The sequence below is a fragment of the Vulpes vulpes genome, chromosome 12, assembly GCF_048418805.1.
Source record: "Vulpes vulpes isolate BD-2025 chromosome 12, VulVul3, whole genome shotgun sequence".
Lineage (NCBI taxonomy): Eukaryota > Metazoa > Chordata > Mammalia > Carnivora > Canidae > Vulpes > Vulpes vulpes.
Window position 1 is genome coordinate 139,388,970 of NC_132791.1, and position 144,179 is coordinate 139,533,148.

Sequence of the window (144,179 nt, forward strand, 5' to 3'; positions counted from 1 at the left end):
TAAACTTCTAGTCTGACTAATGATTTTGCTGAGTTGCCCACTTGCTTTGGCCTCGTGCAGACACAGCTCCGCAGTAGAACAAGACTGAAAACAAAGTCCTAAGGCCTGAAGTGCAGGGTGTAGGCGTGTGCATAAGCTTGCTTGTCAGGGTCTGGCTAGGTTTCCTTTGTTTGCTCTAGACACTCATCCGGGGCATCTGGGCTTTTCTGTTTCTGCGTCGGTGCTATGTAGATCTACCCCTACACACACACCCATACACACACACACACACACACACACACACACACACTATTTCTGTCTCCACTCACGGTGCTGCCTCAAAAGAACCCACATCTGCTCACCTGTTTCCTTATAGTGACACTGAGTGTGTCCCACATCTGCCCGTGTTTTTCTAGGTGAAGCATCTGCATTTCACAGGGCACTGAACAGAGCACACGTGTTGAACGGAATCCGGGCGATCTCCCTTCCCCTTCCCCTGCAGGCACCCCGAATTCCGGCTCCTCCTTGGTGCAGGCGCTCCTCAGCCCTCATTCCGTCTCTATGGGTCCTAGGTCCCTGGGGCTGCCGTAGCCGATTCCCAGAAATGCAGTCTCCGTGTTCTGAAGGTCGGAAGCCCTTCATCAGTGTCCCGGGCTGAAATCGGATGGTGATAGGAGAGTGCCCCCTCCGGAGAGCCCAGGGGACAGAACTTGCTTGCTTTTCCCAGCTTCCGGGGGCAACCAGCTTCCCTTGGTTGGTGGTTGAGGGCTATACCCCTCCAATCTCCACCTCCTTCGTCCCATCATGGGGTGTGTGTGTGAGCGAATTCTCAGCACCCCTCTCCTATAAGGACGTGTATCCTTAGCACTCCCCTGGATCACCCAGGAGCATCTCCGCATCGCAGGATCCTTAACCTCATCACCTCTGTTGCGATGTAGCTGAATCTCCAGTTTCTGGGGATGACCACCTGGTGTCTTTCGGGGGGCATGTCTCAGGCTTCCATGCCCCACAGAGCCCCATGGCGGGGCCATGCCCCGACGACCCTAGTCGGACGGGCTCTCGGGGGCCAGGCCCTGGGAGAGACTGTCCAGGAGCAGTGAGGACCCAGGCAGTAACAGGGTACACCTGCGGTCAGGGGTGGTGCCCGGGGTGGTGAGCCGCGTCACCCTGGGTACGAGATAAAGGAGATGGGCAGCAAAGGCCCCCCCAGGGCTGGCCTGCGACGAGGGGGGTTATGAGGACATTATGAGCCACATTGAGTGGCTCCCACAAGAGAGCCCGTCAGCTCTCGAGGAACAAAAGGCTCCCTGGTTCTGGGCGTCTGGCTCCAGTTCCCCCTGTGATCTGTCCCCTTTCTGTTTCTTACCCCAGACACCCCTGTCCTTCGCAACACCCTGTCCTGGGGCGCCCAGGGGGCTCAGCGGTTGAGCGTCTGCCTTTAGCTCAGGTCGTGATCCCGGGGTCCTGGGATCGAGTCCCGCGTCGGGCTCCCTGCATGGAGCCTGCTTCTCCCTCTGCCTGTGTCTCTGCCTCTCTCTCTGTGTGTGTCTCTCATGAATAAATAAATAAATAAAATCTGAAAAAACAAAGCAAATAAAAAAGCATCCCATCCTATTTACGGTGGTTAAAGTGAGCTGCTGTTCTTGGCAACCCAAAGACACACTGCCCCTAAAGGGAGTCCCCTCCCCTTTCTCATGGCCTCAGTGGGGTCCCTATCCTGTTGAGGGCAGACTCCGTGTGACCTTAAACCTTGCTGTCCACCCCCTGGCCACCACATTCCCAGAGGTGTCCAGTGCCACAGTCACACCCTGTCCCATCGTCCTCCCGGGTGCACACCTGCCCCTTCCTGCTATTGTCACCTGAAATTCAAGCCATTCATCTGTCTGATTCTTGCCAAATAATCACCGCCAGCACCCCACCCCCCTTCTCAGCAGCACTCACCTCCACCTCTGGGATCATCTCTACCCTGTATTTATCCCCCCCATCCCTCCTCCCAGTAATCTTCATTGACAACAACATCCATTTTTAATGAGCCAGGTTTGCCTTTGATCGCTTGGCTTCCAGCCCCACTTCCCATCTGCCACCCACGAGGGGGCCGCGTCCTTACGGGCCTGGCCCAGCGTTCCCTGCACACAGGTCTATGAGACGTGCATGTTGTTCACCTCAAATTTCCTCAACTGTCCTTCTTTCTCTTGTATTCGTTTCTTTTTGTTTTTTAAGATTTTATTTATTTATTCATGAAAGACACACAGAGAGAGAGGCAGAGACACAGGCAGAGGGAGAAGCAGGCTCCATGCAGGGAGCCCGACGTGGGACTCGATCCCAGGACCCCGGGATCACGACCTGAGCCAGAGGCAGATGCTCAACCACTGAGCCACCCAGGCATCCCTTTTGTACTAGTTTCTCAAGCCTGCCACCATGAAAATCACCCCAAACTCAGTGCCTCCAAGCAACCAAGTTTACTCTCTTACCTTTCCAGAGGGCGGAGCTTTGAAATCAAGGGGTAAGCCAGGTCTCCTCCTGTCCCCTTCAGCCTCCAGAGGACAAGCCTCCCTGCCTCCTCCAGCTTCTGGTGGATCCGGGCCATCCTCAGTTTGTAGCAGTTTGGCTCCGAACTCTGCCTGGGTGTCCACTGCCCTCCCTCCGTGTCCTGTCCCCTCCTTCTATGAGGACGCTCCTCATTGGAGTTAGGGCCCCTTCCTAACCCGAACTGACCTCATCTTTACATCTCTAAAGATCCCCTTTACCAGATAAAGTTCTAGTCCAAATCAAAGGGCAGCGTGGACATATCTTTTGTGAGACCACCATTTGGACTATTGCATGTCTCCAGTTTCAAATTGGAAAACCAGGCCCCACAGGAGGGCTTCCTGGAGTCTGCAGGGGGACAGATGATGGGGTCTGCAGGTGTGAGGCAGTAGCTCCCAGATGATGAGCCTTGACCCCTGGACATAAGAGGAGGAAAACACGTGGAGGGGAAGCTGGGTGGCTCAGTGGTAGAGCACCTGCCTTTGGCTCAGGTTGTGATCCCGGGGTCTTGGGATCAAGTCCCACATCGGGCTCCACAGGGATCCTGCTTCTCCCTCTGCCCATGTCTCTGCCTCTCTCTCTGTGTCTCTCGTGAATAAATAAAGTCTTGAAAGAAAGAAAGAAAGAAAGAAAGAAAGAAAGAAAGAAAGAAAGAAGGAAAGAAAGAGCAAGCAGGTGGATAAACCCCACTTGGCCCCCCCCCCGGACCCTCTCCCACACTTCTGGAGAAGGCTCATGTGCCCGTGAGCAAGCCTGCCCACCAAGCTGCCTGGTCTCCTCTAGAAGCAAACGCCCCCAGGTAACACCTGGCCTGTCCCCGGGCATCCCCTCACTTGGCGTCGCCGCCCATCCGCGCCTCTGTGGGATTGCGCCTCTTACATACATTGTTAGCACCTCACTCCCTGCGTCCAGCTTGGCTTTCCAGAAGGATCAAACCACAACCCTGGCTGGCTGTGCCCCAAGTCCCTGCTGGGGGTTGGAAGTGGCACCAGTCGTCCGTTCAGAGAAGTTGCTTGCTTCTTGCACAGACCACAGCTGATGGGCCCCAGGCCCTGTAATGGGGACCCCTGTGCAGGAGGCCTGGGACTGCAGCTCTGCCCGGTGGGGACAGTGCACAACCGGAACATCCAGACCCCTGTGCGGAGCTGGGTGATGGATGTAGACGTGGGTGGGCGGACACAGCGCTGCAGGTGGACTCTTGGAGGGGGTCAGGGATAGGGGGACAGTTTTCCTGAGGCCTGATTGGGCCACTGCGCTTAGATCTGGAGGGAGGCCATGAGGGGCCCTTCCTGTCCTGAGCTCCCCCTGCCCCTGGGGTCCTTACACCAAACTCCTATCCCCTGAGCCGGTGAGGGCGCCCTCACCCCCTTGCAGCCTATGGGGGCTCAATTAACACGGCACACTTGGCCCTTGACCTCCCTGGAGCCTCCACTAAACGTGCTCTTGGCATTGCCAGGTGTCTTTGATCATGGCACCATCACACCATGGCCCATAGGAGCCACCGTCCTTCTACCCCTTGGCCACTTTGTTCCACCAGCACTGCCACCTGAGGCTTTCTTGTTCTCTCCACCTTTTTCTGCGTTCCTCCTATCATCGACTCATAGAAATCTTCTTCCCTCTACTTCTTGTTTCACGATAGCAGACACTTCATTGGAGTCCAAGTGGTGTGAAATTGATCGTGTTTACCATTTTTAAATGTCCACTTAGGAATGTGTTCATGATGTTGTGTAACCATCACCACTATCGGTTTCCAAAACATTAGCAGAACGTTTTCAAAACAGAAATGCCCATTAAACACAACTTCTCCCTTCATCCCCCCCCCAGTCCCTGGTAACCTGCATTCTACGTGCTGGCTGGATGCATTGCCTGTCTTCTACCTCCTCAGAGAAGCTAATCACACACTATCGGCCCTTCTGTGCCTGGCTTATTACACTTGACCTAATGTTGTTGTTGTTGTTGTTGTTTTTTAAGATTTTATTTACTTATTCATGAGAGACACACAGAAAGAGGCAGAGACACAGGCAGAGGGAGAAGCAGGCTCCATGCCGGGAGCCCGATGCAGAACTCGATCCCAGAACCCCGGGATCACACCCTGAACCAAAGGCAGATGCTCAACCACTGAGCCTCCCAGGCGTCCCTTGACCTAATGTCTTTGAGGTTCATCCATGCTGCTGTGGCAGGTGTCACAACTTCATTCCCTTTAATGATGACTGACCTTCCATCAGATAATACACCCCATTTTGTTTATCGTCATCTGTTAATAGACACTTGGGTTGCTCCGACCTTTTGGCGATTGTAAATAATGCTGCCATGAACATGAGTGTATATCTTTCCAAGACCCCATTTTCTATCTTGGGGGATCTGTTTCTAGGGTTGGAATTACTGAATCATATGGCAGTTCCGTGTTTGGTGTTGTGAGGAACTGCCAAAATGTTATTTCAAGCAGCTGCAGTGGTGTGATGCTCCCACCAGCGATGCACGAGGGGCCCGATTTCTCCACCATCTCCCCAACTTTTGTTACTTTCTATTTTTTTTTGTTTTGTTTTACAGTAGCCATCATAATGTGTGCAGAGGGGTGTCCCATTGTGGTTTTGATTGGCAGTTCTTCAGTGACTAATGATGCTCAGCATCTTTTCACAAGCTTATTGGCTATTGGTACATCTCCATTGGAGGAATGTCCATTCAAGACCTTGACTATTTTTGAAGCAGGTTGTTTGTACTTTTTTTTGAGTTTTAGAACCTCTTTATATATTCTGGATATCAATTCATATCAGATATATGACTTGCAAATATTTTATCCCATTCCGTGACTTGTCTTCTCATTCTCCTGATAGTATACTTTGATGCACAAAAGTTTTTAATTTTGATAAAGGCTGATTTAAATATTTACCTATTTTATTTTATTGTCTGTGCTTTCAGTGTCACGTCCAAGAACTCATTGCCAAAGCCATTGTCATGAAGATTTTCCTCCAGTGTTTCCTTCTAATAGTTTGATAGTTTCAACTTTTAAGTTTAGCCTCTGAACTATTTTGAGTTAATTTTTCCATATGATAAAAGGTACAGGTCCAACATCACTCTCTGCATGTGATTATCTGTTTTCCCATAACTATCTGTTGAAACGAATTTCTTTTCCCATTGAGTAGTGCGGAACCTGTGTTGAAAATCAACCGACCATATATGGGAGGGCTTATTCTGGGCTCTCTATTATATTCCATTGGTCTGTATGTCTGTCTTTATGTCAGCACCACACTGTTTTGATCACTGCTTTGCCGGAAATTTTGAAATCTGAAACTGTGAGTCCTCCAACTTTGTTCTTCCTTTCCAAGAATGTTTTAGCTGCTTGGGGTCCTTTGAGATGCCACATGAATTGGAAAGTGTAGTTTTCTATTTAATGCAAAAAAAAAAAAAATGCCATTAGAGCTTTGATAAGGATCACATAGAATCCGTAGAACGCTTTTGGCAGAATTGTCATCTTAACAATATTAAATCTTCCAAGTCATGAACACAAAATGTTGTTCTATTTGTTTATGTCCTTTTTAAATTACTTTTAACGATGTTTTATAGCTTTCAGATTATAAATCTTTCACTTCCTTGGTGAAGTTTGTTCCGAAGTAGTTTATTCTGTTTGATGTTGTAAATGTAACTGCTTTTTAAATTTTTGGGGGGGGTTGTTCATCATTAGCATATAGAAATGCAACCAGATTTTGAGTGTTGATCATGTATCCTGCAACTCTGCTGGGTCAGTTTATCCACTTGAACAATCTTTTTCTGGAATCTTTAGGATTCTTTTACATGTAAGGTTTTGTCATCTGAGAACAGGGATAATTGTTTTAATTTGGGTGACTTTTATTTGTTTTGGTCTAGTTGCTCTGGCTTAGGCCTTCTAATATTATGTTGTTGTTTTTTTAAATATTTTACTTATTTATTCATAAGAGACACAGAGAGAGAGGCAGAGACACAGGCAGAGGGAGAAGCAGGCTCTCTGCGGGGAGCCCGATGTGGGACTCAATCCCAGGATCCCAGGATCACACCCTGAGCTGAAGGCAGACAGTCAACCACTGAGCCACCCAGGTGTCCCCTAATTCTATGTTAAATAGAAATGGTGAAATGGACTTTTTTTTTCCTAGTTCCTGATTTTAGAAAAAGGTTTTTGTCATGCATCAGTGAGTATGACAATACCTGTGGGCTTTACATAAATGGCCTTTATTATGTTGATGAATCTCCTTTCTATTCTTACTCTATTGAGTATTTTTTTAATCATGAAAGCATGTTGATTTTGTTGAATTTTTTTGCATCAATTGAGATGATCATGAGTTTTTTTCCCTTTATTATATTAATGTGGTGTATTACGTTGATATACTTTCATATGTTGAATCATCCTTGCATTCCAGGAATAAATTCTACTCTGTCATGTTGTATAGTCTTCTTAACATGCTGCTAAATTTATTTTGCGATTATTTTATTGAGGATTTTTGCATTGATATTAATAAGGAATAATTTCACTGCACCCTATAAGTTTTGCTATGTTCTTTTTCATTTCCATTTGTCTCAAGGTATTTTAAATTTCCCTTGTTGGCTAGTATCCAAGATCTATAAAGAACTTATTAAACTCAACAGCAAAGAAACAAACAATCCCATAATGAAATGGGCAAAAGACATGAACAGAGATCTCACAGAGGAAGACATAGACATGGCCAACAAGCACATGAGAAAATGCTCCACATCACTTGCCATCAGGGAAATACAAATCAAAACCACAATGAGATACCACCTCACGCCAGTGGGAATGGGGAAAATTAACAAGGCAGGAAATAACAAATGTTGGAGAGGATATGGAGAAAGGGGAACCCTCTTGCACTGTTGGGGGGAATGTGAACTGGTGCAGCCAGTCTGGAAAAATGTGTGGAGGTTCCTCAAAGAGTTAAAAATAGATCTGCCCTATGACCCAGCAATTGCACTGCTGGGGATTTATTCCAACAATACAGATGCAATGAAACGCCGGGACACCTGCACCCCCATGTTTATAGCAGCAATGTCCACAGTAGCCAAACTGTGGAAGGAGCCTTGGTGTCCATCGAAAGATGAATGGATAAAGAAGATGTGGTCTATGTATACAATGGAATATTCCTCAGCCATTAGAAACGACAAATGCCCACCATTTGCTTCGACGTGGATGGAACTGGAGGGTATTATGCTGAGTGAAGTAAGTCAATCGGAGAAGGACAAACATTACATGGTCTCATTCATTTGGGGAATATAAAGGATAGTGAAAGGGAATAAAGGGGAAAGGAGAAAAAACAGGTGTGAAGTATCAGAAAGGGAGACAGAACATGAGAGACTCCTAACTCTGGGAAACGAACTAGGGGTGGTGGAAGAGGAGGTGGGGGGGGGGGTGACTGGGTGACGGGCACTGAGGGGGGCACTTGATGGGATGAGCACTGGGTCTTAGTCTATATCTTGGCAAATTGAACACCAATAAAAAATAAATTTATAAAAAAATAAATAAAAGAATATAGTTTTTAAATAAAATAAAATAAAATAAAATAAATTTCCCTTGTTTCTTCTGTCCTATTTGTTAAGAAGGTGTTTAATTTCCACATATTTGTGTATTTTCCCATTTTTCCTTTGCTATTGACTTCTAGTTTCATTCCACTGTGATGGAAAAAATACTTTGCATGATGTTAATCTTTTTACATGTGTTAAAACTTGGTTTTTGGCTTAACATATGGTCTATCCTAGAGAATGTTTCACATGGTCTTTAGAAAAAATGTGTAATCTGCTGTTATTGGGTACCGTGTTCTGTATGTCTATTGGGTCTAATTGGTTTATACTGCTGTTCATGTCCTTTATTGATCTATCCATACTGAAAGTGAGGCATTGAAGTCTCCAACTATCACTAGAATTATCTGTTTCTCCTGTCAATTCCATCAATATTTGCTTTACAAATGTGGGGAGGAGTCTGTTGTTTGGTGCATGCATGTTTAAAATTGTTACATTATCTTGATGAACTAACCCTTTATCAATATGTAATGCCTTTTTTTGTTTTTTTTTAATAAAAGTTTTTGATTTAAAGTCTGTTTTGTCTGATGATAGTTTTCTTTTGGTTACTATTTGCATAAAATATCTATCCTTTAACTTTCAACCTATTTGTATCTTTAGATCTAGTGGGCATCTCCTATAGATAGCATGTATTTGGATAATACTTTCTTTATACACTCTGCCTTTTGACCACATAGTTTAATCCATTCACATTAAAAGTAATTACTGATGAGGAAGGACACTTGCCACTTTGCATTTGTTTTCTATATCTCTTATAGCTTTTTCCACTCATTTCCTCCACTACCTTCTTTTGTGCTTAGTTGATTTTTTTTTTTTTTTGTAGTGTACATTTTGCTTTCCTTCCCATTTCCCTTTGTGTGTATTCTGTAGATATTTCTGTTGGGGTTATTATGGCATTATGCTTGAATTTTCTTTGTTTTCTCGCTTTCTTTTTAAAAAGCTTTTTAAAAATTTATTCATGAGAGACACACAGAGAGGCAGAGACACAGGCAGAGGGAGAAGCAGGCTCCCTGTGGGAAGCCCAATGTGGGACTCGATCCCAGGACCCCAGGATCATGACCTGAGCCAAGGGCAGATGCTCATCCACTGAGCCACCCTGGTGCACCATGCTTGAATTTTCTAATTATAACAATCTAATTATAGTTGATATCAGCTTAACTTCAATAGTATATAATACACAGCTCCTTTTCTACCTCTTTCTGTTATTGATGTTGCAAATTACATCTTTATAACATTGTGCATCCAACAACATAAATATTTGCTTTTATGCATTTGTCTCTTGAATCACATGGAAAATAAAAAGTGGAGTTATCCATCAAAGTTACAATAACACTAGCTTTTATATATGCTCATGTATTTACCTTTATTGGGGTTCCTTATTTCTTTCTACAGCTCCAAGTTGCCCTCCAGCATTCTTCCATTTCTACTTGAAAGAGTCCCTTTGCTTTTCTTACAGAGCAGGTCTAGTGCTAACAAACTCTCTCAGCTTTTGTTTGTCTAGGAATGCTTTAATTTCTCCCTCATTTGTGAAGGTCAGTCTTGCCAGATATAGAATTCTTTTTTGACAATCGTTTTTGCATCAGCACTTTAAATATGTTACCCCCTTGCCTTCTGTAATACCAAGTTTCTGTGGAGAAATCAACATTCAGTCTTATTGAGGATTGCTCGTCTGTGTTGAGTGGCTTGTTGTGGCTTTCAAGATTTCCTCTTTGTATTTGGCTTTTGACAATTTGATTATAATGTGTCTTTCTGCAAGTCTCTTTGAGTTTACTCTACTTGGAGTTTATAGGGCTTCTTGGCTTTGTATGCTTAGATGTTTCATCAAATTTGAGCTGGTTTTGGCTATTAATTCTTCAAATAATCTTCTTGCCCCTTCATTTCTCTCTCTCTCCTCATTCTTGGGCTCCCATAATGTGATGTTGGTTTATCCATTGGATGATGTTCCACAGGTCTCTTAGGCTCTGTTCACTTTAACTATAAGACCTCCAAGTAGAAATGTGGAGTAGGAAGTGGAACATGAAACTGGGGCTCAGAAGTGAGATGACTGAGCTGGAAGGGACACACATATTAATGGAATAGAGTAGAAAGGCCAGAAATAAACCCACAATTATATGGTCAATTAATCTTTGATAAAGGAGACAAGAATATGCAATGGGGAAAAGACTGTCTCTTCAACAAATGGTATTGGGAAAACTGGAGAGCTACATGCAAAAGAATGAAACTGGACCACTTGCTTATACCATACACAAAAAGAAACTCAAAATGGATTAAGGACCTAAATGTGAGACCTGAAACCACAAAAAATCCAAAACAAGAGCACAGGCAGTAATTTCTCTGACATTGGCCACAGCAACGTCTTTTTAGATATATCTCCTGAAACCAGGGAAACAAAAGCAAAAATAAACTATTGGGACTACATCAAAATAAATAGCTTCTGTACAGCAAAGGAGAAAATCAATAAAACTAAAAGAGGGACTCCTGAATGGGAGAAGATATTTGAAAATGACATATCAAATAAAGAACTAGTGGCCAAAACATATAAAGAACTTACACAACTCGACTACAAAACACCCAAATAATCCAGTTTAAAAATGGGCAGAAGATATGAACAGACATTTCTCCAAAGAAGACATACAAGTGGTCAACAGACACATGAAAAGATGCTGAATATCCCTCATCATCAGAGAAGTGTTAATGAAAACCACAATGAGATATTACCTCACACCTGTCAGGAATGGTAAGATAATATACTCAGGAAACAAGTGTTGGCAAGGATGTGGAGAAAAAGGAACCCTCGTGCACTGTTGTTGGGAATGCAAACTGGTGCAGCCACTGTGGGAAATAGTTTGGAGGAGCCTCAAGAAATTAAAAATAGAACTACCCTACTGGGTATGTACTCAAAGAATATGAAAACCTTAAATTGAAGGGATACATGCACCCCTATGTTTATTGCCGCATTATTTACAACAGCCAAGTGTCCACTGATAGATGAATGGGTAAAGATGTATATATGTATATATATATATATACATATATATATATATATACACACATCTTGCCATAAAAGAGCAAAATCTTGCCATTTGCAACAACATGGATGGATCTAGAGAGTATAACACTAAATGAAATAAGCCATTCAGAGAAAGACAAATACCATATGATTTCACTCAAGTGTGGAATCGAAGAAATGAAACAGTGAGCAAGGGGGAGAAAAAGACACAAACAGATTCTTAACTATGGAGAACATACTGATGGTCACCAGAGGGGAGATGGGTGGGGGGTACAGATGGAATAGGTAATGGAGATCAAGAGTACCTATCTTGAGCACTGAGTAATATATGGAAGTGTTGAATCACTATATTGTACCCCTGAATATAACATCGTATGTTAACTATACTGAAATTAAAGTAAAACTTAAAAAAAAAAAAAAAAGAAGACTGACCAACAGATATAAATTTGGAAGTTACCAAAACATAGGTGATGTTCCAATCCATGGGTTTTGATGAGGTCACTTAGGGAGACCATGTAGAGAAAAGAATGGTGAGGACCCCAAACTCTCAAACCCATCATTTAAAGGCCAAGTGGATGAGAGGAACCAGCAAAAAAACTGCTGAATGCTAGATGGGCTAGCTGGGCTCTGCAAGGTGTCCAGATCAGACCCCCTGAGTTTGGATTCACTAAGACAAACGTTCTCTAGAATTATGCAATGACATCTAAGTGTTTGAATCATTACTCAGTATCCGTGTTTATACTGTGGAATCATTAAAGCCAAAGGCAGATGGAAGGTCATAAAATGCTGTTTTAAAAAGTCAGTAAATCCTTCTTGGATGGACCAGAGAGATATTCAAGGCCTCTTCTGGACCTAAACTCCTATTATTTGGGCTTCCTCAATTGCTTTAGGAAATAACTACTTGTGTCTGAGCCAGCAGAAAGGGATCGGAAGGCTGGGGGAGAGGCAGAGAAAGTCCTTGTGCACAGCTGCCTCAGTTTCCATTTGAATTCACTTTTTGTATTCACGTTTAAAATTATTATCTTTTTTCTTTCTTTGGGTTTTATTTATTCATCTGAGAGAGAGAGAGTGCCAGGGAAAGGGCAGAGGTAGAGGGAGAAGCAGATGTGGGGCTCGGTCCCAGGACCATGTGATCATGACCTGAGCTGAAGGCAGTAGGTACCTAACCAACTGAGCTACCCAGGTGCCCCTTAGTATGTTTTTTTCTCTTTTACGATGAATATATACTTTATAGTATATAGACTTAATGTCATCAAGATTCTTCTATAGACTGTGAGCTACATGAATGCATGGACTGTGTTTCTGTTGCAAATGCAGCATCTTAGCCCAAGGGGTGGTGCAGATGAATGAATGAATGAAGGTGTTGAGCTAGTGAAAGATCCAGAAACTCATCTACTTTAGAATCCAGGGGACCTAAAGCAGACCACAAACTGACATTATCCATGCCTATTAAGCAAGCTGCTAGTTTAATGCAATAACCCCACCATGCTTAATTACTTCAATTACTTTGAGCAACAACAATTTGTTGGTCACTTTACTCTGGGTCTAACATCTCGGCAGGCACTGGGGTCAGGGTTAGGGAAGATTTACAAAGAGGTGGAGGAGATGGTCCCTGGGTGGTCCACTAGGATATGTACAAATGAAAGAAAACAAACAGCCCAGGAGAGTTCTCTGGTTCTCTGTACCCCTCCACCCCCTGTAACAGGCAGACCTAAATCTGGAGGCTCTGTGCGGCGGTACAGAGTGTGGGTAATGGTCTGTTTGGCTTCTCTGTTGAACTCTAGATGACCTTGGGCAAGTCAGTTCACATCGTTGCAAAGCAGCAATCTCTTCCATAAAAGGGTGTGCTTTGACTCACTGCACACAGAAGTCCTTTCAACTCCAAAATTGCTGTTTTGTCTTTGTCTTCAGGACCTATCTGGAAGGAACAGGAGTTTGTAGAGGCCACAGGTTGGAAGCTGGAGTTACAGATGCCTAATACACTTGTTTGGGGCTCAACTATTAATGGCCCCCGAGGCTCTTTTCAAATTGTTTCAATAGTGGAACATTTAAAAATCACATCCCATTCAGGGGCCCCTCTGTGGCTCAGTCGGTGAAGTATCTGCCTTTGGCTCAGGTCATGATACCAGGGGCCTGAGATCGAGTCCTGCATCGGACTCCTTGCTGGGTGGGGAGCCTGCTTCTCCCTCTGCCTGCTGCTCCCCCTGCTTGTGCTCTCTCTCTTTCTGACAAAATCTTAAAAAAAAAAAAAAAGATAAAATCACATCACATTTATGCAAGCAATTTCACATAAAAATCCAATTTTCCAGCTTTGCTGGAGAAATTGGAAGATCTGATGGCATCAGAACATGCTAGCCCAGAGGTGGTAGGAGCTGACTTTCCCATTTACCGTGGATCTTTCAGTGGTTTCTTATCTGTCCTGTTGGTCTCACTGTTGACTGAGTTTCGGAGCAGGGATCTGCAACAGGGATTCACATTTATGGTACAGGCAAGTGATTTTGATGGAGGTATGTCAGGGAGGGACATGAGGGAGCTTCCTAGTGAGGTAGAGTGGAATGCCTGAGAGTGTTTTCAATCCTAGAGATTCTCAAAATTCTCTTCCCACTTCCTTACCTGATGATTGCCAGACATCATGCGGGGAAGAGTGTCCAGAGATCATTTACATAATGGCCAGAGAGCTAGCATCCATTGAATGCTGCCATAGGTCTGGCACTGCCCTAAGCCCTCTGGCGTTACCAGTCCCATTTTACAGATGGAAACTGAGACATAGAGAGATTAATTAATTTCTCTGAGTCCTGGGTTGATAGGTTGACTGGGCCAGATGCTTTTACTACAGATGAAATCAAGGCTAACAGCTACAGGTGTGCACAACTAAAATCCAGAGTCTGAGTAGGGAGGCAACAGGCCAGGCAGAGCAGAGCCTGGGGGCTGAATGTTAGCTGACTTGAGGGTAATGGCTAGAAAAGCAATCCCCAGCACAACATTTTTACTCCAGTACAGTGTGTTGCTTTTAACACACTGTTAACCTCCTCCAGACAAATTCTTGAACAAACCAAGTGAGAGGCAGCTCTGGGTCTTAGAAACCAACCTCCTTTTTTGGTAGAATCACATTTGTGCATTTGTGCCCAGCAGATGGAAATGGGGTCGAAAGCCTATGGCCTGTGGAAGTTTAAAAGGTGGGCGGAACACTCTGGAGACAAAGCCCACCATTCAGAGCCATGACTAATTTTCAGGGATGGCTTATAGAGTCAGCATCACTCCTTTGCACTCACAGGCTTCACAAAAAGCGCCAGGCGTCCTGCTTTCGGGCGCGTTTCCCAAAAGCTCAAAGTTAAGAAATTCATAAAGTGCTAATGTAAATCTAAAGGAAAAAGGCCATTCCTTGTATGGCTGATTTTTCTCTAATGCACTCAGCAAAGCAAGGGAGCCGGCTGTAGCACGTATGACGACAGGAAACTCTCTGGTCTATTACTTCAGCCTGTTTGGTGACTGCCGGGAATTGGAAATGAAGAATAGGTTACAAAGGTGATTTCCAGAGGGAGAAAGAACGGAAGAAGGAATAGAACAGTCAGAAATGGAAGAGGGGGACACATCAATAGCGAAGTGAATGTGGTGTGACATTACTGGGGAGAAGCCGGGGGCAGGGAGGCATGGTATGGAAATCTCTGGAATCAGCAGCCTTTTGGATGAGAAATGGAGCAAGGGAGAGTGTGCATTTGCATTTTTTTTTAAAGCTGGTGATGATTCACAAAAACAAGGTACCAAACACCTGACTGCAGAAACATTCCAAGTGAACATATTTCAAGATTCCAGAGATCACTAGTCATACTTCAATGGGTTTGGGTTGAGAGAAATGTCCATAGGACTCCAGAAAGTCAACCAAATACTACAGCCAATTACTTCCTGCCACTTTAAGAGGAATCACTTGGAAATAGCTAATAAGTGTATGCAGACCTTCGGGATATGGGTTATGAGAATCCCCGATGCCCCCAGATACTTCTGCAGATTTTCTCTTTGATTAAAACAACAAGATTCCTTTTTTAGCCAATAAGTAAGTAAAGTCTGGTTCAAAGGCTCTCAAACTGCCACCTGCTACTTCAAAAGCTCTTTCAATTCCCTGAGCAATTTACTATAGGTCACTGGCACTTCTGGGTGTAGTTCCCACATTGCTAGCCATGCTCTCTCTGTGTGTGAAGGAAACATCTGATGGCGGATTTTCGGTATGGACCTGTCCTCGGAGGTATTTGTCTCCCATTATGGCTATGATGGTGGAGACAGAGAAAGGTCCTACTTGATACAGATAGATGAGGATCTTCAGGGCATTCATGGGACATCTAGATTTTTGTTCAATTCTTTAACTTAAATGTTGAGGTGGATGCTTGGATGGCACAGTTGGTTGAGCATCCAACTACTGATTTCAGCTCAGGTTGGACCTCGGCGGTGTCATGGGATTGAAGCTCACATCAGGCTCCGAACTCTGTGGAGTCTGCGTGGGATTCTCTCTCCTTCTTCTTCTTCTTCTTCTTTTTTTTATTATTTATTTATTTATTTATTTATTTATTTATTAAAGGTGAGTATTTTTTTTAAGTCTTTTTTATTTATTTATGATAGTCACAGAGAGAGAGAGAGAGAGAGGCAGAGACACAGGCAGAGGGAGAAGCAGGCTCCATGCACCAGGAGCCTGACATGGGATTCGATCCTGGGTCTCCAGGATCACGTCCTGGGCCAAAGGCAGGCACCAAACCACTGCGCCACCCAGGGATCCCCCCCCCTTTTTTTAAATTAAAAAGTTTAAAAAAATTTTTTTTTGTTTTTTCTCTCTCTTTCTTCTTTTGCCCCCCCACCTGTGCTCTCTTTCTCTCTAAAATAAAGAAATAAGTCTTAAAAAAAGTAAGTAAATGTTGAGGTGACTGATAGTTCCTTGTCTATGTTCCTGTACAGGAATCTGTTGTCCTATATATAAACTGGGCCCAAGTGTAAGTAAGAATGTGCTAAGGCATACTGATTATTAGTGAAAAGCAAATAAAAAGAAACACATTGTGGGGCACCTGGGTGACTCAGTGGTTGAGCATCTGCCTTTGGCTCAGGGAGTGATCCCAGGGTCCTGGGATCAAGTCCCACAAGGGGCTCCCCACAGGGAGCCTGCTTCTCTCTCTGCCTTTTTCTGCCTCTCTCTCTGTGTCTCTCATGGATAAAAACATTTTTTAAAAATCTTAAAAAAAAAAAAAAACAAATACATGGAGATACCAGCTCACATCCATTAGGACGGCCACTGCCAAAAAAAAAAAAAACAGTTTACAGTGATGTAGAGAAAGTGGAATCCTTGTGCACATCAAACTGCTATGGGAAACAGCTCCTCAATTAAACAGAATTTCCATATGATCTAACAGTCCCATTTCTGGCTATATCTCCAAAAGAATTGACAGGAAGTTTTCAAAGAGATATTTCTATACCCTCACTCATAACAGCACTAGGTCATCATAGCCAAAGGCAGAAGCAACTCATGAATGGATAAACAGAATGTGGCATGTGCAACAGAATATTATTCACCATAGAAAAGAAGGAAATCCAGACGTATGCTATAGTATGGATGAACCTTGAGGACATAATGCTGAATGAAAGAAATCAGACACAAAAAGATACATACCATGAATCTATAGGGACAGAAAGTAGAATGACAGTTGCCGGTGGCTGGGGAGGAAAAATTAAGGATTATTGTCCAATAAGCAGAGAGTTTCTATTTTGCGAGACAAAAAGAGTTCTAGAGGTTGGCTGCGCAACAATGAGAGGTTATGAAAGAAACCAGGTGGCCAGCATGTGACACTGCAGACCATGAGTGTAACGATCTACCACAACCACCAAAGGGATGGTTTTATATATATATATTCAATCTATAGTTTACAAATCAATAAGAGACTAAGGGGAAAAAATGTAGAAAACACAATCTAAGAGAAGATCAGAAGTGAGGGAAAAAGAAGCAAAGATAAAAGATGGAAAATAACATCTAAAATACAATACAGGGCAGCCCCGGTGGCTTAGTGGTTTAGCACCGTCTTCAGCCCAGGGTGTGATCCTGGAGACCCGAGATCGAGTCCCACATCTGGCTCCCAGCATGCAGCCTGTTTCTCTCTCATTCTCTCTCTCTCTCTCTGTATCTCTAATAAATAAATAAAAAATCTTTAAAAAAATAAAATAAAATACAATATAAAACTAAGCCTGTGTCACGAATTAAAATAAAAAGGAGTAAGCTCAACTGTCTTTGTAATATTGTATTAAAAAGATAAATTATGCTAAAACATCTGGATAGTGGAGTTATAGATGTTTATGGTACGGTTCTCTTTGCTTTTCAAAGAGAGGTTTGAGAGATTTCCTAATTAAAAAAATATTTTGGGGGACAGCCCGGGTGGCTCAGCAGTTTGGCGCTGCCTTCCACCCAGGGCCGCCTTTGGCCCAGGGCCTGATCCTGAAGACCCAGCCAGGATCGAGTCCCACATCGGGCTCCGTGCATGGAGCCTGCTTCTCCTTCTGCCTGTGTCTCTGCCTCTCTCTCTCTCTCTCTCTCTGTGTCTCTCATGAATAAATGAATTTTAAAAATCTTTTAAAAAAATATTTTGGGGACGCCTGGGTGGCTCAGCGGTTGAGTCTGCCTTTGGCTCAGGGTGTGATCCCAGTATCTGGGATCGAGTCCCACATCAGGCTTCCCCACAGGGAGCCTGTTTCTCCCTCTGCCTATGTCTCTGCCTCTTTCTCCCTATGTCTCATGAATAAATAAATAAAATCTTAAAAAAAAAAAAGACATGGAGAAGTCCTACATGCATATTGCTAAGTGAGAGAATCCAATCTAAAACAGCAATGCTGTGTGATTCCAACTATAGGATATTCAGGAAAACACTGAAACTGTGGAGACAACAAGACCAGAGGTTACCAGGGGCATGAGAGAAGGGAGGGACAAGTAGATGGATGTGTTTCAGGCAATGAAATCGTCTGCATGGCACCATAATGGTGGGTACATGTTGCCACCACATTTGTCAAAAACTCATTGAATGTGTAACACAAAGCATGCTATACCCCAATTAAACTGTGGGCTTTACATAATAATAATGTGTCAATATTGGCTCATCAGAGGCAACCAATGTACCAAACTAACACAAGATTTTAATATCAGGGCAAAGTGTGAGTGGGAGTGTGCTGAGGTGAATGGGAGCTCTATACTTTACACTCAATTTTTCCATCAACCCAAAACTGCTCTAAAGCCTATTAATTAAATAAAAGTGAGGAGTAAGAATAATAATTCCTAAACTCTCAAAAAATTACAATGAAAAAAATTATGTATACAATGCTTCTGAAAAACCAACAAGGTCAAAGAATAGGTTTGATGTTTCAAATAAGCCAGCTTTCCTTCTGAAGCGGTAGAAGCCTGGTCATCGAAGCCAACTCCAGACATATGTGGAGGGCAATCCGAGCTCCAGAGCTTCCTGTAGGGTCAGCAAAGGACACTGCACCTACATCACAGCTGGACCTCCTTCTGCCCAAGCCTGCCCCTTCACCCCATTCTAGGTGTTGGTCCCAACGGCACTGCCTCATAAACATCCTGTACACTCGTCCTTCCCTAGCTACAATTTTTTTTTTAGATTTTATTTATTCATTCATGAGACACACAGAAAGAGGCAGACACAGGCAGAGGGAGAAGCAGGCTCCCTGTGGGGAACCCCGTGCAGGACTCGATCCCAGAACTCCGGGTTCACGCCCTGAGCCAAAGGCAGACACTCAACCACCCAGGTGCCCCAATAATTCCTTAATTTTAAATTTAAGTTATCTAGAGTTAGCATTTAAAAAACCACACACACACACACTGATATTGGTTGATCCCCCATATTTTGGCAGAACGTTACTGTTGATTGTCCTCATTAGACAAAAAAGAAAAAAAGCAGGGAAACATATACTTGCATTTGCATTAAATATTTAGCAAGGATGGTTGCCTCCGGAGAGCTGGCTTGGGGTTTGGGCTCAGGGAGTCATACCTGACTCTGCCTTCCTTACACATTTGATTTTTTCAGTGTTTGTGTAAATGTTTCCATTATTTGAAGAAGAAGGAGAAGGAGAAGGAGGAGAGGGAGAAGAAGAAGAAGAAGGAGAAGAAGAAGAAGAAGAAGAAGACGAAGAAGAAGAAGAGAAGGAGGAGGAAGAGAAGGAGAAAAAGAAGGAAGAGGAGGAGGAGGGAAAAAAGCAGCAGCAGAAGAAAAAGCATAAAAAGAAGAAAAAGAAGCAGAAGAAGGAGGAGGAGAAAAAGAAGAAGAAGAGGAGGAGGAGGAGGAGGAGAAAGAAAGATAAAGAGGAGGAAGAGGAGAAGAAAAAGCAGAAGAACAAAAAGAAGGAGGAGGAGGAAGGAGGGGTAGGAGGAGAAGAGGAAGAGGAAGAAGCAGAAGCAGCAGAAAAAGAAGAAAAAGCAAAAAAAAAAAAAAAAAAAAAAGAAGAAAAAGCAGAAGCAGAAGGAGGAGGAGGAGGAGAAGGAGAAGAAACTGGCGTCGTAAGGAAGAAATACCACGTGAGAAAGGGGCAGCTGTGCATGTGTTGGGCTCGCCCGGGGAAGAGGCGCCCTGAGTGGGCGGCGTCTCGCGCAGCCCCCAGCCCTGGGGGGCCCACGGCACAGCGGCAGCTGGGGCAGCGCGGCCTCCGCCCACCCGGCCTGCGAGCCCGCAGCCTCCACCACGGTAGAGGCTGATGACTCCCTCTGTGCTGGGGGTGAGGTGGGTGACGGTCGGTGTGGACGGCTAGTGGGGAGAAGGTGTAGACACTCCCCTGTTTGCATCTCTGTTCTCAGAGACGTGCTGTCTCTTGGCGAAGCGGGCCTCCTGGAGACGCGGGAGAGTTGCAGACGCCTTTGGTGCCACCCCAGTAAGTGTGGAGAGGGAATCTCAGGCAGGTGCAGTGACCCCTGTGGCCGCCCCCCACCCCCACCCCCAACTCAGCGGCTCAGGCCAGAAAGGCTGAGGACAGGATTGGCCTGGGGGGATTTCCGGCGCCGGGAGAGCCCAGGGGAGGAAGAGGGGCCGAAGGCGCCTGCAGGAGGGGACAGTGACATGGAGCTGGGGCTCAGAAGGGTTGTGTCACTTGTGCAAAGTCACACAGCCAGGGACCGGTCGGGAACCAGTGTGGCCCTGCTGTCTGGCATTCAGGGGCCTGGAGGAAAGACAGGACGCGCTCCGACTGGATAATTTAAGGGGAGTATAATAGAAGGACTACACGCGAAGGTGCTGGAGGAGGAGAGAACGCACAGGACAGCAGCGGGCCAGGGCACGGAGGAAGGGCCCGGCCTGGGGAGGCGAGGGGCACAGCGCCGGACCCGGTGACAGCAGGGCTGTGTGGAGGGGCTGCCCGGGACGTCCGGAGGGAGGCAGCCGGCCTTCAGAGGCCCGGCCTCTAAACCTCCAGGCTCAGCGCGGGGTGTCGTGCGACCAGCGGACACCTGGACTCCTGGCGACACAGCCAGCGAACCAGTCTGGGCATCCAACTTGCAGCTGGAGGGTCTGCGCAACCGCCGCCTCCCGGGTTCGCAGGGGGCTCTTCCCGCACCCCTGCGCTCCCCTGCGCTGACCCGCCGCTGATCCACGCCCCCCCGAGGCAGCCCCCCCCCCCCCCCCGGGCGCACGGGGAAGCGCTCCTGGCTCCGGTGACGCGCGCGGCCACTCTGACCGGGAATTCGAAGCCCGCCCCCGCCTGGCCCGCGGCAGCCGCGGGGCTGAGCAGGTGCCCGGCCCCCGCCCCCCGCCCCCCGCCCCCCGCACGCGGGGCCCCGCGCACCCTCCGCCCCGGAGGGGATGGGAGGTGACGGGGCGGTGGGCGACACCGGGGACTCGGGGGGCCAGGAGGCGCCGCGGCAGCTCCCGCGGAGGGGAAAGCGGCTTCCCCAGGGCGGGGGAGGGGACCCGCGGGCGGCGGCAGCCGGCGGTCCCGCCTCCCGCCCCCGGGCGGCTGTCAGAGCGCCCCCTGGCGGGCGGGCATTGGAGGCGCGGCCGCGACCGGACCGCGCACCCCCCGCCGCACCCCGGGGAGGAGGCGGAGGAGGAGCGGCCAGCTTGCAGCTGCGAAGCCCCGGGAGGCCGCCTGGCTGCGGTGCGGGGGTGGGACGGGGGCCCCTGGGAGGGGAGGAGGGTCCGGGTTCCCGGGACGGCCCCGCAGGGCGCGGCGGTGGGGCACCGACCTGGGAGGCCGTGGGTCCCGAGCCGCTGCGGGCGCCTCCCTCCCCGAGGCCAGAAGCGGGAAGCCCCGCGGCGATCTGTTGGCTCCAGTCCCCTCTTTTACAGATGGGGAATTTTAGGGCCAGGGAGTGACCCGGAGGGGTCACTGGGCGGGTCGTTGGAAGCAGGACCCGGGGACAGACAACACGGGCTGCCCCCTCTCCCCCCCCCGCCCCAGGCGGCCCTGTCCCTTTGCGGCCGGGCTAGAACCTTCAGAGGCCCCAGGTGAGCACCCCATTAGTAATCCCAAACCCGCCAAAGTAAAACACGCTTTACAGGGGCGCTCCAAGGGAACTCGCTCCTTTCCAGGTTTTCCAAATGCAAACGTTTAACATTAAAAGATAATTTTTACCAAGGGGTAACTCTCTCTCCAGTTTCGGGTGGCGTGGCTTTGCCGCTGGCCTGCCGGGCTGGGGCGCGGCGGGGGTGGGTGGGGTGCGGGGGCCCGGCCCTGCTGGGCCAGGTGTAAGGCCCGGAGCTCAAACTGGGTTCACGGACAGCTTCGCCAGCCGCTCTCTGAGCAGGGGTGAGACTCGGGTTTGGCACCTGCAGAATGGGAGCACGGGAGAGACAGCCGGGCCCGCAGGTAGCCGCAGCCAGGTGTCGGGGCGTCGGGCGCCTTCTGAGCCCAGGGGACCGACCAGCCAAGTGGACGGAAGGGCCCAGCCCTGACTCTGCTCCACAGCCGCCTCGCAGCCGGTCCCGACGGCTGCTCTGGCCGCAGATGACCCGCCGACCCGGGCGGGGGCGGGGGTGGGGGCGTCCAGAACTCTCCATTGTTCCGGTGCGGACTGAATGCGCGCGGGTGGACGCGGGCGGCCGCTTGCTCGGCTCTGGGGTGCGCGGCTCTGCGGGGCTCAGCTCTGCGGAACACTCCGGGCAATTTCCGATGCCCACTCCCTCCCTCCCTTCACCCCCCCCCCCCCCCAGGGAAAAAGAGCCCTAAATAGATCCGGCGGCTTGCATTTGTAACCCTCTACTTCTTTTCTTTTACACCCAGGGCTTCTCTAGCCCTCGGGACAGAGATCATTTTTATTGGGAGTCTCAAAATCCTTAGAAACACACATACATAAAACTAGAAGATTCACACCCAACCAGGCCTGATGTTTGCCACAGCGGTACCCACAATTCGCCCGAACACACACATCACAAAACACTACTACCCTCTCCCCCAAATCTCTCAAAAGTCAAGCTCACAGCCCTTCCCCCCCAATAATATGAATTTATTACGAGACACACCCTTTGGAGACACACTTCCCTTCTTCCATTTGCAAAATAAAGGGTTGGGCTAAGACTCAGAAACGCACTCTGGGGGGAGGGGGTCTTCGAAGTTTAAATAAATTAATAATTAACTAACGGAATTTAAAACTTAGGCCGAGTAAGTCATTTCTGAAGAACAAACAACATCCCAGCGACAAAGGTAAAAGAAAAGGTAGAAAGGCATCTCCTCCGCACCTTCCTCCTACCCCCCCCCCCCCAGGCGAATATAAAAGGGGCTGGAGAATCCTCTACCTAAATTATTTCCCCTTCAGCAGTTTTGTAGGAAAATGTCTAGGTTGCAAAGAGGTGGCGCAGGGGACAGCCCGGGGCGCGTGGGTCCCACCGTGGCCTCCGGGTCCTCTGAACCCTGTCGGGTCCTCGTCGCCCCTCTCTGGCCCATTTCCCAACCGGAGGTGTGTGCTAAGGGCTGGGGCCAGAGGGGAAGTCGCCCCAGAGGAAGGGTTGTGGGGCCGCGGGGACACCGGGGGACAGCGGGCAGAGGGACCAGGGTTCAGGGCGCGGCCGCCGCGCACGCCTGCGCCCACCGGGATCTGCAGCAGCGTGGGCGGCTGCTGCCGGTGAGTCACCCCGGGGAGGGGGCCCTCAGCCCCCTGGGGACCGCGCCGGGGTCGGAATCGGAAGGAGCATCCTGTCCCGGAAAGGCGCGGGGCCGGGCGCTGGAGGCCCGCTGGCCGCGCCGGAGCGGGGGTGGCCGGCGCTGACAACTTTCTGAACCACACTCCCGGGGCCAGGATGCCGCAGAGTGAGGGTTTGCAGCTCCGCGGAAGCTTGGGTCCCCGGGGGTCCCCTCTGCAGAGAACCGGGGAGAGCAGCTCACCCCTGCTGCATTGGTGGCTTAAATGCGTGCAGCTCAGCGATCGATGAGCTCCAAATTGACTTTGCCTTAAAAAGAAAGAAAAAAAAATCGGTGGGAAAAGAACACCACCTCATAATCGGGGTGACAGCTCAGCAAACCGCACTGTCCCCCGAATGAAGGAGAATGGAATGTTGCCTTTCATGGTGATTCGGGGGAAAACAGCGTCGTAAACCATGACGCGCCCCCCCCCCCAAAAAAAACCTCGTACGGGGACAGAAACTTCCTGCACGTGACTTCCACACCCCCTCTCCGACCACGAAAACTCTCCACCGGCCTCTATCTCACGGTTAAACCTCTTCCCTCGCTGCCCGACCCCGCCCGGCCTTTCCCCGCGGTTTGGGAACGTAGGGAAGATTTTTCTTGAGGACAGTTGACACCAATCTCTCGGCTGCCACCCGCAGCCCCAAAGAGATCAAGTCCTGGCAAAGAATAAGAAGGAAAAACTTTTTAAACTGTTTTTTTATATAAAGTTTGACAGCCATTTACAAACTTGCCACTTAAACTGCCTGAACCGGTGCCCTATCCGAGTCCCCGCGGCGTGGGGCGGCGGGGCCTGGGGGCCGCAAGCAGCCGTGGCCTGACTCTCGCTCCTCCCACCCCCTTCCTACTGCACATCACACACACACACACACACACACACACACGTCACGAGCCCGCCAGCCAGACACCTGGATCTGGACTCGAGTCCCGACACGAGCGCAGCGACGCGCCAGGGCGGGCTCGCGGGGAGCGAGCGCGTAAAGGTGCGCGGGAGCGGGGGCGCACCGCATCCCGGCTGCGCGGGGCCGGACCTCTCCCCACGCCCTGTCACTCGGGCATCCTTCCGACCCTCCGCTCCTGTCACCAGCCCCTGGCTCCGCCCCCCGGCTCCGCCCCGCGCCCCGCAGCCAATAGGCGCCCCCGACCTCTCCCCACCGCCCCGAGCCCTTTCCACACCCCCACGTTCCGGGAGCCGGTTGGCTGCCGCGCGCTCCGCGGAGCGCCCGTCGTCGCGGGGCGCTCGGGGCTCCTGGTAGGCGGAGCGGCCCGTCACTCCGGAAGGCTGGGCCCGCCCCCCCACCTCGGTCTCTCGCTCTCTTCCTGCGCAGTTCTTCGCAGCCTCCGCGGGGAAGTGCCGGGGCCGCTCCCCGGGCTCGGCCGGCAGCACCGCGAGGAGGCGAGCGGCCGTGCGCCCCGTCTGCGGTGAGCAGGGAGCGGGGGAGCGGCGTTGTCCCGCCCGGGCCGGAGCAGCCCCTGGCCAGCAGCAGTTGCCGCCACCCCGACTTTCCTTCCAGTTGAGGCTCCTCCCGGGCAACATGTCAAAAGCCGCCACCGCTACAGCTGCCGCCGCCACCTGGGGAAGAGCAGCGGCGGCGGCGGCGGCGGCGGCGGCGGCGGCGGGCGCGCGGGGGCAATAAGCCGAGCCGCCCCGGCGTCCTGCGGGCCAGGGAACCCTCTGCGCGCTCACAGCCCCGGCGGGCCCGCGCCATGTGCTGAGCCATGTCCCTCGCCGCGCCCCCGGGCTGCGCATGGGGCAGCGCCTGAGCGGCGGCCGATCCTGCCTCGATGTCCCCGGCCGGCTCCTGCCGCAGCCGCCGCCGTCCCCGCCGCCGGTGAGGAGGAAGCTCGCGCTGCTCTTCGCCATGCTCTGCGTCTGGCTCTACATGTTCCTGTACTCGTGCGCCGGCTCGTGCGCCGCGGCGCCGGGGCTGCTGCTGCTGGGCTCGGGGTCCCGCGCCGCCCACGCCCCGCCGGCCCTGGCTGCGGGGCCCGACGGGACTGCCCCCAGGCTGCCGTTCCCCGCGGCGCCGGCCACCCCGCCGGCCGCGGGCCAGGAGCCGGCCGAGGGCGCCGCGAGCCAGGAGGAGCCGAGTCCCGAGTCGCCGGACTCCCCCAGCTCCATCTCCAGCTTCTTCAGTGGGTCCGGGAGCAAGCAGCTGCCGCAGGCCATTATCATCGGCGTGAAGAAGGGCGGCACGCGGGCGCTGCTCGAGTTCCTGCGCGTGCACCCCGACGTGCGCGCCGTGGGCGCCGAGCCCCACTTCTTCGACCGCAGCTACGACAAGGGCCTCGCCTGGTACCGGTGAGCCTGCGCCCGGGGCCGGGGGCCGGGGGGCCGGGGGCCGGGGCGGCGGCCGCGATCGGGACCGGCAGAAGAGGGAGGGAGGGAGAGGTGGAGTGTGCTGGGGAGGTGACAGGGGCACAGCCCGCGACCGCCGGTGGGGCGGGGAGGGACCGACGGAGGGAGAACCCGCGGCGCCCAGAACCCGCCCCAGGCTGGTGCGCGGGGCTGGTGCGCGGGGCTGGTGCGCGGGGCTCCGCGCTCTCCACGGCGCAGAGAAACTTCTCGAGGAGCTCGGGCGGCTCCGTGGCCCACGGTGCTCCTCGAATTGGTCAAAGAAGGGGGCCCCGCGACTGGGATGGCGCCCAGGGGAGCGCGCAGCCCTCTAGTCGTGGCCGTTGCGCAAACCAAGCGATCCAGTGTTGCTTGTGTTTTAATTTTTTTTTTCCTCTCGGAGCCCGGGACGTGGTGCGCCCAGCCCGACGCGGCCTCCACCCTAGAGCGACTTCTGCTCCCCAGATGGGGATGGGGGCGGGGGGGGGACGGTGTCTGCAAACTTTTTTTTGTTACGATCGTGCTCCTTGGTGGAATCCGCGGAGGGTCGGAGCCGCCTGGCTGGCGGGCTGCTTGGGCTCGGGAGGGTGAGCTGGGCGGGTGGCCCGGCGCCTCCGCCTGGCAGACGGGGAGACCCGCGGGCCGCGCGGAGCGTGGAGCGGTGCTGGTCCCTGTCGGGCAAAGGCGCGCACTGCAGCCGGCGGGGAGCGGCGCCCAGCTTGGAAGGCTCCGGGGCGCCTCGGGCTCCGCTCGCTGCCCTCCGCCTCCGGCGCCCGGGTGCCGGGAGAGCGCGGGCACAGACGCGCGTCTCCGCGGGCCCGGTACACGTCGGGGCGCCGCGCGCGTAGGGGGTTTCATTGATGGAGAGATGCGCGTTGCCCGGAGATCAGGGCTTCCGGAAGCGCGGTTTTCGGGTCGGGGTGTGGGTCGGGTCTCCAAAGGGGCCGCGGCCCTCAGGGTCATCATCGCGACCTCTGCGCAACGCTCTCCAAAGCTACCGGTCTTTGGAGGGAGCTTCTGGGTTGCTCGAGCTTCCCGGGAGGCGCGGGTGGGCAGGGGGTCCACACTCTGGCCTTCGGGAACTTGGGTCGCCAACCAGGGGCCGGGCCGACTGCCCCCACCCGTTCCCTCTGGTCATCAACCCCCACCCCTCCGAAGTGTGACTCCCATCGAGTCCCCGGCAGACGCCCTCCGCGCCCCCGAGGTGTCCAGACTTCGGAAAACAAAAGGGGAGAGTCGAGCCGAACCCCGTTCCCTGCTCCCATCCCCCCCGTCTCGGCCTCGGGAGAGCGAAAAAGGGGGCTGACCCAGCGGATTAAAATCGCTCTCTTCCCAGCCTCGCCCTCCCCCTCTCTTTTGTCCTTAATGTTTTTATTATTGTCAGGAGTTGCCCAGGTCCCGAGGTGTAGCCAGCCGTGACAGTCACGCTGCCCGCCGCTCCCGGGCGGTGGACGCCGCTCGTGAGACCGCGCGCTCTGCAGTCCCCGGCCCGGACGCGCGTCCTGGCTCGGGCGGCTCGCTCGCCGCTGGCGCCGCGCCTCGGTGCTCCCATCGGTGCAGTGGGGGGATCCCGTGGTTACCACCGGGCGGGGCGGGGCGCGCCGGTGCGCTCGGGTGCCCGGCTGGCACGCGGGGGCCTCTCGGGCTGTTAGGCGGTGCCACTGAGCGCATTGTTGTTCCTGCGGCTCCCACTGCGCCTCTCCTCCTCCCGGGATGAGGGTCCTGGGGGCCGGGATGGCAGGCTGTTGACGAGCGCTCCCTTCCGGGGTGGGGGGGTGGGGAGGCATCCACCTCGCGGCCGGAGGCAGCCCGGGATTTTCTTAGATCAGAAAACTAGGGGCTGGGTTGGGAGGACCTGGCAGGAAAGGAGCCGAACCCGTCCAGTCAGGCGCTTCTAGAAGCACCCGGGGCGGGCAGTGGAAATCCCCACAGGAAGATGCACGCAGGCTCCGAGGCGGCCGCGCTCCACCTGCCACGTTCCTTTTGATGGATTCCAAAGTGCCGAATAAAGCCCGGGGCCGCCCCGGAAAGCCTCGCCGCGCGCCTGCCGCCGGGAGCGCAGCCGGGGAGCCCCGGGCGGGAGCGGGCTGCGCTGCGGGGCGGCGGCGGGTTCGCCGTCTTCCCCTGAGCCAGAGCTGCCGCACCGGGGGCGGGGGGTGCCCCGGGCCCGCGCCGATCACCCCCGGCGGACCCCGCTGGCAGGAGGCGCAAACTGCAGACCGCGCAGCTCGCCCCGCGCGCCGCGATCCCGGGCTGCTCCAGCAGCGCCCGGCGGGACCGCAGGCTTAATGCCTGTTTTCCAGGAAAAAAAATTTAAAAAATAAATCTATAAAACGCCACCACCATAAGTCTTCTTACATACCATCTGCTTGCTTAATTTTTTAATTGATTTGGACTATTCTGGATGCCTGGGCCAATGTGTGCACTCGGTTATTTTTTGAAGGCAGCCGTTTTAACTTTAAACAGACCGCACCCGAGAGGAAACGCCTGTCCCAGAACAGTTTTCTTTAAAAAGCCGGGGCCCGGCCGGAGTTTCCCGGGGCTCAGCCAAGCCTCGCTGCTCGCCCCCGAGGTGTGTGCTCCTCCATTGCAGCTCCCCGCCGCCCGCACGGTCAGGCCGCAGACTGCGGTAGCGCCTAGATAATCATTAACCCGAAAGAGTTGCATTGCAGTTCAGAGACGTGGTTTTAAAACAGGTCCTCGGAAGCCGAAACGAGGAGCGGGGGGGGGTAGACGTTTTGCAGGCATTTAAGCAACTATGGGTACGGTTGGTTGAATCCGATAGTCAGCCGGGCAGTCTGCAGGAGAGCGAGGGTTTGGCTGTGTCTGAGCAAGTCGCTGATGGGTTTAATCCGCCGATAGGCAGTCCTGCTAGTGGCCTAACCAGTAAACCCAGGGCCTGGGCACTTTTGCATGAAGTCTTCGAATTGGATCGTGCAGGTTCTTTGCCCTGGGCTTCGTGAGCCACTCTGGGCCGGCCGGGAGGGGTCGGGGTGGGATGGGGCATCTAGCAGGGTGGCCACAGGGCGCTGACCTTGCCACCCGCCAGAAACCAGGCGCTTTTCAGCTAGCTGCCTTGCCTGCTACAAAATTCAAAAGTGCTGGTAGGTGTGGTTCACCTGCCCAGACCGAGTTTGTCTTGGTCTGGGATTAAGACTCTCCAGGTTGGTGGTTGGGTTTTTTTCTTTTTCTTTTTCTTTTTTTTTCCAGTTCATTATCCAGCTCGCTCTTTTTCTCCCTCTGATAAAGCCTCCCAAATTTAGCAGGTGTTGCAAGGACCCCACAGAGTGGCTCATCAGGACTTTTCGGTGAAACTGGCCCTTACCTTCTGCTCCAAGGTTGCGAAGGTGTTTGAGAAATATGGGGCAGTGGTTCAGGAGACCCTCCCATAGGCCAAGAGAGGCCTGAACGTTGACTGAAACCTTGACTTTAAAATGAAATAGGTGCCTTCTTTCATGTCTTCTCTTTTTGCTTTGACTTAAGTTTGGTAGATTTTCATGAATTTTAATGGCCCCCGTTTTGGGAATTAAGTTAGCCAATTATTGCGTGATTCTTGTTTTTTATAGAGAAGTATGCCTTAGTCATGATGGTGTCGGATCCTTCCCCACCTTGACTCTTCTTTCCATTTTTGGTTGTACAAAATAAGCTGACACCTCAATGCTGTGGCCACATTTAAAAAAAACCCAAAAGTACAGTGTGTGGGTGGTTTAATAATGTTGATAGCTAACACTTACTAAATGTTTTCCCTATGTGCCAGGCACTGTTTCAAGTTTTACAGGATTAGCAAATTTAATCCTCATTACAATCCTCTGAAGTAGGTACTTTTACAGGCGAAGAAATACAGGCCCAGAGAGGTTAAGCAACTGGCCTGAGGCCTCCCAGCTGGAAAAGTGGCAAAGCCAATCCACCAACCCAGGCAGTCCTGCCCCAGAGGTCACCCTGTGCTGTGCTTACCTCCTTTAAGTGACCCAGGCATGTTGTTGGTCCTATATATGATGAGTTCCAAACTAGCTTTGCTTTGAAAGAGTTTGCATTTTCTCCTGTACACCCCTGCCATGACCTCAAGGTAGATTGCTCACTTTGTCAATCAATTTAAAAGAGTATCAGCTCCAGGATAGACTAGCTACTCCATCCAGAGCTGGTTTATAAGTAGAGTAAGGATAATACACTATACAAGTTTCATTTCTCTGCTGCATGGGACAGAGTCAAAGGAGTCATTAAAATTACAAAAATATAAAGGCAGAGAAAACATAGGGAGTGTCCCTACTGAGAGTAGATTTAGTCTTTTCCATGGGCCTTTTTTAAGGCTGGGAGGTATGGGAGGAGATAGGGTTAAGTAAGATGTTCCAGAACGTCTTGGAATGGATTTATTCATTTAAAAAAAAAAAATACAGTGCCGCAAATCAACATTGAAAACTTGTACTCATTAACCAGAAGACAATTACAACTACCAATTTTTGAGCAGATTTCTTTAGAATTTGAGTCTAAAACCCAGCAGCCTCAGAACTCTCTCTTGAAACCCAATAGCTGAAAGTAGCAACTTCTCCTGCATTTTCAATTTAACAAATGTCGAGAAAACTAATTTTTCCCCTATTTTCTTCGATTAGTTCTGAAAACCTGGTGGCAAGGACTGCTTCTGTCTTCACTGAGGGAAATTTAAGATCTGATCTGATTGGAGATAATCCTTTTTGAAGTAATTTGCACTTTCTCAGTCCTGGAGTTTAAAACCAAATCTGCAACTCACTTCAAGCTGCTGGGTGAAGATCAAAAAATCTACATTTATATGCAACAATTTGAAATACAAACCATCATGTTACAAAGCTGTCAAGATTTATTAGCAAGACAGTGTAGCATGTGTTGAACTCTGGTTTTAATTAGGCACCTAAATTAGACCATAAAATGGTTGATTAATCTTTTACAAGTTGAGGGGAAAATATAACATAAATTAACCTAATCATAAGTGTTTTCCCAGATGCTCTTGAGTTAATAAAATAGTCAATATCTAATAGCAACCTATTTGTTTTAGATAAATAAAATGCTTAAATGTATGAATTAAATTACACTTTGCTTTCCAAAGTGATATGGCATTAATGGACCGGTCTTTAAAAAATTAGCCTAGGTCTTAAAAATATGCAGTAACATAATATATTATAATTAGGAATTAAATGTTTATGACTAAACTAGATTTTACCTTTTTAACGGAGCCCTGAGTATTAAAAACTTGCAATGTAATACAGACTAATACTTCTGTATTTTCCCTGCTAAAGCTGTACCATTTGAGATTTGTTTTAAGTGATCTGTCGCAGCTGTTTTTCTAGTTTTGTGTTTTGGTTTTGTTCGAAGAAAAACTTTTTGAGATTTAGAAAAATCAGTACGCCACAGTACCTCACTCCAAATACCTATGCTGGTTTACCTTTTTGTTTAAAACATGTAGATTGCAAGGTTTTCCGATTACAGAAGTTGACCCTTTGAATCACTAAAATTATTTAGAATTAAGAGCGCACCAGGAATTAAAAAAAAAAAAAAGAAGCCAACAAACACAACCCATCAGGCAGCCAGTGTTATGAATCAGGCAAGTGGCATTTATTTCGAGCTTCAGGACTGAAATACGTGACTAAGATTGCTTGCCCACTGCTTTCTGTGTCAATAGTTTCCCAATACTTTATGTCCTCACTCTATGAACATGGAAATGAAGTTGATGGACAGAAACACAAAATGTCTACTCCAAAGGCAGAGCATAATGAGCATTTCTTTTGCTGTGAATAGAGTTAGTTTCCAAATAGGGCGCTACCTCTCTCATTTAACAGTGGCTGATTTCAGACAGTAAGGGAAATTTCAGTTCTAGGCTGTTGGGATAGTCAGGAATCCCAGCAAAATGAATTCCCCAAGTATGTGGCATATTTTCAAGGGTAATGAATACAATATGCTGCCTACCTCAAATGAAAACATTTACCATGACCGAAAAGAAATGAGATACTGGTATCTTTGAAAGCTACTTGGAAGTAGAGCATGAAGCTTTTTCTAATATTTAAAACATTACCTTGTTAGAAATCTTCTAGTGCTCTCAGACTCTCCCGAGGTAAAACTTAACACCAAATAAAACTGATGTTAGTGGATTTTATTTTATTTTTTCCTGAATTTAGACTTGGGGAAAAGTTTAGCATGTGAGGAGCCATCACCAGCTTGGTAACAGGATAATAAAATAATATTCATTGCAGCCAGGAAGCTGTGTTAAAATACTGCTAATGCTAGTAATACCTCTCTCATTAATTTTCTTTGCACATAGATAAGAGTTACTGAATTCCTTTATACCTGTATCTTAAATTCTTTATAAATGCATATTTTTGTGACTTGAAAGTTATTAAAAATAGCATCAGTTTAACTGGGTCATTCAAAAAAATTTACATTGCGTCATGGGCAAAACGTGTAAAGAGCAAAGCTGTGTACTGCACAGGGTTGGTTTGGCTCCCAAAGAGGGCTGCTTTTAAAAATCTTGGTTGTGGGCCTGCCTGGCTAGAGGGACTACCAGAGGGGAATTTGTTTTCTATTTGCATTATAAAAGAAGTATGTATGAAAAAAAATTGTGTGTGTGTGTGTGTGTGTATATATATATATATATATATATATATACACACACACACATGTTGTGACTTGATACATTTGTTCTGCAACAGAAGTTCTTGGGATAAAACACTTCGCTTCTAAATATAGCAGATGTGTTAAAATTAAGAGCCTGCTTTGAACAAAATCAAGTCGGTGGTTATTTCAGCCCAGGCTAGACCATTTCTCGCTAAAGGGGATCAGTACTTTTAAAGCACTTTTGACAAAATAAATAAATAAATAAATAAAAAATAAAGCACTTTTGACTAGAGTGTGAATGATTCTATGTGCGTTCAAGCAAGCAACTGGGGTGGGGGTGGGGGTGGGGGTGGGGGGTTCAGAATCTCAGCGCCCCCCTCGCCCCCAGTCTCTGTCCCACGCGTCTGGACGTGGTCACACTTGCTCAGGAGCCCACACAATGCTGAAAGATTGTTCTGGCCCGTGTGAAGTTTGGGGCAGCAAATGGGAGATTGGGAAAAAAAATGTGGGGAAGGCAAGTGAGCAGCAGCAGGCTTGTCACGCAGTCCCGACTGCATGGCCGAGGGCCCGGAGGAAGGGTGTGGTGACAGGCGTCCCGCAGGGCCCCGCACAGCCCCCCCCCGCCCCCCGCGCGGCCACGTGTCCGTCCGTCTCGGGGAGCCCGGGAGCGCCCGCCCGACCCGGCGCCCGGGGAGGTGGCCGAGCGCGCAGCCAGCGGCACAGAAAATGGCTCCGCGGCTGGAGCAGGCGGCGCGCTGGTCCCTGTGTCGCGTGGGATCCCGGCATCTGGGCCAGGACCGCGGAGCCCCGGAGACAGATGGCGGGGCGGGGGCGGGGCCGGCGGCCGGGCGGGGGCTCCCCTCCGCCCCCGGGCCGCCCGCTGCAGCCACGTGACCCGGCCGCCGCCGCCGCCGCCGCCGCCGCGCTCCGGCCTCACCTGTTGGGTCGGCCCGCGCTCGCGGAGGGGGGCCGGCGCCGGCGGGTCCCGGCCCCGCGCTGATTGGCCCGGGCGGCTTCCAGGAGGCCAATGGCGTCCAGCCTCCGCGCGGCCCCGCCCAGAGGGGCGGGGGGCGGAGCCAGGGGCGGGGCAGGCTCTCCCCGCGGCCGCGCCATCCTCCCGGGGAGCGGGGCGCAGCGCACCGGCGGGTGCGTTTTGCACCCTTCCTTCCTTCCCCTGCGCAGTTTCTTTTTTTGGACGAGGGGAGGTGTGTCTCCTGGAAATGTCTGCTGCGTCGGGTAGAGCTGGGGGAGGAGGGGTGGGGTGGAGAGAGCCGGCCTCGCCCTCCCTGAATCCCTGGGTGCTGGCGCGCGGGGCCGGGACGACTGAAGGAGTTCTGAGTCGGGCGAGGGCCCTGGCGGGGAGAGGGGAGGTGAGCGCGAGATGCCTCGCGGAGGCGCCTCAGTGGTGTCCGTTTCACCCAGCACGTGTTTGCGTTCCCCTGTAATCCTGGCTTCACCCACTCCGGCGGGTGTCTGGAGCGCGAGCCAGCAGATTGGGGGGGGCGCCCCGAAGTAGCTTTAGTTCCGCGAATGGGGCCCGTGAAGTGACAGGATGAAGACAAAGTGGCAGAGACCCGGGGTGGGGAGGACCGGAGGCCCCCGGGCACCCTCCTTCCCGCACCCCCCCACCTCTCGCCCTCAGGCCAGCAGCTACCCCCCCCCGCACACACAGCCTGGGAACCCGGAGCGCCGCCCTGTTCCCCCAGCCTGCAGGTGGGCACTCAGCAGCTGACCCTTCTCTGGTGCAGCAGTGCACGGGGTGTCCGTTGTTGGGTTGGGATAACACGCCTTTTTGGGGGGCTGGATTTTTTGCAGAGGTGCTGGAGATGACCTATATTAAAAGGGCAGGAAGAGGGGATCCCTGGGTGGCTCAGCGGTTTAGCGGCCACCTTTGGCCCGGGGCGTGATCCTGGAGTCCTGGGATCGAGTCCCGCATCGGGCTCCCTGCATGGAACGTGCTGCTCCTTCTGCCTGTGTCTGCCTCTCTCTCTCTCTCTCTCTCTGTGTCTCTCATGAATAAATGAATAAAATCTTAAAAGAAAAAAAAGAGCAGGAGGCTCACAGAGGCCAGTGCTCTTTGCTGCAGGAGAGATGAAGAAATGCAGGATTTGGGCCTTAGGTTCATTAAAGTAGACTCCCCCCGGGGTGGGGGAGGGGGAGAGATACCCTAAAAGAATTCCAGAGCAGTATTTCACCCCCTGATCACTCCCAGTGCCTTCCCCCACCCCCCATCTGCAGCTGAAAGGCCTCTCCCTGCGAGCTTCAAGGGCTGGAAAGGAGTCCTGGTACAGGTCCAGCCCATTCCTCTTGATGGGCTGTTCCTGGGGGTCCCTGGTGCCCTCTAGGCTGATTGTTCTAGAAGCCTGCAGACACTGAGCATATGCTAGTGCTGCCAGTGGACACAGATAGACAAAGAAGTAAACATCCTGTTCCCAACCCTGAGCTGTTACCGAGGCCCCAAGTGGGTGCGTGGGTGGGTGTGGGGGAGGGGCGGGCACGGGGAGCTGGTGGTGACTTTGTTACTGATTTGAAACATGACCGTTTTAAGTCTTTCTCTGCGGTCGGTGAATAGAGACCCTCTTGCAAATCGCGCCGACCTATTTTTTTTCACTCCCCTAACAAGGATTCCTCCAGCACTTTTTTTTTTATATAAGATTTTATTTATTTATTCATGAGAGACTCAGAGAGAGAGAAGAGAGAGAGGCAGAGACACAGGCAGAGGGAGAAGCAGGCTCCCTGCAAGGAGCCTGATGTGAGACTCGATCCTGGAACTCCAAGATCACGCCCTGAGCGAAAGGCAGTTGCTCAACCGCTGAACCACCCCGGTGTCCCACTGGAGCACTTATTTTTAGAAAAATATCTAGACTCTGTCTTTCAAAGCAGTTCTGGGATCACAGCAAAATGGAGCAAAAAGGCCGTTCCACCTGCGTGCGCGCCCTGTCTTCACACATGCCCAGCATCCCCCAGGGTCACCATGCAGCACCAGGATGGCCTGTTTTGCCAGTGATGAACCTGCATGACACAGCATTATCATCCGGAGTCTGTAGCCTGCATTACAGAGTTTTTACAACGGTGCTCTTGATGTCACACATGGTGTGTTTGACAAATGCATGACCTGCATCCGTCATTATCGTATCCTGCAGAGGAATACTGGTGCCCTAAAAATGCCCGGTTTGAGCACTGGCTTTTGTCAGGTGCAACGCCAGGCAGTGTGGAAGTACTCAGGAAGTGCAAGGGACACGAACTTGTCCTTGAGAGGCCTGTTTTAGTCCGTGACCTAAAAAAAAAAAAAAAAAAAATTGTACAGGCTTAGAGATGTCACAAAGCAATTAAAGCACTGATTTAAAAAAAAAAAAATTCAGGTCCTGCTGAATCACTGATAACTCTAAAAATGGTTTTAAGGAGGACAGAAAGCCTGTGACAAAATAGTGCAAATCCAGAAACGTGATTTTGTTTGTAGTTTACCTTCCAGGAGCTTTCGGAAGGGAGCTAAGGAGATACAGGAAGGAGAGGGGGGAATGTCAGTTACTATGTGATGCAAGAGGGGAAAAAAAAAATAGCTCAGCCTTAGTGAGTGAGAGCCTGCTGTGTGCAGGGAGTGATGCTTCCTGTGTGATTTCCCGCACGTTTTGGAGGAGGAAGGGAAAGCTCTCAGAGATTGCCTAAGGTCATACAGCTGGATCTGTAGGTGGCTCAGCCTCTTGAACTCAAAGCCTCCCGAGGGCCCTGCAAACGCCACATCTTGGAGCTCCTATGCAGGCCTGAAATTCGACCTGGTGTTCCTTCTGGACCAGTGCAGGCCCTCTCCTTCATGGTTCCTCTGCCCCAAGACAGACTTCTCCATGTTAAAGTAGCCCCAGGGTTATATCCTCTCTCTCTTTTCCTTCTGCTGCCCACACCCACTGCTCAGCCTCCTCTTCTGTTCCGAAGGACATCTGTGTTGATGGCTGTCTGTCTGTGTGCGTGTCAATGCATGCACCCACCATCACTTTGCCACCGCCACCCCGGTGGCCCAGACTCAGACGTGAGGTCTGCGTATTCGATGCAGCTTTTCCAACCACAGCCTCCTTCCGTTTCTTCATCCACCAACCTCTTCTCTCTCACCTATTCTTTGAAGCCACCCCCATTCGGTTTTCAGGATCCCCCTGAAATCCTCTCTGTCCCTGTGGACTGTTGCTCCCCTTTTGCCCTCTCTGCCCCCGGCTGGTGGAGTCATCCTGCTTGGTCCGTCCCCAGCACCTGGGCAGGAGAAGCGGTCACCCTAGAGCAGACCCGGCCCACACCCGGTCGATGCCTTTGTCCAAGAACTTGGCTCCTAACTCTGCAGCTGGCTCGCTGCTTGGATCGCTTACACTTACCCATGCCAAGCCCCACGGTGTGCATGGAAACTTCTGGATGGGGTCTTCTCTTGTCAACCCCCTGTGCAGAAACTCCAGAAAGATCATGGCATCTGGAGAAATAGCACTCGCTTAAATGGTTCTTCTCAACATGGGCTTATTTTCTACTTTTCTGAGACCTCCCTCCAGCGCTTCGAAGAAGTGACATGTTCTTTCTTTTCTGTGTTCTTTGAAGAAAATCTCAGACACTATCATTTTATCTGTAAATCTGCCTCTTTTTTTTTTTTGTAGTCAGATTCTTATTTTACATATCTGTAAGAAAGCGTACAAAGCGGAAGCCTGCAGCCTGATGAGTGCTCAAAAGTCAAGCTGAAGAACTCCTGGGTCCACCTTCGTGCCCCTTCTGGTCACTGTCCCTGCACCCAAGATAACGACTGTCCTACCTTTCACCACCATAGATCAGTTTTGCCTGTTGTTGAATTTAATATAAACAAAATCCCGGGGTGAACACTTGCAGGGTTTTAAAAACATGTGAATTCATTGCCAATATTGACAGATTCAGAAGCTTTGCAATCAAATCAAGATTTCATGCTTCTCTTTACAAAGGACTCAAGGGTCCTGGCAACAGCTGGCTGTGAATGGGGGCGTGTTCTCTTCCACTTAACACACTCCCCACTGCACCTTATTGTCTCCCACTTGGCCCTCTTTACTCACTTGTTATATGCCCGGTTCTGGGTCAGGTCAGTGACAGAGGGGAGCTACAAATTGTCCCCTTCCCTGCTCCCCTGCCTTTTTCAGGTACACACTATTCCAGGATTGACTTTCCTCCATCTAGTTCATCATGGACATTCTTGTTAGATTTTGGCATTAGCATTTTCCTATTTGACTTGGTTTTCATTAAACATAGCTGTAAAAATTCCAGGAGAGCTTGCCCGGTGCTCTCCCCACCAGGACTCCTTGAAATCGGAATCATGATCATAAAATCAGTTTGAATGACATGCTTCTCCTACTTAAAAAATATCTCTGGGTCTTTAACTGGCTCTTCTTGCATCTGTGTCCCCCCCACCCCCACCCCCTGCATCCCCCAGTTGGGGGTCAGCCTTTTGCTACAGACTCCATGACCTTGGCTAAGTCACTTTACCTCTTTGGTGTCAACATCCGCACGTGTCTAGTGGAGATGAGCCCATCCGTGTTTCCAAACTCTGGAACGTTTGGAAATGTTTCCAAACGGGGCCGCGTTTTCCCGATCTTTTGTGAACCGATGCCCTACTTTGTGTGACCAGCACATGGCTCGTGCCCTTCGCAACAGCCACGCTGGTCTCTACCCTGGCCGTGAGTTCACTCATCAGTTCCTGGGGTGTTGTGGCACCGCTAAATGACTTACGACAGCTTTAAATGCCTGCTGTCAGGTTTTACATGTATCCTGAGGACAGTTTGCAGGTACCCTGCAGACCGCACTTGGAGAACTACTGTCTCCAGTGTCTTCAGTGAACAGAAAGTTCTAGGAAGATTGATTGGTGATGTGTTGAGGGGTAAAAAATGGTTCGATGTTAGCATATTAAAGGCTCTGAGAAGTACTGCAGGCAAAAGACCCAGGACAAAAGAGAAATCTGTTTCATTTTCTCACACCTGGCATTTCCCCCTGAGTACAGATTCCTGTTTTCACTCAGTACCTACTGATCACGCGTGGTGCTGGTGCGTTAGTTAGCAGAGCAGGCCTCTAGGGTTTCTCGAATTTTGAGGAGGCCTCCTTCCCCTGACCCTGTGCTCTCTCTCCATCTTTAGCCCTTGGAACAAACAAGCTGCTCCTTACGATGGCAGGTTAGACTCCTCTTCTTACCTTGCTCCCTTGTGAGGTTATCTCAAACCTAATGTGTAGGCACCCCCCAACCACCCACCCCGGGGTGATCGTGCTGAAAAAGTAAAGAGAAGAAGGTGGACGCCTGGGTGGCTCAGTGGCTGAGCATCTGCCTTCAGCTCAGGGTGTGATCCCGGGGTCCTGGGATCGAGTCCTGCATAGGGGTCCCCACAGGGAGCCTGCTTCTCCCTCTGCCTATGTCTCTGCCTCTCTCTCTGTGTCTCATGAGTAAATAAGTAAAATCTTTAAAAAAAAAAGAAAAGAAGAAGGGAGCTTGCAGGAAGTCGGGGGACCCAGAGCAGAAAGGCGCTGAGGCTGAGGCCTGGGGGAGCAGAGTTGCTCCTGCGGGTTTCAGGTCCGGTCTTGCTGCGGGCCGCCTTCCTTGGAAGGCCTCCCCTGGCTGGTGTCCCGGCCGCTAACTGTTGGCCAGCCTTCCTCCAACAAGCCCCTGTCTGCTTTCAAAGGTAAGTGCTCCGTCTCTGCAGCTCAGTGGCATTTGCTGGTCTGGAGAGGGGCGAAGTATCCCTTCACCCCACCTGGCACCCTGGGGTCCCGGGGGTCTGTGTGTTTACCATCGCGCCCGACCCATGGCTCACCCTGCACAGGTCCCCAGGAAATAACGTTTTCTGCTTTGGATCAGTGCTGGCAGCCTTGAGCTGCACACAAGCCAATCGCTCCTCCCTCCCACCCCACTTTTTTTTTTTAACATGCATTTTCCCTTTTGTTGTCTGGGGCCAAGAGGTGGGGGGAACACTCAGAAGAGTTGTTGGGACCCACAGCACCGGAAATGAAGGAAACTTTTAGATTAGGTGTCACTGGGAAAGGAGGCGAGTGAAACCTTTTGCAATGAGAGGGGGGATTAATTTACCTGTTTGTACGAAACTTAAGTTACAAGGGTATCTGGATTTCCCCTCCTAGTGCTCTAAACTTGCTGGAATGATCTTACTAGCTTCTGATGCACTCACCATCGAGTCCTTGTCCTGGGTGAAATTCTAACACCTGTTTGGATGGCCCCCCTCACCTCTGCCCTGAGCTCTTGCTTGGGGGCAGGGGATGGGGAATGCTTGCCAGGGACTTTTCACATGGTCTGGAGGCAGGCAGTTTCACACCAGAGTGGGCTCCCCTGTTCCATATACCTGACCAGCTTTTCATTCTTATCTCGCTTCCTTCCTATAAAGTTACGTACGTATCTTTTAACGAGATATTTAATACCCATCTTCTCATTGGGTGGGGGGCCTTCTGAGTGCCCCGCAGTAAGGCAGGTTTTTTTTTGCCAAGTCACAGCCAGGGCATCTTGATGGCACTACTGATGGAATATGGTGCCTGCCATTCATTCACTCCTGATTTGATTTTACGCACTGGACAGATTTTGAAGGCTGGCAATGGATCAAGCAGTCTGAAAGCACTGGGGGGAAACAAGGTGTGAAGCCGTTGTCAGAAGCCTTAAGGTACTCACGGTCTTGGTCCAAGGGCCACGGGGAAGGATAGAACAAAGGGAGAAAATTCTGTGGGAACAGAGAGGGGGGACCCAGGGAGAGGCCATCATTGAGCTGGGCTTTGAAGCATGGATAGGAGTGTGCTGATCGATTGTCCCATAAAGCAGATTAAAAGCATTCAGGGTGGAGCAGCACTGTGGGAAAGGTTCAGAAAGAGAACTGGCCGAGCACTGGGGATTGGGTGGAGCAGAGGACATACGGGATTGGGAGAGGCGGCTGGCTCAGAAGTTGAATGGTATGTTGGTAATCTTTATCTTACCAGCAAGAGGGGTTCTGGGGGGGCCAGCTGAGTCTCCCTTATTAGAGAAATGTACAGACTGTATTTTTAAAAAATATTTTATGTATTGATTCATGAGAGACACACACAGAGAGGCAGAGACACAGGCAGAGGGAGAAGCAGGCTCCCTGTGGGGACTCTGATGCAGGACTCGATCCCAGCATCCTGGGATCACAACCTGAGCCGAAGGCAGACGCTCAACCACTCGGCCACCCAGGTACCCCAGAAATGTAAAGATTTTACATGAGTGTTGCATTTGAACTCTTGCCACAATTTCTGAGGAAAATGAAAAAATCTGGTATTTCCAGGAGGAGAAAACAAGAAAACATATGGGTGGTTTCCTAATATGAACAACGCTTAGCTTTGCGGGTTGACTTGTATGTTCTTGGAACATGCAGTTTGCAGTTCTTAGAACACGGTCTGTTCCCCGTGGTGCTCATGAGGGGGGCCAGACACCCTTCCTTCCTTACGACATGAGCCACCCTTCTGCTGACCGTAATCTGGAGGACTGGCCCAAAGGGCCTTTGCTCTGTGGTCTGAAGTTTTGGGGGGAAGAGCCATTCTTACCTAACTCCCCACCGGGCTCCGAGTGCCAGCTTCTCCAGCCAGATGCCATGGAGCAGCCGATGGCTGCAAGCTTGCAGGCTTAGGGCTGGTGCCCTAACCACTTCTATGGGGGGAGGATCCCTCATTCCTTGGGGGGGGGGCTTAGAGCCAGCCGAGGAAGCAAGGGGGAAGGGGGAAACTGCGTGGGCCCAACCTGTGCCCTCCTGTCTCCCGATCCTTAACAGGTAGACAGAAACCGAGTTTGAGTCCCGGTCGCGCGTGTTCCCAAAGTGACGGAGTCCCTACCCCCCCCCCCCCCCCCCCCCCCCCCGCCCAGGACCTCAGCTAAGCTTGGGAGCCTCCATGTCTGTATGTAAAAGTGACAGTAGTAGCCGCCAGGTGTGGCCTAGGATTGCATGACCCCTGGGAGTGCGCGGAGGGGGGCTCAGGAGAGCACGGCCTGGCCTCTCGCTTTGGGCCCTCCTCCTCCTGCCCTGTCTCCCCTGGTTCCGTCTCTCATGGTTCTTCTGAGCGTCCTGTCTTCCTCCAGACCCAGCTGGAGATGCCAGGACAGGACAGGCTGGTGCCTTGCACGTGTTCTGTAAGAAGTGCGTTTGTGGGGGGGAGCACATGTGCCAGCTTCTCAGGACTCAGACTTTTGTTCATTTTGAGGTCTTTGATCAAAGGAGCCACCTCCTCTTTCGCAGATGGTGTCTTTCGGGGATGTACATAGAACGTGTGGGGGGAGCTGGGCACATCACCTACAGGTGTTTGTCATCTCTGGTTGCTCGACCTCCAGATGTGGTGCGAGGATCGTACTCGGGTCCCGGACACCCGTGTGCTCCACCCTCAGACAGGAGAGCCCTGGCTGCAGGGAACGAACCGCGCTCCCTACCCTGTCTCTTGCCCCCTCCCCACAGAGCGATTGCCCTGTTGGGTTCTACTGTGGGCTTAGGCCTGAACCATCACCCCCCCATGTTTTTTTGTTTGTTTGTTTAGATTTTCTTTATTTATTCATCAGAGACACAGGCAGAGGGGGAAGCAGGCTCCATGCCGGGAGCCCGATGTGGGACTCGATCCCGGGACCCCAGGATCATGCCCTGAGCGAAGGCAGGCTCTAAACCGCTGCACCATTGTTCCCGCCGCCACCCCCCCCCCCCCCCCAATGTTTAACATGTGAGCTCTGTAAAGAAGTTTCCATCTGCTTGCTGCTTTTCAGTGACATTCTGATGTGGCTTCAGTGTTGGTTTGTGTCGACTGTAAAATCCTGTGGCTTCTCTGTAGTCAGTGGGGTGTATTGAGGGACCATCCAGAGGAAGCCAGTGTGAGGGGCGCCCCTGAGGGACGCACAACCTCACTTAGCTCTGGGTCTCCCTGTATGAGGATGCCCACTGGTGTTGGTTTTGTTCTTTGTGGTTGCGTATGTTTTATGAATTTATGGAACATCTATCCTGTGCCAGTCTCTGGGGCTGCAAAGATGGATTCATTTCATGGATGTTTATTTTATCAGCACCATCCGATCCTTGTCCTCAGGTGGTTTATATTGTACTAGGGAGGTGAGCAGTAAAAGGAGAGTAAGTAAACTAATAAAAATACAATGTCCTGGCCAATAAGAGCCACGAGGAGAAATTAAACAGAACAGGGCATTGGAGGACGGTTAGCGAGGAGGAAAGAGCTGTCCTAGGAGGTCTTTTTCAAGAGGCGCTGTTGAGAAGAGGCCTGAATGAAGAGAAGGGATATCTGAGGGTCCTGGGGGTGGGAGTGTGTGTCCCCAGAGAAGGCTTTGTGACCACAGCCTTGTGATCAAAGGAGCTTGTGGGGAGAGGGCAGAGAAGAAGCTCTTTATGTTCTTAATGTATTCTTCGTGTGAACGGATGCCAGTTGGAGGGTCTGTGAACGCGAGTGACTGGATCTGACCTACTTTTTAGAAAAACCCTGACCACTTAGTGGAGACTGGCTGTAAAGAGTTGAGGGTGAATGAAGGGGTTGAGATGGCTCAGTGGGCCTTGAAACAGGCAAAAAGAGGGGAATGGCTAAGGCAGAAAAATACTGCAGAGGAAGACTTATTCTGGGTGGGGAAGGATCTCCACTGGGAAGGCTTCCAAGAGGAGGGGACACCCTAGTAAGGTTCTGACGGATGAATAGGAGTTCGTGTGCGGACCCTGTGGGGAAGGGGGTCTTGGGCAAAAGGAATAAATGTGGAAAGGCAAGAAGCATCTCCCTGAAAAGGGGTGGTAGATACAGGGAAGGATGAGCAGAGGAGAAATGCAATAAGCAAGGTAGGACAGAATCAGGGGGATTGATGTATTTAGGGAGCAAGCCCTAAGATCGCGACTTCAAAGTGTAACGTATCCTGCACCTCCCCACTCCCCCAAGTATTTCAACTTGGAAGTGGGATTTACAAGATGCCACTGAGTAGCGTTAAATGGGAATTGCTTTTTTGCTAGTGATCAGAAAAGATGCCACCCAGAAAAAAAAAGGAAAAAAAAAAGACAAGTGCTAGAGATCCTCTCAGGATGTGTTCGGGACCTGCGTCCTCTAAGCTGGGTGCTTTTTGCTTGTCTGGATGGAGCCTTTCATTAGGGGAAAGCCTAAAGCCATGTAATTAGAAATTCCACTGCTCAGCTCTTCGGACCTACAACAGAACGGCCCCGTGGACGCCCGGCTCCAGGATTCTTAGAAGCTGAGCAGGGCCGGGCCGTCTGTGCCAAAATGCCAAACCCGGTAATTAAGAGGTGGCTTTGCAGGCACACACCTGTTCTGAATATGCAATTAGTGCCAGCCGCCCTTCTTACCGGAGCTTGTACCTGCACGGACCACTTGCAGGGGTGGTGGGGGGCGTACGTGTGGGTTTATGTCCCCTGCGCCCCCTTAACTCTCTCCTCACCCCCAGTTCTCTTTCCTTTCTTCCTTCCTAATCTGAACCCATATTTTCTCTGTTTTCTTTCTTTCTTTCTTTCTTTCGTTCGTTTGTTCGTTCTTTCTTTCTTTCTTTCTTTTTTTTTTCTCCTGAATGGCACATTTCTGATCATTTTGTCTCCAGCCACCTCTTTTGTGATTTCACCAGGAGCCTCCCCACGCCCCAGGTCTACTGTGCCTTTGTCTGCAAACCAAAGTGAGAGAGTCTTTGCTTCTTGTTCAGGAAGGAAATCGCCAAGAAGGGGGCCAGCTTGGAGGATCGGAGGAGGATGGTGCTTGGGGGAGAGCATTTGGTCGTGGGGTTTTTTACCCCAGGGTTGCTCATCACATACTTTCCACTCCGCAGTCCTGGTTTATAGCCAGGCTAATTTAATTTCCAGCTGAGAGGCTACTCCCCGTATGATGGTAATCTCAAATAGTTAATGAGCTAGAAGAAGAGGCAGCCGACTGAATTGATTCTTGGGGGCTCAGCTCCGAGGCTTCCCTGTACTAATTTATCAGCCTGTTTGTTTCTGGGACTGGAGAGGCCCTTTGAGCCTGGCATAGTTTCATGTGTCTCTCCCCACTTCCAAAGGTGGGTTGAGCTGTGACTCCTGGCTCTCTGGACATTTGAGAACCAGCTTGCTTTTCCTTTTCATGCCTGGTTGTATCTAAAGGGAAGAAGGAGAGCAGAGAGGATGGCCTCCGGTCAGCTCATCTGTCTATAGGACACCTGTAAAGCACACTGAAGAAAATTCTGATTATTTTCCTTCGGTCCAGCCCAGGGTATACCACCAGCAGAGCCTCTTGGGTGCGCCGCCTGGAGCAGGGATGCTCTGGAGGATCGGTCCTAGCATTTGGGCCGAGCGCTTTTCTCCTGGGGAGCCCTGACCGCCCCCCTGGAAAACTTAAGAGCTCAAGTGCGCAATGGGAACAGTGGCAGAGACATTAGGGCCATGCTTGGAGGAGGCTAATCTGATTATTTTCGTGTGTGTGATCGTTTGTTTCAGTAGGATTGAGTGAGAAATGAACTCAAATAAAAGCATAAGGGCAGGAGTGCAGGGAACCAGTAAGAGGTTTAGCTCCTTGTTTCGAAGTTAATCTCTTCTCTTGCTCTCTCCACACACATTTATTTATTTAGTGTATGTTTATTTCATCATAATCTACACCCCTTATAATTCCAAGAATTAACTTTGAAGCTGACCATTTTGGGGCTCCTGGGTGGTGCAGTTGATTTAGTGTCTGACTCTTGGTTTCAGCTCAGGTCATGACCTCAGGGTCTTTAGATTGAGTCCCATGTCAGGCTCCATGCTGAGCAAGGAATCTACTTGGGTTTCTTTCTCTTTCTCTGTCTCTCTTGCTTGAGGTCTCTCTCAATAAATAAATACATAAATAAATCTTAAAGGAAAATAAATTTCTTTTTAATTATCAGAAAGGAAGAGAAGGTAGGAAGCTAAGGAGGGTAGGTAATGTGAGATGGGTCAGGTGGGTCTGGTGGGATGGTTGCTATGTTTGAGCTTTTTAATGTTAGAGGTTCTTAGAAATGCCGAGAACTGGGATGGACGTGAGATTCACAGCCGAACATTCTGAAGTCCATTCAAGTGCCCCCAGCCTCAGCCTGCCCATTTCAAAGATGGAGCGCATGCCCTCTGAGAAGGTTGGTATGGAGTGCCAGCAAGATCCTGGATGTCCAGAGGGCATCTGGGGGGCTCAGTCGGTAAAGCGTCCACCTTCAGCTCAGGTCATGATCTCAGAGTCCTGGGATGGAGTCCCACATCAGGTTCCCTACTTAGTGGGGAGTCTGCTTCTCCTTCTCTCTCTGCCACTCCCACTGCTTGTGTGCTCTCCCTCTCAAATAAATAAATAAATAAATAAAATCGTAAATAGTAGTAATAATAATAAAGGATCCTGGGTGTCCAGTCCTTTCTTGTGAGTCAGGTGCTGGGCAGGTCTCAGCATGGACCTCATAATGGCCAACGACAAGAGAGAACCACCTTCTGATAAAAAGGAAGGCCATGTATTCTTTACCAGGGACTGAGTTCTTTTTCTGTTGGGTACACGTCAGGTCATCTGGTGACCAGAGTCTCTGTAACTTCCAAGGCCATGTGTAGGCCCACCATGAAGCCAGCTCAGCCTGTTGATGCTTTCTAAGATGCGGAGATGTGTCCCATTTGTAGGCAGAACCTTAGGGGTGGGCTTCGCTCGTGGGGCCTAAATGTGGGCCACCTATTTATTCTGTGGATGGAGAACGCGTGTCCGCTCAGCTTTGCGCTCTGACGTCCTAACGCTCCATCCCAGTTAGACTTGTGACGGCAAAGCTCCTGACTGGGTGGCACAAGTGCTGTTGGCCTGTGTCAGGCTTCTCCTGGGCCCGGGGACAGGCCTTGGGGGTCTTTGAAGCCCCGAAGCAGAGCCCCGAGGTCTGTGTACCTGTCGCGGGGCTCCGGAGGGCCCAACGCTCTCCAGTGGTTCTCTGTGACCTCTCACAGTGGAAGAGCCCTGCTCCCCGGGCCTCGCCCTGTGGCGCCATGTTTGGTCCTTAGCGACGGTTGTCGCCATGCTGTTGCCAATCGTCTGTTCTGTTCTGAAATGGGGTGGGGGGGTTCCTTCCTCTCTCACACACTGTATTTGTCTCATAAAGAGGTATCTCGGAATTCCAGATTCATGGAGACATCTTAAGATCACAGGTGGGGCATCACCCAGAGAGCGTCTTTCTACGGTCGAGATGATTCCATTTCTCAGCTTCTTACTTGGTGGTGGCACCGGCCGCCAAGTGACAAGTTCATCAGTGCACGTGGAGCAAGCCCCCGAGAACTGTCTTTGGAGGGGTCGGAGCTGGAAGGAATTTCCCAGATGTGCGGATGGGGCAGCAGAGAACTCATCTCATTCTCTCTTATGTGGTGTTTGCTCACGGGCTCTACTGCTGTGTGTTCCCAGCCCCTGGAGATTTGGAAGTGGATTCATTTGGAAAAGTAGCAGCTTAAAGAAAGGCCTTTATTGGGTTTTTGTCCTCGAACAGAAAACACCACTGAGCCTCTCAGAGAGAGGCAGCCTGCCTCCCGGCCTCCTGCCTCCCACAGAGGCCGCCCACCGCCCACCCACAGGCTCACCCATCGCCCAGAACTGGCCTCATTGGACCAGAATTCTAACCAGAACCTGCAGTGATAGTGGCCTACTCTCAAAATTTATTTTTAATTTTTTTACATGTGGACACAAAAACCTAAATTCTTGTCTGTTGATGATGCTTCTTGGAGGAGCACCCACATCTTGCGGCTCATTCCCCCACCGGCTGCTCTGTGGGAAGCTACAGCTTACATGGGTGAATTCACAATCCATTAGTGCCAGGCCCTCAACCCACCTCGCCCCAAAAGTGAAGGCAATCCTTGCTGATACATCTTTCCTCATTTCTATCCCGTTCCCCCGCTCTTCGTTTTTCCTTTCTTCAAAATGGCTTTGAATATCTGCCGTTTTCATTCCTGCTGTCCCCTTCCCATTCGGGTGCACAGAAGCTCATTTATTTTGTATCTATCTTCTTTTTTTTTTTTTTTTTAGGATTTTACTTACTCATTTGACATTGAGATAAAGAGGGGGAGAGCACACAGCAGTGGGAGCAGGAGGCAGAGGGAGAGAGAGAGAATCTCAAGCAGACTCCATGCTGAGCATAGAGCCCGGCACAGGGCTCGATCTCACAACCCTGAGATCACAACCTGAGCCGAAACCAAGAGTCAGATGCTCAACCGACTGAGCCACCCAGTCCCCCCTATTTCGCTCATTATTAATGAGAGAACCAGGCAGGTGTTACCATTGGTTCAGAGGAGAAGTCAAAAGAACTTAAGTTCCCTTGGAATGAGGCAATGTTGATATGAATTTTTGAAGAGGGCAGGAAGCTGACACACACACACTGCAAGTGGTAGGAATGGTAGGAAGTGGAAGGGGAACCCGCAGACCTTGAGCTTCCACTGGAAAGTGTTTCTCTGCATACCTGTGGTCAAGGACTGACTGTATGGCATTGCTGTGTTGTTATTTATGATTCACAGAGCTGCAAAATATTTCAAAGATATGAAAAGCCTGCAGTCCACTAACTGGAAGGAAGCACTCTACACAATGCAGCTTTCCCCTTTTTGCTCATTCTAAATTTTTTTTTTCAAGTTTTGATTTAGTTTTTAATAGCGGTTTAATGCCTTTCTTGAATTACTGGTTTAACCTAAATTTTGAAAAAAAATGTAATATATTAATACACATACCATAATCTTCAATAACAGGGAGAACATTAATCATATTTAGCAAACATTTTTACATTCAAACCTGGATATTAAAATAAATGCAATGATTACTTTGAATCACTGTCTATCAAGGTTCATGATTCACATTTTGGGATGGATTATTTTCTTAGTGCAATACCTAACTTTTGATAATTTTAAAAAATTAATATTTGATCAGATAATGTAAGTCAAAATGAAGACAATCAATCCTTTAAAAGGACACACTATTTGTCCATGTAACAACAGCTCCAAAGTATTTTTGGACAATTTGATACCTTCATTCTAAATTTCTTTACGTGCTCTTATATCAGTCTTTGACAGGCTCACAGAGACCAAATCTGTTTTTAACATGTTCTGCTGGGAAGCATGGTCCCCCCATGGCTCTTAACACATCTTCGTGCCACTTCTCTCCTACATTTGACGTGGCTTTTCATTGCCTCAGATCAAATCCAACTTCTGTTTAGCGTTTCTTCTTTTACCCACGTGCCCTTCGTTCGTCTAACAGCAGCTTAGTGTTGCCACCATGATAATAAGGCACAGCCCAGGTCTCAAGCCCCTTGAGCACTGTGAGCAGCAGATAGATAAAGATCATGCTAAGAACTCTGCATGCATGTGCATGTGTGCACACACGCACATATTTGCCAGAGGGTGCTGGGAGGGTGATGGTCATGAGAAGGGAGCAAGGATTGCTGACCCAGAATGGGGAAGGGATGAGTGTCCTATAAGTTTTTTTAGGGGGAGGAGGACTGAGAAGAATATTCTAGAAGGGGGGAAGTTCATGGGGGAGGTTGGAGAGAAACTTCAGCACCCATTTGAGGAAGTGCAGGTGCCTGCCCACAGCTGGGATGAAGTAGGGTTGGGGGAGTGGTGAGAAAGGGAGGTGGGGACATGGGGGCCCCTTGGAGAGAGGCCAATGCTTTGCCATCCCGTGTGGAATGCTGTGTGGGTGGAGAGCTGGGGAGATGGATAGGCTCAGCCAGCCCGTTTTCCAATTTTTTTTTTTTTTTAAGATTTTTATTCATGAGAGACACAGAGAGAGGCAGAAGCACAGGCAGAGGGAGAAGCAGGCTCCCTGCAGGGAGCCCTATGCGGGCCTCGATCCCAGGACCCCAGATCATGACCTGAGTCAAAGGCACTCAACCACCGAACCACCCAGGTGTGTGTGTCGTCCCCCCGTCCCCCGCCCCCCCCACCCGCCAGTCTTTCTGACCTGATTTTTTACCATTCTTCCAAAAAAAAGTCTTTAGTCCAGGCTAAATGGCCCAGTCACTGTGTTACCTTCGTAAACTTGGCTCTCGTTTCTTCTTGACTTCCTCACTTCCAACTGCCGGTGGAAGTAGCTCAAGGAAGCTTCAGTCATCCCGAGGGACACACCTTCTGGGTGCTTCTTTTCCACATTTCCCACTTTGAGCTGAGCATGCAGGATCTGTAGGTCAACTTCTGTTGCGTAGAATTTCTCTCCAAATTCACAGTAGGCCCCTGGAGGGCAGGAATCCTTCCCACAAATAATGCATACCCTCCGTCACCAATTTCTTAATCATCCATTATAAATAGCTCACTCACGTTCCTAGTCTGTTTCTTCTTGCTACTACCTAGGAGAGAGAGAGAGAGAGAGAGAGAGAGAGAGACATTTGGGATGTCGCAACCCACCACCATGTCTTGGATGCCTGGGAATGCAAGGGAATTTTAGTACTGATTAAAGCCAAACAATAAGCAAAAGAATTCAACCACATGCAACAATAAGGTCAGGTAATCATAATAACAGATATACATCACGACATGGTATATAGTATAAATAACAACATAGAGGTGCCCAGGTGGTTCAGTGGTTGAGCATCTGTCTTCATCTCAGGATCGAGTCCCGCATCGGGCTCCTCACAGGGAGCCTGCTTCTCCCTCTGCCTGTGTCTCTGCCTCTCTCTGTGTCTCTCATGAATAAATAAATCTTTTAAAAAATAATAAATAACAACATAAATCAGCGAATGAGGATCATTTTTCTCATTGTCATGAACTGGTGACCACTTATTAGGCCAGGTGGCCATCACGGGTGGCTCGTCCAAAGTCCGCTAGGGAGGGGCGCCCACAGCTCGGATCTGTCCTGCAGATGAAAGAAGGAACCCTGATTGTACGTCACTTTTGTCCTCTGCTTGAGCGTGGCATGCAAGTTGAAGGCCTTCCTTGTGCCCATGGCCTCCTGGTGTCATTGTGTCACCTAACGTCACAGGTGTCCTGATACATAAATACTGCTCCAGAATTCACTCCGGGCGTCGGGATACTGTGACCATCCATCCCCATCTTCCAGCCTGGCGCAGGCGGTGATCATTCATCATTCCAGTCCTCCTTGCACGTTTGCACCGCGGCCTCCAGCCCTTTAGCATCAGGCACTGCCGGCTCATCTCCTTGCATTTGTTCACGTTCACGTTCGCGGAGCATGTTGCTCTCAAGTGCTTCCTGGGCCCGTGTTTAGCTGTTGTCTTGTGTTTTCTTTTGAAGATAAAAATCTTGAACACTCACAGCCCAGACGGATACCAACAAAACACAGAGGGCAGTCCGATTCCACCGAACGTTTGGTGCTTAGAAATAGTCCTCAGGCTTAGAAATAGTTACGGGGTTAGTTTTCTGCTCAGGCTAACGCAGGGTAAAAGGCTAATCTCCCTGGCAATTCCTAGCTGCTCTGTCACCAGCCATCTCGTCACTTGATCTGCTTGGTGCTTATGGTTTTGTTCCCTTGTGGGCCTTGCCGGGTCGGGCAAGAGAACACTTTGTCTAGAAGCAAAGAATTGCCAGCGATTTTAAGACTCACCCAGTCAAGCAGGAAACTCCCAGAGAGTTTCATCGAATGTAAAAAGTCACGATGAGACGCACTCACATGGAAGCGTTGCTTCAGCCTCTGGCACGGTCCATCTTTCCTGTCTCTGGACACGAAAGGCTCAAGCAAGGGGGGCTCTGTAATCTCTAACAAATGAATTGAATCTTTATTAAAAAGAAGAAGAAGAAGAGGAAGGAGAAGGAGAAGGAGAAGAAGAAGAAGAAGAAGAAGAAGAAGAAGAAGAAGAAGAAGAAGAAGAAGAAGAAAGAAGAGGAAGAAGAAGGGAAAGAAGAAGAAAAAGGTTGACCATGAAAATGGATGGCTGAGAATTTGGGAGGTTGGATGTTTCACCTGCTGAAAATGGACTCTGGTGAACTTCAATATTTCCCAAGCTGAGAATCCCAACACGGGTGGGGTGGGGGGACTTGGGTGGGTGTCCTTGCAGTTTCCATTGGCAGTGCCTTTCCCCTGATGTCCTGGAGAGAACCCTTCCAGGCCACCTCCAGCCCTGGGTCACACCAACCAGGAAGAAGCACGGCCTGGTGACGCTAAGGGGTGTACGATAAGAATCAGCATTTTTTTCCTTTGTCAGCATTTCTCTAAGTGCCTAGGCTCCCCTGGATGTTCTCTCTGGGTGGAATGTCCTCCTTTTCCTCTCTACAATGTCCCTGAGCTATTTAAAGCCTGTGATAAGGGAAGTTTATTTGTACTCATTTCCCTTTAGTTTAGGCCTCACTTAAACTTCGGTCTCAGAATCTTTATTGACCTCATTCACTTTATACGGTTTCACTTGATCACCATAAAATGGGGTTCTGTTTGTTGAGTAGAAGGGAAGCGGAGAGCAGGATGGAGCCGTTGTCCTGAACTTAAGTCAAGGGTTGAGTGCGATTTCTCTGGTCCCAAAACCCTACCGGCCGCACACCAAGGAGGCAGGAAAGTAACGGACGACATCAAGTTTTCACTCCATAGATCTGGTTTCGGCCAGCTGGGTTGTTTCTTTACATCAGCCTCAGGGGGACCCCTGCCCGGGAACTGTGGCTGTTCTGCTCCTTGTAAGCGTCATCCTCTGCTGTGTTAAAAAGAAAAAGAGAGAGAGCAGGACGCCTGGGTGGCTCAGTGGTTGAGCATCAGCCTTCTGCTCAGGTCGTGATCCTGGGGTCCTGGGATTGAGTCCCCACAGGGAGCCTGCCTCTCCCTCTGCCTGTGTCTCTGCTTCTCTCTCTCTGTGTCTCTCATGAATAAATAAATAGAATCTTTTTTTTTAAAAAAGAGAGAGGGAATCCTTCCAGGTAGGTTTATTCCTATTAAAGAAATATTCCTGCCTCTTTTCCCATTCTTTTTTGGCTTGGAGCATCACATTCATTCAGTCAAGTCAACCCAAAAAGTGCCTGATGTTCCTTTGTGCCCAAAGTTCCTAGCCAGCCCCCCCCCCCCCCCCCCCCCGCCCCGGCCCCCCGCAAAGGTCCCAACTTGAGATCTTCATAGCGCAAGTGAAGAATGAAAGGAAGCCAACACTCCTTCAAATACTTGTTTAGTTGTTTGTTTGTTCTAAAGATTTTAAGTAATGTGCACACCCAGCATGGGCCTTGAGCTCACAACCTCAGGCCAAGAGCCGCAAGCTCCATCGACTGAGTCAGCCGGGCACCCCTCAAATACTTGTTTTTTCACATTAACTTTTGAATTTGAGAACCAGTTTGGTGTTTGTCTTTAGCAGTATTTCCCTAGAAATACCCCTAGTATCTAGGGGTATCTAGGGCCGTATGTATCCAGATACTAGATACCCCTAGTATCTCCTTGGGCATCTGCCAGAGGAGATAGGGTGGGGTTCATTTCACATTATCCTTGGGCAGGGTTTTCCTGCTTTAAGGGGCTGTTCACCTGCAAACTACATTTGACTTTATTTTTAATTTTTTTGTAAACTAGGCAGGACAGTATTTCCATTTTAGAGATGAAGCAAGACAGCTCAGAGATGATAGGCAGCTTGCCGGAGACCACACAGTCTGACCTTGAACTCTGCTTTTCTTTCTCCTCCACCAGGTACCAGGCAAGTAGCAAGTGGGTGCATAGATTTAGGGAGTGTTTTATCATTGGCCTCTGATTTATATCCTAGGGGTTGGTCTGTACTGGCGCCCCACCACCACCACCCCGGTGCAGTTTATGCATATTACGAATCATCAAGATAACTAGAGAGGTTCTACTTCACCCTTGCCACCTTGGGTCAAACACTGCTGGCCGGGAGAGGAGCTGTCAGAGGGGTGGTGTGAGGAAGATGGATAGTAGAGGCGTCATCTTCTAGAATCTCAGCACGGAAAGAACATCCTTTTAGACCAACCCATTCACTTTTTTTTTTTTTAATGTTATTTATTTATTCATGAGAGACGCAAAGAGAGAGGGAGGCAGAGACACAGGCAGAGGGAGAAGCAGGCTCCCTGCGGGGAGGAGCCCCATGCGGGACTCGATCCCAGGATCTGGGATCACCACCTGAGCCGAAGGCAGATCCTCAACCACTGAGCCACCCAGGTGTCCCCCAGCCCGTCCACGTTTATAAGAGGGAAACCGAGCCCGAAGCTTTGAGGGCCTGTCCAGGGCCTGAGGCTCCTGTCGGGGACAAGGCAGGGACCGGAACCCAGGGCTCTGACCCAGCACCAGAAGGCCCCCTCCCTGGCTCCGCGTGTCCTCTCCCAGCCTCCCTGTGCGGGGTAGTGATTTTCCTCCGATCTCTGATCTCTGGGCCTGGCCGAGCCGAGTGCTTCAGAAGCTCCAGAAGCTCGTGGTGGAGGCCTGTTTCCAGACTTGGGCAGCGGTTGCCCCAGGTCGTCCCTGCCCCAGGAAAGGAGCCTGCGACAGTGTCCCAGCCCCAGGGACGGGCGGCCAGCCCGGCTCCACACGGGGGATCCCTGGAGCGGGGCTGGGATGCTGGAACTCCGGGGCTTCCAGCACGTCCTGCTCTCCTTTCCGCATCCTCTGCTCTGCCTCCCACCGCCCAGCCGCCCCAGGGCAGGGCTGAAACTTTCTAAAAAGTCTGCTTTCCCAGAAAAGTCTTTTTGTTTCTAAGGATCAAAAATTGTGTGTGTGTTTCCGGGAAATGGGACGCAGATGACTCCGATTTCACAGGATCGGTCCCCAGCACACAGTGAGGTCCAGTAAACTCGAGCAATGCCCCGGAGAGCTCATCACAAAAGGCTATTAGCTTTTAATTGAAACCCTCCCTCCCCCCCACCCCCCAGCCCCTTCCAGGAACAGGAACTCAGGCCTTTGTGAAGCGAGGCTTCTGCCAAAATAAAAGGCATCTTGAGTCGACCCAGAGGAGTGAGATGCTCTTTTGCGTCCCACCCCCTTATGGCATTCAGGGGGCTTTTCATTTTCTGAGCAGTATTGAAATTCTAGGACAATGGAGGCCAAATCCTTGTAGTGGGGGTTGGGGGCCGGGGGGTGGAGGAAGAAGAGGGGAGGGTTGGGAGAGGAGGTCTGGGGGAGGCTAACCTTTGTTAGCTTTTTTTTTTCCCTTTTCTACCCATTACCTAAAATAAAATAAAATAAAATAAAATAAAATAAAATAAAATAAAAGGCCCTGGGTGAGGGGGGTGGAGGGGAAGGCCCAGTAAACTTTATCATGAATAATGACATCACTTCCGGCAGGACATCCCCATCCAGCTTTGGGGAGAAAGACCCTGAGAACAACAGACTGTTTACAATTTCATTTTAAATTATTTTTAAACCCTCCCTGAGGAGTTCTTTGATATGCAAACAGTCTCTCTCCACACCCCCCCCACACACACACAATGGAGATAATTATTTATGGAGATGCGGCTCTTTGAAGGGGAGCTCGATCTGGTGGGCTTTGAGCTTCCAGAGGACAGGAAGAAGGTTCCAGATAAGGAGGGGCCGGGCTGATAGGGATCTTGCTCCCACCCCTCCTCCCTCCAGGGGAAGAAAGCGCCTTTAAAGAAGAAACTTCCCCAGAGTGACAACCTCTTAGTTCGAGGCTCACCGGCGTCTCCAGCATTGGCCACAGTCAGGGTTTCCAGAAGTTCTTTCCTGGTCTCTCTGTAGGAGAGTAAAGGGGAGGGATAGGCTGCAGCTCGTGTGAGTGAGTGAGTGAGTGAGTGAGTGAGTGAGTGTGTGTGTATGAGTGAGAGAGACAGACAGACCCCCGGAGGTGCACTGTGATTTATATGGTCGCCAGGTAGCAAGACACCGGGGAGGTTTCTGGGGTGCTGGATATTTAGGGTTGGTAGCCAGGCCTTCAGAGAAGGTAAGAAGGGCCTTGCCCCACTTGTCAACCACACAAACAGCAGTCAGTGATCAGGGCTGGGATGACCCTGGGGCCTACTCTTTCTTGCCCCGGGTTTTTCTATTGAAAATGCTTTTATTATTTTTTTAAGATTCTATCTATCATCTATCTATCATCTATTCATTCATGAGAGACCCAGAGAGAGAGAGGCAGAGACACAGACAGAGGGAGAATCAGGCTCCCTGCAGGGAGGACTCTATCCCAAGACCTGGGGATCAGGCCCTGAGCCAAAGTCAGACATTCAACCACTGAGCCACCCTGGTGCCCTTGAAAATGCTTTAATTAAGCCTTAGGCCTCAGGTACCAAGTGCCCACGGAAACCTCGGAGAGACCACCCCCTCCCTGCAACCGGCCAGCAACTTTCCCCTCCAGGACTTGTCTGGCTTGCTCCCCTCCCCTCCCCACCCCCAGGTGCCCTTCCTGCCCCTTCAAGTTGGCTTCCCAGTGATGGGGAGACTGAGGCACTCAGCACTGAGCCTGAGATAAAGCCCTCAGCTTCCCTCTCCCAGACCCTGGCTCCCTCATTTCCTTCCATTGGGAGTAGAGGGGCCAGGGCAGCCCCAGCTCCGCCAGACGGGTGCAGAGCAGTTGAGACACTCCAGTGACCCAGGATGTCCTTTCATAAAATAAGAGTGTTTTTTTACATGTATTTTAAAGGCAGAAAGCTCCATATTTTCATCCCTTGTCTTGCATGTCTTCGGTGAAGCTTGTGACTTCCTATAAGTCTCAGTTTTCCTTAGGACTTCGATTTTCCTTTTATTCTGGGGGGTTGGGAGTGGTGGTGGGGGGTGAAGGGCCAAGCTGCTGTGCTCCTTGCACCCCAGGAAGAGCCCTCAGCTCAGGGGAGATGAAGCATAGAAGGGCTGTGGCAAGAAGGGGACACCCAGGGTCGTGGCCCAGGCTGGGGCGGGTGAGAGGCTGGAACCACCGCCCCCCCCTCCCCCCTGCCCCAGGAGAAATCCACAGTTCACAAAAAAAGAAGCCAAAGACATCTCAGTGTTGTGATTATTGTTGTGGCTTGAAGTACATTTTATTTTTGAGACCAGTTTGGAATTTCGGTGCAAAATTGAGGGGAAGGGGCCTGGGCTTGCTCGTGGTTGTACGCCGCCCCCCCCCCCCAGGTGCAGGTGTGCTCCCGCTACGCACATCGCCCACCAACGAGGGGCATTTCTTACAAGTGATGAAACCTGCCTGGACACGTCCCAGCGTCCCAGGTCACTCTTGGCATGCGTGGGCCTGGACAAATGCATGATGGTCATGTATCCACCTTGGTACCAACGCAGACAGTTTTCGCTGCCCGAAAATCCTGGGTGCTCCCCATCGGCTCCATGTCCCGTCTCCCCCATCTCTGCCGATCCCAGCGCTGTCCAGTTTAGCTGCTGATGGCCTGTGGGTTCATCGGGGGGCCTTCTGCTCGCTTTTACCTTATGAAGGTGACATCCTGTGTTTCCTAGATGAGGGGGGGCCTGTGCACGGACTAGGAATCAGGTGGTGGGTTTTTATTGGCATTTTTTTCAGTGTGTGGGGGGGTGTAACCTTTCTAGAAATCTTGATTCGTCTGTTTGTAAAGACTGTTCTGTTTGTTTGCCTGTGTGTTTTGAATTCTCAGAGGCTGGGCGTGGGCTTCTTTGAGGAAGAAAGTCGTGTCTATGCAGCAGAACAGATCCCTGGCCTCTGTCCCCACCGGGGACGGTCATCAGAGCAGTTTATTCGAATGGGCAGAGCACAGCAGCCTCCTCGGCCGAGCCAACTTTACAGAGCAGACCTGAGGCCCATAAAGTCAGCGATGTGGCCAGGGAGGTAGGATGGGGTGGGGGACATCTCAGTTGGACCATTGAGCAGGACCAGAACCAGAACAGAGACCACTCTAAGGTGGTTGCTGGGAACAGCACAAGGACAGATTTGGGGGTAGTAACGCCGTGCATCTGTCAAAATGCACAGAGCTGGGCACCAGGTTTATTTATTATATATATATGCAAGTTAAAAAGGAATTTAAAGAAAAACAAAACAAAAAAAATCTTGGGAGTTTAGAAAATGTGGGGTATTTCTGCAACCAAGTGAGGACATCATTCTCCCAATGGGAGAAGAGAAAGGGGCAGGCCGAATGGTCGAGGCTCTCCCTGGGTTTTCTTCCGTCTTGGTGGGCGCCGGGCCCTCCCCACGCACTATGGCTTGCAGCTTTGTCTCCTCTCTCCGTGCCTTCACTCGCATCTGCTGTGCACAAACGTCTCCGGCATCTGCTTGACTTTGCTGAGGTTACATCCATTTTGATAATCTGCCTTTTTATTGTTGTGTCATTTGCCAGTTCAGACAAGAAGTTCAGTTGCCGGACCAGGGGAGCCAGGGATGTCACGCCCGAGGAGACAAAGAAACCAGAGAAGGAGAATGAGGGCCTTGTCACAATTCTCAGGCTTTTGAGGGCTTCTCTGGTGCAGCCGAATTTCCTGCTTCTTGAGGCCTGAGGGTGTGCTTTTAATTGTCTGTCGGCTTTTAGCAGGGACACAGGACAGCCAGGCCGAGAGACTGGGGATGTGCATTTGTGAACTCTGCTTCTCCGGCCGTGACCTCCAACCCCCTGGGGCTTGGAGGGAAGGTGACTCTGCAGGTGGCAGTGGTCGCCTCCTCCACTGTCTGGCGCAGACCCAGGCAGACAGGTATCCCTGCGTCCTGGGGCTGGAGATTCTAAATCCTCATACCTGATTGGGGCCGCCCTCCTTACCTTATCACTATGAGAAAAGCCAGAAGGGGCCCAGCAGTCATTTTTTGATATACTTCATCTTGGTTTCATGGGTTTTTGGGGGTGTTCTTTTATTTTTGTTTTAAAATTTTTATTTATTAATGAGAGACACACAGAGAGAGGCAGAGACATAGGCGGAGGGAGGAGCAGGCTCCCTGTGGGGAGCCTAAATGTGGGACTCCATCCCAGGACCCCGAGATCACGACTCGAGCCAAAGGCAGATGCTCAACCACTGAGCCACCCAGGTGCCCTATGTTTTTGTTTTTAAGAGGAGAGATTTTGAGTTCATTCGAAGCCACAAGCTTTGGCACAAGCATCAGTCAGGCCTTCCGGTTAGCTGTGCTGTCCTTCACCGGTTTCCCTCTCTTCTGTTGACGTCAGCTAATGCTATCTGACTTGTGCTGCTGCGGGTCAGGCCTTATCTCCCTCTGGTTCTTCCAGTTTGTCTCTTGCCCCACTGGTAGCCTGGTTTGTGTTCAGTGACTCACTCTGAGCGTGCATCCCCGTGTGCACACGTGCATTTAGGGGCTCGAACCTCCTTTCCTTCTCTTTGCAGTAAACCTGGACCAAATTTTATTTGCTGTGATCATGGTAACTCTCTGCAGGGTGGAAGCTGTCAGATGGAACCCTTGCTGGCTCTGGGACCGAGTCCACTTTCCTCGGAGGGTATGGGACCCCCTAGACTCACCCTAAGCCTGTGACACAGACATGAAATCTCAGAGTCGCTGAAGGACTTCCATTTGGTTCGCAGTATTGTTTGAGGGGAAAGGAGTTTTTGGACCACGTGGCTGTCTGTCCCCTCACATGGTGTCTCCACGGAGGTGGCCAAGTGTGTGACAAGTGTATGACAGGTTCCGCAGGTTTCACTGAACACTGATTTCCGACCCTGGCTGCACATGAAAACCATCTAAGCAATTGCCACATTGGGGCCCCCTGCGCTGGGGGCCTGATTCGGGGGTGGTCTGTGATGAAGCCCAGGCTTTTAGTTCAGAGCCCTCTCCGTGAGCCTAGTACGCCACCAGGATGTAGCCACCCCAGAGGTGGCACCTGGCTTTCTCATGAATATCCACAAATAAGTCGAAAGCCTGCCATACCCCCTCCAGACCCACCCAGGGCTCAGGCCCAGCTCTTTGGGGTCCCTGATGGTCCCAGAAGATCACTGTGCTTGGCGTTGCTGGATTTGGGCAGCTGACATGCCTGCCTTGCCTCTTCAGTTTCATTAAAGAAGTGGGGTCCTGTCTGCTCTCTGGGGTGGGTGATCCTAAGAGATCCAGGATGTCTTAGGCTCGTCCGGAGGGCAGTTCTCACAGCTGCGTGCCTATGTCTTCCTCAGACTGGCACCTGAGACGCTCTCCACGGGTGGCTCAGTGGTTGAGCATCTGCCTTCAACTCAGGGCACGATCCCGGGGTCCTGGGATCGAGTCCCACATCGGGCTCCCCACAGGGACCCTGCCTGTGTCTCTGCCTCTCTTCTCTCTGTGTGTCTCTCACGAATAAATAAATAAAATCTTTGAAATAAAAAATTTTTTTAAATAAATTAAATTTGAAAAAATTAAAGAAAAGATAATAAAATAAAAGATCTCTCAACCCGCATTGGCATCAGGAGCATCAGGTGTCCTTGCCTGCCCACCCAGTATGAAGGGAAGGAGGGCCTGGGGCTGCTGGAGGGGAAGAGCTGTGCCCACAGTCGCTAATATCCCATATCCCGGGCAGCTCCCTGCCGGAGAATGGGAACCTCGGAGGTCTATTGTTTTGAAATCTGACTCATATTTGAACAATTAACGATTGCAGTCATCTGGTTCTAGCACTGAAATACCTATTATTAAGATCCTAATCTATGGGCGAGAAAAAAAAATACAGGTGTCTATTTAAAGGGAGGACAGGTGTGTGTGGCTCCGGGTGCTCTTCGTCGTGTGCAGCAGAATCGGGAGGGCGAGGGGTGGAGGGGAGGCCGCGGAGGGCCGACGGGCTGGCCTAGCCGTCCACCTGCCGCCTCGACCGGCCCCCCTCTCCCCTTGGGCCGGATTCTTCCTCAGTAAATTGGGGATTGCAGGCCCCACCTCAAAGGCTCGCTGCGAGGATTAAATCAGATAATGCACGTGGAAGTTTCTCCAAGCGCCGTATAATTATTAGCTGTGACGAGCAGTTTGAGCAGTTTGGCTTTCATAATGAGCGGCTCAATTAAGCTGCAGCCTCTCTGCTTGGCCCCCGGGAGGCCCGCCTGGGGCTGGAGGGGCCGCGGGCTGCTGCGAGGGGCTCGCGGGCCCCACTCGAGGGGTCTTGGCCTCCGCCGGGTCCTCGTCCTTTCTTCTTGGAACCACTCGTGCCCAGAGGGGTTTGAGTGTTGGGCCGGGGCGCCACGCTGGGAGGAGGAAGAGAATGGGAAAGGCTTTTACTCCTCTGTTTGCACATTTATATCTGCTGTGGATAAAGATCGCTTATTAGAGAATATATGTTTTATGATGAGAACGTGTATCTGGTGGATATAATTAGAGACCTGAAAATTAGGGGCACCTGGGTGGCTCAGTGGTTGAGCGTCTGCGTTCAGCTCAGGTCATGATCCCGGTCCTGGGATCGAGTCCCGCATGGGGATCCCCCGCCCGCCCCCCCCCCCCAACCTCGCCCTGCAGGGAGCCTACTTCTCCCTCTGCCTGGGTCTCTGCCTCTCTCGTGAAAAATAAATAAAATCTTTAAAAAAGAGAGAGAACTGAAAATTAATTTATCATTCATTTTTAAGAGTCCGTGTTTTACGACACCCATGGCTAATAGGCAGCTCTTTAAGGAATATAATTACTAAATTATATAATATATATAATTTATTATACGTAATATATAATTATTAAAGTATATGCCTTAAAATATATAAATTATATTCCTTATAAATTAATAAATTATACTAAAAACAAGGAACCGTGACATTGTAGATATTGAATAGCGTTTGCCTTCAAATGCATGTTTAAGAATTAGAGAATGAAACAAGAAGGAAGCAGCTGAAGGGGGAAGGGGGGGACCCATCCGCAAGCTGCCAGAAGGTTCGGTGCCAGGGCTCCCCACCCAGTTCCCAAGCTGTGTTCCCACCGAGTGGCTATTGGCTCTGTCTGAGCACAGTGCCCACCATGGAAGAGCCCCTGGAAGCCAGCAGAGGGGGGTTCGGGAGGCACCTCGGAAATGATGGGGAAACCCAGGTGTGCGTCTTCCCCGTCAGCCACTGGTTGCAAGCACGCACTCCGAGGGGAGAGCCTCCCAGAGCCTCCAGTGGGCACGGGCTGCATGGTCTCGATCACAGCAGGAGCCCCCTGGCTGTCATTTGCACAGTCACAGAAAGTCCTGGGGCCATGCACTGCTTTCTACATGTGTGCAAGTTCCAGACCATCCTGGGGGGAGGGCTCCCTTTGGAGCTGGCACCCAGAATGGCTTGGGTGCCCATAAGCCGTCAAGCTCAGGAGATCTGTCCGCGGTTCAGGGAATCTTTCTTTGTGGCCAAGGAGGCTTTGCCTTCGGACTGGAGGACAGTGAGTCTCCCCCGTTTCCTTTTTACCAGGTCTCTCGTGTGCTCACTCATTGCCCGGGGTCCAGCGAGCCACTGAGGGTTTACTGCCAGGCCTTTCTTGAAGGACAGGGAGGAGAGGGAGAGGGAGAAGCAGAGAGCCCGACACGGGGCTCGATCCCAGGACCCTGAGATCATGAGATCCAGGACCCTGGGATCAGGACCTGAGCCGAAGGCAGACCCTTAACCGGCTGAGCCCCCCGCAGGCGCCCCTTGATAACATGTTCTTGACTCCAGCTAGCGACCAGCTCAGTACCAACGCTGGCGGAACAGTCCTCTCGAGACCCTAGGTGGTGGGCATCATCATTTTGCCCATGGTTCAGATGAGTAAACTGAGGTACACACAGGTAAGGTGACCTATTCAGGGTGACACACCATCCATCAGTGGGGCTGTGGAGAGTCGAACCCGGCAGCCTGACTTCAAAGCCCTACCTGAGGACAGACCCCCCCACCCCCACCCCTACCTCTCTGTCTTGGCCCTGAAGAACTTTGGGGGTTAGATTTCCTTTCATAGTGGTGGTAGCACGTGGGTCCTGAATGTTCAGCTGGTGGCAGATGGCTTAACGCAGGGGAAAAAAAAAAAAAAAAACGCTTGGACTTTTATCAGACTCGACCTGCTTTTGGGTGAAATGCAAAATCTGTTGAGCGCCGGGAACTCTCTCTAATCCTCGCTCACATTAGCCTGATGACACGGCTACATTCACCTAAGTGGGTAATGGGCAAAGTGGGTCAATCCAGCTTTAGCTTAAGCAGGAGACGGCTGTGGCGCTGCGAGGCCGTCCTTTAGGGAGAACCTTCTCGCTCTGGTTTGCTGTGGAGGGAGCTCTCGCAGCGTGGGGCCCTTTCGGCCTCGTGCGATAGAGCACTTGGTATCATCATTTCACAAACATGCTCAGGACCGGAGATGTGGTCTCGGGAGATGGGTGGCTCGAAGCTGGAAGTTCAGAATGTCCTACTTGAGAGGTAAATATTTGGTCAGAAATGATTTGGGGGGGTGGGGAGAAATGATGTGGAAATTGTCTTTTTTTATTATTATTAATTTCTGGGCCTGTAGAGAAAGCAGTCAGAAATCACTCTCGTAGTTCATGGAAGATTGTGCATCTGTGCCCGAAACTTAATCACCAGTACACACACACGTGCCCAACTGTGTCCTACCATGTGCTCTAAACTGGATCGAACACGGTTAATGCTGATCACCACCGTCCTCCTAGGTGATCGTTTCTAGGGAGCATCCGCTAGCAGACCAGGTATCCAGCATGTTGCAAGCATACGATGATCATTCATTATTTTACTCCTCGTTAATCTTCCGTGACAAGGAGGTGTACTGTCTCTTATGTTTTTACAGGTGAGGAAGGGGAGGCCCAGAGAAGTTAAGACAGGTCTTCGAGGTGACCCAGCTTAAATGTGGCAAAGCCAGGATTTGAACCCCAGGCAGTCATATGTCTGAGCCCACTTCCCTTAGCAGTTAGGCTGAAAGGCCCTGGCTTTGCAGGCCTCACAACAACTGAATGCGGCAGGTGGACACTTCCCATTTCCCATGATTGAACGCTCAAGTTCAGAGAGCGAATAGGGCACAACCTTCCACGTCCGTTTATGTTGTCCGTGGGAACTGCCACCACGAAATTGCTTTGTGGCGCCAAGGTCATGGCCTGCACCCCACCTCCACCCCAGGTCCTAACAGTTTTGTCTGCATACTTTGGTTTGAATGAATGCCGTGATAGCAATCATATGAGTCTTTTTTTTGTTGTTTGTTATGGAATCTAAAGTATTTCTGAAAGCTTCTAGGGTTGGGTCTTGGGGATTTCCTCCTGGCAAGTTTGTATCGGTTTATGGTTCCATCTGATTTCACCTGGTTTTTAGGCTGCCGTGTGCGTGTGTGGTGGCCTTGGGGTGTGCTTTTCTGCAGTAAAGGCATTTTTGCCAGTGGTCACTGTGCTGAAGCGGGTACCACACGGCAGGGCCGGGAGGACGTCTCCCTTCCCGTTCCCACCACTCACATGGGCCCAGGCTTGGTGAACATGTGAGGGCAGGGTTGTGAGGATGCATGAGCAGTAAAATCTCTGGAGGCTCAGGTGTCAGAAGGGGTCATATCCAGGAGCCAGGAGCCCATGTTCTGACATCAGATGCTTGGGGCAGGGGTACCTGGTGACTCAGGTCTTGATCCTGGGGTCAAGTCCCTCATTGGGGTCCCTGCAGGGAGCCTGTTTCTCCCTCTGCTTGTGTTTCTACCCCTCTGTATGTCTCTCATGAATAAATAAATAAAATCTTAAAACAAAAAAAAAAAGATGCTGGGGTCAGTCAAAAAGCTGGACACCTGAAAAAATAAATTTCATTTGCATTTTTTCCCTCTTTCTACCACCGTCCCCCTCTAATAAGAGCAAGCCAGGATGTAAAGTGTTGCCATTGACACATGTGCCCAAAAGCCCAAAAGAGGTGTGACACCTTCTGAGCTGAGTTTGCTCTGCTTGCTTCCCCCCAGGGACCTGATGCCGAGGACCCTGGACGGGCAGATCACCATGGAGAAGACGCCCAGTTACTTTGTCACCCGCGAGGCGCCCGCGCGCATCTCGGCCATGTCCAAGGACACCAAGCTCATCGTGGTGGTGCGGGACCCGGTGACCAGGGCCATCTCGGACTACACGCAGACGCTGTCCAAGCGGCCCGACATCCCCACCTTCGAGAGCCTGACGTTCAAGAACCGCTCGACGGGCCTCATCGACACGTCGTGGAGCGCCATCCAGATCGGCATCTACGCCAAGCACCTGGAGCACTGGCTGCGCCACTTTCCCCTCGGCCAGATGCTCTTCGTGAGCGGGGAGCGGCTCATCAGCGACCCGGCCGGCGAGCTGGGCCGCGTGCAGGACTTCCTGGGCCTCAAGAGGATCATCACCGACAAGCACTTCTACTTCAACAAGACCAAGGGCTTCCCGTGCCTCAAGAAGGCCGAGGGCAGCAGCAAGCCCCACTGCCTGGGCAAGACCAAGGGCAGGACCCACCCCGACATTGACCGCGACGTGGTGCGCAGGCTGCGCGACTTCTACAGGCCCTTCAACTTGAAGTTTTACCAGATGACTGGCCAGGACTTCGGCTGGGACTGATGGCCCCCGCGGCCCTGGGACCTCCCAACCTGGCTTACATATCCAGAGAGATTATATGTATGTAAAATGTACAGAAATCTATTTTATAATAATTTATTTTTAATTCATAAGCAATTAATTCACTAAGCTGCCTAGCCACACTCTGTAGAGAGTTAGCCTCATGCTCTGTGAACATTCCAAAGTGTTTGCATCTTTTCCTTCCCTCACGATGGATGGTGCTTCCATTTCTTTTTGTGTTTTGTTTTGGAGTTTGTTGTTGTTTTTGTTTTTGGGTTTTTTGTTTTTTGTTTTATGGGGTTTTTTGCCCCCCCCCCCCCCCCCATTATATTTAAAAAAAGAAGAAAAGCACAACTTGAGATTTTGGTTGTTACGGGTATGCAGCCTTCGATCGCTGTCTGAATTCACTTGCCATCTCCTCGGGTCTTGGGTCTTGGGTCTTGTGTCCAGCTTCTTTCCCTCATTGGAACACCCAACTGCCCCCAGCAATGTGGCTCTCTGAAGGGTCCTGTGGCACATCGCAGCCTCCTGCCTGGCTGTCGATGTGTCCAAAGATGTAGACGCCAGGCCCCAGGGCTAGGCATTCCCCCTGCTCCCGCGCCCCCCTGATTGTGCCCAGCTCACAGGGGTAGGGAAGTCACTACCTTTGCAAGGATACGTGCTTCCTATCTGGAGTCGGCATCCCAGGGTCCATTGACTGCAGTTTTTAATTTCAAAAGATGGCCTCTGCATCTTCTGCCCCAGTCCCTAGTTCATTAAGCAGCTTGAAGTGTATGCAGGTGTTCCTGCCCCGTCTTGCCCAGGTCACATGTGTGAGACACTTGGGTGCTGCTTTAGACCTAAAGACGACCTCTCATTTGCACGAGTGCACCACGCTCGGTTCTCCAGGCAGACAGTTCTGCTTCGACACACCAAAGAATCCCCTAGGCTAGCAGAAGCACCGGCACAAACCCACAGGGGCCAGGGGTCGGGACCCACAGGGGTCAGGTGCATCCCACACCATCAGAGTCCCCCACTTAAGGTGCTGCTGGGTGCCGAGCCAGCCCACGTGGGGCACATCCCAGTAGAGTGAGCACCTCATTGGGCAGAAAAGACAAAGAGTACCAGAAAGACAGGCAGTCCGTCAGAAGAAGAGTCCCTGGCTCGTTGCTTGATGTCTGGAGCTCTCCTCGAAATTCCTGGCTCATCGCCGATGGGCAGCACAGTCTGTAGCCAATAGCCAGACAGCAAGAACCAAGTGTGGCTCTTGCACAGACAGGCTGGGAAAAGAAAGCTGGCCCCGTGTTACCTGAAGGCGGCCGAGCTGACCATTGTGAAGATGTTTGAGCTAGATCCCCAGCAGGAAGGCTGCCAGCGTAGCCACTGTGGATGCAGATTGCTCTCCCCACCCCTCCCGGTTGAGAGAGCCCTTGGAGATTATTTTTAATGACTGGCCTGTGGCCGTCGGGGAGCCATAAAGCAAGATGACAAAATGAACATCCTCACTCTATCCCGTTTTCTTAAACCAGAATGCTTCTCCCCTAAGAGAGTTTTCATTCGAGTTGGTAGTTTGAGCAAGGCATGTGTGAGGAGATACACACATCCTCCAGATGGTTGGGGTGTGCTATTTGCAAAGACCCTTTTGCACGTTGGATGGGGATAACTTGCCCGACAGAGCAAGAGAACACGCATGAAAAGAGAGAGAAAATCCTTCATCTCTCCAAACTGAGGTCACTGGTCTGTGAGTGATGTCCTGTTGGTAATCTGGTTTGCATCTGCCCACACGTGTGTCAGCCCAGACGATGACTAGCGCACACCAAGCAGCAAAACGATCATCAAGGATGGGCACGGGGCGCTCCATACATTCATTCCTCAGATGCTCCGTTCATTTCAGAGCTGAAGTCCCAGCCTCTCCCAAGTGGTGCTCAAGCGCCCACCGAACCCTGCCTTGCCCGCCTTCTGGCCACTTCGGTGCCCCGGCACAGCTCATGCTGTAGGATTGCAGAAATTCAGAGGAGGGTGTGCGACAAAGCACTAGGAAGGCTTGCACACGTTTTTCCTTCCCCTCTGGGTCCCTGTCTTCTTTCCAAGCGGGACAGTTTTGATTAAGTTGTTTATCCCCTGCCTTGCAAGGGAAACAGGAAGTCTTCCGATAGAAGAAGGGTCACTGAGTCATGAACACTGAAGTGAGTCAAGATTCTATTCTGGGTCAAATCCTTGAATCCAAGCAGATGTTGGTCATTAGCAAGGACGGACCAGCGCACGTTTTTCTGTAGAAGACAAATAAATGAAAGCTGCCGTGCATCTCTTCATAGGGGCCTGATAGCTTACAGTTCCTGACCCTTCCAGACGCGACATCTGCCCGGCGGATACACCCCATCATATGATAGTTATTATAGGAGCCCGAGCACACACACATGTTCCTCCTGCCGAAGGTAAGCGACGCGTACAATTCAGCCTTGAGTTCCTGTTCTAGCAATCTCCAAGGCCACCAGCTCGAGTCCTTAGCTGCTAGAAGACAAACACCAGTTCATGTTTTGGCACTTTGTCCCAGGGCACGCGTGGGTTTCTTTTTCCCCCAATTTACAGGAAAAGCTCTGATGATACTCTGGGGAGGGGGGTGGTTCTTGATTCCTCTCCATTTTCATTTGCTCGTTAAAAAACAAAAAGATTAGCAAACAAAAATTGGAGGTTTTCATGGTCCTGGTGTTTGTGCTGTAGTCTGGTAACCTGATGGGTGGTCCCTGGGAAGCTATTTTAGGTATAGTGATGGAATAATAAATACTTAATTTGGATGATGGAGGAAGGGACATGGTCTCTTTCGTGGGACTTTTCTTTGGAAGTCATTTTGAGTGACGGATATATACTATTGGATCTTTGGAGAAATCACTTCAGACCCTGCCAGGATATTTATAAGAAAGGAAAATGGAAGGTTCCAGTAGACTAGAAATACTTTTAGCGTGTATCTCAAATGCTGACACAGACATCCGTGTCATTTTTCTTTTCCAGTTTCTCAAGAAGGAAGGTCAATGAAACCGAAAAGGTGTGGTTAGAATTCTTTTTTTCACTTTCGTAACATTAATTTATGACTGCGTTGGTTCAGCCCAGTAATCTGAGAAATACTGTGCAAATTCTAGCAAGTGTGTCTTCTATAACCTGGATGTTAGAATAGCCAATATGTACAAAAAGATTAAATCAAGTATTTTGTCCTATGTATAACACAAATTACTTTTACACAGAGAAAGATGTTTCTAGGAAAAAGAAATTCTGGTAATTCATACTATTTCTTTGTATGAACAAATAAAATTTATTTTACCAACTTGTGGGTGCTTTCCAGTTTTCTTGTGTGTTGCGGATGGACAAGGGAGTGCTGGTTGATTCTGAAACTCATCACATGCCTGCACATGCACATGCACAGTCATTCTGAGGGCAGCTTGATCCTGTCGATTTCCAAATGCAACCAACCTGCAAATACTGGGGGCAGATTTTTTGTAAATGACTCTGAAGGTTATAAGATCATGGGAAGGCCCCTGCCCCCACTAAAGGAGCATTCATGGGACCTCAAGAACACCAGGACCACCATGTGCTACAGGCCTTCATAGCCTCAGGCTCCGGCCAGGGTGGTGGTGGGAGCTGCCACCGAGTATGACAAAGCAGAACATGGATACAAGCTGGGTGATTTGGGTGATGGTAGCAGCCCCTCCTCACATACACAGTTGCATGGAGATCCTTATCCTTGAAACAGTAGAAAAATATTTAGACAAGACAATGTTTCCATATCTTGAGCCCATAGTAAGAGACCTGTTTTGTTTTGTTAAGATTTTATTTTATTTTTCATAAGAGACACAGGCAGAGGGAGAAGCCGGCTCCCTGCGGGGAGCCCGATGCAGGACTCAATCCTAGGACCCCAGGATCATGACCTGAGCCTGAGGCACTGAGCCACCCAGGTGCTCCGAGACCTGTTTCTTTTGTCGTGATGCACCCTCTGCGTCACGATGATTATTTACGGTCTTAAACATTTGATTCATCCTTATGTTTTGCTTTATTTTGTTTTTCAATTTTCCATGGAGATTTATTCCATTTATGGTATACCTCTGGTTGAGTTTTAGAGTAGCAGACGCCAGATGGATACATAAAGGCTCATATCTGGAGAGTTCTGCTTTCTTTATATTTTTTAAACCACTCTATTGAGGTGTAATTGGCCTAAAGCTGAGTACATATTTGATGTATATAATCCAGTGAGTTACGTAGTGAATGTTCACTCAAAATCCTCACCATTATCAATGTCATAAGTATATCCACCTCCTCCAACAAAAGTTTCCTCCTTCCATCTTTATTTTTTTGTGATAAGAACATTTCACATGAGATCCACCCTCCCAGCAAATTTTTAAGTATTCAGTATAGTGTTCTTAACTAGACGTACTATAGAGTGTTCCTGGGACTTAATTCATTCTGTATAACTGAACTTTTACTTAATTTGAAAAGGGAATGAATATGTTCAATCTTAGGTGAAAAGCCATTATCTCCTGCCATAAAGAGGAGGCAACCAGAAAAAAAAAAAAAAAAAAAAAACCATGAAACCAATCAATGCTAATACTTTCTAGCTAGATCTGACTCAAGCCAGGTTTCCCATGGCCTCACTCACTGCTCCTGGCAATGGTCACTCCTGGTGAAGACTAGCACTTAGCAAGTTAGCATCATTCCTGGAAGGGTGGAGAAGAAGGCAGGAGCTGCCTGATGCTATTTGGTGCTGAATCCATCAATACCCAAAATGGGAGCCCTACCACCCCACCCCACCCCGCCGATATCTGGTAGCACTGGTGGGGGAGGGTAGCACTGGGTTTTCTCGCATTTTGGAAAACACTGATTCACACCAAGAAAACATCTTGTAGCCTAGCATTCTGGGAAGGCAGTGAAAAAACACCCCACCCAAGTGGAGAATGCTAGGGAGTTAGGCAGGAAACAAATCTTCATTAACATTTGGTTTGCAACACCCAGGATCAAACCTGGGAATATGCCACTAGGTGATGTACGTGTGGGCCTTGAATGCCAGCCTGACTTTGCACCTGTCCCATCAATTTTCTGCTTTTTCTGCAGAAAGGTAATACAATGGATGGACTAAAAATCTACTTACTCATTAACCTGAGGGCAGTTTAGAGAAGTGGTTTATAACCTAAGACAAATACTGGAGTGACCCAGAGAGGTCTTAATAAAGTACAAAAGCTCTAACAGCCCTCAGACCAATTACATTAGAATCTATAGGGGGTGAGGCCCCAACATTGGTAAATTCAAAAAGCTTCCCCCCAAGCACAGACTTTGAGGGCATTACGCTTCCTGAAATAAGTCAGACCAAGAAAGACAAATATTGCTTAATCTCACTTATCTGTGGAATCCAAAAAAGACAAAGTCAGAGACACAGAGCAAGGGGTGGTTGGTTACCAGAGGTTGAGGGGTAGGAGAAATGGGGAGATATTGGTCAAAGAGAACAAACTTCCAGTTATAAGATGAACAAGCTTAGGGATATAATGACTATATAATGTGATTGTAGCTGATAATACTGTATCATATACTCCAATATAGCACGAAGAGGGTTGGTCTTAAATGTTTTCACCATAAAGAAGAAATGACAGTTATGTGATGGGGTGGAGGTGTCTTCACTAAGACTATGCTGGAAATCCACTTGAGATTTATAGATGCATCAGATCAACAAGTTGTGTACCTTACACATACACAAAGTTATTTGTCAATAAAATCTCCATAAATCCGGGAAACATTTCAAACTAAAATACTGTAACCCAAAAAGCTCCCTAAGCTAGTCTAAACATATAGCCAAGCTTGAGAGCAGTGGTTTCTGGACCATTTCAGCATCTCCTGGGAACCTGATAGGCATGCCAATTCTCGCACCCAGCCTCGGACCGACTGAATCCGAAATGCCTGATTTAATAAACCCGCCAGCTGATTTTGATTCATGCAAAAATTTGAGAGTCACTGTGTTAGAGCAGAGACCTCAAATCATTTCATATCATTTTGAAACTAGAGACCCTTAGATCTCTAATCAAGCACATTGTCTTCTGTACCAGACTTCACCAATCAAGGCAATTACTAAGCTGTCACTCCTTATAACTCTGGGTCTCCTTTTGGAAAGTCTGGATCGGTAGCGCTCTCTGCACTTCAAATAGTGGCCACTGCTGCCTGGCTTCCCTCACTCTGCTGGGTCCTGTTTTTTTTCAGGCAGCCCTCATGCTGTCATCTCTAAGATAGTCCTGAGAGGGGAACAATAGGCTGATGCAGGAGAGCTAAAATCCTTTAAATCCCCAACTTCACCTTACCTTCTAGATTCAGTCTTCAACAATATATTCCCAGCATTCCTCTGATTGTGATGATTCCTTTTTATCCTTCACAATGGACTCCCCAGACAAAGCCCAATGATGTAAGGCTAGAGATTCCATCTAGCCCTCATGTTCCCAGTTATGAGTTGATCTCAACCTAGAGTTCCTAATAGTAGCATCCAGTTTCATTTTTCTGTTCTCATTCCTTTTTATGATTCCAAGTATGAAAGATGATAGAGTAGTCTTGTTGCACAAAATCGGCTGTAGTAATGGATCTGCATACTCAAAGCCTGTACCCACCCCCCCCACCCCCCATTTGAGAGCTTGGCATCTTTGGCTCTATGCAACAGTCTAGTTTTTGTGTGTAAACTAAAAGTGACTAAATGACCCCACTGCGGAGTTTCCTAAAAGCCACGGAAGATCCTCCCCCACTGCGCCGACAGCTGTGTGAAGGGACTAGAGGCTCCTTCGTTTTCCTTTTTACCCCTCAGTACCTCCCCTATCTTGCATCCCTTGGTGCATAGAAGCTGTTCTAATTGCCCTGCAGAATCTAGACTGCACATGCTTCCTCTTTGGATATATCGAGCAAGAGAAGACATAATAGAGGACACCAAGATTCTGTTGGAAGCAGCAAACAGCAGAAAGTCTCTGCAGCTCCTTGAGAAGGGGAGGTGTCTGATGAGAGGAATCTCAGAGACGTTTATTTTGGATCTAGTATTTGATACAAATCGAAGCAAGAAGAGTCTGGAGTCATCGTTGGGCTCATTCATTCAATAAATATTTATTGAGTGCTTACTGCTGCTAGGGGCACAACCCTAAACACAACACGCTTCCTGCTTTAAGGAATTCACATTCCAGGCGGGAGCTGGAGGATGTGCACAGATACAATGGGAGGAATGAGATCCAACATGGGCCATGACGAGGTGCTCTGGGAAATCAGGTCAGGAGTTCCTAACCTGATTCGGGGCAGAGGAGAGGGAGGGCCTTACCTGCAGAGCTTGCAGGATGTAGCCAGGCGATGGATGGAGAGTGATAGAGAGGCAGAGGGCAAGGAGAGCCGTGAATGAAATACAGCCAGTTGGCAACTGCAGGCCATTCGGTAGGAATCAGCATAGAGTGTGTGGGGGGATGGGAGAGGATGGTTCTGGAAGGATAAGCGGGAAGATTGTATTGCAGACCAATGAAGAGCAGTTCAGCTGCTTTTGAGCTCAGGTTGCCTACTTGATACCTCTATTTAAACATCTCCATAAGCATCTCAAATAAAAGCATGCCACAAATGAACTCTTGATTCTTTTTCGTGTATCCCCTTCACTGATCCCACTGGCTCAGGAGTGCTCTAGCCAGAAAACTTGGAGCCATCCTTGGCATCTCTTTCTTTCACATTCCTCTCATCCGGTCCTTCACTAAGTCCCACTACAGCGACCATCAGAAAGCTTCCCGAGTCCCTTCACTTCTTCCTGTCTCCTGTGACACCACCCCCTGGCACCAACCACCCTACCGTCTTGCTCAACTACTGTGGTCACCTTGCACCTGGCTTCCCATGCACCACCCCCTGCTCCCTCCCACCTATTCTGCTCACAGTGCTTTGGGGAATCTTTTCAAAACTCAAATTGGACTGTGTACTCCTCCTGCTAAAGACCCTTAAATAACCTCCTATTATATTTCAGATAAATCTAATTAATTTGCTCTGCAAATCCCACCCAGCTTCACTGTAAGCCTTCTCCTCCTGTTCCCCATGCTCCAACCACAAAAGTCTTCTGTTTGCTTTCTGGGGAGAAGCCAAGTTCTCTTGTGTGGATGCCTTGGGAGCAAGGTTAATTCAGACTCATCTTTCTGATCTCAACACCCTTTTCTGCATGAATGCATTCCTTAATGAGTGAGCTCTTCTCTAGCTGTGGTTATGCCAATGAACCACATGTGCTGGTGTTCACACCCTTGTGTAGCCTTTTCCCACAATGACTTGGCACTGTGCCTCTACATGCCTTAACCTTCAGTAGATGACAGAGACAGAGCTGTGCCCACTGCCCTTCACTGGCCTGGCCACTTCTGCTTCCCCTTCCTTAGAACACTCACTCTTGGGATGCTCCCCCTTGGAATCCAGCTGCCATGTTGCAAGTAGCCCAAAACACATGGAGAGACCATGTGTGCTTATTTTAGCCAACAATCTCAGCTGAGCTTCCAGAAGACAGCCAGACTCAACTGCCAATCATCTTAGCCCAACACCTTAGGGGTTCTAGTTACTCAAGCACTGCCCCACCCCCAACCACCCCCACCTCCACCCACTGCAGCTACAGTCAACATCACATGGATCAGAAGAACCACCCAGCTGAACCCAGTCAACCAATACAATCAAGAGAGATCATAACTGCTTTTGTTTGTAAGCCACTGAGTTTAGGGTGCTCGGAATATTACAGAATTGGGACAATCCTCCATCTAAAGAACATATATTCTTATTTTAGCTCAGAGAATCCAGTCCCATTCCTTGATAGCGTTTGCTGCAATATATAGCTCTGCTGGTCCCTCCTCAGCATTAGTTCACCATTTTCATGACAGCAGAGACTGTGGCTTCTTATTCACCAGGAAAGAGTTTTTGAGGCACCTAAAATCTGCTTAATTGTCTGTTGAATGAAGGAAGAAAGAGTTGGGATTATATCCTGAGGGCAAGAGGATAAGAAATTTAAACAAGTGAGTGACAACATAGATTCAGGTGGAAGAAAAGTGATATTTTAAAAGCTAGTTTTTAATGAGGATGGAATACTTCTTAGAGGGCTCATCTTATGCTTTAAGAAACAATAAAGACTTTGGGATTTGAAAAGGGAAGGCTTTGGGCTTCAGTCTGGGTAAGAGGTGATGAGACAGGAGAGGCTAAGAGTTAATGAAAAGTAATGTGAAAGGTGGCTTTTGGGGGGCTGCAAAAAAATAAATGGGATTTTAATATTTTGAGATGGGCTCTAGAGAGACATCTAGGGAGAAACTCCAAGCTGCCTCTGCTTCCTGTGTCTGTGTCTTCACAAGGCATTCTCCTTCATGGATGTATCTGGATGAATTCCTTTCTTTCCAAATCTCCCCCTTCTTGGGAGGAGGTCCGCCATATTGGATGACCTCACCTTAACCCAATGACATCCGCAAAAGGACTATTTCCAGATAAGGTCACATTCACAGATACTGGGAGTTAGGACTTAGGCTTACATTTTAGGGGATACCCTTAACTCCAAACAGCCCAATACCCCATTTATATTGTTAGCAAGAGGTGCTCTAATTCTTCTCCCAACATGCAATCCCCAAGCCTTTCTTAACCTTTGTGGGCTTTGTGGTCCTTTCCAATGGGATATGAGAGACCTTTGGAATATCAGCTCTGCCTCTGAGAATGAAGGGAGGGTTTCAGGACAGAGAACTGATAACCACAAGGGACATGTGAACCTCAGAAGTGAAAGACAACATCATGGACTCCCTGTAGTTAAAATTTTAGTTATTTTTCTTTAAAGATTTTATTTATTCATGAAAGACACAGAGATAGAGAAGCAGAGACACAGGCAGAGGGAGAAGCAGGCTCCATGCAGGAAGCCCAATGTGGGACTTGATCCTGAGACCCCAAGATCATGCTCTGAGCCAAAGGCAGATGCTCAACCACTGAACCACCCAGGCACCCCAAAAACTTAATTATTTTATTTGTCTATGAGCATGAACCTTAAGGTGTACACTTGGAAGGCTGAGAGACTGGTCTAATGGATTGGAGGTGGGGGCAAGCCAACAGAAACCATTGAGAGCCAATTGGAGGAATTTAAGGGGTAAAGAAACATGGAGGATGAAAACAGGCTTCTGAATGAAACACCTGGGTGGCTATCCATGCTGAAGCTTAGCTGGGAAACTGAGGATCAGGAGCTCCTAACTGCAGTAATACAGACATTACAATGAGGCGCCCAGATGGGGAGGTGGCTGGGGTAGGGTTCCAACTCTAACCTCTGCTTTCCCAGTTGCCCTGCTATCGCAAATGTCGCAACAGGGGCCCTGTTGGATTGGATGAGCTCCCTAAGCATCTGAGAGCTTGGAAGGGCAGGCCAAGCTGTTGGAAGCCAGAGACAATCTTAGCCAAACAGGGGGCCAGTGTGGAGGGAGGCTCTGGGGAAAACTGCGTCATTTTACTGGGTTTTTAGTAGTAATTGTTTATTATTTATAGGATTTTATTCAGAGAGCATGTCAATTTAATTTATTTTTCCTTAACGATCCATGCACAGAAACACATGTCCATTGATAGCTTGCTCAGTAGCTTAACATTGTCATCTTGAATGTTCTCCAAGACTTCTTGGGCTCTCAGGGGTCCAGGTGCTCACACAGCATCAAAGCAATGTGTTACACAGGGGTGTTCAGTGGTGAGTGTTTTGAACTGGCGATTGAGGACTTGGTTCTATGCAGTAGTACATCATGAAGTTAACCGTTGCTAGAACGTGATGATTCTAAAGGATCTGATTGGTAACCATTAAAATCTGGTAAGCTCTTTCAATGGAATGGGTGACCTTTTCTCTAGATTATGTGTAGAAGGCATGAGTAATGAGCTCCACTTGAGACCCATATACTGCCATTTTGATGATTCCGAATCATCCATTGGGTGAATGTCCATTTGGGTCTTTGTCTTCTGCCCAAATGACCATTTACTTAGCTATGTCTTATTGGGGGTCTGATCACTGGTTTCTTGGGGAGACGGGAGAAGAGGCTGAAGGCTCATGAGGATGGGGAGATGCATAGCATCAGAGCATCAAGTCTCTATTGCCCCAATTCCCCAACCTGAGGTTCTTAGACTTTCTACCTATGCGCTCAGCCCATTCCACTCCAGATTTGGAGCTCTGAACTACCACTTCCTGACTCTGTTGCCTTAAGAAAACTATTAACCCTCTCTGAACCAGGTTCCTTAACAGCAGATTGTAGTCGAAGCTCCTGGCCTAACAGGTTTATAAGGATTAAAGGAGAATTCATCTGTGAAGCCCTTATCCTATCATCTGGCACGTGTATATTCGATAAATGTAACTTTCCTTTATTCACCTCTCCTGACTTATCTGTGGTCAGGATGGGACAAATATCTAAAGCCTCAGGTTCAGGTTTGCGGGTACCTAAAAATAACCCCTTCAAACCCCAGTGGCTTCAGAGCTGTTGGGAGATCCTCCTGCCCTCCTCTCAGCTCACTGGCCTAGTAGGTGTGAATGCTTTAGGATTTCATATTTCCTCCAGAATTAGAGATTGCCCTGGATTCCTGTCTGTTTGGGTCCTTAATGCCCCAGGTGACTCCAGCCCTCAGCTGTGATCCCTGTTCCTCTCCAGCCAGGGGCTTGAGGCCAGCACTGAATGGGCCAGTTGGTACTCTGAAATCCTCATTCTACTCCTGGCAAGATGTGTGCCCTTGGGCATCTGTTCCCTATGCAGCACCCCTTTTGGGGGATTACACCCCTATGTGTGTTGGTGATTTCCTGACCTGGGCTTGGGGGACCAGCCTGCAGCCAGATGCGTGGCCTCAGCCCACCTCCCGTGGGCATCTCCCATGCCTGTTCTTGCTTCCCATTCCTGATAGCCCAAGGGGACATGGTAGGCAGGAAAGTTGCACAGACCCCAAGTGTGAAGAGACAATGCAAGGGTTGATCAATCTACACCTGTAGGGGGGCACAAGCGTGGCTCAGTGGTTGAGTATCTATCTGTCTTCAGCTCAGGGCATGATCCTGGGGTCCTGGGATCAAGTACCACTTCGGGCTCCTCACAGGGAGCCTGCTTCTCCCTCTGCTTGTGATTCTCTCTGCCTCTCTATGTCTCTCATGAATAAATAAATAAAAGCTTAAAAAAGAAAAATCTGCACTTGCCGAAGGAGAAACATAGATATTAGAAACAGAGGTCACAGACAAAAAGCTACTGCCCCCCTACCCCCTGCAAGGAGTCACTCTCTAACGTGCAAATTTCCCTTCCTCACCAGACTGTGGGGAGCTCCGACCATTCCCCACTTTCTCCCTGCCCCTTGCTTCTTTGCAGCCCAACCCAAATTCCATCTTTTTCTCTTTTTTAAAGATTTTATTTATTCATTTGAGAGAGAGACAGAGATAGCACAATTGAGGGGAGCGGCAGAGGGAGAGAGAGAGAGAGAAGCAGACTCCCTACTGAGCAGATAGCCCGATGCAGGACTTGATCCCAGGACCCTAGGATCATGACCTGAGCTGAAGGTAGACATTTAACCGACTGAGCCACCCAGGTGCCGCTCATTGTGGTTCTTTCTTGATCCGTCCTGTAGAGCATTCCATTTCTAAGAATATATTGCAATTGCTGTTCATGGACATTTGGATTTTTTTCCCTTGATTTCTTCTTCTGTATCTACCTCCCACTCAGCATATGATTTAAACTTCTTCCTCTCCCACTAACTGAATACAACCTGCATGAGAGCAGAGACTATTTTTTTCTGGATTCTCAGAACATGCAGAGTGTGTGGAACACAATCGGTGCCCAAAGTATGCGTTGACTGTGGGAAAGTTCACTTAACCTCCTCTTGGTTACTTAAAGTGCTTCTCAAACATTCTCTCCTCCTCCAGGCCTTCAACAACTTCTCCAGGTTGATTTTCAACAATGAAGATGATGACAGCAACAGTAGCTCCCGTTGTTGAGCTTACTGTGTGTGAGAAGCTTTTTTTTTTTTTCTGTTTTAAAGATTTTATTTATTTGTTCATGAGAGACACACACAGAGAGGCAGACACAGGTAGAGGGAGAAGCAGGCTCCCTGAGGAGAACCCAGTGTGGGACTGGATCCCAGGACATTGGGATCACGACCTGAACTGAAGACAGATGCTCAACCACTGAGCCACCCAGGCGTCCCTCTACCCCAACTTTTAAAGCAAATGTGGATCCAAAGAACAATACATCCCCAGGGCCATGGTGCAGCCTCCTCCCCAGGTCCCCAGATCCTGTCCCTGTCCCCTTGCCCTCCTCTCTCCCATGACCTATGTCTGGGCTGCTACTTGGAGCTACCCTGCAATTTAGGAAATCTGTCCACATCTTCACCTTCTCCATGGCATTCTGTGAATGGCCTGGGCTATTTTAGAGGAAGGGAATGTAAATATCCCTGAAAAAATAAATTTTGACCTAAAGAGTTGGTAAAATTTAAGTCATTATCATCTGGATCATCTCCAGTCTCTGAGTTGGTGAAATAACATTTCGAAATGTCATAAAAAAAAGTGGCCTGGATACTGCAGTGATGGATCTGAAGGGCCTGACAGCTCTAGTACTTAGCTTGGAATTTATGAATCAAAAGCTTTAAAACTTAACCCAAGAAAGTTTTTTTAAGTACTACTATTTCCACCTAATTAAGGACTGTCATACAAATATGATTTATTTACAGCTATCATTCATGTATAGAGTAGAATTATCCAAGGCTTTTTAAAAAAAAATTTCTAATGACTTTTATGCATTAACTCAATCAAGGGGCTTTCTAAAAATATTATCTTTCCCCTTCTGGATAAAGAAATTAATGCCTACTTATCATATAAAATTTAGAAACTGTAGAAAAATATAATGAGAACATGAAAATTACTGGAATCCAACCACCTGGAGATAATCATGGTGGACACATATAGGAGAATATTTTGAATTTTTTTCTGTGCACACACTTGTATGTAAATTTATATATGTACAGTATAAAAACTAGATAAAAATATGCATTGTTATGTATCTCACTTTATTTCACATTACATTTGTACTCATTAAACAGACTCGCAACTCTAAACATTGTTAGAAAACATGATTTTTAAGGACTTCAGGTTGTCTTTCTTATGGATTTACCATAATCTGTGTAGCCTTTTCTCCATTATTGGAAATTCTGTTTCTAATTTTTTGCTGTTATAAATAATGCTTTCATGAAAATCTTGTACATACTTTCCCCTTTTGATTATTTTCCTGGCCTAGATATAAACAGAATTAGTAGGATGAATACAGAATCAAAGGTTATGATCTTTATAAAGACTTCAAGGAATTGATCTCTTTCTTAGCAAGTTACATGGGAAGACCATTCTTTTGTAATATCGAGTGAAAAAATAGGAAATGGAATTAAATCTTCATTACCTCAGTTATTTGAAACACATTAAAATATGTCTTATAGGGGCAGCCTGGGTGGCTCAGAGGTTTAGCGCCACCTTCAGCCCAGGATGTGATCCTGGAGACCGGGGATCTAGTCCCATGTCAGGCTCCCTGCATGGAGCCTGCTTCTCCAACTCTGCCTGTGTCTCTGCTTCTCCCTCTCTCTGTGTCTCTCATGAATAAATAAATAAAATCTTAAAAAATAAATAAATAATTAATTTAAAAAGTCTTATAGAAAGATATATGTAAGCCTCTGAGCAGTGAATTGTTTTTTGTTGTTCTTTGTCTTTATTTTTCTACTTCTTTAGACTTTAAAACTTTAAAAAAAATAAAAGTAATTTTTATCTATTTATTTGAGAGAGGTAGAGAGCATGAGTTGGGGGGGGAGCAGCAGAGGGAGAGGGAGGAGCAGACTCCCTGCTGAGCTGGGAGCCCAGTGCAGGACTCCATCCCAGGATCCTGAGATCATGACCTGAGCCAAAGGCAGACACTCAACCTACTGAGCCACCCAGGTGCCCCCAGCCCTCAAAGTTCTCTGATCCCAGATTACTCTAATATCTCATCTTATTAGTGGATGCACAGTTACTGCTAAAGTCTCAAAAGTTTCTTGACATTAATCATGTCAAAAATAAAGATTCAAGGTAAATTAAAATAGAATTTTCTCAGCCTGGGTAGATGATTAGCTCAATCTGTGATTAAAGACCATTTAATTCTATAGAGAAAAGTACTCAGTTGTATGCAAGTACAATTACAATTACTTAGGATTGTACATAAGTAGTAAATTGTATTAAAGCATACTGCCTTTCAAAGGTTTTAATTAGTACACTTATTCAGAATATATTTGTTGAGACCAGCCATGTCCTGACATGGGTAAGAGTGCTGAGAAAGGGGTGTAGCCTCTGACCTCCTGCAGGTGACGCTCTACTGGGAAGTAAAAGGATTCCAGTATCAATTTCAACGTGTGGGTTTTCCAGGACCACCAGGCAGTTAACTCACTATTTTTTAAAATCTTTATTTATTTATTCATGAGAGACACACAGGGAGAGGCAGAGACAGGCAGAGGGAGAAGCAGGCTCCCCATGGGGAGCCTGATGCAGGACTCAGTCCCAGGACTTCAGGATCACAACCTGAGCTGAAGGCAGACACTCAACCACTGAGCCACCTAGGTGCCCCAGTTAACTCAGTTCTGACACTCTCTACCCAAGACAGCATCAGACCCCAAGGTTAAGGGTTCAGCCTAATATGCTGCCCCTCACCCCCTGACTTCAGGTGCCAATCTGGAGTCCAGGTCATCACTTGTGCTTCTGACAGTTTATAGATTGGAGCTTCCAACCATCATCTCCATGGGTCAGATTAATTTCCTAAGGTAGCCCACAGAACTCAGAGAAGTATTTCACTTACTAGATGATCAGTTAGTGATAAAAAGAAATAGCCAGATGGAAGAGATGTACAGGGGGAGCTCTGGGGACAAGGCGTGGAGCTTCCATATTCTCTGGGTCCACCACCCTCCCCTTTCTCCACGTGTCCACCAACCCAGAAGCTCTCCCAACTTATGGAAGTTTCATTACATAGGCCCACTTGATTGAATCATTGGCCATTGGTGATTCAACCTTCAGCCTCTCTCTTCTTCAATGAGGTCCCAGCAGGACTGAAAATTCCAACCCTCTGATCATCTGGTGGGTTCCCCCAGCAATCAGCCTCCCTCCTCAGGTGCTTTCCTAGATTTGCCTCGTTAACATAACAAAATACCTTGCTCTCATCCTAGGAAATTCCAAGGGTTTTTGGGAGTCAGGTGCCGGAAATGGGGATGAAGACCAACTAAATCACAATATCGCAGAAGGAGATGAACATTCAAGAGCTAACCACAAGTAATTACAAATCAATAGGAAACTGCAAATTGTGGTAAGTATTCAAAAAGAATACATGGCTTTATGAGAAGAGGAGCATGATTTCATCTGAGGAAAGCAAGAGAGGGTTGTGAGCTAATATCTGAACAAATAAACAGATGGTGACCAGAGAAAGAAAAAAAGAAAAGAATATTGCAGATGAGTAAACTATGCAAAACCCTTCATAGCCAAATAATATTGCACGACTCATGATATAAAGCTACCATTGCTTGAAAACTGTCATTTTGTGCAGATGGTCATTTCGGTTGGTAAATGATTTGGGAGCACTTTTCACAATAATATCTATACTACTGTTGAATGTCTTAAAAAAAAAAGCAAAATTCAACTGAGTAAATTTGAAAGATCTTGTTGGGTTTATTCAACAGTTCATGCACGAATCAGGGAGCTTCCCATCTAGCAGATAGAAAGGAGCTTGGAGGAACTGTACAGGATGGAAGACTTCTCGGCAGAAGGGAGAGTGGGGACAAGGGAAAAGAAAAGCAGGTTAGTTATTGCAAGGTCACTTCTTATAGCGGATGAGGGGGTCTAGCAAGCAGATGGCCTCACTAGTGCCGATCATGTGATTCCGGACTGCTTTAAGATTCTATTTCTGGGACGGCTGAAACTTTAATTAAGTCTCAGTTCGGTGCTGTGGGGCTTAGCAAAAGCAATTCCATTTGGGGCTTGTTGTCTTGTTTTAAATGCCTGCCATGTGCCAGGCATACTGCCTTATGTTTCTTATCCAAAGTTGGCTTTATGAACTATATATTTTTATTACTATGCCTACTTTAGAGACAAGCAATGGGGAGTTGGAGAGATGAAGAAATGTATCCAAAGACCCCTGGCTCATGGATAGCACACCCAAGTCTTGAATCCAGTCAATTGATTCTAGAACACATCATCTCACTCAACCACTGACCACCCAGGTGGCCCATTTCTACACTCATTCCTACACTGCCTGGGCCATGGCCCACCTTTATGCACATGTGTTCCACAAGGTAACAAATGGGTTAGCTGAGAATGGATATTATTGGCCTTCTTTTCTACTCCATTGTATTTTTAAGATAATATGTATTTATGAAACCTACAAATGACATGACTTGGTGCTATTAATGTAACGTCATTTATAAAACTCACAATATACTTGTACTGTGAGTGCTCCCTTTCTGCCTGAGGGATGAAGCAGTGAGGGGAAGTCCTGTTTGGACACTACATTGGAAGCCTGCTCTAGTCCCGAAATGGTTCTTTGCCATCACTGGGAGTTCCACCACTGTCTTATCTTCTCTTAGCTTCCTACTTCCCATCTGACCTCTGCCCTTGAAATGCCTATAATCTAGGAAGCAAACCCAGCTCATATGGAGGAGTCACAAGTGCCAAAGTGAATGTTTTCCACACGTTAGCTTTGTTTGAGAAGGGTTAGAGGCCTTTCCCAGAGCATATGTTTAAAAATATATGGATAGACATTCCCTTTAGAGCTGTTGGCTTTTTCCAGAACATCTCTTTACAAATGTGTTTCAATAGAAAGTAGAAAGAGATGAAAAAAATGCTGCATACTTATTGCACCAATTCAAACAGTAAAGATCACTAACTTTCCCTCCATCTCAACCGTATTTTTCTGTGCATGCATATGTTTGTGAGGTTTGTATACAATTCCATACAATGGTCATCATTCCTTAAGAATTGCTCTTTTGGGGCGCCTGGGTGGCTCAATTGGTTAAGGGTCTGCCTTTGGCTCAGGTCATGATCTCAAGGTCCTAGGATTGAACCCCACATTGGGCTTCCTACTTCTCCCTCTGCCTCTCCTCCCGACCCCTGTTTGTTCTTACATTCTCTCTCTCTCAAATAAATAAATAAATAAAATCTTTAAAAAATTGCTTTATTAAATATTTACTTTTTACTCAAGAAAATATCACACTATACCAATAGAACCATTTTTAACGATTGCTTGGGATTCCATGCTCTGTGATTTTACTTAACTATTCCTTTAGTGGTTTCCAATATTTTACCAGTATAAAAATTACTGCAGTGGGCATTCCTATACATATATGTCACATAGTTTCTAGTTATGTCCTTAGGGTAAATTCACTGACAGAGAACTTCTTCTTCTTTTTTTTTTTTTTTTTTTTTTTTTTTTTTTTTACTGACAGAGAACTTCTGATGAAAGGTGTAAATGCGCTGAGCTGTTTGTTGTACATAGTGACTCTTTCCAGCAATGAGAATGCACTAATTTTCCACCAAGAATGTAAGAGTATCGCTAACTCATATCTTCCAAATTCGGGTTCACCACTCTTTCAAATATGTTCCACTCTCATAGACTAAAAATTATACGTGTTCCCGTGTTGTCAGCCTGGTCCATATGGAAAAGTTTCAGAGGCACCAGCCAAGGGAAAAGGCTGGCTGGATGAAACCGATCCTCCTCTTTGAAGATCCAGAAACTTACTCTTTTCTATCCCTCACAATGATCCGATCCCAAGAGACTGGCTCTCCCCAACTAAAACGTGCAGAACAGTGAGAGCGACACTAAGATGTCCATTATTGTCAATCGAAACCACAGCCGTCACAAAGCTCAGAAATCCAGGTGTGAATAAAACCAGTACATTTTGCCTCAGAATGCCATGCATGCACTGAATGTCCATTGGAAAACTCTCTATGATTTTGCATATATAAGAAAAAATCACTGTCACAGGGAACAGAAAAACATGAAATCCTTGTCTCCAGCATGGTCATCAAAAAGTTGTTTGATGAACATGGGATCAAAATAAAGATGAGGAGAGAATTTGACAGCATTATGGATGGGTTTGCCAGAAAGAACAGTGTCTGAAAGCTTCTGGCCATCATCACTCCACTTTGGCTCCATCCTGAAGACAGCCTGCCACAGAGATGGGAATGTTCGTACAACGTGGTTACCCTGGGCAGCATTCAGGTGGAGCTGCCATCGACTTGGGCACCTTGTTCTGTTCTTCTATTCCTGAGACCCCCTTCTGATGAACACATTTTTTTTTCTATGTTGGTTCATGAAGTGGGTTGTAGTGGGGTTTTACTGGCCACCAGTCTTCTTCAGGTGACCTTACACAGCCATTATCTGACCTAGTAAGGATTCATTTTTATTCATCTCTTTTCTTTTTTTCTTTAGTGAGAGACATGAGAGAGAACACGGGCAGGGAGTGGCAAAGGGAGAGAGAGAATCTTCAGAGATTCAGAGAGCTTGATGAGGGCTCGATCTCATGACCCTGAGATCATGACCTGAGCCCAAATCAAGAGCCGGATGCTTAACCGACAGTGCCACCCAGGTGTCCCTCCTCTTTTCATTGAGCAAATATAAATGGGCCAAGCGAAAAAAAATGGGATGCTTATTTGCTATATTAATCAGGAATCCAGTTACAAGTGACAGAACCCTGGCTTGGCTTAGCCTGGAGAAAAACAGGAATGTTTACTGGCTCACAAATGAAAACCAAAGGAGTGATGTAGATGGAGCTGGATTGGCAGGCAACTGGAATCAGAACACTAATGCCATCTAGCTCTTGGATTCTCAGTGTGGCATGGAATTGCTCTGGCTTCATGCCTTCCCACAGCTGACCAGGGAACAGGGTTATGTGTGTATGTGTGTGTGTGTCTGTGTGTGTGTGTGTATCAGCAGGAAGGGGACGATTTGTAGATGTGACTCAGAAAAGTTCCAGACTCAAGACCTTCATGAAGTGAACAGATAGATATCCAAGGACTTTTCCCTGCCAGTTTGCACTGAAATAAAGATACTTGAGAAGAATTCGACTCATCCAGCTTGGGTGCCCAGGCCCCAAGAAAGGTGAGTTCTATATCCTTTAGCAATACTCGGTTGAGTGGAACATTTTCCAGTAGAATTGGGTTGGTCTCCTGTGTGGGCAAAATGATATATAGTCACTATGCGTACCTGTCATTGATAAATGGTGGGATGCCATTTCTAGTTTGTCTCTTGTGACTCACCCATTCAGGTGTTTGTTCCTTTTGAAAATATGTGATTTTTCATACCTAGGTTTTTAAACAGAACCAAACACTGGCTTCCTCATCGTGCCCCCTCCTCCTCCACAGCTTTGTCACAATACAAATCTGTAAACTATGTGCTCAAATGAGGCATCCAGCTGTTTGACAGGCTCCAGGGGTTTCATAGGTGACCAACCAAGGGATTATGATGAAGGTCTCAAGGGGCAATGTTACTGAGATCTCGTCCCCCTCCTGGCTGGTGCTCTTCTCCAGCTAAGGGCAGGGCATAAATCACAATTGTCTAAGTAACAGACTAAAGAGGATGTACTGAACTGTGTGAGTGTAAGCTCACTAGCAAGGGGCCCTGAGTGTTCTCAGAGAAGAAAATTAAGGTGACGTGGGAGCAGGAAATGATTATCCTCCATAAATCTCACATAAAACTCTAGGGGAAGGAGGCTTCTGAGATTGCCTGTTATCTGGACCAGAGATGTGTTTATCATATATGGTGGTTGAGTCCTTATGCCGCCAGCTCCCAGGAACATGAGGATTTAGGAAATCATTCATTGTTTAAAGCCCCAGTCTCTTCATCTGAAAAATGAAACTCACAAACATAATCACCTTACCAGGTGATGCAAAGCATGTCCCTATTTCATTGCAGATGGATTCATGTTTCTTCTTGTCTTACTTACCACCATCTGGAAAGGGTTGGAGATTTCAGTCTGGAAGCTCAAATATTCAGAGCAACTAAACATTCTTTGGGAGCTCATGGGCCCTGGGCCGTGCTGTCTCCTACTGGGATGGAATCTTGAAACTCTAAGGTGCACCATGGGAAGAAAGGGGGTTCTGTGATCAAACTAGTTTGGAAAACAAAGAACTTAGCAGAGTTAAACAGGTTGTTGGGAGCTTCTGTTCTGCTCTTGTGTGTGCAATCACCACACTGTAGCCACAGTGGTGTTGTCTGAAACAGAAATAGGATCGTGCCACTCTTTGATCTGGAACTTTCCAATGGCTTCTTTTTGCCTCTCCCCCTGGCCTACTAATCTCTTGCTGAGTCATCAGATCCTCAGCCTTCAGGATTTTATACCTCCTCTTTGTCCTCTCTGGAGTGATTTTTTTCTACCTCATTCCAGGGTGGTGCATTGACACTCTCTAGGTCCCTGAGGCTCCCTCCCTGACCACCACATCTAAAGGAGGTCCTGCACCACCTAGTTTATTTCCCTCAGGCGACCTCTTGATTCACATGGGTCTCATGGTGGCTTATTTTCCAGATCTACTTCAATTCTCTATCATCAAAGAAAATTGGTCTTCCTTCCTCAGGCTGCAAATCCCTCTGTGTTTCCACCATCACTTTATGCACTCTGGAATTAACTGCAGTTGGGATATGCATGATGCCTGCATGAATATTTACAACGAAGCAAGAGAATTGCATCGAATGTACCAGCTATTCTATCCCTTGCACTGAATGACTTGCTTCACTATTTTCCCTCTTGAATTCACTAAATGGGACCATGGTATTGATTAATGGGATTTATTTGGAATTTAATGAGACCAGGAGTTCTCTCACTGAATCAGGGAGTTGTAATGGGCGGGCTGATGGGTTGCTGGCACTGTGTAGCCACATGGAAGTACTGCCCATTCACTGGGCAGGCCCGAAATAACCTTCGTGTTAAAGTCCTGGAATGTGCTTTCACCGGCTCCATAAGGAAACTTGAGCCCATCAATCAATCAGTTGGTGCCAACCTTATGGGAATCTCTGGAGGTCTTACACAGAGGTGCATGCACTTGCTCACCCATCAGGTGTTTGTGTATTTCTTGAAGGAACAATGTAGGTTGATGGGATGTTGGAACTTGAGCCTTCTGAGACCCTGGAGCCCATTCTAGATTTTGCAGGAGGAGAAACTGAGGCCCAGAGAGGTACAGGATAGGGGATAGGGGAGCTCTTTTACTGCAGATGACTTCATGCTTTCTCCTTTCCTTTGGAGTCGTCCTTAACTACCTTTGCGCCTCCACTTGTCCATCACCTGATGCCTTTGGCACTTGCTGCCATTGCCGGGTATTTAATCCTTCAACTGTTTGGTGAGCCTTTGCTCTAGGTTATCTGTGTCTCTCATACTGGGTTGGAAGCAGAGATTGTCTCTGCTCATCTGGGCTGGGCTCCCTGTGCAGGAGCACTAAGTAACCCTAGCACCCTGTTAGGCAAGGCAGGTCTCTGCCCTCCACTAACAGTGGCCTCTGCTGTGATCTGAGCATCTGTATCCCTCCCAGAGGTCATGTGTTGAAATCTTACTGTGATGGTATTAGGATGCGGGGCCTTTGGGGGGGGGGGTGATTAGGCCATGAGGGTGGAGGCTTCCTGGTAGGGTCAGTGCCCTGATGAAAGACCCCCCAGAGTTCCCTGGCCTCTCCCAACCCCCTGGGGACCCAGCGAGAAGCATGTGACCTGGTACAGAGCCCTCCTCCCAGCCACACTGACACCTTGATCTTGGATATGTAGCCTCCGGAACCTTGAGAAATAAATTTCTGTTGTTTATAAGTTACCTGGTCTGTGATACTTTGTTATAGTGGCGGGATGGGACTAAGACAGCCTCAACCTGGTTTCCTCAGTTGAGATCCCCACCCGGGGCCCTGGAGGCATTGACTTTGTGAGCCCTGCTCTGGAGGCATGTGATTCAGTATTCTTTTTACATTTATTATTAATTACTTAATTTTTAAATATTTTATTTATTTGATGGAGAGCAAGAGCAAGAGAGCACAAGTGAGGGTGGTGGGGGTAGTGGCAGGGAGAGGGAGAAGTGGGCTCCTCTCTGAGTAGGGAAGCCCAATGCAGGGCTGGATCCCAGGACCCTGGGATCATGACCTGAGCCAAAGGCAGATGCTCAACTGATTGAGCCCACCCAGGAGCCCTTCTTTTTAAAAATTTAATTATGGTAAAATATCCATAAAACTTATCATTGTAACCATTTTAAGCACACAATTCAGTGGCATTAAGTATGTTCCCGTTCTGGTGTGACCATCGCTACCATCCATCTCCATCTCCAGACTATTTGCATTACCCTAAACAGAAACCTAAAACCCATTGGACACTAACTCCAGCCCCTGTGCCCCCGCAGTTCCCATTCTGCTTTGTCTATGTATTTGGTGACCCTAGGAACCTCATGCTGTCTTTGTCCTTTCATGACAAAAGGTTTTATGTTTTTTTTTTCTTAAGATTTTATTTATTTATTCATGAGAGACACAGAGAGAGAGGCAGAGACACAGCCGGAGGGAGAAGCAGGCTCCCCACAAGGGGCCCAATGTGGGACTCGATCCTGGATCCTGAGATCACACCCTGAGCCAAAGGCAGGCACTCAACCTCTGAGTCACCAGGTGTCCCACAAAAGGTCTTTATTGCAGTCAGCATAGTGTCCATAGTGTCTTCAGAATTCATTCGTGTCACAGTCTGCGTCAGAAAGTCCTTCCATTTCACGACACAGTAATATTCCATGGCATCAGTACAGCGTATTTTGTTTCTCCATTCACCTGCCCACAGACACTAGGGTAGATTCCACCTGCTGGCTGTTGTGAATCGAGCTGCTGTGATCATGGGTTTGCAAACATCTGTTCGAGTCCCTGCTTCCTAGTCTGGTTTGCTTTCGGCTCTCTCCTCCCCTGGAGAAGCTCACAGTCCTCTGGGGCCCCCTCCCAATTCACAAGCGAGAGGTGGATGTGGCTCGCAGTGGGGCAGATAACTCCCTGGAGCTCATGGGGGTGTCCCGCTATCTGCTTGCAGGATGCTCTAATGACTCTCCCGGGTGCACACTGCATGGGAACTTCAGGCTGAATGTTTTGGCTGACCTCTGCCACCTTCCCCCCTAAATGGTTGTAAAAATGGGGGAGTGTGGGGGTGAGGGATTATTGTTACCTTAATTATTTTTGAGTCTCACGAAATTAATCAGTGTCCCAATGATTGTTTACGTTAGGCCATACAAGAACCGATCCCAGCATAGCCAGCTCCTCCAGCTGTTCACAGATGTTGAAAAGGGCCATCAGGAAAATGTAGCAGGCCCGTGAACAGTGGGGCTGAGGATATTTTCCTAATGATGTGTAACCAGTCAGAAATGAACTATTTGGTTTCTACCCCAAATTTAATTTAATCCATGACCTTAAAACACTCAGAAAGGAAGGAGTTTGAAAATATACTGTGGCTGTCGGACCGCTTGGAAAAGGGTGACTTTCTTCCTGGACAAAGTAAGTATCTCCATCTCCTGAAAACTATGACCATAGTGCCAAGGCCTGGATTTTGGAAGATCTGTTTTATTTAGCAATGGGAATGCCTTGTAAATGGCATCAAATTGTTTTATGCAAACAAGCAGATGCACATTTGTTTTAACCTGTTTGTACTTATGGTCTTGTTTGTATTAAGAATCTCACATTCAATGAGAAAGGGCTTGCTGCACTACTAACCATAAACCAGCCACAGTGGGAATGTATTCACTTGTCTATCCACTCAACAAATATTTATTGAAAAACGACTGTGAATCAAGTATCTCAGCTGGGCTCACTCCGAAGCAGAGCCTGAGGCAAGGATGTGAGTGCGGTTTATTTGTTGGTTGACTCTGGGAAGCAGGAGTGGAAGTGAGGGGAGTGGGGTGTGGCAGGGGGAAGGAGAATCAATGAAGGACGTGCTGACAAGTGGGGTTCAGTCATGCTGCAGACACCTGAGAAAACAGGTTGGGGGGTGTCTCAGGATTGTCCATGTACAGGATGGGGGGTAAGGGAGAATTTATTTCTGTCCCTCAGTGGTTGAGAGTTACCCCTGGGGGCATTAATTTGTCTGCATACCTCTGGCAAACTCCTGAACAGGAAAAAGCAGGTACTTGAGATGGGAAGCTGTCACTTGCAGAAACCCAGGTGACAGGAGGCCAGGCATTGACAGTGTCTGCTCTAACCTACCCTGAACTAGTGCTACGGATATAGTGATGCACAGATCTCTCTCTGCTCTCGTTTATGAGGCAAGACAGATTTTAATTAATTTATTTTTATTTAAATATTTATTTATTTGAGAAAGAGATAGAGTGAGAGCGAGCACAAGGGGGAGGGAGGGGCAGATGCAGAGGGAGAAGCAGACACCCCGGGGAGCAGGGAGCCCTATGCAGGGCTCCATCCCAGGATCCTAAGATCATGGCCTGAGCCTAAGGCAGACACCCGCCCAGACTGAGCCCCCCAGGTGCCCCGAGGCAGGACAGATTTTAAACAAAGTAACACACACATAGTGGTTGTAATTGTGATAGATGCCTGCAGGAGAAACCCACTGTAAATGCCTAATGGGGAGTCTAGCTTCCTCTAGGGATTCTGAATGTTTCAAATTCCAAATAAACCGAGTCTTAGTATGATTTATGGAGTATTTATTTACATACTACAAGAAAAGTTTAAAATGTGGTTTTGTAACAAAGTCCTATGAATTTTGAGGGTCATCCTAAGGATCTACCAAAATATCCAGAATACAGGGTGACAAACTAATTCTGAGATTTTTCGGGGGTGTCTGACAGTGTGATTGTGGTTAGGTTGCTCTGATTAGACTGATCAGTTATTTTTTTATAAAGATTTTATTTATTTATTTAAGAGAGAGAGAGAGAGAGAGAGAGAGGGACTGAGCACGTGAGCAGTAAGGAAGGGCAGAGGGAGAGGGAGAAGCAGGCTCCCAACTGAGGAGGGAGCCCCGTGTGCAGCTCTATCCCAGGAATCCAGGACCATGACCGAAATGACCCCAGGCACCCTTATGGCTGATCAATTATGATGGAATGGTTTACATCATTTTAAAGAATATTTCTTCTTAAATATTTCTAAATACACTTTTAAACAGATGGACACATTGGGGTGCCTGGTGGTTCAGTGGGTTTAGCATCCAACTCTTGATTTCAGCGCAGGTCACAATCTCATAGTCCTGGGCTGGAGTCCTGCATGGGCTCTGCACTCAGCAAGGAGTCTGCTTGAGATTCTCTCTCTCCCTCTGCCCTTCCCTCGACTCTCGCACATGACTGGGAGTACACATGTTCTCTCACAAATAAATAAATCTTTAAAAAAGTAAACAGATGGACACATTTGAAAATATTTATTTCTTGGGATGCCTGGGTGGCTCAGTGTTTGAGCATCTGCCTTTGGCTCAGGGTGTGATCCTGGGGTCCTGGGATCGAGTCCCTCATCGGGCTCCCTGCATGGAGCCTGCTTCTCCCTCTGCCTGTGTCTCTGCCTCTCTGTGTGTCTCTCATTAATAAATAAATAACATCTTTAAAAAAATTTATTTCCTAATTATAAGAATGATATAGGTTTTCCAGAGAAAACAAGGAAATAGAGATATCTAATATCATGTGTATTTACATAATAATTATATATAGTATATATAAATAATAGAAAAATGTATTGTTTAAGGGTGATTTCCTTCCAATTTTTTTTATTTATATGTATTTAACAAATACTTGACAGTCATCAATTTAATATTAAGTTTCTCTTTTCCTTGGATGATCCTGAAAATGCATTGAATGCTGTGAGTTACAGAACAGCAGAGGTGTGGATTTGAATCATATTCTAAACGAGTGCAAGAGTCTTGCCAAAATTAGCAAGCACACTCATTTTATGAGAAAGATTCTGGTCTTTGGTGGTAGTTTTAAATTTGAGCACACACACAAATCTCTACGCCTCTGTCCCTTGCAAATATCCTAGTAGCATCATCTGTGAATGTCAAGATCATGTGTGCACATGTATTTCTTTTATATGCGGTTGAAATTACACCAAATATGAGCTTTACATCCTATTTTAGTCAACATTATGTTTTGAGCATTGCAGTTGTTCTCATCATGATCATTTTGATGGCTGAATGATATTCTGTAGCACGAATATATCACAATTTGCTTTCTATTATGGGAATATTAGTTGCTTCCAGGTTTGTGTTGCTATAATCAATCCTGCAGTGGATACCTTGAGCATTAACCTGTGTCTCAATGTTTGAACATTTCCTGTTGTAGATTTTTTAAATGGCAATTTCTGAGTCAGATAAGAAAAGCAAAAGAGGGGCACCTGGATGGCTCAGTTGAGTGTCTGCCTTTGGCTCAGGTCGTGATCCTGGAGTCCAGGGATCGAGTCCCACATCGGGCTCCCTGCGAGGAACTTGCTTCTCCCTCTGCCTGTCTCTGCCTCTCTGTATCTCTCATGAATAAATAAATAAAATCTCAAAAAGAGGGAAAAAAAAGAAAAAGTATTATTAAGGCTTTCGTAACTGTTGTCATATTTACTTTCCAGAAAAGCTGAAGTGTGGATATACATTTTCAGAAAATTACTCAAACTCTTGAATTAGACTGACAAATCTGTTTTGTCAAAATAATCAATCTGGATAGGTTTCCGGAGTTTTTAGATTCCTTTATCTTCATTATAAGAGTAATAGAAATTCATTCAAGGATATTGAGAGAAGAGAAGAGAGAACATTGCCTTAGCTCTAACCTGCCAGATACAATTCCAAAGTCATTTCTTATATACATTTAACTAAAACATATTGCAATTTTAAAGTATTTTTGGTTTCTGTTGTCTCTCTCTTTTTTTTGTACAAGTCTCCTCCCTCCTTTTTTTACATCATCAACATGCGAGCCTTGTTTCTGAGTACATGGGGACAGAGTGTACATATGTGTGTGTATGTGTGTGTGGCCAATATAGTGCTAGACGTTTCCTTTTTTTCCTTTTTCCTTCCAGTGTTGGTGTATTTTTCTTTGATTATTATTTTTTTAATTAAAAAATGTTTTTAAAGATTTTATTTGAGAGAGAGAAAGAGAGAGAGCATGAGTACATGGAGGAGCAAAGGGAGAGGGAGAAGCAGGTTCCTGCCCAGCAAGGAGCCTGTCGCAGAACTCGATCCTGGGACCCTGGGATCATGATCTGAATTGGAGGCAGATGCTCAACCACTGAACCACCCAGGTGCCCCTGGAAGTTGTGTTTTCTAAGAGAAGTTTTCAGAATTTTTTTTTTAAGTTTTCAGAATGTTTTAAAAGCTCCACAGAGATGAGCCTGACTTGAGATTTTCCTTGGCTCACAACCCTTTCATGAGCTCCAGACTGCCCATTGCCACCACAAGCTTGGAAACATGGTTTTTCTGGTAGCAGGTGTCTCTACCTTCAGGTCAGAGAAGGAAGGAAAGGCAGGAAGCCTTGAACTCCTCTGCTCTTGTATTTATTTATTAATTCTATCAGGTTGACCCTTGGAACCAATGAGTCGATGAGGTGTAATGGTTGACCAATGCAAGTTAAACTAGCTCCTTGCTCTTAAAAAAACAAACAAACAAAAAAACCCAAAAAAACAAAAACAAAAACAAAAAAAAGGCCACTCTTTTTTTTTTTCCCATTTCTTTTTCAGCCATTCTTTCCCTCTGGTTGTATGTTCATGCTGTGTTGACGGTCAGTGGAGGTGGCCAGGACACAAGTGGTGACAAGGACAAGAGAGCACGATAACACTTGGAGTTTTGGCTGACAGAGGGGTGAGAGGTCAGAAAAGTAAACAGAGATCAAGGGGCACAGATAAGTGGGGGCAAAGCCCATGCAAACAATGGCTCTTTGAGGGGGTGGCAGGCTGAAGCAGCAGCACAGGGCCTGGCCGTCCTGGAGGGGGGATGGCTGCTGGCCTGGGGGCAGCTGCTTGCCCAGCCCAGCTGTACTTTCTCTCCTCTCCTCGCCCTGGTGAGAACCGACCCTCCTTGAGTTCTTCCTGGGGACCCTGTAGTTGCTGAAAGCTGAAAGCAGCTGGCAGGTAGCTGTGCCGGGCAAAGGCTGAGCCCTGATGCTACTTTGCACAAGAATAAGCTTCCTTGCTTCCTGCCTCTTTCAGGAACAGGTTGACTGCCCCTAAGAGAAGGAGCAGGTGCTGGGAACAGGGGGTCTCAGGTTGCAAGTGGCTGCTCATCTGGGTTGGACCAAATCTAAGAGGAACCAGCAAAAGAAAAAAAAAAAAAAAAAAGGATGTGCACTTAACTTTAAATTAAGTCCTAGCGTGGGTTTCCTCGATGCAGTGCCAGAGACAAAGATTTTGTGCGAGTTGTTTATTTGGAAGGTGACCCTAAGGAAACACCAGGAAGGGAGTGGGCAATGGAGATGTCCAGGGAAACCAGTGATGTTTGCATTATGGAGCAGGTCACCAGGGTGGGCTTCGGCCTCAGTGTCCCTGGGGAAGCTCTGAGACCAGTGGAGGGTACACTCCAAGAGTTAGCCCCTCCAAGAGGAGTGGGAGCCAAGCCATTGATTCATCAATTCCCCAGAGTCATTGGTTAGGGATTTTTTTCTGGGAGGCATTATGTCCCTGGCTTGTCCACACTCTGGCTGAGTGGGCTTCCAGTGGCCAGACAGAAGCCAGGGGCAAGGAGTCAGGGTGTGACACTGGAAGCCAATCGGGTAGGTGCTCAAGGCAGTGGTAGGTGCTAAGGGACATGGGCAGAGCTCCGAGAGTGGGTGCTTCCAAGTGGAAGTGGGTGTTCTCAGTGACTAACACAAGTCAACATTCCACTTCAAGAGGTCTGCAAGATGCAGCCAGGCAGATCCTCATTACTCGCTCCCCTCCACAATGATCACTCCATAATTTAATTGATCAAAAGAGGCCAGAAAGCTCTTCCTCCATCCGCTGGGCCTCTAGCCCTCCCCCTATTTTGATGGCTTTTTGTTGAAAACCTCAGGAATGTGTTTTATGCAATGAGGTTGGTTTGTTGTTGTTGACAGTTGGGGTATTAATTGCCCCTTTGTACCCAACCAGGCTTCTCGTGCAATGTGATATGAATTACAATTTCCAAGGCAGCAAAAACCAGGGTAAAACAACCATGAGAAAGAACTCAGTGGACAGCCAGGGAACCGTGTGTTTCCGTTTGCCAAGTTCATGATTTGTGAGATAGCAGCCTCCTGACAATTTTGATTTATGTTTCACGTAATCATCTATTATCTTAATTTGTAGCATTTCTTTTAAACTCACCTGAGGGCATGTTCTTTCAGAAACTCAATTATGTGCCAGTTAGTTGTTTGACAACACTTCTGGCAAATGGTTGTTACTCGAGTGGGGTCTGTGTGTTTGACAGACAGCAGGACACAGCAGGCTTTCAACAGGTGCCTCGGGGAGGGGACCCCAGGGTGAGAGAAGCCTCCCGAAGATTCCCCATGGAGTATGATGTACTGATTAGCACAGAGACCTGAAGTCCTGACCTCTTACTCAATGGAGTACACTTCCACCAAGGAGTGGAGGAGGGAATGTCATTCGAGAAGTGTTTATTGAGCATTTGCCATGTGCTAAACCAGTGATTCCTTTGGTCTCAACGCTTTATGAAAATTACTGAAGACCACAAGTGCTTTTATTTGTGGGCGTTATATCTATGAATATTTTTCATCTTAGAAATTAAAAAAGAAAAGATTAAAACGTTATTATTTTATTTTATTTTATTTTATTTTATTTTATTTTATTTTATTTTATTTTTTTAACATTATTATTTTAATTCATCCAAAGAATCGCCATAATAAGACCATTCAATGCTAATGTAAGTAACATATTTTTACAGAAAATTACTGTATTTTCCAAAACAAAAGAAATATATAGCGGGAAGAGTGGCGTTGCTTTACATTTTCGCAAATCTCTTTTATGTCTGGCTTGATAGAAGGCAGCTGGACTTCCACGTCTGCTTCTGCATTCAATTTATTGTAATATGTTGTTTTGGTTGAAGTATATCAAGAGAATCTGGCCTCGCAGAGATACATGGTTGGAGAAAGGAGGAGTATTTTAATAGCTTTTTAAATAATTGTGGATGTTTTTTCCTTGATGCAATACCCAAATTTGATAATACCCAAACTAACTTCCTGCCTTCCTGCCTTCCTGCCTTCCTGCCTTCCCTCCTTCCTTCCCTCCTTCCTTCCTTCCATACCACGGTAACCATTTTGAGCGTACATGTTGCTGTGCAAAAGAATAAGATTTTTTGCTTCTTGTCTGTTTTAGGAACGGTTTGATTCCCCCTAAGAGAAGGAGCAGGTGCTGAGAACAGGAGTCTCAGTGTGTGAGACGCTGCTCATCCGCGTTTGACCAGAGGATCAAACTGGTTCTAAGAGGAACCAGCAAAAGAAAAAAAAAATCAGTCGAAGACTCACCTTTTGATGTGTGCTTCTTTATATTGAGTACCTGCACATTGTTGTGCAACTATCACCATGGTCCATTTCTAGAACTCTCTTCTTCTTTTTTTAAAAATTTTATGTATTTATTCATGAGAGACATGTTGAGAGAGGCAGAGACACAGGCAGAGGGAGAAGAAGGCCCCCTGTGGGGAGCCCGATTCAGGACTTGATCCCAGGACCCTGGGATCATGCCCTGAGCCAAAAGGAGGCACTCAACCACTGAGCCACCCAGATGTCCCTCTAGAACTCTTTTCATCTTGCAAAACTAAAACTCCATCCCCATTCAACACTAATTCCTCATTCTCCTTCCCCGTAGCTCATGACAACCATCAGTCTACTTTCTGCCTCTATGAATTTGACTCCTTTAGCTACCTCATATGCATAGATTCTTACAGTATTTGTCCTTTTATGACTGGCTTGTTTCACTTAGCATAAGATCCTCAAGGTTCACCCACATCATGGTGTGGGTCAGAATTCCCTTTGTTTTTTGGCTGAAAAATATTCCATTGATTCCCACATTTTGTTTATCCATTCCTTCATCACCCATGGACACTCGGGTCACTTCTACCTATTGGCTACTGTGAATAATGCTGCACACATGGGTGTGCAAATACCTGTTTGAGTCCCTGCTTTCACATCTTTGGGGATATACATTCAGAAGCAAAAATTAAAAAAAAAAGATTTTATTTATTTAATAGACACACAGAGAGAAGCAGAGACACAGACAGAGGGAGAAGCAGGCTCCCTGCGGGGAGCCTGATGCAGGACTTGATCTCAGGACCCTGGGATCACGACCTGAGACAAAGGCAGATGCTCAACCATTGAGCCACCCAGGGGCCCATCCCAGAAGCAAAATTGCTGCACTGTCTATGGTAATTATGTTTGTAATGTTTTCAGAGACAGCCATTATTGTTTAGCGGTAGTTTCTTAAAAGTTGGTTGCAATGTGGAATTTGAAACCACATCAGTGAACTTTCTGTGATCTATTACATGAACATTTATTAGTCTGCCTTGCATAGTGAATGGATCTTTAACCCAGGCACGATTCTTAAAACAGTGCACATGGGTCATTTGGAATCTTTTGGCCCCAGTGAGTTTTGCAGATCTCCCAACTAATGGTTCATTTTCAATGCAATATAGAACAATCACGTTGGCCAATATTAAAGTCTTTAATGTATTTCAAAGCTGTCAAGATCATGGTGACAGATATAAGTTTTCTAAAATTCTAATTTTCCCTTGAAAGCTTTGCGTTTTATCATCGGCAACCAATGCTGTCAGTTGTTTTCCTTGAAGTGACAGGCTGGCTTTGTTCATTTTCGAGAACACGTCGGCCAAATATTGAAGCGTGAATCACTGGAGCTTGTCCTTTTTCAAGTAATGACGATATTCCAGAGAGGAAAAAGCTCTTGTTCAGTGTGTAATTCACACAACTGCCCAAGGACTTTTCTGGGAGACGACTGTCCTCCTTTGTTACACAGCGTTTCAGGCAGGAGAGAGTCTGGGTTGTGTGAATGGAGATTTTGGTTCTCGGATTCCTCAAGAAAGAGTTTTGTGAGGATCTGAGCTCAAATAAAGACAGCTAGGAGGAAAGCAGCGATCACGATGCAGTTTATTAAGGACAGCACACTCTCAAGAAGGGAGACGAGGCAGGCTCAGAGGTGGCAACTGCGAGGGGTTAGGGATGTCTTTTCTTTTTATGTTTGCAGAGATCATGGGTCATAGCTAGGGGAGTTTCCCACTGAAGTTGTTTCCAATCATCTAAGGGGCCCCTCCTACCCACTGGGAGGGGGAATTTGGGGCCGTACAAGGTTCTTGCTGGAACTGTCTTGACCATCTTCCCCCCTGGTAGAGAATGGGGGGGAGTTGAAACCACAACGTAAACATATTATAATGACACCATAGGTTTACCCAGGGGCAGATGTTGAAGAGGGGAGCACATGCTCTGCACCTGTGGCTCTCGGTCTGTCAGCCCCCTGGGGGTGTAGGAAGCCGTAAGGCCAGGATGTTGAAAGCCGCAAAGTCAGGATGCTGTGCCCTCAGCCTTCTAATGTGTCACCTGTTTATGTGTAATGCGTCGCCTTTGCCTCCAGCCCATGGCTAACTAAACTGCCTATCCATCAATGACAGACGTGTCTTATGTACACTTTCCATGTCGTTCTATAGAATATTAAACAGCACAGGTATTTAAGGATCAGGCAGGATTTTAATTTTTGTTATTATTATTTTTTTAGATTTTATTTATTTGAGAGAGAGAAAGAGAGAGCAAGAGAGAGAAAGTGTGGGCAGGGGACGAGGGGTGGAGGGAGAGGGAGAGGGAGAAGCAGACTCTCCGAGGAACAGAGAGCCCAACGTGGGGCTTGATCCCAGGACCCAAGGATCACAGCCTGAGCTGAAGGCAGCGATTGAGCCACCTGGGCACCCCAGGATCTGTCAGGATTTAATAAAGTTCATCAATGTTACTGATTGGTCAGGGATACGCTTTAGTGACACTGCCTTCTTTTGCTGTCCCTGTGTTGGCCGGAAAACAGAAATTGTGTACCAGTCCAGTATGGATACTGCCTCTACTTGGGCGAAGGCTACAGCAGGTCCCCCACCAGCACCTCCCACCCCTGCTTTTGTGCCATCAGTGTAAGTATGCAAATATCAGCAAATAGCAGCTTAGTGTGTTTTTAATGGATTATGTTTGACACAGATGATTATGTTAATTTTGGGTGTCCAACATTGTGATTCTACAGCTCTGTACCTTACATTGTCCTTCCCATGGGTGTAGCTTCCATCTGTCACCATACGGTGCTCTCACAGTCCATTGACTATATATTCCCTGTGCTGTACTTTCCATGCCTGTGACTCATATATTCCATAACTAGAAGTCCGGACACCCCACTCCCTGCCCACCCATTACACCCATCCCCTCGTCCCCTCTGGCCACCACCAATTTGTTCTCGTATTTATGGGTCTGTTTCTGCTTTGTTTGATTGTTTTGTTTTTAGATTCCACATGTAAGTGAAATCATATGCTGTTTGTCTTTCTCCGTCGACTTATTTCACTTAGTGTAACAGCTTCGAGGTCCATCCATACTATCATAAAAGGCAAAAAACCTCATTCTTTTTCATGGTTGAGTTATATTCCGTGTATACATACACCATGTTTTCCTTATCCATTCATCTGTCAATGGACACTTAGGTTGCTTTCATATCTTACTTACTGTAAATCGCAACACTTAGTATTTTCTTGAGAATAGTTTAGATTTCACGGACTTCCTGAAAATTGTCTTGGGGAAGCTCTGGTCTGCAGACTGTCCTTTGGAAACCACTGTGCTAAATATGATACTATAAGACTAAAAAGTCAAATACGTCCTAAACATATGTGTAGGTTGTACCTTCTTTATTTGTTTAAAATACGTATTTTCAGTCTTCAAAAATATCACAGATCTGTAATAGAAAATGAACTAAAGGGCAGCCCCGGTGGCTCAGTGCTTTAACGCCGCCTTCAGCCCAGGGCGATCCTGGAGACCCAGGATTTAGTCCCGCTTCGGGCTCCATGCTTCTCCCTCTGCCTGTGTCTCTGCTTCTCTCTCTCTGTATCTCTCATAAATAAACAAATAAGGTCTTAAAAAAAAAAAAAGAAAATGAACTAAAGCAAATACATGACAATATGAGTCACCAGTAACCTCATCATCCATCATTTTTAAAAAAAGATTTTATATATTTACTCATGAGAGACACAGGGAGAGAGAGGCAGAGACACAGTGAGAGGGAGATCGCTCCCCTGCAGGGAGCCCGATGCAGGACTTGATCCCAGGACCCCAGGATCTTGCCCTGAACCAAAGGCAGATGCTCAATGGCTGAGCCACCCAGGCATCCCCACCCTTCTACCTTCCTGATGACTCTAGGCACCTCATCGAAGTGAGATCGTACAGCATTTGTCCTTTCTGTGACTGGCTTATTTCGCTTAGCATAGGTACCTACTGATGTTGACAGTCAGCTTTCACAAGCTCCCAACTGGCAACATCAGGATGCGTTGATTCCACTGTGGATAACATCAGGATTTCCACCTTAAGCAAATCTGGTCAGGGAAGGGGATATAGGAACAGAGACCCTGCTCTTTGGAGGGATAATTTGTCTAAATGCATTGTCAGAAGAAATGACATTAGCATCACTGTTAATGAAGCTTCCACTGAATGTCTATCGATTTGAACAATCAAACTGGACTTTGGGGCGTGTATCTCCTTGCAATTTCTGTGGTGAGGAGCACACCGTCCTGGACCAGAAGGATTTTTGAATTCCTGGGACTTCGTTGTCTTATCCCTCCTCTTAAATGGAAGGACCCCTCATTCCAAAGGCTGGTTTGGATCAGATGCTCTAGTCTGGATGGAACGTCGCAGAGTTGGCTTTGCCTATGGAAACTCGAGTGCAGTACAGCATTCACACCCCACAGCACTGAGTCTGTGACATTCCAGTTCTCTAGTAAAATTAATTTAAGCTGTCGGCAGAGTCTGAAGAATGCAGACGCTCACAGGATTGCAGAGTGTGCTGTTTAGAGAAGCGAAGACTGTCTTTTTCAGAGGGTAATAGTGGTGGTATCTGACCTCTCCCCAGGGCTTGTTCTGTGCCAGGAACTCAGTTATTGACTGTATTAGCTCACTTCATTGTACCAAAACGCTATGAAGTGCTTCTTCTTAAAGACTTTTTTTTCAAACGAAGAAGCAGAGGATAGAGGGGGTAAAAAAAAATCCTAAAATTACAGTAGGTGGAGAAGCAGGATTTGAATTCAGACAATCCAGTTCTGAGCCCTCGGAGCTTCATAAACCAACCTAAGATTCCTGATCTAGCAACAGATGGCTGAATATTAATTACACTGATTTGTGGAAGGAAAAAAAAACCGTTAAGAATGATGTAACTGTTTCACTTCCAAATATCAATAAATATTATATTCAAGTTATATTATATTCAAGTATATATTCAAGTTATTCCTTGTAATTATGGAAACACAAGATACTTTTCTTTAGCAGTCATTTTTGAAAATATCTTGTTGGGTTCTGCAAACAAAAACATTTGAAAACCCTGTTCAGTTTACAACTGATTTTATAAGAGAGTAACGATCATCTGATTTGACTAGTAATAAGGAATGAGAAAAAAATGACTTAACTCTAATCCACAGAATTCAATGCTTTGATCAACACTTCGATGACCTTACTTTACTGTAATTAATTAATTAAATCAATAACTTTAATTAACGTCAATGCAATATTCGACTCAATTAAGAGGCTGTTTTTCAACATAGTACATGTAGATTATTTCTTTATGAAAGACAGTGTCAGGACTAACTCTGTTCTGAGAAAGACGTTACTAAACAAAGCAGGTGTGCAAGGCACCCAAACGTCCATAAACCCGGCAAGCGTAAGTAAAATTTTAACAGCCTTTCTTTCTTGTTAATAATGATATATGAAGCTATGCACTACTTTTACACTAGCAGAATAAGCCTATGCATTTCATCCAGGATTATGACAGCGGATCAGACAAGGCCCAGAGGGAGGGGACAGCTGGCGATATGACTCCCAACCGCCTATTGAAATTTTAAAGAAGTTTTCTGCTTTCCGATCCCTATCATGTCCTCTACATCACTGCAAGAGGCAGATTATTACAATCCCCCAGGAGCCCATCAGAGGGACCTCGGGGCAAGGAGGTCATGTGATTCAATTGCAAGAATATTTGATGAATATCTACAAGGAGCTTGGAGCTGTGGTGGTTGGGGACAGTTTTGGGGAGACAAAAGCTGGATAAAACTAAGGTGCTAGTTCTTTTTTTTTTTTTAAGATTTTATTTATTTATTCATGAGAGACACAGAGAGAGAGAGGCAGAGACACAGGCAGAGGGAGAAGCAGGACTCTAGGATCACGCCCTGAGCTGAAGGGAGGCGCTCAGCCACTGAGCCACCCAGGCGCCCCAAGGTGCTAGTTCTTCTGGAGTTTATGGTCTTTTTTTAGGAGAGGAGGCAAAAGTGCATGAAGTAAAGAGAACGCAGCGAGCGAGGAAATGAAAGAATGGGTTGTACTCGGTAAGTGCCTGATGAGTGCCTGGCAGAGAGACAGAGGGTAGGGATTGTGCTGGAAAGTGGAGACCGAGGTGGTACATGATGTGTCAAACCAAAGCGTAGCCGTGGTCCCCAGAGCCAAAGGCAGAGCAGTGGGATAGAGCTGAGAGCTGTAACACAAGAGAGATTTCCCAAACTACAAAAAGATCAGAAACTACGTATTGAAAAAGACTTAGTCCCTGAGAAAATCAACCCAGAATGACCAATGCCAACACATATTCTAAGGAAAGGTTTGGACTTAAACGAAAGAAAGAATGAAAAGAAATCCTTTGGACAGAAGGCAAAACCAGCCAGTGACTCAGAAAGGGAATTAGGTTATCATCAGACTTCTCACGGCTCTGTGTTATACCAGGGGGAAACGGAGTGATGTCCTCAAGACTGTCCCTTACTGAGGAATGTTCTAGAAGACAAGTTTCAGACAACTGGAACGGATGGAGGCAGGGCCGTTAGGGTTGGGGTGGAGCTTTCAGTGTGAGTTGCTGCAGAACTCAGATCAAGGGAGGCTTAGCTAGGAGATGGAGCGGGCCTGGTTGTGTGTTGTGACAGTGCAGGTTCGGAACAACCACACGCACAGAGGGGGAGTGAGGTGAGCATGTTTGAAAATGTTTTTAAACGACTCTCAGAAATGAAATTAAAATATGAGGGGCACCTGGCTAAGCATCTGCCTTCGGCTCAGGTCATGATCTCAGGGTCCTAGGATCGAGCCCCACGGCAGGCTCTCTGCTCAGCCAGGAGTCTACTTCTCTTTCTCCCTCTGCTGCTCTCGTAATGTTCACTCTGTTTCTCAAATAAATAAAATCTTAAAAAAAAAAATGGTACTGCTTGGGGCACCTGGGTGGCTCAGTGCATGAGCATCTGCCATCAGCTCAGGACATAATCCTGGGGTCCTGGGTTTTAGTCCCACATCGGGATCCCCAAAAGGACCCTACTTCTCTCTCTGCCTATGTCTCTCTGTCTCTCTCTGTGTGTCTCTCATGAATAAATAAATAAAATTCTTAAAAAAAATAAAATAATAAAAAGAAAAAAATAAAATAATATGGTGCTTCTCTTCTGAGACTGTTGATGTGTGTAATGGGGTAAGCAGCTGCCTTTTTGCCTTCTTGTCCTCCCCTCTCCTCTCTTCTCCTTTTCTATTTTTTGTCGGCAGCCACGCCGGGGACTGCTTATTTAACACTTCTCCTCCCTGCCTTTGCAGGTTTCTGGTTCTGGGCAGAGGGCCTCTGCTCATCCCTGTTGGCATTCTTGCCGTATTCCTGGCCGGCTGGCTTAGCACGTTTTTAAATCTCAAAGAATACTTCTGTCCAGACCGATAAGGACTTTTGGTGTATTTCGTTAATCTCTAAATGTCCTGCACCACTGATAGCCACCGTCCACTTCTCACCAGATTATAAACAATTAATCCGTCATTTCACTGGAATATTCTGTTCTGTTGAAAACATAGCCTTTTTCCCCATGAATTTATTAGTCGTAGGTGCTCAGCATGATGTGTTTTAGTGTCACTGAAAGGCAAGGGGCTCGGTTCCCTTCTCTCCGTTTTGCATTTTCTGTGGCACAAAGGAGAAAATGTTGGGTGCCCATTACTCAGAGGGAGACTTTTGCTTTTCTTCATGTCGCCGAGCACCATGTGACTACTGTCTATATGTTCAACGATCTCCCCATGGCAGCAGGAACATTGTTTGTTTGTTTTTTTCCCCCTGTATCTGGCAGCAATGATATCTTAATAAATATTTGTTGATCGAGTGAACGAAATGCTTTCAGATGTTATGCATCTGTGATAGAGCAAATGTATGTGTCCTTAAAGGTAGGCTCCACTAAGTGTAGCAGGCATTATTTAGTTTTTTATTTTTGAAGATTTTATTTATTTATTCATTAGAGACACACAGAGAGAGGCAGGGACACAGGCAGAGGGAGAAGCAGGCTCCCTGCAGGGAGCTCAGTGTGGGACTGGATCCCAGGACCCCGGGATCACGACCTGAGCCAAAGGCTGAGCCACCCAGGTGCCCCAGAAGATAACTTTTTTTCAGCCTACATTGAGCTATATTATGTATACAAAAGCATAAAAAAACCCAAACGCATGAGTAAATTTTTCCTTTAAAAATACGTGAATGGAAACATGATATACATTATTTTCACCTTGATTTTTAATCTTGATTCACACTGTTTTCACCTTGATTTTCATATTATATTAGGAGGTCATTCCGTATCAATGCCTACAAAAGATTCCTTATTTACATCTGATTCCTTTGTATAGATTGATAATAACATATTTTCCCAGTCACCTGCTGATGGACGTGTAGGTGTTCTGCTGTTACAGACAAAGCTGCAATGACTAACCATGTATTCAGATATTCCATAAATCTGAGGACATGCGAGTCTGAGGGACAAATTCTGACAAGTGGACTCTCTGGGCCAAGGGTGTATGTGTTTATGATTTTTGGCAGATTTTGCCCAGTAGCTTACCATGGATGCTGTATCAATTTCCACACCCCTGCCATTTATGAGAGGGCCCCATCACCACTGTTTCATGGGCGGTTGGGGACCTTATAGGTGCCCAGAGGGGTCTGTGAGAAGCACTGAAAACTTGGATCTTTTCTGTACGGAAGTAAGCATTGTTTCGGAATAAGACACGAGGACCCGGGCAAGTCTGCTTATGGGGAAAACAGGACCCGTTTCTAGTTCAGAGGATTGTGAATTTTCTGGAATGCATGCTCACAGTGCCAAGCTCAGATACGCACGTTTGTGCACGCAGGGAGCTATAATTGACTAGTAGGTGGGTGCCCATTGCCTAAAGTACCTCTTGGCAGCATTTGTGCTAACATTTCAGAGGCTGGATCTCTTGCCCTCAGAGCCTCAGGCCAAGGCATTCTTTGGCTCCTGGGGCAGTTGATTTTTAGCTGTTTTTTTTTTTCTTTTTTTTTTCTCCTTTTTTGAAGGAAGGTGTGTGTGTGTGTGTGTGTGACCTTATATCAGGGAGTGATTTCTGTACAATCGATGAGCTCAGCAGTGGCATGGGTCCAATTTCATCATTAAGGCCGTGTGTACATGATGTGAAAACAGCCTGTGAATTCCATGCGTTCAGATATTTGGTGTGTTTGCAGGGGGGAGGGGAGGGGCAGGGGATGATCAATTAAAATGATTGTTAGATTTAATTGACTGGCAGCTTGAATTGATGAGACAGTTCCATTAAAATGGTCGATCCAATTAGGCATGTAAGATGATTGAAAATACAGGATCAATTGCTTCTAGGGTACTGTTTTCACCGGGCTCAGGCTGAGCGGCTGGGAGCTCCTGCCCTGTCTTGCTGCCACAGCCCTCGTGGTAGCAGTTGGGTGGCCCGATGGTGGCTGGGGGGCTTCCAAAGTGTGCCATTCAATCCCACGGAAAGCCCAGGCAGTGCAAAAGATCTGCCACAGTAATAAGCAAAAAGCGCACTTCCCTGTTTTTTTTTTTTTTTTTTTTTTTTGTATTTTGAATCACCAAAGGTTAGGGCCAGCACAATCTTTAGATGTCCAAAAGTCTAAAGGATTTAAGCCAGTCCTGTAAACAAGAGTGATGTCTGTTTGTTGTCGTTATTTTAGTTAACATGCATTTTTTAGAAAAGATTTTATGTATTTATTCATGAGAGACACAGAGAGAGAAGCAGAGACACAGGCAGAGGGAGAAACAGGCTCCCTGCGGGGAGCCCAATGTGGGACCGGATCCCAGGACTCTGGGGTCACTCCCTGAGCCAGAGGCAGATGCTCAACCACTGAGCCACCACTGTCACATAAGTGTCATAAGTTAACATATATTTTTTTAAAAAAATATTTATTTCCTTGCTTATTTTTAGTCTCCACATCCATGATGGGGCTTGAACTCATCACCTGGAGATCAAGAGTCCCATGTTCTTCCAACTGAGCCAGCCAGGCGCCCCTGTTGTCATTATTATATGGGTACATTCTCGTAAGCTCCATGCCCAAGAAAGTCTTGGTGAATTTGCTTCACATTTCCATGCAAGCTACTACCAGGCATCGCAGAGAGCCACACCGCTTGCCAGCAGTGACATAATGAGCATCGTGCTTTTTCACTCAGTCTGCAATTGGAAATAGCACCTTTTTACATAAGCAAGCTTAGCAATGTTAAATAAATAATGTATTGGACATCATTGTAATGCTTTTCCATTGTGGAAGAAAACAGCCCTGCCAAATGTGGAGACAAAAGAAAAAGAAAAGAATAGTCTCCAGAGTCCTTTATTCTGGTCAAATTGTTATTATCCACTTAAAAGTTTTGGTGAGAAGAGGCGAGTAAAAATAAGTCAAATGAAACCTGTATTTTAGGATTAGGTCCTCCTTGTGCTATAGGAAAATTGAGCATATACTGTCCAAAAAGTACCTAAGCATGGACAGTGTGGTTGGTGTCTTTTCTGTCCTAATTGTATGCATTAATTTTCCTGGATATATATTTTTTTTAATTTGGGAGTAAAGCTTTCCCACAGCTCTGAATCTTCAAATCAAAATCCTTCAATTATCTGGGTCTTTATTCTCTGTCTTAGGAGTGAGAGTTTATCTGATGCTGCCTTTTGCAGACGTAAGGGAAAACCCTCATTTTCCTTACAAATGTTCACATTCACTCCTCAGGTTTAAGAGATATAGAAGTTGTCTCTGTGTGACCGGTGTCTATGAGACAGTGGGCTCCAGTTTCAGCCAGGAGGCCTCTGCGGTGATAATTGTCAGGTGGAGCTGAACTGTCTTTGGAATTGGGGGTGAAATGAGTTGATTCCATTTTTTTTTCCTGCTGCTGCTATTTTTATGAACAATTAGAAATAAAATAATTCCCTCAATCAGTGGCTATTTAAAAAGCTGGCTTCCAACACTGAGTGTATCAATAAACTTCCATGTCAGCTAAAGAATATGTTCTCAAAGAATTGAGCTGTCTTTCAGCAAAAAATAATTTTAAGGGAAAAGTAAATATAATTTTATTTTTTAAAGTGTTTTATTTATTTATTCTTAAAGATTGTGTTTATTTATTTGAGAGAGAGAGCGGCAAGGGGAGAGGGGGAAGCAAACTCCCACTGGCTAGAGAACCCGATGCAGGACTCGACCCCAGGACCTTGGGATCATGACCTGAACCAAAGGCAGATGTTTCACCGACGAGCCACCCAGGCACCCTTATTTCCAAAACTTTTTCATTCCACAAGCAGAAACTCTGTAATGCAAGGAATAACTCCCCACCCCTTGCCCTCCTGTGCTTGGTAATCTCCATTCTGCTTTGTATCTCTTCAAATTTGCCTCCTCTGGGTTCCCCATAGAAATGGAATCCTACAACATCTGTCTCTTGGTGTCTGGTTCAGTTCACTTAGGATGGAGACTTTACAGTTTCCTCACGGAGCGAGGGTCAGAACTGTTCCTTTTCGTGGCTGAATGATATTCCGGGGCGTGGGTGTGCCACATTCTGTTCATCCATCCATCCGTTGATGGATACTTGACTTGCTCTTCCTTCTTATATTGTCAATGCTGCCAAGGCCATCAGCACACCTGGAAATCTGCCCAAGTCCTTGCTTTTAGCTCCTTTGGGTAAAATACCTAGAAGTATCAGTTTCCTTTTTTTTTTATTTTTATTTAAAGATTGTATTTATTTATTCATGAGAGACACAGAGAGAGAGGCAGAGATACAGGCAGAGGGAGAAGCAGTCTCCCTGCAGGGAGCCCGATGAAGGACTGGATCCCAGGACCCTGGGGCCACACCCTGAGCCGAAGGCAGACACTCAACTGCTGAGCCACCCCGGTGCCCCCAGCAGTTTCCTTTTAAAAGTTCCTTTCCAGGGGAAGTCCAGGTAGCTCAGCGGTTTAGCACACCTTTGGTCCAGGGCCTGATCCTGGAGACCCGGGATCGAGTCCCCAAGTTGGGTTCCCTGCATGGAGCCTGCTTCTCTCTCTGCCTCTCTCTTTCTCTCTGTGTCTCTCATGGATAAATAAATAAAATCTTTAAAAAATAAAAATAAAAAATAAAGTTCCTTTCCTGGGCATCTTGGGTAGACTGGCTCTGCACTGTGGAAGTGAAAGCCGCAGATTCAGTATCAGGAAAGCAAACCGAGAATTAGCAACAAAGGGTTTCTATTTTGTGTTTTAAACTGGAGACAGACTCTAAGAGTACAAAAAAAAAAAAAAAATTCACATAAAAGCAAGGGCTCTCCTTTCCCCCTGTCTTCTCCTTCCTTCTCCCCAGCCCCCAATGCACTGCAGAAACCGCCCCCCACCCCACCCCACTCAAGTATGTGACTGGCCTCCTGTGTTTATAAGGCCGCTCTGCAATGCGATTGCTCCTCCAGGACTTTATTAATGACATTTACGATTCCCATAATAACTAAACCGTGCCGTTCTCCCAACACCAGGCCTTGGAGAAGTCATTACCCTGGTGATCACAACAAAACTGAATTCTAGCGCGGGTTGCCTGCTGGTACAATACGCTGTGAGTAACTCCGTGTTCTGGCAGTAAAAACAAATTAAATTAAAGATCCCTGTTCACCAAAGGCCTAATTCTAATTTTTGCAAAGTTTCCATTAAACAATATTGTCTACAGAAAGTACACACTAGCATGCTCGCCCCCCCCCCACCACCTTTCCCCGCCGGGAGCTAACTGGAAAGGAAATTCCAAACGGAGAATTATTAAATTTCCCCATTAATTTTGTGTTGCACCCTCTTAGCATTTATTAATAATATTAGGAAGACTCAAAGATCCGTCCTCTTTGAATTCCATAAAGCATTTATGGAAATCGCATTTCATCAGGGAGATGTGAATTGCTGAAAATCAGAGAGGAACAAAGCAGCAGATTAAAAGGAGTTTGCTTTGGTAATAAATATGGTAATGGAGTTTCTTCCTTTTATTAATGGCACGGAAACATTTCAGGGGATATTTTAATATTGTGTTCCCCCGAAGAACCTCAGTCCAAGTAGTTTTTCTCCTAGCATTTAATGAGAGTGGTTTTCACCTTGCCTTTGATTTAGCAGTCCTTGGAAACAGCGCATGGTGTCTGGGAAAAGCAGGTGTGGTTTCCCCACCACAGGGGGCGGGGATAAAATGGCACCTCTGGGAGAAGGTGTGTGGGTGGGCTTCCCACACTGATCTGTGGCTTGGTTGATGGTTACTCCAAGGCTATGGTGAATTATTCCATTTTCCTCCATTCCCCTTTATTTGAGATGGATTCCGGGGCTCTCAGACAGTATTTCCCAGGTACTTGTGAGCAGGGTTGTACTTGAACAGAAGAGTGGAGGAAGTTGGTCGAATGGGAGATGGGGACTTCTGGATCCCCTGCCAGGTCCCAGGGACCATATGCTAGATGCTTTTATGTACCTTGTTTTATTTTGATTGTCACAGTAGACCTCCAAGGTACATATTTTTATGCTATGCTGTGGACAAGAAAACCTGCCCAAGGTCACATAGCTTTTTGGTGAGGAGCTCTCATTCATTCATATTTGTTCATTCATTCAGTCGTTCAAACATTCAACTACTATTTTTCGATATTGATTTGCACTAGGCATGGGGTTAAACAACTGTGACCAATGTAGGTGTTTGTTATCTAGTGGGAGGGAAAAACAGAAGAAGCAATCATGGTAAAGAATGAGACAACATGGGACGCCTGCGTGGCTCAGTGGTTGAGCCTCTGCCTTTGGCTCAGGTTGTGATCCCGGGGTCCTGGGATGGAGCCCCGCATCGGGCTCCCCGCAGGGAGCCTGCTTCTCCCTCTGCCTGGGTCTCTGCCTCTCTTTGTGTGTCCTTCATGAATAAATAAATATGACCTTTCAAAAGAAAAAAAAAAAAAAGGAATGAGAGAATGTGGAAGCACTTTACATTGTTTCTAATCCAGGAGTGGCCAAATCCCATTCACTTTCCCCTAAATCCTGATGGCTCCATGGAAGCAGAGGGAAGATTTCATGGATCGCTTTGGTACCCCAAAGCATCTTGATCTATAGTTGCTACCCCGAGGACTCAGAACAGATGCACAGACCCTCTGTGCCTGTGGTTCCCAGGGGCCACCCCTGAAGTGCCATTCAGCTTGTGGAGCCCACAAATCTACAAGCCCCCCGGGTTTAGGTGAACGAGGATCCTCAGGGGTAAGTGAGGAACTGGGATCTATCTGAGTGTTGGAGGCAGTCGGGAATCGTCGTCTAGGGTCTCTTCTGGGATATTGATAATCCCTGGCAGAGCAGGGGGTATCCCCAGGGGCTTGCCTGGATCTGAATGAAAAGCGGGGTGTCCAGGTGTTCTAGCCATCTAAAGGACAACCCATCTGGCCTTCTCCGAGTGTGCCAGAAGTAACTCTTAGTGATACATCATCAGGGCAAATGAATCAGGTTATCTTGCCCAGTGACATTCCCGAGGAGAATAATTGGGCTGCTCAAATCAGAGTTTCCAGAAGCTTAGGAATCAGAATGGTCTGAGGAGCTGTAAGAAGTGGCTCATTAATATATCAAAGGACTTAATAATGTGCTGTCAGGTCCCTAGTCCAGCGGGGGTGGAAAGGTTTGAATGGAGCGTGGGGACTTGCCCAGCATATCAGATACCGCGGGCCTCCGGCCTTCTGTTCCCTTTATCTTCATTCTGGGGCCTCCTCCTTTCCTCTCCTGATTTATGTCGTTCTCTTATTTAATCATAATCTATATCTTAGCCTGGGTCTGCCCCCCAGAGCAGAGAGGAGGCTGCAGATTGGTGAGACAGTGAATTCTATTTGAAAGAACTGTCAGCGGGGGCACCTTGGTGGCTCAGTTGTTGAGCGCCTGCCTTTGGCTCAGGTCGTGATCCCGGGGTCCTGGGATCGAGTCTCACATCAGGCTCCCTGCGGGGAGCCTGCTTCTCCCTCTGCCTGTGTCTCTGCCTCTCTCTCTGTCTCTGTCTCTTATGAATAAATAAATAAGATCTTTAAAAAAATAAAGAAAGGGCTCTCAGCAAATGCTAGGGGGAAACTAAGGAGATGGGACCAGCACAAGAAGAAGGCCAAGGCAACAGAGGGGTACCGTGCAACATCCCATGGAGGGTAACATAGGCCATGTGCTTGCAGGGCACAGGAAAACTTGTACCCCACAGTCATCTGAAAGCGGGTACAAGGAGCCAGCCTATTTGTTGAGTGCATCTCTGTGTGGCTGGTCAAGGGCTGGTTCCCAGGCACTTCTAGCTCTCGGGGCTCCTGGGAAAATGGGCACAGAGATGTGGGTGCTGGTCACTGGGAGTGAAGGCACACAGACAACGAGTGTGTCTGGCCCTGGGAAAAGGCCATGGTGGAGACAGGCAGCGTTCACTACATTGTGAAAGTGATTCACATGAACACTCTTGTATCTGTGCTCTTTATTGTGATGTTTAATTACTTTTTTTTTTTTCCTAAAAAGCAAGTAGGTTGGATGTTTCATATGTGTTTAAAAAAACCAAATTTATTGATGTGCCTTGGTGTTTTATCTGCCACTTTTGGTGGGTTTTTTTTTTTCCCCTGTTTTGCTGTTCCTTGACAGCAGGGCTTCTCAACATGTGGTCCCGGGACCAGTGGAGCCAGTATTTTGGGGGCACTTGTTAGGAATGCAGGTTCTCAGGCTCCACCCCAGACCTATCCACTTAGAAACTCTGGAGGGGCACTCGGAAATCCAGATTTTAAAAAGTTCTCCTGGGGCAGCCTGGGTGGCTCAGCGGTTTAGCGCTGCCTTTGGCCCAGGGCCTGATCCTGAAGACCCAGGATCGAGTCCCATATCAGGCTCCCTGCATGGAGCCTGCTTCTCCCTCTGCCTGTGTCTCTGCCTCTCTCTCTCTCCCCGTGTCTCTCATGAATAAATAAATAAAAAATTAAAAAAAAAGTTATCCTGGTGATTCTGATGCTTCTGAAAGCTTGAGAATCATGGCCTTATGGACTGGGTAAGAGTTACAGTGATAAGAAAGGAAAGGGGGGGAAACTCACATTTACCGAACACTGACTTTATGCTAAATAGAGTTGCAAGTACTTTATACTCATGAGCTCATTTATTACTTATGACTCTTAACCTTTATATGACATAAACATTGTAAGCCCCATTTTCACCAACTAAGAAGCTGAAAGTCATAAACTGACTTGCCTAGGGTCAAAGTTAGGTTCGGAACCTAGGCCTGGTTTTAAAAACCATGCCTTTACTAAGGTGTTGTGCTGCATTAGGAAAATAGATTCTCCAAAGAGTGGTGTTCATGTTGAAAACTGGAGACAAGCACAGACTTGGACAGGATGCAGTCTTGCCTAGGGCTCTGGCTCTGATCCCCACAAGTGCGTGTGGACTGCAGCAGGGAGCCGTCAGGTCCAGTGGAGGAGCAAAGTGGGGAAGTATGAATCACCATCACAATGGATGTGGGCTGAGAATCTCTTTCTCTCAAATATTCTGGAGAAAGTTGGGCCTGAAAAGGAGTAGGGGCTTGCTAACTAACCTCTGTGAGAATAGAGGATGTCTGAATGGCAGATATCTGGCTTTGTGATAACAACAAAATGATAATTGCATAATCATGTGCTAGTGATAGTGGAGGTGGTGATGGTGCTGGTGGTGCTGGTGATGATGAAAGTGGTGGTGATGGTAGAGGTAGTGGTAATAATGGAGGTGGCAATGATGCAGATGATGGTGGAGGTGATGGTGGAGGTGGTAGTAGTGATGACGGTGGAGGTAGTGTTGATGGGGAGGTGGTGGTGGTGATGGTGGAAGTGAGTGGTGGTGGTGATAGTGGAGGTGGTGTTGATGGGAGAGGTGATGGTGGAGGTAGTGCTGATGGGAGAGGTGGTGATGATGTGATGGTGGTGGTGATGATGGCAATGGTGATGGTGGAGGTGGTGGTGACAATGGTGGTAGTGGGTGGTGGTGTTGACAAAGGTAGAGGTGATGGTGGTAGTGGTGGTGATGATGGTGGAAGAGGGTAGGGTGGTGACGGTGGACATGAGTGGTGGTGGTGATGGTGGAGGTGGTATTGATTGAGGTGGTGGTGGCAGTGGGAGTGGTGGTGATGTTGGAGGTAGGGATGATAGGAGAGGCAGTGGTGATGGTGGAGGTGGTGCTGATAGTAGAGGTTGATGATAATTGGATAATCATCATCACTTCTACTGGGGGAGAGGTAGGGGAGAGAAGTAGGTGGAGGTATTGATGGTGGAGGTGATGTTGATGGCAGAGGTGGTGGTATGGGCGATGGTAGTGGAGATGATGCTGTGGTAGTTGTAATGATTATGACAGCTACCACTTACCAGGTATTGTATTACAATAAACCTTACATGTATCATCTAACGTAGAGTCTCACTTTGATCCTCATGACAGCCCAAGGTAAAGCAGAGGATGGAAGGAACCATTACCACCATTTTAGAGTTGCAGAAACAGAGTCTTCTGAGAGAAGTGCAGAAGCTAAGCTGGAGGTGATACGTGCATCAATCATAAATTAATCCTTTAGTTAATCTCACAAGATCTTTATGAGGCAGCTATCATTGCCTGGTAAAGACAAAGAAGCAGAAGCACAAGAGGTAAGTATTGTATCGCTCATAAATCTATAAGCAGCAGAGCCAGGAACTGACCCAGGATCCACCTTTGACCCCTACCTTGTCCTCTCTCTCTGCCCATGTTCAGTGGGGCGTAGAATCTTCAGGATATGCTCGATTCTTTGCAACATTTCATGACGACTTATTAGAATTTTCTGGTGTTTCCATAGAGAATTCGTTGCAGTTCCTGACTTTATGAGCCCCGGGAACTCCAGTTCCCAAGTTTTCGTTGCATCAAAGAGTTGCATGTGTTTGCAGTTCCTTCCTGTTCCACATTTGGCACACGAAATTGCACTTCTCCAGTGCAAATTCCATACTAATTGACTGATTGAAACGGGATTCTATTTCAAGTGTGCTTTGTAATCGAGCACATTTCTTGGGCTGTAGCTTCGGGTCACCCATATAAAAGAAAAGACAAATCTTGATGTTTTATCTCTTTCTGAGAGAGTAACTGTAATTTGGCTTATTTTGCATTCTACTCGAGTGGGTTCAAAGCTAAGCTAAATTATGAAAGGCTCCAGCTGTCACTCTGGAAGATGCCTTTTTGTATATCCGTCTGGAAAGGATTTGTTCCCGTGGAAGCTTCTATACCTTACAGATATCAAATGCTGCTTGAGATAGGTGGGCTGGGACTTGGAAAGCCTTTCATCCCTGTAAAGTTTTCTTTGTAACTGGGGTACCCTTTGATAGTGTTTGACTTGTACTGACTTCTTCTAACACTCCTGGCTACAATCCTAGTCTTAGAGAAGAAGTGTGGATGCTGGATCTTATGTGAGAAGAAGACTGCCTTATGTGAGAGATAGCTGGGAAGGCAGTGTGGCATAATGGTTTATCTTACCCAGTCAAAGTGGGATCTGCCAATTATTGCTGGCCTAGAACTTTCTGGTATTAGTTCCTAAGGAAATCTGGAGGTTGCACCAGAATGTAAGTCAGTGAGGAAACCAAGCATGCTGTTTTGCTCAGCTGCTGTGTTATCCTAGCAAGACTTTCTCAATGAAGGAAGTGCTGCATAGATTTGTAACCTGGCATAAACTCCTTATTTTCTTGAAGATCCATGTGAAAAAGTTGGAGGTCCAGCTACTTCAGGTTGCTCTGGTTTAAAGCAGAAATTCTGGAACCAAAGTGTATGACTTCACATTCGAGCTTTGCTACTTATCAGCTACATGGTTTGAGTTTGGTTACCTAACTTCTTTGTGACTCAGCTTTCTCATGTATTAATTGTGAATAACATTAAAAAGATTTTATTTATTTGAGACAGAGAGCAAGTAAGAGTGAACACAAGAAGGGGAGAAGGGCAGAGGGAGAGGATGAAGCAGACTCCCTGCTGAACAGGGAGCCTGATGAAGGCCTCGATCTCACAACCTTGAGATCACGACCCACGCCAAAGGCAGACACTTAACTGACTGAGCCACCAGGTGCCCTTATCTACCACTATTAAATATATACATATATATGTGTGTATACACATGTACGAATATGTACACGTGTGTGTGCATATATATCTATATCACATAGTAACCACTATACAAGTGTCAGTCAACATCAGTAAAAGCATAACAACAACCATTACATGAACAGAACAACCAGTATGGTCTTGCAGGGGCAGCTAGAGGTGTGTCTGTCCTTTGAACTGAGATGACTGTGGAATGAGTAAGCTGGTTAGTTAAAGCAAGGAGAAGCTGGGGCTGAGTTTTGTAATTGGTAAGGATTTGATCTCCAGAGTTTTATTTGCTGACTTCCCAAATTGCCATCTCTGCCCTCAACTATTTCTGAAAATAGACAGGAGGATCCCAATTAAGAGATAGCCCAGGGGGCACCTGGGTGGCTCAGTTGGTTGAGCATCTGACTCTTGATTTCAGCTCGGGTCATGATTTTAGGGTCATGGGATCAAGCCCCCGGTCAGGCTCTATGCTGGGCGTGGAGCCTGCTTACGATTCTCTCTCTCCCTCTCCCTCTGCTTCTCTCTCTCCCTCTCTTCCCTTCTCTTAAAAAAGAAAAAAAGAGGTGACCAGAGTTGGGGGAAGGAGAAAAACATCATTTCATGTTCCAGTGGATTTGTTCAGTTGAGTGCAGGTGCTGGATTATGAGCTCCGTGAAGACTATGCTTGTTATATAGCAGGCTCCATAAATATTTGTTGGATAAACGAATAAGAGACTAATAGCATCACCAAGAATGCAAAATGGTTCATTCTGCAGATGATTTCACGTCCAGAAATTAACACGCCCTAAGATACAGAACAAGGAAAGGGACTCTACAAAGGCTCTACCGCATATTTGTCACTCTCTTCCCACTGGCTCAGCACAGCCTCACCAAGATTACCTGTAGCTTTTTGTCCTTTTGTTGAAAAGATCAGGGGAAAACTGAGCTCCAAGCAACTCATCTTTTATGGATCATAGTTACATTCTCATTACACTGTGAACAGAATTTGAAGTCTGTTTTACAAATTTTGCTTTAGGTCTAGGATTGAAACTTTGAGCCTTCCTCCATGCTATCGAATACTATTTAGTTACAATGTTGGAAAGGCATGGCCTTCAGAGCCCATGGGAGAAGAATTCTAAAGACTCTTAAAACCAAAACTCCAGGGACATTGTGTTTAATAAAGAAGGGCAGGAAGGGGAGTAGTCATGTTGTTTTTATTTATTTTTATTTCCTCTAATTTCCCCAAGGGAAAAATGAAGGTTGGCAGAAAATGTTGGACTGAGTGGGAGGCTGGATCCAGAGAGCTTAGGTGAAGGCTGCAGGGTACTTTTTTCGAAAGCTGAGTTTGATTTTGCTTATTTTTAAAAATGAGTTTTTTTTTAAATTATTTATTTATTCATGAGATACACAGAGAGAGGCAGAGACACAGGCAGAGGGAGAAGTAGGCTTCCTGTGGGCAGCCTGATGTGGAACTGGATCCCAGGACCCCGGGATCATGACCTGAGCCCAAGGCAGATGTTCAACCACTGAGCTACCCAGATTCCCTAAAAATGATTTTTAATTGTGGCGAAATATGCCATATTAGCATTTTTAAGGGTAGAGTTCAGTGTCATTAAGCACATTCTCATGGTTGTACAAACATCACCACCTCCGGAACTCCAGAACTCTTCATCCTGCAAAACTGAAACTCATTCCCATTGAACACTCTCTCCCCGGCCCTTTACCCCTAGCCCCTGGCAACAGTATTGAACTCTACTCTCTAACTCTGTGAAGGTGACTATTCTAGCAACCTCACATCAGTGGAATCATACATTATTTTTCTTCTTGTGACTGCCTTATTTCACTCGGCATAAGGTCCTCAAAGTTCATCCATGTTGGAGCAGGTGTCAGCATTCCCCCTCTTTTGAAGGCTGAAGAATATTCCATTGTATGGATAGGGCACATTTTGTTTGGCCACCAATTTGCAGATAGATAGTTGCCTGGTGACTTCCACCTTTTGGCTAGTGTGAAAATACGAACCTGGGGGTATGCCTATCTCTCTGAACTCTGATTTTAGTTCTTTCCTTTTTTTTTTTTTAAAGATTTTATTTATTTATTTCACAGAGAGAGAAAGAGGGAGAGAGAGAGAGAGAGAGAGAGAGAGAGAGAGAGAGAATGAGCAAGCACGAGCAAGGGGGAGTGGCAGGCAAAGGGAGAGAGAGAAGCTGACTCCTCACTGAGCAGGGAGCCCAATGCTGGACTCAATCCCAGGACCCTGGGATCATGACCTGAGCCAAAGGCAGACACTTAACCGACTGAGCCACTCAGGTGCCCCAATTTTAGCTATTTTCATAACAGGTCCTGCTTTTTCATCTGAGCACCAGAGCACTAGGAGCCTAAGGTAGTGTGACCTTCAGTAGCTGCCCAGGTGTTTTTTTTAATAGATAAAATTTGTCTTTTTTTTTTCTTTTCTCTCCCCCTTTCTTTCTGTCCTTTTCTGTCATTTCTCTCTCTCCATCAATCTCTATCTCTCTCTCTTTCTCTCACTGGTGCTTGCTTTTGTTGGAAGGAGGCATTGTAGGTAGAGACAACACTTTCTACCCTCGCAACATCTTGCAAGATGTTTAGATCTTATCAAAGAACATATAGGAGAGTTACTAAACACAATTGTGGAGAAATGGACCAAAAGAAAATAGTGGATTAGGCTTTGGTTTAAGGTAGAGCTACCGTAAACACCCATGTCTTTACATGAGTGAAAAGCATGAAGATAGATGCCGTGGATTTCCATGGGTCCCACCGGCAGGTAGCAGGGCAGGTAGCTAGTGACAGCTGTATCTTGGGGCAGAGCTATGGCAGAGGTGATGCTGGCAGATTTCTGGAGCCTGGAGAAAGCTCCCAGTGGTTACAGCTGTGCTCTCCTGTCGCCCACTGACAGCTTGCTGGGTCTGAGCAAGTCATGCATGCCCCCAGCTAGTGGGCAGGGCTGTAGAAATGTAAGTGAGTGTGTTTGTAATTATGAAGAAATACACAGAGGGAAAAAGACTGATGAGAGGTTCACTAAAATGTTTGTAGTTTGGTTTGGGTTGGTGATTCTTTTTCTTTTTTTTCTACTAAGAATTTTTTTTTTTTTTGGTAATAGAAAGTGCTATATATAATAATTTAGAAAAAAACAAAACAAAAAATGTCCATTTGGCTTGTTATTTTCTCTCTCCTGTTGCTATCACTAATAAGAAGTTGTGGCCTGTGCCCCTGAGTCTTGACCTCCCTTAAAAGCCCATTTCTGCAACAGCTCCCCTTTCTCTTGCTCTGTCTATTGGAGGCTGTTGTCAGGACTGGACACTGACATTGGTTCTCTTTTCCTAAAAGCACTCAGATTTCCTTTTAGAGAATTACATCACCACTGGGTGCTCTGTGGGTGTTATGCTGAGTAGCGCCTGCCTTCTTTTTATAGAAGCCAAAGGGGCTCTTGGAATCCCCTACTACCCTCTCCTCTTTCTGCCTCCTGCTTCAGAAAAGGGGCAGACTGAGGATTTGAGTCTAGCCATTCAGATTTGCCTCCTGTGGTTCTGAATGTTGAGTGGTATGTCCTCAGGTTGGGAAAAACTTTGTTGGCACTTTCATTCCCAAGGAAGCACCCTGGGAATACCGTTGAATAGTGCTTGTCTCTGAGCCTTTATGGAGTTGCCTGAGTTAGCTCGTTCCAAGCCTTCCCTTGGATCTTGGATCTCCTGCATTCCCCTTTTGGCCAATCAATTTCCCTTTTGCTAGAGATAATGAGAATCAATCTCTGTTGCTTGTACCCAGAGTCCTCGTTGAAATCCTGAGCACTGCAAACTAGTATGGTCACTTCAGCGGTCCCCCCAAATTTATTGCTTCACAGGTGCTCATACCACAGCGAGCTCAGGTGGTAGAGCAGACGATGTTCAAGAGACAGCCAATGACAGGACACTCAAGGCCCAGTGGGAAGCAGAATCCTATGCATGAGAGTTTAGATGAAGAAAATCTAAGCGTAGGGACAATTTCACGGGTATAGACAAGAGTTAAGCAAATCTGCAAAGAATATTAATCATGCATAGGGACTAACATGATTGAGAAGCTGCCACCACCTTCAGGATGGAAGAGGAAAAATGATGTCCCTGGGTCTGAGTCAGAGCTGGAGCCATGAAGTTGTGGAGGGGCTCGTTCCATCGCAGGAGTCTTCTTCTTTTTCTTTCTTTTTGGTTTCTACAAGTTGATTGACGTATAATTGTCATATCATACAATTCCCCAGTTTAAGGTACACAATTCAGTGGCTCGCAGTGGAGTCACAGAGTTGAACAGCCATCAGTTTCGAAACACTCACATCACCTTGAGAAGGAACACTGTACCCATCAACAGTGGGTCTCCACTTCTTTGCAACCCGCCCACCCCCAACCCCTGTCAACGACTAAACAACTAATCTTCTCATCTCTGTCAGTTTGCACATTCTAGACATTCAAATATATAAGGTCATTTCTCATGTTTCACAGTAGGTACGTTCTCTAAGGATGCAGCAGATCTTGAATTAGTACATCATCTAAGTCAATCATTGCTCTCTTGCAGGAAACAGGAGACATTTTCCATCAGCAGATCAAATATATAATCTTGTTCTACGTGTGTTCCTGTTTAAGGACACCTTATATGATATCGATTGTTGCTTTATTACTATTGGGCTCAATCAAGGTCAACAGCACTGCAACCCAGCTGATCTGACACATGTTGTTTCACTATACAGCACCTCACAGCCTTGTTGCACTTAGGAAAACCGGACATCCCTTCAATATTGTCTTTGGGAGACATTTTAAGCAGCAGAATCGCCAAAAAGAAGCACAAAAATGTGGAAACGTGGCCTTAACTAGACTGCGGAATGGATGCCTGGTAATGTGCACATGGGACAACTCAAGGTTTTTGTCATTCTGCGCATGTCTGTGAACGACCACGGATGCACTGTTGAGTATTGATTTTGTGATTATAAGTAGGTGAATTTGCAAATATGCAACCTCTAATGAGGGCTAACCTCATTATCATGCAATACCTGACACTGGGCTTCCTTCACTTGTCCTGACATCTTTTTTTTTTTTTTTTTAAGATTTTATTTATTTACTCATGAGAGACAGAGAGAGAGGGAGAGAGAGAGAGAGAAAGAGAGAGACAGAGAGAGAGGCAGAGACACAGGTAGAGGGAGAAGCAGGTTCCATGCAGAAAGCCCGACATGGGACTCTATCCCAGGTCTCCAGGATCATGCCCTGGACTTAAGGTGCTGAGCCACCCAGCTGCCCTGTCCTGAAGTTTTCAAGTGTCATCCACATTGTAATGTGTCGAGCCCCATTCCTTTTTATTGCCAAATAATATTCCATTGGCCATTGTGGATAATGCTGTGAGACACATTTATGTACAACCATCTGTGTGAGCATATATGTTTTCACTTTTCTTGGGTGGATAAGGAAGAGTGGAACTTCTGGATCACCTGGCAACTCTATATTTAACATTTTGAGTAGCTGCTGGACTCTTTTCTCAAACACGTGCACCATTTTGTATTCCCACTAGCAGAGTGAGGGGTTGCAATTTCTTCACATTCCTGCTACCACTTCTTATTACCTGACTTTCTGACTACAGTCAATCTACTGAATATGAAGTGGTTTCTCAGCGTGTGCATGTTTTTAAAGATTTTATTTATTTACTCATGAGAGACACAGAGAGAGGCAGAGACATAGGCAGAGGGAGAAGCAGGCTCCCTGTAGGGATCCCGATATGGGACTTGATCCCACGACCCCAAGATCATGCCCTGAGCCAAAGGCAGACACTCAACTACTAAGCCACCCAGGTGCCCCTCTCAGTGTGGCTTGAATTTGCATTTCCCTAATAACTAATGATGTTAAGTTGTGCGTGCGTGTGTGTGTGTGTGTGTGTGTGTGTGTGTGTGCGTGCGTATGCTTATTGGAGATTTGGAGGAATGCCTATTCATATCCTTTAGGCAGGGGTTCTGAACCTTTTTTTTGCCAACTCAGACAGCCTGTTGATACTTTGAAGTCCCTTCGTGGAATAAAGCTAATAGAATTACCAAGAAAACCAATCATAGTAAATAAAGTCATCAAAACATTTTAAAAAATGAGATGTGTCATATAGTCGAAAATGACTATCCTTACGGATGTGTTAAATAAATTAAGAGGCAGATTCAATAATGCTTTAAACTGAAGGTAGTGATGAGTCTTAATATTTGAAGACAATTGCAACAACTGTAATATAAACTACAATGAAGGATTTAATTTTGATTGGGCGACAGAATCACAGCTCTAATACTCCTGAGCTATGTTACTCAACAGTATTGCTAAAGTTTGTTTCCTACACTCATTCACTGAAGGAAATGCTAAATTTTGGTTAGAAGTTAATGACACAAATAATATAGTTTTCCCCCCTTCTGAGATCACAGACCCCTGGAATTCTATGTAAGTCTCCCGAGGTGGCCAACTTGTGGATCCTAGGTTGAGAAGCTGTCATAGAAGGTCGCAACCCTTTCCAGAACCATGAGTCCCACGGAGGGAAAGACTGGGGAAGAAATACCGGCAACTTTCTCTCCTTTTACTCTCAAATCTCCTTGCAGACCCAACTGGACACCAGAAGGCAAGAGAGTCTGGATGACGCAGTACATGGGATTCAGACCCCCGTGGTACAGACAGGGCTGGGAAGGTGGGGAATGGATTGGTTGGGGTGGCAGGAGGGGAGGGTAGAGAAGGAGCACTGGTGGGGTGCAGTGTGGTGACAGTACCCTGAGAATAACCAACACCCTGACCCTAGGTTTGGCTCTCTGTTGAGTTCCTATTCCAGGAAATGGAGACATGAGGATCTTGGCTTCCATTTGGAATTTGATTGAGAGCAACGTTCCCTCAAGTGACCTTCTTTGGAACATACTGGGAAACCTTGCAACATCTATCCCTCATTTTGGTTTTGAAGACTCACTGTGCATATTAGCCTATTCAAGATGCTGGGAAGATCTGTAGTGTTGAGGCTTTTTGAAATTCTAATTTCTCTGACTCATGTGGCACAGATGCTTTCTTCGCAGCCGTCATAGAGCAGAGCTGTGCGGAACGGCAGTTTGGGAGGTGCCAGTGTAGAGTACAGTAATTTCTACTCACAGGCTGCTAGCTCTCAAAAGCCTTTCACATCCCTTATCCTTTTGAACTCATAGCATCCCCGTGAATTAGATAATCCTGAGATTCAGAGAGGGTGTGGGACTTCCCCAGATCACACAGCCAGTTAGTGATGGTGCAGTAAATGTAAAGCCAGTCCTGCTGGTGCCCCATCACATGACAAACCCACCTTTTCCTTTTTTTTTTTCCCCTTTAACTAATGTTTCATACTTTCTCCAGATAGAGAATCTAATGAACCCAATTGTCAACTTTGACCACTTGAGGAACAGCTTTGAAGATAATTAAGCCAATCGCCTTCTTGCCTCATTGCCCTGTTATGTCTTCTGGCTTAATTGCATTAAGACGCTTTTAATCGTGAGCCCAGAAAGTGATTTTAAGATGGAAAGAAAAAAAGAATCATTCTGCAGTTTTTCTTATTTGAAACTACTTACCCTGGAAGGTGTGGAGAAGAGGTTCCATCTCCATAGCCGCTTTTAGAGCACCTTCTTATTTTGAGAAAGCGACTATTCTAGAAAAGGAAAAAAATAAGATCCATGTAAACACTCATATTAGGGGCTTACCAGTCTTTGGCCTCAGTTATAATGGGCTTTTCCTTAAGGGTGCAAGTGTTCACAATAAGGATTATGTCCTGAAATGTATGGAACATTTTAATATATTTGGTCTCTTAATAGTCTTGTAAGACAAGTAAAGCAACAGGGAGCTCATACGGTTGCCCAGCCAGCAAGAACGAAAGCCAACACATGTAATTAGTAAGCCTACTAATTCAGGCTCCAGGCTCTTTCCATTTGTATGGCTCTGCTTTGAACTTCGAACACCCAAGGCACAAAAATGGTGTGTAATTGCTGGGCCACAGAGGAAGGGCAGGTGGGGAGCTGGGAAATTTCAAGCTAATTTTGGAAGGGACAGAGAGGCATGGATAAATAGAAGAAGGAGGGCAGACACAAGTCCAAAGGTACACCTGGTACCCATGTTGGTGGCGGGGGGATAAAGCTCTTGGGCTTGGATCATTTCAAGAATAATCAGGTAACCCAGAGGGTGCAGTGGAAAGAGGAGAATGTTGTGCCAAGAGATAAACGTCTCCAGTTCATGATCTGCCACCAAACAGTTGTAAAAGCTTAGGTTGGGTGGATGGCCCCTCTTTGCCTACTTCCTTGTCTATAAAGTTAGTAGAGTGTCTATAGTCAAGGTTCTCAGGGCCAGGTAGAGAGTCAGGAAGACTTGCTTTTTTCAGGGAGTTTAGGGTCTAGTGGGGGCAGGAGTGAATGGAATAATAGGAAATAGCCTGGTGGGTTAACACAGTGTGCTCTACAGACTGGAACCTCACTGACCAGAGATTAAGAAGGAGTCCTAAAAAAAAAAATTGGGATGCCTGGATAGCTCAGCAGTTGAGCATCTGCCTTCGGCTCAGGACGTGATCCTGGAATTCTGGGATTGAGTTCTGCATCGGGCTCCCTGCATGGAGCCTGCTTCTCCCTCTGTCTGTGTCTCTGCCTCTCTCTCTGTGTCTCTCATGAATAAATACATAATAACAACAACAACAAAACCTCATAGGATCTGAGAGCTGAAGGATGAATAGGAAGGAGGTAGCTAGGGGCAAGCATGATGGCGAGACGGGGGGAAAACACTGTTTCAGGGAAAAGGAACAGAATGTGCAAGTGCACAGAGACTTAACCCATTTGAGCAATTAAAAGATGGGGCAGGATTGGTGGAAGGCTTTGTTTTCAGCTCCTGCTGCCTGATTCACAGATTATTTTATTGAATTTTATATACCCATAAAATATTCCAAAGGTATAAGAAGGCCTAAAATGGAAAGTATGCCTTTCTTCTTTGCCCCATGATCATGTATTTCTGCTTCTGAGAGACAGTCGTGAGCATCATTTTCCTGTCCATATTTTCAAAAATACTTTACGAATTTACAAGCGTATAAATGTGTGTTTCCTTAGAAATGGCAATATTTTATATACCATTATTACTTTTATTACTTAACTATATATTTTTTATTTTATTACTTGACTACCTTTCTTTGCAATCTTTCCTTTCTTTTAAATGGCCAATCTGAGAGGTGAAATAATTTTAGTTCTCTTATTTTAAGCAAGGTTAAGCTTCATTTGGTATATTTCAGAGCACCTCCACTTTGGTTTTTTGTTTTTAAGTTTTTATTTCAATTCCAGTTAGTTAACATACAGTGTAATATTAGTTTCAGGTGTACAATATAATGGTTGATCGGTTCCATACATCGTCTTGTGCTCCTCATGGCAAGTGCCCTCCTAAATCCCCATCACCTATTTCAGTCATCCCCCCCAACCCCTCCCCTCTGGTGACCATCAGTTTGTTCTCTATAGTTAAGTGTCTGTTTCCTGATTTGTCTCTGTCTCATTTTTTTCCAGTTGCTTATTTGTTTTCTTTCTTAAATTCCACATATGAATGAAATCATATGGTGTTTGTCTTTCTTTGACTGATTATTTCTCTAAGCATTGTATTCTCTAGGTCCATGCATTTCACTGCAAATGGCAAGATTTTATTCTTTTTTTATGGCTGAATAATATTCCATCACATATATAGACCACATTTTTATCCACTCAGCTGTTCTTTTTTTTTTTTTTTTAAGATTTTATTTATTTATTCATGAGAGACACACAGAGAGAGGCAGAGACACAGGCAGAGGGAGTAGCAGGCTCCATGCAGGGAGCCCAATGTGGGACTTGATCCGGGTCTCCAGGATCATGCCCTGGGCCAAAGGCAGGCGCTAAACCGCTGAGCCACCCAGGGCTGCCCCACTCAGCGGTTGATGGACACTCAGGCTGCTTCCATATATTGGTAAATAGTGCTGCAATAAACACAGGGGTCCATGTGTCCTTTTTAATTAATGTTCTTTTATTCTCTGGGTTAATACTCAGTAGTGTGATTGCTGGATCACAAGGCAGTTCTATTTTTAACTTTTTGAGGAACCTCCATACTGTTATCCACAGTGGCTACACCAGTGCGCATTCCCACCAACAGTGCATGAGTGTTCCTTTTTCTCCACATCCTCACCAACACTTTTTTTTTTTAAGATTTTATTTATTTATTCATGAGAGATACAGAGAGTCAGAAACACAGGTAGAGGGAGAAGCAGGCTCCATGCAGGGAGCCCGATGTGGGACTAGACTCCAGGTCCCCAGGACCACGCCCTGGGCTGAAGGTGGCGCTAAACTCCAGAGCCACCCAGGCTGCCCCCTCACCAACACTTGTTATGTTTTGTCTTTTTTATTTTAGCCATTCTGACAGATGTAAGGTAATAGTCTTGTTGTTTTGATTTGCATTTGCCTGATAATTAGTGATGATGAGCATCTTCTCATGTGTCTGTTGGCCATCTGGATGACTTCTTTGCAGAAATATCTATTCATGTCTTCTGCCCATTTTTAAATTAGATTATTTGTTTTTTGTGTTGAGTTGTATAAGTTCTTTATATTTGAATCTAGCCCATTATCCCTTTATTCAATATGTCATTTGCAAATTATCTTTTCCCATTCCATAGGTTGCTGTTTAGTTTTGTTGATTGTTTCCTTCATCTGCAGAACCTTTTTATTTTGATGTAGTCCCAATAGTTTAATTTTGCTTCTCTCCTCCTTACTTTAAGGGACATATCTAAAAAGAAGTTGCTGTAGTCAATGTCAAAGAAATTACTAAAACATCTCTACTTTGAATTCTGTGAACAATCTATTTATGTATTTACCAAAAAATTTTTAATTGAGTTGCCAGAACTTTTTATGTAGTGGCGAAATTAGCCCCTCATCATATGACCTGCAAATATGTTTTTTCTAGTTTGATATTCTTCTTTTTGCTTTCTATGTTTTTTTTTTTTATGTTTTGTCACACAAACCTTTTCAATTTTTTGTAGTTCAGTTTATTAATAATTTTTAATGGTTTTTGAGTTTTAGTAATATTTTTAGAAAGGAAGGCCTTATTCATTCTAAGAAAAAAGTCTCATATATAAAAATACATATGCATATACATATATATAAAATATATAATAACATATGTATGAAATAAAATACTATATTTTAACATTTTTATGAATTCATTTAACATATTTCAAATATTTACTCACCTGTAACTTACTTTCACTATAAGGTATGAGTTAGAGACCTAAATTTATTTTTTTTCCAGATAGCTTTTTTCCCCAGCATGACTTATTTTATAATCTATCTTTTTTCCCTCATTGATCTGAAGTGCCACTTTTATCATATGCTAAATTCCCAAATGTACTTGGATTAATTTCTAGATTTTCCATTTTATTTCATTTGTCTGCCTGTCTATCTCTGTCCTGTTACTACATAATTTCAGTGTCAAGCTCTATGACATACATGTACTTAATATCTGGAAAGCTAGCTTCTTCTCTTTCAAAACTTCCCTGCCTACTCCTGCTCTGAGGGTAAGTCTGGAGGGGACCAGTAAGTAGATGGTTTGATTATCTTTTGCTCCACTGTCAGCTCTTGAGATTTACGATCTTTCCCTCACTTTCTGTTTACCTCTGGCTGCTTCAAGGAATTATTGGATTACTACTAATGAATGTTTGTGATTTTTCTGTGTTGATCAGTCTTTCTTGGGCTCTGGGAACAGCGACTGGACAGATTATTGTGGCAGAGCTATCCCTGGAACCTAGATTTTCCTGACTCTGGTTCAGGATTTACTACTATTATTACTACTCTGATGAGAACTTATATTATTTTTACTGATGTCATCATCCCCAACCCCCACTGCCCCTATTAAAATACAATGCACCAGGCACTGTATGAAATATTTTTAATATATTATCCATTTTGTCTTTACATGGCACCCGGAGGAGGTTGAATGTGCTGCTCTATCCACACCTGGCTGTTGGTGGTCACTCCTGTGTGCATTTCACCCTCAAACACGCTCCCTTTATTGGCCACTTTCCAGCTCTGACCAGGAGCCCAGGCATGCAGGCTTCCTAGTGCTATAGCAGACAAATTGCTGCATGAGTGTGTTTTTATTTCCAAAGTTGTAAATTGCGCCAAAATAGTTTTTTATACAATTTACAACGTGTCTGACAAGAAAACAAGTTGTTGCTGCCAACTCCTGACTTTTAATTGAATCTGTAGTTGAGCATGGGGCACAATAAATAACCTGACCCATGGGGGGCATAAGGCAACAGTAGAGGCATTCGAGAATGTCTCCCGGGAAGGCCAGAGGGCAAAGAGCCTGCAGGTTTCTGGATGCCCTGCTTACTTTGGTTATTTTTGGACAAGTCTCTTAAAGGGCCATTGCAGGGAAGTCAATGAATTCATGACTGCCATTTTGATAACAGTCAAGAAGCAAAGCAGTTCTGTTGAGCCATGAGGGCTGAGTTCGGGCTCGGTGTGATTATTATTGGACTTGGTAAACCCTAGATCACTTAGGTTTGTTCTTCCCATGCCTGACCAACCATTCTGCACACAGTGAGGACTTCCTTGTCTTGTTGGGCCTTTTGCTCAAGGATGGCTTATTGGAGAATGGGGATGTTTGACATTTTCAGATGGGTGATAGCTGGAATGGGCGACTGTGTTCAGAGTTTTGGGTCACTCTGTCAGTGACGGCATCATAAATAGATGGTGATTAGTCCATAGCATTCCTAAATCAGCAGGGGCTGAGGCTACCAGAGTTCCCAGCAAGGATGAGTATGCTGGTGTCTCTGTGATGAAAAGCATTGTGCCTGGAGTGACATGTCTGTTGTGAGATGTGAGAGGAACTAGCGGAGATCAGGAGCCGGTGGTCTGAGTCATGAACACTCTAGGTGAGTACAGTGCAGATGATGGGGGTGATTCTTGAAGGCTGATGTCCACACTGAGGCTGTGTCAGTACTGTGGAGGCCCTCAGGTGATCTCCATTTCTTACATTTATCCACAATCTCATTCGAAATTCCACCAATCCCACAATCTGGGTATTATCATTCCTTATGTTTAGATAAAGAAATTGAGACCCAGAGATTTTAACTTGATCTGAGACGTGTGTGGCTACTGAGCCTTTTTTCTTGAACTTCAACTTCCGAGTGTTGAATATGAAGTTAATCTTCTAAATAGGAGCTAAAGGAATGGATATTTTTCTCTGAATATACTCAAATGTTCTGCTTTAAAAAATTCTCCGTTCCTCCAATTCAATGTCCCCCACAAATTCCCTGCAGAGCTCTCTGGGATCACTAGGAGGGAATATTCCTGCTATTTTATTTTTCCACAATTAATACTATGACTTTCACACACATTTATTGATCACTTCTGAGGCTCTGGTGCTAATCTGTAAGATGTGATGGCACAAAGTGTGACTTTTTTTTTTTTAAGACTTTATTTATTCATAAGAGACACACAGAGAGAGGCAGAGGGAGAAGCAGGCTTCCTGTGGGGAGTCTGATGCGACACTCGATTCCAGGACCCTGGGATCATAATCTGAGCCAAATGCAGATGCTCAACCACTGAGCTACCCAGATGTCCCACAGTGTGATATTTTTTTTAAAGATTATTCATTTATTTATTCATGACAGACACGGAGGAGAGAGGCAGAGACATAGGCAGAGGGAGAAGCAGGCTCCCTGCAAGTACCCCTATGTGGGACTTGATCCTGGAACTCCAGGATCACGCCCTGAGCCAAAGGCGGACACTCAACCGCTGAGCCACCCAGACATTCCACAGCATAACATTTTTTTTTTAAGATTTATCTATTTATTATTTATTTATTTATTTATTTATTTATTTATTCACAATAGACAGAGAGAGAGAGAGAGGCAGAGAAACAGGAGGAGGGAGAAGCAGGCTCCATGCCGGAAGCCCGATGTGGAACTCGATCCCGGGACTCCAGGATGGCACCCTGAGCCAAAGGCAGGCGCTAAACCGCTGAGCCACCCAGGGATCCCCAGCATAACATATTTTTAAAGATGTTTCTGTGTGGAGACTTTAGAAGCCAATATATTAAAGTATCGGACAAAGCATTCTGTAATTATTGTTCACATACTTAAAAAATTTTTCCTGCCCTGAAAATTATGGATTCTCTTCTTTATGAACTTCAGCGTCTATTGTCTGTCCTTTGAAACAGCTTCATTAATAGCAGATTTAATCTTTTGAGAATGGATTTGACTTTTTGGAATTGACTTTGGAAACTGGAAAAATCATTTAAAGTTGTCTGGTGAAGTAAGTGGATGATATAATTTTGTTTCTTAAAAAATGTGCTGTTAGTGAAGAGAATGGTTTTCTTGTGTGTTTTGTGGGAATTTACAAAAGTGATTCTTAATACTTCACCAATGGAGAAAGGCCAGCAAGTAGTATAAAGCTATGAAAACATTCATTTAAAAAGTAAATTGTGACATGTTTGTCATAAAAAGTCAGTATTAGTGTCATTAGTGTACCTATGCTTCAAATTCAGAAGATACTTCTCAGCCAGCAGGGTATAACGCATATTCACGATAGAGAAAATGTTTTCTACTTTCAATTTTGCTCTTGTCAGCAGCCAACTTGAATTTCTCATAATTCTTAGATTATCACCAAGGATTTTGAACATGCTGCCTGAGACTCACATATGTGGTGAGCCAACCACATGACCCTACTGTGCCGTCCAGGTCTTAGTTATTGCGAAGAAACCACAGAGTCATGGGATTTCAACTAGTCCATTCTCTTCAAAATATGTTTTAAAATATTCAGAAAAGGGAAAAACTATTAAAGTCCATTTAAGCTGACAGCTAAAACAATTCATAAAATTATGAAGTCAGTCAATAAACTTTCATTGTAGGCCAAAGATTCATTCAGTTTAAAGAGGAATAAGAAATGTTGGTGGACTGAAGGAAGCCTGGTGGCTTTGTTGTTATGGTAACCACAACAACATTTACTCTTAAGAGGAGGGAGCCAGGCTCACGGAAATTATTTTTTTGGTGGGAGAGGAACAGGAAAGGATAGAAATCATGACCAATCAAATGAGAGTCTTAGGGAACTTAGCATTTTGATAGTGACATTTATATTTCTTGTATTTAACAAACATTCATTGATATGTGTCCATGTACCCCTTGTTCACTGGAGTGAGCAAAGTTGGGTATCTTAAATGATGACCAAGCCAACAAAATATCTGAAGAGCTTGTTGGTCTTTTATGACAGGATCTAGTTAACATTTCTTTCATTTGTTTTCATTTGCAGACTCTAGTTATTTCCTTTCTCACTTGAAAAATACTGAATTAATTATCCTGTTACTATGTCTGGTCCCTGGATACTTTAGATGTGAGTACTTTGTCATTTTCTTCTTATTCTTATAATTTGGAGGATCACTATTTAGCAAAGAGGTTAAGGAACTTGAAATATCTTTTATTTTAAGATTTTATTTATTTATTCATGAAAGAAAGAAAGAGAGAAGCAGAGACACAGGCAGAGGGAGAAGCAGGTTCCTGCGGGGAACCCGATGTGGCACTCGATCCCAGGACCTGGGGATCACAACCTGAGCCAAAGGCAGACGTTCTACTGCTGAGCCACCCAGGCATTCCAGGAACTTGAGATATCTTAAGATAGGCAAAGTTTCAGCTCTACTGGGACTTCTGCCCTGAGGTGGAAAGGAAGATGGAAAAATCCAAAGGTGACCAATAACTGAATGTGATAATACAAAGTACTGCAAAGGACTCAGAAGACAGATGTCATAGTGAGCAACTGGCATGTGGAGGAGACTAGTCTAGATCACTGAAGATCTTTTTGAAGAGATGATGTACTAGGGTTGTACGTAAACAGGCCAGCCTCTTGCCTTCTAGTTGGAGCTGTGTTTTAGATGCTTCCTTAGATGGTCTCTGGCAGGAATGACATGAGTGGCTCCCAGGGGTAACCAGCTCAATATCATACACTGTTTCGGGTATTTCCCTTTTGTCTGTCTCTTTCTCTGTTCCTTTCTCATCTGCTTTCTGGGATTATATTCCAAATAAACTATTTACACTCAAGGCCCTGCCTCAGGCTCTGCTTTTAGGATGGGGTGGGGCAAGGGAAAGCCAAATGAATGTAACCATTATTCATGTTAGTATTATTGTTAATGTTACTTTCAAAATAACTATTAATTTATTAATATTATTTATTCTAGACATCCAGAAATTAGTACAAAATTTCTAATTTCTTTTCTCCATAGAAAAGAACCCAGGTCCGGACATCCAAAAGACTCACAAAGTATCACGCAAAATTATTGAATGTGACCAAAACACAGACATACCATGTTGAATTTGTGAAAATCAGGAAAAAAAATATCCAAAAGACATTTGGACAGAAAAACCTGTTGACCATATGGGAACAAAATTTAAGCTGCTTTAGGAAGGCTCTACAACTAAGGGCAAGAGAAAGGAAGTGACATCAAACAGGGCTTGGGTGGGGGATGCGGGGAGACTATATTCTAAAAAGCCATCTTCTAGAGTGTTGTGCAACTGAAAGAGCAATGAAAAAATATATTCCTAGATGTACAACCCACCTTATAACCTAAACAAAATTATTAGACTTGCCTTAAATGATGGTGCGATGAATCAAAATCCAGAACGAGAGAATTTGAAAGTCATGACCCGTGATCCTTGAAACAAACACAAAAAAACTCATTCTGGGTGATAGTTTTATATATATTGATGTAACAGAATGGGGGTATGAAAAATAAGCCTTGAAAAGGGATAGTGACCTAATTATAATAATTTAGGTCTAAGGTATTGTCTTATGAAAATAAAAAGTTAGAGACCTAATGGAAGAAAATACAATTCTTCCTAATGGAAAAAAAATACAATTTCCTTATTGTTCCCGGGGGGAATATTATTTCATTCTTAATAAAGATAGCCAGGGAAGTATATGTTCCAGGATGTAGTTTTCAGACCTCAAAATAAGAACAAATTGAGATAAAAACAGGATGCATATTTTCCAAGTTACTAAAGAGAAAGGTAAAGAAAACAAATTCCACGTATCAAACATACTCATCTAGCACACTGACATTGAGTCTTTAATCTTCTTGTCTCCAGGAACTCCTGTGATTCGTCATTCCCTTGAGATCTTAGCATCACCTCCAATATCATTAATGCAAGTGCTCCATTTCTGACCACAACTTGCTCCCTTTCCAGTTTGACTTTTTAATTAATAACACGAAAATGGGTTTTGATCTCACTGTAACCCCCAGCTCCTTCATCTTCTATGTCCCCTACTCTTTGGATCTCTGCTTCCTTCACTTTGCTACCTATCTCACTTAGATTTCAGGGGTCATTATTCCAGTGAGACTACTCCCAATATCCTAAATTCCCACGTCCCTTAAGGGTTTTTGTTATGCCCCATCTGGCTGAAATCCAATCCCAGAGCAATCCACTATATGCTTTTTCTCATCTTGTATTGAGCAGCTGGAGAAACACCCAACAGGCAAGATTGTGCCATCATAAATTCATGACCGTTAATCTTGAATGTGCACAGCAGTGCCAGACAATCCTTAATGTATCTCTGGTCCACTCATGGTCCAGCTTTCCACACTGGCTATTCCAGATCTTCTCCAGCCTCTTCAACCATTCAACTTTCCCACTTCTCTGCCTTCTCTCAACATATGTCCTTATTTCACGTTTCCCAGAGAATAGATGCTATTAGATAAAAATCCCTCAGAAACCCTGCTACCAAACCCTGCCAGTATCATCACATTCGTACCTGTCTGCTCTTCCTTCTTGCATGTGACATAGAGGAGCTGTGTCTCTTCCTGATGGAAACCAATTCCTTAAGCGTGCTTTGGACTCTTATTACCTCCCCCCTTGTCTGGACCTTTATACTGTAGATTGTCTTATTTCTCCTCAATATCCAGTCTCTTCTCAATCTCATTAATTACTTTAACTTGTAAGCATTAAGGAATTCCATTCTATTAAAAAATCATCACACCCCCAGATTCTTTGAGTTTTCTGGACATAGTGTCTTGACTGACGGACTTTCCACTTTCTTTTCAATTCACTTCATCCTGGCTTCTGTTCCCATCCTTTCACTGTGACGACTCTTCTAAGACTGCTAGTAACTTCCATGATATTAGATCCCACTGGCAATGTTATATAGGCATGCTACTTAATTTCTCCGTGATACTTGGCGCTATTGACTACTCTACTCTCTTGTTGGCTTCTCTGACACTCTACTCTCTTCTTTACATTCTCCCTCCGTCTCTCTGTGTATGTATCATCACTGTCTCCTTTTCCAGGATCTGATTTTCCTTTCTTTGCTTCGTCTCCACTTCGCAGTTGAGTTCTTTGTGTTCAATTTGGTTGTATAATGAAGTCATCTGGGGGTTGGGCAGTTCATAATTATTGATGCCTTGGCCTCACCCAAGACTGTTTGAAAATGAATCTCTGGGGCTGAAGTCCAGATATCTGTATTTTAAAAAAAATTGTTCCGAGTGAGGGAGGTGTTCAAATGCATTGCTGGTCAGAATGCAAAATGGTTCAACGTCAATGGAAGTGATTTTTAACAAAGTTTAACAAAACTACCTATGCACTTACCCTTCAACCTGGCATTATTGCCTCTACATATTTAACCTGAAGCCACACCCCCAACAATACTTATGTACAAGGTTATTCACTGTAGAATTTTAACCTGAATTCACACAAATGTTCTTGTATGTTATTTCTTCTGGGAATTTTGTAGTTCTGGATTTTACAATTAGATCCATTACCCATTTTGAGTAAAATTTTACATATAGCACCAGGTATAGATTGAAATTGTTTTGCATGAGGATATCTAATTGTTCCAGCACCATTGGTTGTAGGACTATTCTTTTTCCTCTGAATTGCCTTTGCACCTTTATTGGAAGTCAACTCTCTGTATATGCATGGGTTTATTTCTGGACTTTCTAGTCTGTTCCATTGATCTATTTGTCAATTTGGTTGCCAATACCACTCTGTCTTAATAAGCATGCTCATAAACTAAATCTTGAAATCAGATAGTGGGTCTTCTTTCTCAAAGTCCTTCTAGCTACTCCAGGGTCTCAGCTTTTCCATAGAAATTTAGAATATGTTTGTCAATTCCTACAAGAACATCTGTTGTATTTTGCTTGGAGTTGTGTTGAATCTATAGATCACATTGGGGAGAATTGACAAATTAATTCAACCATGGATCAGTGTATCCCTCCATTTATTTAGGTCTTTAATTTCTCTCAGCAAGCAGTTTTCAGTGTAAATTTCTTGCTCATATTTTGTCATATTTATCCTTATTTTATATTTTTGATGAGGTTTTAAAGAATGCGTTTTAATTTTAATTTTTGATTGCTTATTGCTAATATTTATTGCTAATATTTAGAAACACAATTGACTTTTGTATGTCAACCTTGTGTCCTGCAACTTGATAAACATATTTATTAGTTTGAGTAGCTTTTTATAGACTTTGGATTTTCTACAGAGATGATCATATTGTCTGTGAACAAAGACAGACTGATTTCTTCATTACAATATAAAACACTTTCTCCCCTTTATTCCACAGGCTCGAACTTCTAGTACATGAATAAAAATGGTGAATGCATATTCTTGGCCCGTTCCTGACCTTAGCAGGGGAAGCTTTTGGTATTTTATAATGAAATATGGTACTATTAAATTATATATTTTTTCTTTTTTCTTCCTTTATTTGGATTAATTGTGTTATTTTTATGACATTTTATGTTATTTTTTAAATCTGCAATAACCTTTTTACTTTGTTGGCTTATTAGCAACAATTTTTTGTTTTGTTTTTCAGTGGTTGCTTTAGGGTTTGTAGTACAATTTTAATCTTATTTCAGTTTATCCCCTGGTAACATAGGACCACTGTGTGTTTGTATAAGAACCCTAAAACAGTGTACTTTCATTTCTCCTTTCAGCCTCCATGCTGCTACTATTTTTTTTTTTTAACATAAGCTCTATGCCCAACATGGGGCTTGAACTCACGACCCTGAGATTAAGAGTAGCACGCTCTACCCACTGAGTCAGCCAGAGGCCCCCTCTGTGCTACTATTGTTACTCATTTCACTTCCTCATGTTATCAACTTTATACTGCATTACCTATTATTTCCTTAAAAATCCATGCTTTTTATATGATATTTAAATAATAACAAGAAAATCTGTGTATTTGTCACATGGTAATAATTTCTGGTGCTTTTTTCAACCAGAAGTTTTCTCAGCCTTTCTCAATGGTGGCACTCTGAACTTTTGGAGACAAATAATTCAGCTGTCTTGTGCATTGTAGGATGTTCAGCGCTACCCTTGGCCTCTCTGCATTGGATCCACTTAGCACCTCCCAGCCTTGATAAAAACTCCTGATCTTCTTTTCTTCCCCCTAGACACAGACTCCTCTGAAGATCTTTGAGAATGGTACTATTATGTCTACAGTTGCACAAACCTGAAATCTAATAATTGATCTTGCTACATCTCTCTACTTCATTTTTCATATCCATATTTTCATCATATTATTTTTGCTTCCTCAATGTACCCTGATTCCAATCATTTTCTTATTCTTTGTCTCTGATCTCCTTAATCTAAGCTATTATTACTATTATTTTTAAGATTTTATTTATTTATTCATGAGAGACACGGAGAGGCAGAGACACAGGCAGAGGGAGAAGCAGGCTCCCTGTAGGGAGCCCGATGTGGGACTTGATCCCAGGACCTCGAGATTACAACCTGAGCTAAAAGCAGATGCTCAACCACTGAGCCACCCAGGTGCCCCGAATCTAAGCTATTACAATATGTTACCTCGACTTCAGCAATAAATTCCTGACTCATCCTATATCACTATTACTTCCCTCCCACCTGCTGTCCACACTGTAGCTAATGTACATAAATCAAAACAAGTCTTGCAAAACCCACCCACCCCTGATTTATAACCTAAGTAACCAATTTATACCTCGTATGCCTGCAATGTAATCGTATTTGGATAGCTAAGAAAGTGATAGGTGGGATTCAAACTCAGGTCTGTGTAACCCTCCGAAAAGGCAATTTTTGAATCCTTGAATCAGAAGCAGCTCACAATGAAGGGGGGATATTGTATTTCCAGGGGAGAAAAGTGAGGAAGTCCTAGATATGAAAGTAACTGTACCACACAAAAAAGCCAAGAGCCTCCTTCCAATTTGTGCAGCTAAACATTGTACATATTTCCCATTCTCAGGAGATGTCTGCACCTCCTGTTAGTTGTTGGGATGAAGTGGGTAAGGGGCCAAAGAGAAAGTTCTAAGTAACTTTGTTATGCAGTTATGATCTCCAGGGACCCTACTGTAAGTACAATGGGGGACACAAAATGGGAAGATGAACAGGGGAGTGCCTGGGTGGCTCAGGTGGTTAAGCATTTGCCTTTGGCTCAGGTTGTAATCTCGGGGTCCTGGATCAAGCGCCACATCCGGCTCCCTGCTCAGTGGGCAGCCTGCTTCTCCTTCTGCCTCTCCCTGCTGCTCATGCTCCCTCTTGCTCTCTTAAATAAATAAATAAATAAATAAATAAATAAATAAATAAATAAATAAAATCTTAGAAAGAAAGAAATAAGAACAGGACCAATTCTCAAGAACCTACTCAAGTCTTCCTGTCTCATCATTTGAACATCTTCCCTCACCTCTTTCAGCTGCAGGGGACCCTACCTTGTCCCTCTCCACCACGAACATTTTTGGGCACGGCTGCGCTGCGCAGTCAGTGATCTCAAGCTAGGGGTCAGTGGTGTGGGATGAGATTAAAAAAAAAAAAAAACAACCCATAAGAACTTGTTCAAATCACATTCAAATTAAAGACAAATGACTTGCAGAGTCACAAGGAAATTTAAGCTTTTTCTTTTTCTTTTTTTTTTTTTAAAGTAAAGAACGACAAAGCCCACACTACCTGAAATCCAAAACAGTTCCCATTTGAAATCTGCCTCTCTGAATGGAAACAATGGAGTGCTGCAAGTTTATACTCTTGAAGAGAGGGAAGCATCAGACATAGATTAAAAAAAGAGGGTGGAGGGGAGATTCCTTGCTTGGAAAGATCAAGCAAGGTGCTGTTGGGCGGTAGAATCAGATAAAATGATTTCCTATAAGGCGTTCTGCTGGGAAGTCTATCAAAGCTGGCATTGTTACTATTTAGTAAGAAAGAGCTTTTGATTCGAAGAACACTCTCCACCGTCTTTAAAAGGGAAGGTAACCATTACAATCTCAAAATGAGAATTCTAGCATTTGTAAAGCTTTGATTCACTTCAAGTCACATTGCCAAAAAAAAAAAAAAATTCAGTCTTTTAAACTTGACTTCACAAATAAAAAGGCTTCTTACACTGGGCTTGGATCAGAGTGGCCAACCAGCGTGTGTTCCCGTCATTTGTGAAGTATGGGATGTCACAAAGTCGGAGGATTTTCAGGTTGCAGGAGTCCTTAGGGAACACTAGGTCTTTTTAAAGCAGGGGATCTCTCTCTTCCATTACAATGTTACCTGGAAAACCAATATTTAAAAGATGAGAGCAGACGTGAGATTGATGGAGAGAGGTGGGGGCAACTGGGGACACTGAGCCCCATCTTCTGGTGATCACAGCCTGTATCCGAGGCACCTCTGCTGCTGTGCTGGAGCTCTTGGGAGCATTGTTTTACAACTACTCACTGAGTCTTTTAAATTTTTAAAATTAAAAAAAAAAAAAAAATAAAAAAATAAAAAATAAATTTTTAAAATTTAAACTTTTTTTCTATTTCTCTGTCAGTCTTCCCTTCATTGTATTTTTTTCAAATATTTTATTTATTTATTCATGAAAGACACAGGCAGAGGGAGAAGCAGGCTCCCTGTGGGGAGCCCAATACAGAACTCAATCCCAGGATCCTGGGATCACGACCTGAGCCGAAGGCAGACGCTCAACCACTGAGCCACCCAGGTGCCCCAGGCTCCATGTATATTTGATAAAAATGTTCTAATTAGAAAAAATAAAAATCACTCATCATCTTATCACCAGAGATAGCAAATGAACATTTTTCCCCCTTCCGGTGGTGGTGGGGGGATTATCTACATCAATGGGTTTAATATATGTCATTTGTACAATTTTATATTCCTTTTCTCTTAAAGTTTTCTTGAAATCTCTGGCTTTTCTTTTTTCTCATTGTCTAGAATCTCAAGATATGCTATAGCTTAAGATACTATGCTCTGTCTACAATAGTGTGTAGATATAGATAAGCTGTGGATATATGTATATGTGTATGTATTTTCTTTTTTCAAAAACTGTGGGCTTTTTCTCCATCTGTGTGATGTTATAGGGAAACAGAATGCAAATCATTTAAGAAATAAATATGGAGCTCCGGGATGGCTCAGTAGGCGAAGCGTCTGCCTTCAGCTTGGGTCTTGATCCCAGGGCTATGGAATCAAGTTCTGCATCAGGCTTTCTGCTCATTGGGGAGCCTGCTTCTCCCTCTTCCTCTGCCTGCCACTCTCTCTGCTTGTGCTCTCTCTCTTTCTTTGTCAAATAAATAAAATAAAATCTTAAAAAAAGAAATAAATTCATAAATACAAATGCACTCTGACCATCTGTCTCCTATTTTTAAAGCTGCTTACAAAGATTTTCCTAAATCTTAGCAGAGCTGTTGGGGTGTCTCTGGCAAAGTGTTCCACTCAGTGCGACATGTAGGATGCTGCTGTGTGACTTTGGATAGGTCACTTACTCTCTTTTTCCAGTGATGTTGGAGGTAGAAGGATGCCAAGACAACAATATTGGTCTTGGAGAACGGAGATCTGTGGGAGTATCCATAAGAGAGAAAGCCAGTAACTACGGGAAGAATCCAACAAACATAGCCTATGATCATTTCCCAGCAGAATACACAAAAAGGCTTGGAAAGAATTCTTCTCATCCTTGTGCTAAGGTAAGAATTGTGTCCTCCACAGAGTCATGTGACCTTGACCAGGGAAGGAGATCATTTCTTTATAGACTATTGTTATTAATTTACATTTATTGAGGGCCAGTTATTTAGAGAATATTGTGTTTCAGGAAACACATATTTTGCCACACCTGCTAAGTGGCAGATGAGTGCTCTGGGCAATCTAAAACTTTTGAACTGACTGGGTGTTAGAAAACTTAAGTTTTAGCTGCAGCTCTAAAAATAACTTGATGACCTTAACCTTGTCTGTTCAAAGATGATTTCTAGATTCTTTCTGGCTTAAGGTAGTGTTGTTGTTGGTGGTGTTGTGATTCCTATTAACACTTAGTGCCTTTTGATTCAGTGCCAGGAATCCTGCTAGGTTCTCTGAATGCATTACTTTTTTTGATCTTTGAGTTAACCCTATGAGGGGGGACTCTTACCATTCCTACCTGAGGGATGCAGAATTCAGGCTTAAAGAGACAAAGAGCTCTCTCAGTGTCTAACTGGGATGCAGATCCAAGTCTCTCTGACTCCAGATCTCATGAGGTACATACTTCATCACTGCTGCTTGAATGGCAGTCAGGGGAGAGAAATCTTGCTCAAGGCTGAGCTATAAGTGGGTGGTAAGCTTGATCAATTGATGGAGGACATGTAAGCGGGGGATAAGTCCTGTAGAAGTGGAGGATTTAGATTAGCGAGTGGAAGCAGAGCTGCAGAGGCAAGAGCATCACATAAGCAGAAGGGGAGTGACATCTTGGTTTGGTTATTCACAAGCAATCCTTACAGGTAACTGGAATGCCTTTGACATCAGTTTGGCACCCCTGGAATGCTTGAGGAATGAATGAGCAAATGAATGAATGGAGCAATAAGCGAGAAGTCATGGAAAGGCTCCAATGGGTGAACCTAGATGGGAGCAGCCAGCAAATTCTCACAAGTAAATAAAGTGAGTGCATTGGTGGGGAAGTGAAACAGGTTCTTCGTGTCGCAGGAAATGCTCTGAGTCTTTGTTCCAGGCAGGCTGTGCATGCCTACTTGTCCATCTCAGACAACGTGTCCGTGCCAATGGAGTCTTGACCTGGATTCTCCTCTACCCGGAATGCAACTGTCACCGGTATCAGATCTTGTTTGTGATAATTAAAATGAATCTGGCACAGGTCAGATATAGAACGGCCTTTTTTTTTCTTTCCAAGTAGCCAGTTGAGATCAAAGTGACAAGCCACGCCCGTGTGGGTGCCCACTACTACACCATTGTTTGGGGTACAGGTGTTTGCCAGAGGCTGGCACGTGATTTTAGGGTGGAGATGGGGAACTGCAGAAAGCTTTCAAGTGAACAGAATCCCAGTCAGCACTCCTTGAAAGACCACAGGCCTGGGTAAATGCAGAGCAAGTTCCTTTCTTTTCAAGGAGATGAATGGATCTGTCGCCCTGCCAAATTGCGTCCACACTGTAATTCTTTCTCAGGATCACTTGTTACGCACAGGTAGCGTTGGCCAGATGGCTCATGCCAGGTGGATTCCATGGGAGAAGAACATGAATACGGCATCTCGGCCATCCAGGTGAGCCAGTGGAAAGGTGCCCAGTGTGAGGAACAACGTGCCAGAAAAATTGGAGTATGGATTTTGTTTCCCTCTGCAGCCGAGCCATCACCAGGCATGGGCCCATTTGAACGGCAATCAGCACCTGATGTGAGCGGTCCGATCTGGTTCTCGTCCGATTTCCTTTGCTTAGATTTTCCACTGAATGGGGGGCTGGAGGGAAGAAGGATGGGAATATGTGAGAAGGACTTTATCCTCAGAGTGAGACCTGTTATTTTCAATCCTGCGTGTGTAGAGAATCTGAATCTTGGCACATCTTTTCCTATCTCTCATGATGATTTTTTTTCTCCAGTCATAAAAATGACATATAGGGATGCCTGAGTGGCTGAACGGTTAATTGTCTGCCTTTGGCTGAGGCCGTGATCCTGCAGACCTGGGATCGGTCCCATGTCAGGCTCCCTGCATGGAGCCTGCTTCTCCCTCTGCCTGTGTCTCTGCCTCTCTCTCTCTCTCTGGGTCTCTCATAAATGAATAAATAAAATCTTAAAAAAAAAAAATATATATATATATATACACTCTTTGCAGAGGATTTAGAAGACCAGGTAATAAACAAACAAGCCAGCACATAAGTAAATAAAATGTATTCACAGTCCCCCTACAAAGACAAAAATACAGTTAATATCTTAAGAGCATTTGTTTCCTAATAATATAAGAGCATATGTGTGTGTGTGTGTGTGTATGCACACACATGCATATATAAACACATTTATGCCTTTTCCCTCCAGTTGGAATTGTCATGTATATTTTTTATTTGATTAATTTTTAAATTTTTATTATTTTATTATTTTTTTGTTTAATCAATTTAATTATGATGCAGTCATAACATGTCGTGTGTTTTTAAAAAGATTTTATTTATTTGAAAGAGAGAGAGAGAGCACATGAGTGGTGGGGGAGGAGCAGAGGGAGGCTGAGCAAAGAGCCTAATGTGGGGCTTGATCCCAGGACCCCAAGATCATGACCTGAGCCGAAGGCAGATGCTTAACCGACTGAGCCACCCAGGCACCCCATACTGCATATTTTTTATACTACTTTTTCCATTTAATACTATTCCATGAACATTTTCCCGTGCTGTTAAACATTCCTCGTGATCAATAATTTCAGATGACTCTAATATATTGCATAAATATACTTCGGCTTTTATTTGCCCATCCATAGAGCTGAACGTTCAGGACTCCTCTGTCTTTCCTTTGTTAGGAGTAATGAGGCAACAAATACCCTGGTACATTCTTCGCCGCACACACATATCTGGTTTCCTGAAATAGTCTCAGAATCCTGTGTGGTGGAAATATTGTCATCACAGCTTAAACACAGTTTAGGGTCTGGTTTTAATTACGGGACCTCATGCATATGGAGGTGAGAGTGACACTTTATGAGTGAGAATATAAACCTTTGCAAGGTTGGGGGTAAAGTCTGGATTCAGGTGAAGTGGCCCTTGAGGTTGATACTGAGGCTGACCTATGGTGGTTTTTCTTCCTCCAGTGAGGAACCCTCCTGGTCTCAGGGGATTCAGCAGGAGGGATTCCTCCAAAGCAGGTGAAACACCTCCTGGCTCTGGGGTTTTGTCTTAGGACTGCACCTTACTTAGCTCATGCAAAAAATATAAGCTCCCAGGTTAGGAGATGGGAATGAAGTGGCCAGGTGCCTGAGTCCAGGGGTTAGAAAACTCTGGAATGAAACACGGACTCAGGGGTGGGCTCCTGAGTGCGGGGCATGGCAAGGGAGCAGGCCCAGCTCAGCCCCGGGAACCCCTCCTACCCAGATGCTCTGTTCTCAGCCTTGCCTGGCTTCCTGCTCCTGTTTCCTGGAAAATTTCCTCATTTTACTTTTCTGCCCTCTTCCTTCTGGATGGGGGGCGGGGAGAGGCTCCTGAATTAATTCTCTTTGTCTTCTTTCCTTTTGCCCCTTAGTTTTGGAGGTTTCCTCAAATGTGTGCATCTACCCCTACTAAATTTTAAATTTCTGTCTTCATTCACAGTTGCTTTTTGCAGGATCTTCTTTTTATTTTTTCCATCTTTCTTTCTTTCTTCTTTCTTTCTTTCTTTCTTTCTTTCCTTCTTTCTTTCTTTCTTTCTTTCTTTCTTTCTTTCTTTCTTTCTTCTTTTTCTTTCTTTCTTTTCTTTTCTTTCTTTCTTTCTTTCTTTCTTTCTTTCTTTCTTTCTTTCTTCTATATTTCTCTTTCTTTCTCTCTTTTTTTTTAAAGATTTTATTTATTTATCCATGAGAGACACAGAGAGAGAGGCAGAGACACAGGCAGACGGAGAAGCAGGCTCCATGCCAGGAGCCCAACGTGGGACTGGATCCCAGGTCTCCAGGATCACGCCCTGGGCTGAAGGTGGTGCTAAACCGCTGAGCCACTTGGGCTGCCCCTGCTTTTCTCTTTCTTTCCCTTCTTTCCTCCTTCCTTCCTTCTTCCTTCCTTCCTTCCTTCCTTCCTTCCTTCCTTCCTTCCTTCCTTCCTTCCTTCCATCCTTCCTTCCTTCCTATAATACAACTCTTTCTTATCCTTGCCTTCATTCCCATTCTTGCTGTGAGGATACAACACAGTTCAGTGTTTCTAAGCAGACTCAGAAGAGATGTCTTTGTTGTCTATTTTCAAAGTTTTCTTCTCTTTTTAAAAATTATCTTTATTTCTTTTGGAGCTCGTTTTCTGCTTGTGTATCTGTCATATCTCTGTCTTTTTGGGTGTGTTCTCTGATTGCCTGATATGTATGTAAGAATCAGGAGCCAGGAAGACAGCCGGGAGCTTTGTGAGCTGGGTGGGCTTCCTGTGGGGCAGGCTTCAATTCAGTGTAAGTGGAGAAGAGTCTGGGGTTTCAAGGATGCCAGAGAAAGTTATGTACATTCTGGACCGCTGATTCTCACTTTAACCTCATTCTCCCCAGGGACTAGCTTAATCTTTTTAGAGAAAAATTTTGAGGTTTTTTTTTGTTTGTTTGTTTTTTGTTTTTTCTAAGTAGGCACCAGGCCCAGCATGAAGCCCAACCCGGGGCTTGAACTCATGACCCAGAGATCAAGACCTAAGCTGGTGCACACTTTCATGGCTCGGTGGTTGAGTGTCTACCTTTGGCTCAGGGTGTGATCCCGGGATCGAGTTCCACATCGGGCTTCCTGCATGGAGCCTGCTTCTCCCTCTGCCTGTGTCTCTGCCTCTCTCTCTACATCTCGCATGAATAAATAAACAAAAATCTTAAAAAAAAAACAAAACAAAACAGTCTGACACTTAACTCACTGAGCCACCCAGGCACTCTGAGAAAGATAAGCTTTTAAGTCTGGGAATAAATGCTTGAGGGGCTGCTATCTCTCTGGGAAATGGAGAAGTTTGTAATAGATCCTTATGTACTCCCCTTATGTCAGCTCATTTCTCACTTGTGCCTGCGTGTATCTTCCTGAGCAGTCCAGGCTCTGCCACTCTCAGGCTAACTTTTTTTTTTTTTTTTTTTTTAAGATTTTATTTATTTATTCATGAGAGACACAGAGAGAAAGAGAGCACGTGGCAGAGACACAGGTAGAGGGAGACCAGGCTCCATGCTGGGAGTCTGGCGAGGGACTCAATTCTGGGTCTCCAGGATCAGGCCCTGGGCTGAAGGTGGTGCTAAACTGATGAGCCACACAGGCTGCCTTCTCAGGCTTACTTCTGCGCGGCAGCCACTCTGCTCACTGTGGCCTGTGCAGCTGTCCACTCTGCTTGGTCCTTCGGTACCTTCCATCTCCTTTCAATTCAATTTTTTTAATGATTATGAAATATTTAATTTATTATTATTTTTAAAAGATTTTATTTATGTTTTCATGAGAGACACAGAGAGAGGGGGAGAGAGGCATAGACACAGGCAGAGGGTGAAGCAGGCTCCATGCAAGGAGCCCGACATGGGACTTGATCCCGGGTCTCCAGGATCACACCCTGGGGTGAAGGTGGCGCTAAACCACTGAGCCACCAGGGCTGCCCTGATTATGAAATATGCATAAAACTC

At 46.4% G+C, this 144,179-nt stretch overlaps 1 protein-coding gene across 1 annotated transcript; it reads left to right on the plus strand.

The window, feature by feature from the left end:
- The first annotated feature begins 24,671 nt into the window (after nt 1–24,671).
- On the plus strand, nt 24,672–67,577 carry HS3ST3B1 (heparan sulfate-glucosamine 3-sulfotransferase 3B1). Its single transcript, XM_026005530.2, has 2 exons — nt 24,672–25,511; nt 63,664–67,577. The coding sequence occupies exons 1-2, from the start codon at nt 24,958–24,960 to the stop codon at nt 64,280–64,282; spliced, it is 1,173 nt and encodes a 390-aa protein (XP_025861315.2). The 5' UTR covers nt 24,672–24,957; the 3' UTR covers nt 64,283–67,577.
- The last annotated feature ends 76,602 nt before the right edge of the window (nt 67,578–144,179 follow it).

Coding starts and splice junctions, on each gene's coding strand:
- HS3ST3B1 (XM_026005530.2), top strand. CDS start 24,958: ATGGGGCAGCGCCTGAGCGGCGGCCGATCCTGCCTCGATGTCCCCGGC. Junction 25,512..63,663: donor AAGGGCCTCGCCTGGTACCG/GTGAGCCTGCGC, acceptor GCTTCCCCCCAG/GGACCTGATGCCGAGGACCC.